At 41.1% G+C, this 125,791-nt stretch overlaps 7 protein-coding genes across 14 annotated transcripts in view; 4 read left to right on the forward strand and 3 right to left on the reverse strand.

Moving 5' to 3' along the window:
* The window catches only part of dnajc9 (DnaJ (Hsp40) homolog, subfamily C, member 9), a 3,078-nt gene extending 1,298 nt beyond the window's left edge, over positions 1-1,780 (forward strand). For both annotated transcript variants that reach the window (XM_041260893.1, XM_041260894.1), the window contains exons 3-6: positions 39-179; positions 475-729; positions 1,130-1,216; positions 1,383-1,780. In XM_041260893.1, coding sequence (XP_041116827.1) covers positions 39-179; positions 475-729; positions 1,130-1,216; positions 1,383-1,493 — 594 coding nt within the window. In that variant the 3' untranslated portion in view covers positions 1,494-1,780. The remainder of the gene's footprint in view (positions 1-38; positions 180-474; positions 730-1,129; positions 1,217-1,382) is intronic.
* A 48-nt stretch (positions 1,781-1,828) lies between these two features.
* fam149b1 (family with sequence similarity 149 member B1) lies at positions 1,829-12,685 on the reverse strand. 2 transcript variants are annotated; one of them, XM_041260886.1, is made up of 16 exons: positions 12,270-12,685; positions 11,535-11,648; positions 10,766-10,892; positions 10,494-10,636; positions 9,991-10,107; positions 9,645-9,818; positions 9,117-9,304; positions 8,583-8,725; positions 7,973-8,032; positions 6,843-6,955; positions 6,421-6,645; positions 5,739-5,862; positions 5,289-5,414; positions 4,877-4,958; positions 3,636-3,770; positions 1,829-3,397 (listed from the first exon to the last, which is right to left on the reverse strand). In XM_041260886.1, exons 1-16 carry the CDS (start codon positions 12,314-12,316, stop codon positions 3,321-3,323), a joined length of 1,995 nt encoding a protein of 664 aa, XP_041116820.1. In that variant the 5' UTR covers positions 12,317-12,685; the 3' UTR covers positions 1,829-3,320. The 2 variants fall into 2 exon arrangements, with proteins under 2 accessions (XP_041116820.1, XP_041116821.1); XM_041260887.1 differs by lacking the exon at positions 7,973-8,032 and having other exon boundaries at positions 1,831-3,397; positions 12,270-12,684.
* Positions 12,686-16,323: 3,638 nt separating this feature from the next.
* LOC121321754 (serine/threonine/tyrosine-interacting-like protein 1) lies at positions 16,324-21,276 on the forward strand. The gene is made up of 5 exons (XM_041260888.1): positions 16,324-17,406; positions 17,996-18,153; positions 18,484-18,661; positions 18,899-19,080; positions 19,814-21,276. Exons 1-5 carry the CDS (start codon positions 17,387-17,389, stop codon positions 20,461-20,463), a joined length of 1,188 nt encoding a protein of 395 aa, XP_041116822.1. The 5' UTR covers positions 16,324-17,386; the 3' UTR covers positions 20,464-21,276.
* A 123-nt stretch (positions 21,277-21,399) lies between these two features.
* Positions 21,400-26,212, reverse strand: nudt13 (nudix (nucleoside diphosphate linked moiety X)-type motif 13). 3 transcript variants are annotated; one of them, XM_041260890.1, is made up of 9 exons: positions 26,097-26,212; positions 25,654-25,799; positions 24,860-25,005; positions 24,286-24,393; positions 23,971-24,077; positions 23,330-23,455; positions 23,056-23,167; positions 22,435-22,589; positions 21,400-21,999 (listed from the first exon to the last, which is right to left on the reverse strand). In XM_041260890.1, the coding sequence occupies exons 2-9, from the start codon at positions 25,731-25,733 to the stop codon at positions 21,814-21,816; spliced, it is 1,020 nt and encodes a 339-aa protein (XP_041116824.1). In that variant the 5' UTR covers positions 25,734-25,799; positions 26,097-26,212; the 3' UTR covers positions 21,400-21,813. The 3 variants fall into 3 exon arrangements, with proteins under 3 accessions (XP_041116824.1, XP_041116826.1, XP_041116825.1); XM_041260892.1 differs by having other exon boundaries at positions 24,860-25,002; positions 26,097-26,210; XM_041260891.1 differs by having other exon boundaries at positions 26,028-26,114.
* Positions 26,213-31,024: 4,812 nt separating this feature from the next.
* On the forward strand, positions 31,025-54,442 carry p4ha1a (prolyl 4-hydroxylase, alpha polypeptide I a). Of its 3 annotated transcripts, XM_041260897.1 has the most exons (16): positions 31,025-31,180; positions 39,519-39,628; positions 39,978-40,074; positions 42,006-42,157; positions 43,306-43,443; positions 44,196-44,435; positions 47,960-48,168; positions 48,287-48,463; positions 48,900-48,970; positions 49,310-49,375; positions 51,595-51,694; positions 51,942-51,995; positions 52,330-52,395; positions 52,581-52,649; positions 53,135-53,231; positions 53,542-54,442. In XM_041260897.1, exons 2-16 carry the CDS (start codon positions 39,541-39,543, stop codon positions 53,610-53,612), a joined length of 1,695 nt encoding a protein of 564 aa, XP_041116831.1. In that variant the 5' UTR covers positions 31,025-31,180; positions 39,519-39,540; the 3' UTR covers positions 53,613-54,442. The 3 variants fall into 3 exon arrangements, with proteins under 3 accessions (XP_041116831.1, XP_041116829.1, XP_041116830.1); XM_041260895.1 differs by lacking the exon at positions 49,310-49,375; XM_041260896.1 differs by lacking the exon at positions 48,900-48,970 and having other exon boundaries at positions 49,305-49,375.
* Positions 54,443-55,613: 1,171 nt separating this feature from the next.
* On the forward strand, positions 55,614-59,166 carry LOC121321758 (group XIIB secretory phospholipase A2-like protein). 2 transcript variants are annotated; one of them, XM_041260898.1, is made up of 4 exons: positions 55,614-55,990; positions 56,709-56,797; positions 57,729-57,894; positions 58,397-59,166. In XM_041260898.1, exons 1-4 carry the CDS (start codon positions 55,753-55,755, stop codon positions 58,513-58,515), a joined length of 612 nt encoding a protein of 203 aa, XP_041116832.1. In that variant the 5' UTR covers positions 55,614-55,752; the 3' UTR covers positions 58,516-59,166. The 2 variants fall into 2 exon arrangements, with proteins under 2 accessions (XP_041116832.1, XP_041116833.1); XM_041260899.1 differs by having other exon boundaries at positions 55,616-55,990; positions 56,709-56,785.
* A 12,767-nt stretch (positions 59,167-71,933) lies between these two features.
* LOC121321760 (calcium uniporter protein, mitochondrial-like) lies at positions 71,934-117,881 on the reverse strand. Its single transcript, XM_041260900.1, has 9 exons — positions 117,675-117,881; positions 100,731-100,835; positions 81,501-81,549; positions 78,531-78,701; positions 77,559-77,663; positions 77,027-77,187; positions 76,222-76,425; positions 75,746-75,862; positions 71,934-72,065 (listed from the first exon to the last, which is right to left on the reverse strand). The coding sequence occupies exons 1-9, from the start codon at positions 117,789-117,791 to the stop codon at positions 71,985-71,987; spliced, it is 1,110 nt and encodes a 369-aa protein (XP_041116834.1). The 5' UTR covers positions 117,792-117,881; the 3' UTR covers positions 71,934-71,984.
* Positions 117,882-125,791: the final 7,910 nt, after the last annotated feature.

The following is a 125,791-nucleotide window of genomic DNA, read 5'->3' on the forward strand; positions in this document are numbered from 1 at the left end:
GTGTTTCAAACCCAACTGTGTTTGATTTCTGGTGGCAGGTCCTTGGAAAGGTGTATGCAGTATTGAGCGACAAGGAGCAGAGGGCAGTGTATGATGAACAAGGCATTGTGGACGAAGAGTCTGACACCCTGCGCCAGGACCGCTCGTGGGATGAGTACTGGAGGCTGCTGTTCCCAAAGGCAGGTCTCTGGGATGTGGGACTGCAAAGTGTGCAAAGTGCACTACTCTGTGCTGAATTGTAACGATTGTAAAATTCATTAGAAATAGAAGGTGAAGAGTGCACGCTAAAAATAAGGTGGTCCAGATTTATTATAAAAGCATTTTCACTTTTATAATTTTTTATAGAAGTTTTCTGTTCTGTATATAATACTTTTCGGATACTAAGCAAGGATAATTATGTTTTGGAACAGTGCAGTACAATCCACGTTGGGGTGACAGATGAAAAATGTTTCCTAACAATCTTTGACTCTTCAGATCACGGTGGATGACATTAAGGCGTTTGAGGCGAAGTATAAGGGATCAGAGGAGGAGGCTGAGGATGTCCGGAAGAGCTACATGGATCACAAGGGGAATATGGACCGCATCATGGTGTCAGTGCTGTGCTGCACCTACGAGGAAGAGCCTCGGATCCGGGAGATCATTGAGAAAGCCATCGCTGCGGAAGAGCTCCCAGCCTTCGATGCTTTCACAAAGGAGTCCGAGAAAAAGAAGGCGGCCAGAAAAAGACAAGTAAGGATACAGACTTTCCTGCTGCTTCATTTCTTTATCAACCCTTGTTGTTTAACTCAAATGTGATTATATATTTTTCCCTTCAGTTTCCTGCTGCTTCATTTCTTTATCAACCCTTGTTGTTTAACTCAAATGTGATTATATATTTTTCCCTTCAGTTTTATCCCCAATACAGTGACTGAAGGTGATTGTACATATATATTTAGTATGGATAACTGCGCAACCAAAGATAATGAAACTTTTGTACTGTGCTGTACATTACTTACCACAAGTTCTTGAATCTTAAGTCATTGTATTCCATTAACAGTATTATGTTGGCTATATATTACGAATGAATTGATTTGATATTTTACCCAAGTTGTCTTAACATACAGTACTGCTGTTTTCCTATGTTCTATAGGCTAACAGGGAGAAAAGAGAAGCAGAGAAAATGACAAAGGACATGGGGTTAGTCGATGGTGAGGACTCCCTGAAAGCACTTATTCAGGTAAAGTAGGGGCGGGCTGTTTTAAAAAATGTTATGAGTTTTAGAAACAATAAAAAGTTGTCCTTAAGCCATTTTAGAATTGTTGTATTTTCCCCACAAATAATTGAGTTCTACAGATGAAAAGTGCAATGAATGTGAAGTAATGTGTGTTTCTTCAAAATCCTAGAAGAGGCAGAAATCTCGTGAACAGGAGACTAACTCGTTTCTGACAGACCTGGAAGCAAAATATTGCAAGAAAGGAGGGAAGGGAAGCGCTGGAAAGAAAGGGAAGAAATGAAAACTTGATAAGAGCACTTTGTAAATAGTTTAAAACGAAAAATATTAAAAAGCACACTTTTTTCTTCCACCTCGTTACATAAAGGAACACTTTCCCCCGCCATGTTGTGATGCCCAGTAAATAATTAATTATGCGACATCCAACTTTTCTTGTTGTTTATGATGACTTTTCTGCCTGTTTTGACAGAGATGCAGTCTCAAGTATTAGTGTTCAGAGCTGATAATTGTATTTGTGTATACATGTTTCTCTTTATTCAATTGTAGTTTTTATAAAGTGTTCTGTTTTCACACTGTGTGTAAGCCGTTTGTTTTTTTTTTTACCTATGGCATTTAAGTGGTGGTGTCCGTAAATTATTTTCATTTTTTTATACTAATTGTAATTAATTGGCGATAGTTTTGTCTGTACTGGTAGACTTTTTTGGCCATCCACTTCCATTCCATTTGTTATTTAACTTGGTTGTGACCCTATTAAGATCTGCATCTTATTTACAAAGGGGGTTCTGTAAGACAGCAGCCTGCACATTTCCACTGCTTATATCCTGGTAATAGCTTATGAACAGCACCTAAAATCAATAGTTTAATGCACTGTCCAGGCACTGAATTCCAGTAAAAATAGGTTTATTGTATTTTGTAACCACATTACAGCACTTGTCATCGTCTTTTGTATTTCAAAAAGGTTATGTAAACAAGAAGCATAATAGAAATATCCCATTGTTTTTTATACAACCTTTCAGTCATGTCGTGAATAATTGAAAAGAAAAAGTGACTGTTTTTTTTCTTTACATAACTAGATGACAAAAAATGCTTTTAAAAGTAATTTGTATGAACTGATCACTGCCATTGATCTGTTTGCTTTGTTTAACACCTGGCAAAACTACAGTAGCAGGGTTTTTCCTCAGCCTCTTGGTGTTTGCCTGTGAATTACTAGTTTTGAATCATCGGGTTCATCTGTCGGTTTTTCTGCAAACGACCCAAATTAAAGTCATTACTTTCCCATCTGTGCTTCAGCTTTTATGATTTTTCTAATCATGGAGCTGTGTTGCTTGAATAGTGAGGTTTATTATTTGACTCCTCTATAGCTTTGTTGTTTAGCCATCTGCCCCTTCTTTCCTGATTCTAGATAAATCATGTGACACTTACCATTGTTACTGGTATGTTCTGTGCCAGGATCCTGGCTAAGATGTCATTGCTTTGTCTAGTGGTTATCTGTGTGTGGTAAAGACAGCGAGTACAGAACCATAATTCCAGATGAACCAATCAAAACACTGAACACTAGAACCAACTTACAATACTGTATCACTAGAAGACTTTTTTGGAATCAAAGTCATAGTTAAAAGCTTCCAAGCAAGCTCAAGACCAGTTAAGACAGCTGCAAATAAAGTATTTAAATCCCAGACCATGAGGTATGCAGTTCAATTTCCATCACTTATAAAGTATACCTAGTTTGGTATGAATTGTAACCAAAATTGCGTATAATGGACACTGCCAAGTTAACTATTTATAAAACTGATTTTATCCTAGTGCTCCTATAATACTCAGTTATGTTCCTTTCACTTCTACCTTGATGCAACATGGAAATCATGGGCTAAAAATCATAAAACTAACATCAGGTGCACAATAAAATAAAAAAAAATACCTATACATTGAGATGGCTTAATAACTGATTGTTTTGCATACTGTATTTGGCAGACATTTAAATTGTAGAAAAACTGTAGTTTGCAGTTTACAAATATCTCCCCCCACACATTTTTTCTTGGGAGTCTTTCTGGTCATGAGGTTATGCCTCATAGAATAGAAGTAGACTGAGGGATATCATCTTGAGGTCTTGCTAAAGTCCCTGCCTGCTGCTTCTAGATGTGAATCCACCTCTGCTGTGCGAGCGTATCTGAACAGGAATGGTGAGACCTGGAAAGAATAGGAGTAAGCGCAGAAACAAGTTGCATTAAAAACAAGTTCTGGGTATGCCTTGCAATAAGCACTCTGCTTTTGATTTCTCATGATGCCTGCCTGTCTGCAAATAAGTAATTTATACAATTATAAATACTACATTTCTATGCATAGGCAATCAATCCATTTGTAATTAATTGTTTTGAATGCGAAAAACACACGTATAAGGTTGAATATACCAAACTCACGCCCATACCTGAAGCGAGCTGGTCTTCGCTCTCCTCCTCATCCTCGATTGGGGAGTACCCCAGTGGGTGGTGATGGAAGGAGTCTAAGAAAGAGGAGCTGCTGATCCCCAGACTGATCCCAGTCACCCCAATACTGATTGAATCTGCAAAACAATACACAAGGCTGAAGGCAACAAACACTGGCTTAAAACAGTAAACTAACTTCACATGTGCTGGCTAATGCTGATCCCCTTAACTTTTTTCACTGATTTAGTGTGGTGCGATTCTAAACAAGTATCTACTGGCTCCCTAACTATTTAACAGTGGCTAACTATAGATCAAATAGATGATAGTCTTTTTTGAGTTCGTGAAGAATCTCTATAAATAGCCATTTGAAAATATGATTTTAATTAATGCAAGAACAGCAATTACAATTGCACAACTTCAAGAAAACAATGTCGAGGTCTTGCTGTGGCCAGCTTTTTCAGACCTGAGTCCAATAGAACGTCTGCGGGACCAAATCACCAGTGCCATCCACAACCTTCACCAGCTAGCTGCAGCTGCACAGGAAGAGTGGCGGAACATCCCACAGCAGTCTATCCAGAGGTTCTTGTGTTAATTAAAATTATGTCTTTTCAAATGGCTATTTATACAGATTCTTAATTCTTAATCGACTCTTTTTGGCAATTTTAACTCTGCTCAAATACTAAACACCTGCCGTTTTTATGAAATCAGATGACTTGAGCTCAATATTTTGTTATCCCAAGGAACAATACTACTCAAACAATCAACAAACCTATCTGCTCACTATTTAAAATGTAAATAACATGATGTATGTGCCTATTGAGCTATTGATGTGAAACTTAGACTGTTTTCATTGTGCATCAGTATATTCAGTGTGTGTGTGTGTGTGTGTGTATGTATATGTGTGTATATATATATATATATATATATATATATATAGATAGATAGATAGATAGATAGATAGATAGATAGATAGATAGATAGATCATTTTCTTTCAAATGGGATACAGGGCTGGGATAAGGTCCACACATGCTGTGGTTTATCTAGATAATGCTAAGGGTGAATTTACTGATGCATTTAAAAAAACTAGAAATGTCTGATAAGTTGTACAAGAATAAGAGCTTTTTCCCCATGGCTTGTTCTATGCCAGTATGAAAATTCAGTACTTGCTTAGATAAGCCCCAGTATGTTTGGATATTATACCCCATGGGACTTTATGCCAGCCCTTTCGTAAAGCACCCTTACCTGTACCTGCAGATCCCCTGCCAGGGCGGGTCTGGTTTATGTTATCGAGGACAGTAAAGGATCGTCGATAAGGAGTGTCCGACTGAAAAATATACAAACATAATAATAAAGAATATATATATATATATATATATATTTGTTTTTTTTTTGTTTTTTTAATAAAAAAAAGGTTAGTTTACAGCAGGGCGCTGTGGTGCACAAATTATTTTATTACTAATAACAAAATTACAAATTCAGGTTGAAACAGCACAACAGTAGAAGAAAGAATTAAATAAATACAATAGAATTCCCATTGCCAGAGGAAGACTATGTAAAGTACTCTGTGTGCTTTGGCAAGGCAGTGAAAACGGTACAGTGCCTTGAAGATGTGTATGTGCACTCTGTCATGAGGTGGTAGTGAATGGTACACTACCCTGAAGGTATGTGTGGTGTTGGGCCGCGAGTGGAGGTCTGGTCCCTGAAGCCTGTCTTGGAGAGGCAGGCTGCCCATGTCGTCAACCACTGCGCTGTGAGCTCGACTGGAAGTTCCACGGTGCTTCTAAACACAAAACGCAAGACATGCTTTAGCTGGGGAGTAAGAAATGCACCTGTTAGTCAAGTTAACATGCACTGTGCGTATATTTACTACTAGCAGAGTTTTGTTACAACAATCTGTAATTGTGAATGTTTTCTCCCCCCACCATTATATACAAATTGTCCTGTAACACCTGCACTTCAATGGCAGTGTCTACAAATTTCTCAATCAATTCAACAAATCATTCACAGATGTTCAAAGAAACAAACATCCAAACATGCACATATCCCTACAACAAAACTAAAAACAGTATGTGCACAACATGGAAAACAACGATAGCCACTGTACCTCCTGGTGGCGGCCAGTATGTGCTGGGTTCGAGTGCTCTGGTTCACACAAGCTGATCGGGGGCAGGCGATGGTTTCGGCTCAGGGGCATCAGCGGAGAAGACAACCGATCACTCGCTGTGGGTCTGCAACACAAAATGTTTGAATCAAATTCTTAGTTTATTAAATCTTTCTGATACTGTTGTGCAAGCTTGAAAATAAATGCCAAAAACGATATGCTAATTTACTTAAAATTACATCACACAGTGTATAAATGAGTTGATACAGGGTTAACAATCTACTTTGTCATTATACTAACACCAGGTGAGGGAAACCCAATGGTTTGGTGAGGCGACAAAGATGTGGGGAGTGATGTCATTAAGGTGCCATTATAAACCCAAATAACTACAGGAACGCATGCTAATCTACGCTTGCGATGTACTCGTTTAAAAAAGTACATTATTAGTTCAGTAACCAGAGAAGGATCCCTCCCAGTGCCTGTGGATGAGCTCTTCCATGCAGCCCACCAGCTCACTACAGACATCGTTGAAAACCTCACTCAGCCCGGTCTCCTATCGCTTATACTGCTTGGATGTCTAATGCACCCCTCTCAATAAAACCCGGAATGGTTTAGACTACTTAAGCAATGGGATTCTTCTCTATATTGCCAGGCAGACCCAGAAATCGCTCTCGGAGATACTCACAGTCGTGTTCCTCGGATGACCTCGTCCATGGAGCTGGGGGTCCCAGACTGGGACAGGCCGGGGGTGATGGGGTGCAGGGTACGGGGAGGGGGGTTGCGGCGGCGGGCGGACTGCGGGGGGCGTGACAGGGAGGAGCTGCTCTGCTCCAGGATGCGTCTCGGACGAGGCCGACTGGACGGGACAGCGCTGGACCCAGGGCACAGGGGTTGTCTCTCCTCCAGCTCCCTGTGAACACAGGCACACACACGCTTATTGCAGTTACTTTGAAACTGAACCTTGCAGGCTCGCCACTACAAAGTAAGAGACTGGCTTATACAACACAATACAGTAATCTGTCGCGTATCTGACTGCGTTGGGACCACAGTAAGGGCAGATAAGTAAAAAGGCAGATAAATCAATCATGTGAGCTGTGCAAGCCGTACTGTGTTTTGTCCATGGCAGCCAGGTTCCTCTGTTGCAGGGGGATGCCGTGAATCACAATCAGGTCGTTCAGGTTGTAATGGTGACCTCCTGCCCCAGCCTGGGCTCGGCTAGCCTGGGAAGAACAAACATCAAAGTGGGGACTCAGTGGCTAATCCAGGAAATAAAACAAGGCAGCGGTGTTATATACGCTCAAAAACCAAAACGTAAAAATGTATTATAGAAATTAATTTTGTACAATATAAGGAACTAATGAATTTGTTTTCTGTATAAAAAAATATATTTAAAAAAAACGGGGGGGTGGGACGACAGATTTAAAGACCACGTGCTTCAGTGCAAAATATAAAAGTAAAAAGAAATTTAAAATTTAAATTTAAAAATTTAAAAGAAAAAACATATTTTTTTTATTACTAAAACAATGTCTGTTACTGGAAGTACTTTTTTATGTACCTAACCTGTTCCTCACTAGTTTTTTTTTTTTTTTTTTTTTAGTAATCACCAGTTACTTTCAGAAATTAAAACAAATTATATGGGGCACACTGAGAAAGTCAAACAAAATGAGCAGAATAAAGTTCTGCCATCTCTCTGAATGGCTACTGATGGAAGACCGAGTTTTTGAAGAAATGTGGATTGGTGGCCTTATGTTAGAAGACTCTTAAAAAAGAAAGATTGTGTGGTGCATAATAACTTAAATAAATCTGCAATAGGAAGGCTGCTCTATTCATAAAGATTACACTCATTAATTTAAGACTTACCGTGGCTTTTTGTCTTTAAAGTCTGCTTTTCAGGAATTCAATAACATGTGGTATCCAGTAAATCTTCTACGGTGTTGTTAAAGAAGCCAACAGTAGTCTTGAACAGTTTCATTAATATTAAATCTTAAATAACTCTTCAGTCAAGACAGACTTTAAAAAAAAAAAACGTTTTAACATATGCCAGTGTGAAAAGGTCCCAGCAGTACAGTAATGTGCATTTAAAATAGCACCCAATACGAGTTGCATTCTTGGGTAAATGGGGCTAATGTTTGGACCACTTGTTTACAATTAGCACTTGGCTTTCGAGCTACATTTCCTTGACTGTGGTACAAGTGTCCATTGCTGAAAGAATGAATGCTTTGAACAAAATTACATACTTTAGAAGGCTTTCTCCTCGTTTTGGATTTCCGTCTGGATGTGGACTTTGAACTCTTTGACTTTGCAAGTGTGAAAATAAAAGGGACAGACAAGGAGAGAGAGAGAGACAATAACAAGGTGGTGTGGTGTGGAACACAACAGAGTGGAAAGGAATGGAATAAATCCAGGGTAAAGAAGAAAAGAAAAAAGATTAAGTTAATGAAATGAAAAACTTTGAAGGATGAAAACAAGAAGAAGAAACATTTTTTTAATAGATTGGAACTGGGAAAAAGATTAACCAGTTCTACGGGTCTTATTTACCACAGCTCACTGAATCTGTTATGAAGGCAAGTAGTGAACTTTTTTTTTACCATTTTAAATCTGCAGTCATTTTACATTTCCCCATGCTTTCCCATGCGAAAACAATTAAATAATTATGCTTAACATGTGCTTAACCCTGTTATACTTTCACAATGATTTTACAATCCATAATTTCAAAAACTCATCATAGGATATAGAGGAGGACTACATATGCTTTTACTACACTTTTATCATGTTTTCCCACAATAAACTTTAAAAAGGCTCAGCACCAGCTAACCCTGTCAGTGATCTCAGAGGGGGGTGACTCACCTGTGATTGCAGGTTGGGGGTAAAGGGGGGCACTCTGGACTGGGTCACTCGGGGCAGAACCACAGGCAAGGCAGAAAACAACATAAAGGGGCTCTCCGAATCCACCCTGGATGTGGCTATGGTCACTGCATTTCTCTCGTCGTCTTCAGAAACAATAACACAGCGACACATTATTAATTCAAGAATGCACGTGTTAGTTAAAAACTCAGAATCTCTCTGAATATGGTAACTCAATCAGGAATCTTACGAAATGCATATATCGCTGTATAAAAGGTAACTATAAGCTTCTGAGCAAATTCCAAACACTATTTAAGCAAGATAAGCAATAGAGGGGATAATAATGTTGGAAGACATGTATTTGTCAAAGAGTAATATACCTGAATCAAATGTATATTAAATTCCCCATTGTGATTGATGGCACTTTTTAATGTATATATAACTAAGTTAGGGCTCAGTTCAATAAACAAATACACTGTGCCAGATCTGCGCTGGTGATGCACTGTGCTTGTGAAAGTGCATTATCAGCTCAGTTACCTGAGATGGATCCCTCCCAGTGCCTGCGAATGAGCTCCTCCATGCAGCCCACCAGCTCCCTCCAGACATCATCAAACACTTCGTCCAGCACGGCCTCCTTCATGCAGCGGTAGGGGGATATGGGAGGGAACCCCAGCCTGTGTCTCCGCGTGAGGCAGCCCAGCCTCTTCTCAGCAGCCTCCTCATCCCTGGGGGGGGCAATCAGTGAATGGGGCAGATTTTCAAAGCGTTATCTCCACATACCATTCAGCAAAATTAAGTCCCACCATATGAATAAACAAACTGTGACCACATTCTTCAACACATTACCACTACATTGAGCCCACCCTGACCCAGCCTCATAGTAAATGAACAGTAAATCACAATATAGGCACTTCAATGTCATGTGGTACAACAAAGTCACCATGAAATTACCCAGTTAGCTCAGGATTTTGGTCAAATGTGCACAGCGTGGCCTATTGTATCATAAATAAAAACATTTTTAGAAATGTTTGGTCTGGGATTTGATAATGTTTGCATTATACTTACATGTCCTTACAATCAAAAGCCAAGTACTCCTCCATCAGCCCCTCTGCTGCAATCACCCTGTCTTCTTCGGGGTCCCGGGAGCCATCATACTGGGAGGAGGGACGTCTTGATGTTTCACGGTCTTTGCCAGAGCGGGGTCTGGAGAAAGGGGCCTTCCTCCCCACAACACTCAACCTGAGAATCCACCAAATGTGATATATATATATATATATATATATATATATATATATATATATATATATATATATATATATATATATAAAAGGAATAAAAAAAAAGAAAAAAGAGAAAGAAAAAAGAAAGATGTATACTCTTCCAAGTTATAGGGATACTTTAGGATACTTACTCTGTGGATTCCCGCTCCCTGTGACTGACACCTGGTGTTCTGTATGCTGGACTCCCAGGGGTAGAATACCACCTATATCCTTCATCAGTCGGGGTGACTACCTGAGAGCCCAGTATCCTAAAGGGACACACAGCAGAGACAGCACCATAATATTCTGACTTCGCTTTCACTTTTCTGATGAAAAGTTGAGTGCAGTGCTTTTTTGTAAGTGAATGTGTGTGTATTTTTTATTTTTTGTATAAGTTTAATGGTAGACTAAGCACAGATGAAGCCAGGAAAGTTTGATTATAGAGAACAATTTGTATTTCCTAATAGCAGTTTGAGCCATTCCACACTACTGTAAAAGTCGGATCATCTTAAATTGCTAGATCTACACTGAATGTTTCATGATAGGTCACATCCGTGAAAACCAGCAGATCTGCTGGTGTAAACATGCGCAAACATTATAAAAGGGCAGAGGAGTGACTCAAGTGTTTTGTGTTTCGTAAAGGGGGAGGGTTTACCTGAGGTGTGGGAACCGTGACTTCCACTGCTGGCACTCATCCTGCAGACCACAAAGCTGTGCGATCGCTGTGCCCTCGTACAGCAGCTCATCAATCTCCTCAAACATCTGCTGCACCTGCCGTGAGGCTGCCTTGTCAAACTCCTACACACATTAACATTGTCTTATTAATTGCAAAAGTGAAACAATGCTTTCAGCAATAAAGGCAGAGATGTTGGTGCTAGGCCTACGGTATACAAGGCTTTCCCTTTGACTCTGCTGTCTTGTACTCACATCGTAGCCCCAGGAAAAGACAGAGCTGCGTTCTGTGGAGACCCCAGTCCCAGTGTAACTCTGGATGGCAGACCAGGAGTTTGCAATGTCAGCTCCAGTGACTGTCTGGCAGTCCTCTGAGGACTCACTGATGGGGCAAATCCAGGAGACAACAGTTTTACAACAGTACAGTTTGATCAAACCTTTTTTTGTCAATGCCTTTCTTGTTAAGTAAAAAATTATATTTGTATTTACCAGGTTTCTTTGTAGTACTAAAGTATATCTTAGTGTTTAATGTTATGGATAACAGTGTAACTTGAAACAAGCTGCATGTATGCAGAACCATCAGGAAATGTTAATAAAATGTAAACAAAAATGACAGCAATACGTTTTTAAAACGCAAATGTAAGAAGTCCTCAGACCCACATTTTTCATCTCCCATCCACTCCTTTCATATTATCATTCTGTGCTTGTGTCTCCCCCAGTCAATCAAACAAAAAGAAGCTGGTCCCCGCCCTTCACAGAAGCAGCACCTTGTGACTGTTCACAGCACGCTGTCAGGGGAGTAGCGGCTCACACTGGGAAGTCCAACAAGGATCATTTACATGACTGAGGCCCAAGTTGTTTTTTTATTTTTAAAACATTATTTTGCGTAATGCCTTCATCCATCGTATAACAACAAGATGAGGCAGGCATTAGATGAAACGTTTGTCTGATTGACATCACATTTGCCTAACTGCAAGAACAGTATTATCTGTCTTTGGGAATATCATCCTAATAATAATGTTACCTGCTGTAGGTGGAAACAGCCTCTTTCACATCATCTAAAAAGCTGTCTGGGAGAAACTCATCATCATTGTCCGGCAGAGGGTGGTGCTCTAAACTACTTCTAGATAGGCCACGTCTGGGGGAAAGAAAAATTGTTACAGTTACTGAAAGGATTATAATACCCTGCTGTACAGCGATATAAACAAGGCTCCTATTGCATAGCTTATTGACCCATTCCTGTTTAAAAGTTTAACAAGACACACCCGAGCTTGTTACATATACACTGGGGTCCATCATGCTCATACTAAAACCTGGAATTAGGCAATAGGAGTCTTATTGCCATCTTTGCAGTATATGGTTCATTAATAGTCTGTACTAGCTACATATTAAAGGAACGTCTTGCCTATTACGTGTTGAAACTGTAATTTGTTAAGTCTTGGAGCCGTAAGCACCTGCCAACCAAGAACCTGATCTGCAGTATTGAGGACTGACGTCATATGTCCTGAATATATATATATATATATATATATAATATATATATATATATATATATATTATATATATATATATATATATATATATAGTATATTTTATGTAATAGCAGCTGTAATTAATATGTCATCATGCAAAGGCTAGCCCATTTACCCAAAACGGTGTGTGTGATGGCAGGTGCTTTAGTCTACCCTATGAAGGTCAGTGTTTCCTTGTTTTAAACCTTGGCAATGAATACAGATTGAAATCGACATATTGCACTCACATTTCGAGGTTATGCGACACGGACTTTCTGTTGTATCTGGAAATCATTCTTTTCTTAGTGCTTTTTTATTATTATTACATCGTTATCCCCGAGTCCTCCTTCTGCTCGCTATCTGCTGATCCCCGGCCCCGCTGCCTCCTCCTTCGCCGGGGGTGTAGCATCCTACCTCCTTCTTACACTCGCCCTACTCGAGTCCCTGGTCGAGTAAAGGCCTACCACTCAAATCTAGATATTCAAATGTATATTTTTAAAACAATAACACAACTTAATAGAGCAAACGAGAACTTGTGAAATTTAACATGCTACATTTATTTTATATTGATTTTATGAAGGAAACATAAGGTGAGTAAACCTGCACCTTTAAATGTTTTCATCCCTCCACCCTCAAAGTATGACCATAATAACAACAACTGGGGTGTCATGGATACCTAAAGTCTCCTCCACCGCCTAGCCTACTGGGAGTAGTAGTTTTTTAGTCTTAATCACGAGTCGCGACAGCAAAGATAACGCAAGAGCGAGGGAGAAAAATAACTTCAAGTCCCTGTGTGCACAGCGCTAACGGCACAGCAGTTCATTCTGGGAAGTCTAGTTTTTTTTTGTTTTTTGTTCTTTTTTAAGTACTTCGGAAAGTAGGAACGTGTAAACAGGGTCTAACGTAAAGACATGTAGACGTCATTGTTTACATGTACGTTCTTTGTAAACTTCACCAACACAGCAAAACTGCGTCACATAATTTATTTTAACTTAACGTTTTTTTTTTTTTTTTATAAGCTAAGCTCGAATTTTAATTCGTAATGAACAATAAACACAGTAGTTAATAAAGCACACACAAAATAGATTTGGTTTGCCTTTGAAGTGTAGAAAAAAAAAAACAGCGGAACACGTAAATGTTCTTTGTTCTTCTGGTGACGATACGGCATGGTTGAGCGATCAACCGTGTCGTCATGGAGAGAAAGAAATGTGTGAAATGCAGAATTGTAACAATACTAATCTCTATTTTTATATAGAATTGTATGTTGTATGTAAACTAATACAACAGTTATTATCCTGTAGGGTGCTGGAGTGGTTGACTTGTCCAGGGATTTAGGCCATGATGACAAAGATGATGAAGAAGATGGGGTTGATAATAATTTAGACCTTCAGGCAGCAGGGGACGCTGTTCCACTCGACCTGGATTGTTTCTGGTTTCAAACCTGCTGGAATCGTGCAGCTCTCAAGAAGGGCTGTCCGGTCTTGCCTCCAACATTCTCCACAGCATGGGGGTCTGAAAAAAAAACAAACAATGATTTTAAATGTAGGATGTTACAAAGTAAGAAGGGCTGAATTTTCAAGTTTTTATTTTTTGTTCGGGAGGAGTTATCAGTTTGAATTATTTGTCAGATTTGGTTATTTTCAGTTATTAAAAATAAACATCAATAACTTTTTGGTTCACTGAATAAAACCATAATGCCATAAAAAGTTAAGTGGCACTGGCAACCCCATGTTGCTGGTGTGTTTGGGTTTGTGGTCGTTAAGCCTGTTGATAAGCAAATGACTGACGGGGTGCCCACCCATCATTGTTGTTTGAGACCGACGAAAATCCAGTTTGGTAAAATGTGGTTGGCATGGATGGGGTTGAATCCCAATAAAGCCTTTGGCAATGTGGCTGGAGTCTTAATAAAGTAATTGTTTAATGGGTAGTTAAGGCTAATTAATCATTGTCGAGCTGCGGAGAGCTGTCACGATGGAGTCCAGGGCCAGCAACCCAGCCAAGTAGCCTAGGAAGAGGAGGCTGTGCCAGCTTCCCTGGATCAGAGTCTGGGGGTAGTCCAGCTGGAGCAGGCAGAAGCAGCCCAGCACCAGGCTGCTGTTGACTGTGACTGTGGATATCCAGCATGGAAACATTCCCAATCCCAGATGGAAGCCGCTCCCAGAGCTTCTGCAGCCAGCACAGGTACAGGCTCTCCAGGATCAGGCTCAGAGGAGCGTACAGGTAGACTAGAGAGTCCTCCGAGTGGGTGCTGTGGATACCTGGACGGGGGAAGGTGCAGGATACAAGAGGGTTATCAAAGGGATCCTATACCAGCGCACCCTTCCTCATGTCTACTGGACAAACCTTTCAGCTGGAGCCTTCAAAGGACGCTGAGCCATAGTCCTGCTTACTGTGTAAACACTGACGATACCAGGGCACTGTTCTACAACGCTAGCAGAGGATGTTTATATATATATATATATATATATATATATATATATATATATATATATATATATATATATGTAAGCATGGTAAAAATGCATGCATATCGTGGTAAAATTTAGGGTGGCATCTAATATTTTTTGCGGTAAGATAGTCGAAGACTAGTGCTAAGTTGGGATCTACTGAACCAGCCAGTAAAGTATTGAAAGAGTTAGTATCAATTCCAATTCAAGTAAATCAATTCAATCCATCCAGCTGTGTGTTAACTGGCGGTGAGGAGGACACGCACTCTGAGCGAGGGTGGGCGCTGTGTGCTGGCCAGGCAGGCGATGTTTCTGTTAATAGGGAAGCTCACTGTACTTCAGTCAGCCCGTATTCAGTTCCAAGCACGCTCCATAAACCCTGTTTATTTACAGGTACGCAATCAGTTACTGTCTGATCCATGCACTGCGTACATACAGCACAGACACGCAGGGGGATTCATATGCACCCCCTCTGTTTATCTCGTTATGATTAGCAGCAATGAAATACATATTTGCTCTGAATTTACAAGAGGTTGGCAATGACAGTTAGCGTGATCCAAAGACCCAATCACACACACACACATATACACACAGAGTACAAATGTAACCACACCAAAAAACATTATCTTTACAATACAACAGCTGTAGTTGTCGCAAGGAGTTAAATGCTGTTACTGCTATTTATCACAGTGGGCCTTTGGCCTCTTGCTGTTCTTAACATTGCTTTAGTACAGTATGGATATATTTATATAAAGTAGGTATGCACCCAAGTGTTAACAGAAGAGCCCTTTTTATTATACTTTTGCTTTTATAAATGGCAGTTCTGATATAGGGGAGTTTATTCCCATTAACTTTGATGCTTGTGGAAAATTTTGGGGGAACAAAACTCAGATGTGATCTGATTAAGCCACACATTGAAAAGCATGAGGTCAAAACCTTTTTGTCATCCTGCACGTGGATCTGGAATCCTCTCTAGACCAGCCTCCTCAAACAAGGTGATTAGGCACGGCACTCGAAAATGAGACAATTTTGTGAGCAGCAGCCACATCTTTCAATGAGAAACGTGAAGTGCTTGTATTGGTTTTGTATGCATGCATGTACTTCTCTTTTAGAGATGCTTAACTATACAGAATATTGCCTTGTAATCATGCTTTGTAATTGCAGTGTTTTGCAGTCTGGTGCGATGGGATTATCTCAAGGGTCCTTAGCTCTGTTAAATCCGCAAACACAATTTATTTGGAAGCGTTGCCAAGCTAACGAATGAGCTTAACATCCTGTTTGAAAAAAGGAAAAATCTGAAAACAAATGTCCCAAACATTTTCAATCACGTTGACAGCCTGTTTCGCCAAATGAAATAAGGTTTCCCAGTTTGTGAAACCCTAGAGGAGGTTTACAAACAAAAAATATGTGAGTTAAAGTTTGAAAAGGGCCCCATTTTCATGTGCTGCATCAATATTATTATTATTTGAAATATGACGTAAAACAACCTCGAAGAACTCAAGCCGATAAACATTGAGGTTAAAATAGATATAGTATACTTAGGCTTAAATATGCTACAGTACTACACTAAGCTGTCATATTGTTGACTCTAGTGTTGGTCTCTACTAGAAAGTATGTGTTTTTATGTGGGCTGCCTGTCTTCACATGCTTGCTAGCTCCTACTTGTCGGTACCCTTGGTTACAAGGAGACACCGTGCCAGGTGTCTGTGACAGGAGCTTATGCATGGCTGCTACAGTCACTGTTGACGGTGGTTCAGTGATGGGATATGAAGTGTTTCACCTGCAAATGCTTCTTCTTCACTTGAGCGTGCATCCTGGAAAGACACAGTTCCTAAACAGACACCCCCGCCCTCAATGAGATCACTGAAACAAGCTGCTCAGTGCTGCAAAGATATTAAAGCCTTATTTTTTAATTATCACATATAACAATGCGTTTAGTCTGAATTGCAGTTTAGATGTGATTACATTAAGTCTGAAATGACAACTATTTGAATTTTTAATAACATAAAAAAAATAGTTCATTGATTTTATAGGAAGCGAAGCAAATTTTCACAAGGGACCAAAGTTTAATGTTACAGCACAGTGCTCAAAGGACATTTTGATCTGGTGGCAGAGTGGGTTAATTCAATAAACATTCATGCCTTTCACCTGGGTTCACGTCCAACTGAAGTGCAATGAGTTTGAAGGCCTCAGCTTAGCACGCATGAATAGTAGTTGTTTGATCCACAGCACAAAACCATTTGGAGGCAGGTATGCATGCTGCAGGCAGGCAGGGGGTGTTTGGGTCAGGACTGAGGTGTGTTTTCAGTGCCAAAGCTGTGAAAAGAAGCTCCAAGGGCAACCCTGCCTGACAGCAGCCACTGGTACTATTTGCCAGCTGCACTTTCTGACCCTCTCCAATAAGTGCCTAACATTTTCAAGTGCGTTATACAAATCCAGTTACAAACCAAGACTCTTCAGCGAACAAGAGTAAATAAGCCCAGCCGCTGGGTCACATGGGTCTCGGCTTGTTAGATCCATCTGTTAGGACGTGCTCGCTTGTAAAGTTCTAGAGCACTTCACCTCATCCTGTTTCCACAGCAACCTATCGAAATAGAGGCCAACCTTCAGACTGGCTGATAAAAAACAAATTAAAAAGAAAAGTCACGCACACACAAAGGGAAAGGAAGGAAGCCAGCGAAGGCAGTGTTTGTAAAGCATGATGCGCTCCTTCACTGTCTGCATCCGACTGAACCACTTGCTGCTGCTGTTTTGTTTTTGACAAGGAAAATAAAGTGACATTTCCATTATTTTGCTGATGATGGCAGCTCCTTGAGCTGATGATGAATGCCCGTTCTCCCTGGAATCTCTCACCCCGATGTGCCGTTGATGGGAAAGGCTTTGCTGGTGCCACACACTGACCAAGGCCAATGTAAGAAATGGGGATAGGATCTTCCAGGTGAGTCTATGATTCAGCGGTATATCTGCTTGAACACAGAGTTAGTGTTTTTAAACAGCAGCAGGTGTAGTGTTTTTATATTCAATTTGCTTTAGTTTTGTATTCAGTTTTTGCATTTGTTAACTTTTTTCTCTAGTGGATGATTTCTCATGTTGGCTTTTCTGATTGACAACAAGGATTGCATTTTTAAGTTGTTTTAAAGGGTGATGTTATCCTTATAAAAGTTACCTATTGTAAAAGCACAGTAAAGTGTAATAACGCACAGTGAAAGTATGATACACCATGGGTAAGCATTGTAAAGCCCATGGAGGTATGATAAAGCATTAAAAAACATTAAAAAATCATCAACCTCATTGCACAGCAGTGACCCCTACTGGTTGGACAACCAGCAAGGTCAGGTGGAGACAAGTGAGGCGATTGGCTTGATCAGGTGGTGGGCCTTGATCTGTATACACAGTTTGCAGTGGTGAGGCGGTGTTCAAATTGAACATTACAAGCAGAGTAAAACCAGGGGTAAAATAATTAGCGAAAAACCGCTGGAGTGCTGTTGTCATCTAACCACGTGCTGTATTGTTGCGTTGGGATACAGAACTGGGAGGTGTCGGACTGCTCCCCTCAATGTATACCGACAGGCCTGGGAACCCCAACACAGCACCCCCTACAGACTCTCCAACGGCATTGACAATGGCTCGGACTACCAGAGTGGGACGAAGCCTGTGGTCTCCATAGTAACGCCGCTCTCACTAGGTAATCCTATCCAACTTAAATGTGAAAGGTCTGGAAAGTTGCAAATAGATTAGATAAAAAGCATTCCCTAATCTTTGACACCAAACTAAAACCGAAAAGATATGCATTTTGAGAAACCTTCAAATTAGAAAGCGCTAAACCAGGACAGAAAAGGGCGGCTATTTTATGAGTGTCGTGTTTATTTGTTTGAAACAGGGTGAATATAATTGTTCAAATGTAAGGCTTTGAAAATCCGGCACTGCAGCATTTTAAACACGTTGCTGATACGTTTATTTATCCTGTGATTTCATGCTCATGTGTTGTTAACCCTGTCTCTGCTGTGCTTGTCAGGGAGTGCTGTGCAGAACAACACTGCTGTGCTGGTCCCCTCTGTGCCTGAGAGGCCTGTGGTCCGGGGGGGCTATGTCACGGCCCAGCAGGTCTACAACTTCCTGAACGCAGAGGCCGGAGAGCCAGCCCTGCACAACCCAGACTACATCCTGATCCTGGACTGCCGCAGCACTGAGCGGTAACCTCACACACACTGACACATATACTGTACTGACAACACTGAGCAGTAACCTCACATGCACTGACACACACTGACAGCACATACTCACACACACACACACTGACAACACATATTCACACGCATACACTGACAACATATACTCACACACTCAGACACTCACACACTAACACAATACAGCCCCATTCCTAACAACGCCTGAAGCTAGGTCCTGCTTGTGCGTCTCTCTCTCGGCAGGTACAAGCAGTCGCACATGGTGACGGCGCGAGTCAGCCTTACAGTTCTGCACCCGGAGCTGGGCTGCCTGATCACCAGGAGCCAGCTGCAGGAGTACTCCATCATCCTGCTATACGGGGAGGAGGGGGACAGAGCAGATGAGGGCTTCACCCCACCCCAGAGGATCCCTGTGGTGTACCATGGTAAAGGTGTAGCAAAGGCATAGTATAAGCACGGTGAATCTGAGATTATACTGTAAAAACAAAACAAAGAAACCCAAAATGGTTAACTGTAAAAACATGGGAAAAATATAGTAAACTATGAAAATACAGATGGGTGGGGAAACTTATATGGGAACACACACCAGGTGATCCCTGCAGCCACATGGCTTTCATAATGAAACGATCATCAATGATAATGCAGGCAGTGGCCAATACTACAGCAGCCAAGCAATGGTTCTGTACTAAAGTTCAGATAGCAGCCATTAGTAGACAAAGTGGTAACACTTTCCAGTGTTAAGAACTAGTGCACACTGATAATCCATAACATTACTATCAACATTCTTTTTATTTTACATAAATCTGTTATACATTCTCTCTCTAATTAGGAGTCAACAGAGAAGTGGCCATGCACCTCCCTGCTGCCCTTCACAGATGGAAATAAGACTGCCACTGCATAGCAGTTTGATCCATTCCTGGTTTTACTAAGACACACCAAGCTACTGCTACACTGTGGCTAATCAAGCTCGTACCAAAACCTGGAATGGGGGAGCTGCTCTTTTTTCCATCCCTGCTTCAGCAGTGTTCTTTTTTCACCAAGACTTCTCCATTGTCCCTCTGCAGGTGGAAGCAAAAAGGTGTCAGGGGGACTCCACAGCCCTCCTGGAAACCAGTGCTCTTGCTGTTTAACGCAGCCTGTTCCGTTCTCTCTCTCCAGGTGGCAGCAGAGAGTCTGCGGGGGACACCCCCACCCTTCAGCGCTGCTTCTTCCAGCTCAGCTCTCTGGGGATGGACCCTGTGGTCCTCCAGGGTGGTTACACAGCCTTCTCCCGTCTCTACCCATTCCTGTGCACCCCCACGATGATCCTGCTGGAGTCCGAGCGCCGGGCCCTCACCATCTACCCCTCGGAGATCCTGGAGGGAGCACTGTACCAGGGCTCGGCCAGGCAGGCATCGGACTACCGCATCATCAAGAACCTGCAGATCACCCACGTGCTGAACGCCACGGCTGAGTGCCCCGACGCCTTCCCCAGCACGCTGCGCTACCTCCACCTGCGGCTGAACGACGACACGCACCAGGACGTGGCCGAGAGCTTCCCCGCCGCCACGCGCTTCATCACCCAGGCACTGCGGGCCGAGGGGGGCCGGGTCCTGGTGCACTGCAGCCTGGGGCGCAGCCGCAGCTCCGCCCTCACCCTGGCCTTCCTCATGGAGCACCGTCACTGGACCCTGCGGCACGCCTACCAGTGGCTGAAGGAGCGACGGGCCTGCGCCGCCCCCAACGACGGCTTCCTGCGGCAGCTGCTCGCCTATGAGGAGAGGCTCTTCGGGAAGAAGCTCACTGACCTGCAGGACATTCGGGTCTAGGGCTGGCACGACAGGGGGGTTCATTCACTAAAGACCAGACGGGACATGGGTATCTATAGCGAGTACCCAGGGTGCCATTCTTCTAACCTTGCTGAGGATGTTCTGCCATGTTTCCATCTGCCACATATCCATCTGCCACAGGGACAGGAGTTCAACGGGATCAGCAGGGATCAAACAGGAATGTCTGATGAAGGAATGTAAAGGACACTCGAGGCAACCTCAAACTGCGCTAAAAAAAACTGCAAAGCACAAAAACAAACAAAAGACTGACAATAATTACAATCAGAGATATTTTTTAAATGGGAACTACACAGGAAAGTGATACACACAGATGAGGACAGATGAATGTGTAATGCCCTGTTTTCTGACTGGATTGTAGACTGCAGTTGGAATCTGCCACAGACAGCCCCAGTTTAACTTTTTGAACAAGATGATAATTCTGGATAGTAGGGGGCAATATGTAATGATGGAATACATAGTAAAACTTTAACAGACTTGTTTGTTAACTGTCTAAAATAAGCTAACATAAGGTATATGTTTTTTAAACAGTGTGGTATACCTATTTAAAACATCATTCCTCTAAAATGTTGCTTTGCTTCATTTCTTATAGCTCGTCTTGTGTAGCCAGTATGTGGCACTGTATGTCAGGGCGACACAGAATCCAATCTAATCTGTCATTAAGAGTTTCTGCTCGAAAATGCTGAAAGCGCAGTAGGTAGTTAATTTAGGCCATAAAGAATACTTTAGATACACATCACTATTCAAAACCAAGCACCAATTGTTTTTTGTATATTTTTTTTATTTTTTATTAAAGTTGATAAAACTCTAAGAATTATGAATTAAAAAAAATGTGTTTGTATATAATATATATATATATATATATATATATATATATATATATATATATATATATATATATATATATAATATATACTGTAATTTGAGGTATTTATTAAAAACCAGTGTGGGATGATATGTAAGGATAGGTGGTGGAGCTGTAGTGAGATTAACCCTTTTTAATCCTGTGTCCCCCCCATGCTTGTGGGGTTTAACCTGATTTGTACTATGGGGTAAAAAGAGTTAACAGTGGCTGTCTTCAAAGTATGTGCAGCAGCTTTTACATCTAACTTCTGGCCTCTACTGGAAAACCGACAGGGATTTGGTCTGGTAATGTTTATGACCCTGTGATGCTAATGCTCAGTTTGTGAAGTCTTTCAATTAGAATGTATAGCCTCTAATTGTTTTACTGATACAGTTTTTCCATGCCACATGTCTGAGACTCAATACAGTAAGCCCTCCCCTACTCCCTGTAATCCACGCTGTAACCACACAACACTGCAACTCATGCTGCTATTTGGGTTGTTGATTGGCCCACTCCTGGATGAGCTGATTGGCTATGGCTGTGCGGGGAGGGACCCAGACTGGCGTGGCCCTGCCAGCTCTCTCCCTTGGCGGTCTCTTCCGTTCCAGAGCCTCCCTCACCTCTTCTACGCTGAACCAGCGAGCATCCTCCAGCTCCACACTGTTCAAGCTGATCTGCAAGATGACAGCAGTCAATCACACAGCGGCGAGACACTGTGCACACACACACATACACACACAAGTCTGTTTACAGTGCTCTACAGAGCTCTCAGCATCATGTCTGACCTCCAAATCCTTAACCCGTTAACTCTATCTAGCATACGCATTATTTCTTATATCACTAGGGGGTAGAGTGTCACAAGGGAACAGGTTACTGGGTACACTTTGGTATACCTTGTGTACTTCAGACATGATAGTGAGAGCTGTTTTTGATGCCACAGTGGTACTTTAAACTTTTTAAAAGTTACCTGTTAAATCTAATTACATTAAGAGCCCCTGGCTTTAATAGTATTGGCTATTCACGGCTGCGATATTTGACTCCCAGGCTCTTTGAAGAAGGTGATTTCCCACACATACAGTCACAATACAGACTCGCTGCTGATGCGGTACCTGGGTGTGTCTGGGGTTGACAGTAGCATGGCAGGCCATCATGAGAGAGCTGTTTGGAAAGGGCCAGTGCTGGGAGCCTGTGTACCACAGAGACTCCACCTCGAGACCCACCTCCTCCGCTACCTCCCGCTGCACTGTCTCCTCCACCGTCTCACCTGTAGGGGGCGACACTCACAGTCACGCCAATGCACTACTCCTACTGAACACCATACTGGAACCTTGTTTCACAGCTCATACTAGTCGTAAAGGTCCAATCAGAAACCTATAACGGTGCACATAGGCCAATGCCCTTGTTGTCAAATTGTTTCTGGTTAAATTGCAATAAATCTTTTGGTGTTATTGATGCGTGCAACTGTGTCTCTCAGTATAGTGTGGCTCTCATCAGCTTTGATACCTCTACGGTGTGGAATGAGTTACTTAGCTATGTTGTTGATGTTGCATCAATGGGATCCTTTATAAGCCGACTCCACAAAGTTTTGAGATCGATTGGCTGCTAGGAATCGGACGAGCAATGATTGGCCGGATTGCCTCCTCTGATTTGTAAATGTTCTTAAGTTCGTAGTCAAACTGAAGAGCGCCAATGTGCAACATGGATAAGATGTAACACATACGTCCCCTTACCTACATCACAGAACCCAGCCAGGGCGCTGTACATTCCTTTGGCAAAGGATGCCTGTCGCGCAAGCAAGCACCGGGTACCGTCTGACACCAGGGTGATCACCACCGGCGCCATCTAATGGGACAAAACGAGAACTGCAGGAGCACCACCAACAGCTTGTAAGATTTATTGAAGCGAAAATCCGAAATCCACACTAAGAAATGCAGATGCACAGGGATGCCTGTATGTTACAAGGCAATTGAGCAGGGAGTAGGTTAGGCACCGACAGCCTCTCACCTGTGGATAGTAGATGGCCCCATTGGCGTGGCACACCCGCTTGCTGCCCGCCTGGTTCCGCTGGGTAAGCTGCCCACTCTCACTGCAGTATCTGTGGGTCTGGTGCCAGCGGAGCAGGGCTTGGCTCTGGAGAGAGAAAGTAACAAGATTCCAAAGTTGGTTCGCCGGTTCTGAAGCTGATCACCTTAAGGCTGCCACATTCAGTTTGCTGTTACTAAACACTTAGCAATTACCTAAATTAAGTTTATAAACTAAGGTTCAGATGGAAGGACTGCCCCAAAATCTCACCTATCGGAGCAAAAAAGATGGACTGGTATCTTACCCGTCTATTATATTTGATTTATCCCCATCCCTCCGTCCCCCTCAACTCCAGTCTTGCTGCTCCCCTTTTATGGGAGTCTGCTGCCTTGTCCAGCAGGTCAGGGGATGGACCCTCAAACCAAGCGGGTTCGAGGCAATCAATAAAATATTCCTGATCTACTTAAACTAAACTCCAGCCACTAAATTCATTACAGCTTTCTGACTGCTGGTCTGTGTTTATAATAGCAATTATGTGCAAAACCAGTCACATACTATTATTGAAATGCAGTGACACATTCGGTAGATGGATCACCTCAATCGTTTAATATTTCAGTAAATACCTGGGATATCAGTGGGAGATCATGTCCGTTTAAGAGAAGGAAGGCCTTCCTCAATTCCACGAACTTGCCAGTAACCTGTGACTCCACGCTCTCTCTCTCCAGTACCCCTAGGAACACACATTGTAATTGTTTTTTAGAAAAGTCGCAGAAATAGCAGGGATGAGCTCCTGAGAAGAACAGGCACTGTGTGGAGCTGGCTTCTTGGAGCTGGAGTAGTCACGCCATGTCTCTCCTAACCAATCACTGCGTTTCTCTGTGTTCATTGCGTGACTGCTCTCGAGGCATCAGAGGGTTAATAAGTGAATGTTATCTCACCGAGGTCCAGAGCAAACTGAGTCACATGGCTCTCCGAACAGCCAATCAGAATGGACTCCTGCAGAAGTTCTTCATTCTGACCCAGCTTTCCCAGAATCCCCTTCACGTCTGAAAGGGTAATGCCAGCCATTTTAAAATGCTACAATGACAAGGAATCTCCAAACAGTGGCAGAAAGTAGCACATCAGTTATTGTTCAGAGTGCTGTAGTGTCTTGCTATATTTAATTACGTTAAAAAGATTTAATTACTCTCTGAAAATCTGCATTTTCATTTGGTGTTTCTTTTAAAATAGGATAGAATTAAATATGTTTATGTAATTAAATGTATAATTCATTAAAGAGTAAGTAACGGGGTCCCAAAAAAAAATATAGCTTAAACATTCCCACATGTCGCTACGACTGGTTAAATTGCATACATGTCATTCTTCTTTTTATTGTTAACATCCTGACAATATTTTACACTTAAAGCTTTAAAGTTTGTTTCAATGCGCTTTTCAAAATGGCAGCTGTTTGGGTGGTACTTGGAAAAAAAAAAAAAAAAAAAAAAAAAAAAAAGCTATGGTTTGCTAATCTACCTGAAGCTTGCATTGCTGGAATTGTGTATCCGCTGTGCTCTGCTTTCTGAAGCAGTGGCGCCAGCTTGTGGAAGAGGTAGATACTGCCAGAGTCCTTCGCCTTGCGGCACACCTCATCCTCCTCCTTCAACGTGAACAGATAGCTGCTGGGTCAATCGAGGAACAACAGGCGTGACTGAAACCATCATTACAGTGCCAAGTCATTTTTTTCAATGTCTGAATGGGGCATGCAAAAGTAGTTATCATAGTCTGTTGTAAAGAGACAACAGACTTTAGTAATAACAATCTTGATATAGTGCCTTTCATAGTAGACCACCATCATAAAGATATTTACAAGATACAAGATTAGGGTGTGTGAACTAGGCATCAGCTGCAGAGTCACTTATAATAACACCTCACCTGAAAGACAGAGCACAAGTGACCTGCTCAAGGTTATAATGAGTTGGGGGCTGAGCTTGGATTTGAACTGGGGACCTCCTGGTTATAAGGCTGTTTCTTTAACCACTGGACCACACACTCTCCTAATAGTGACTCTTTTACTTAAGTAGATGATTGCAATCCTGTATAGATGTGGGAAAAACCAAAACCCCTTTTTACTTCTAATTCATTTTTATTAACAGTATCAACTAGGGTTAAATACAATAATTAAATTTTTCTTTGAATTGACAATTGCAAAAGCACACAGAGACCCCTAGTGGTCATGTGGTGGAACTGCAACAAGGATCTCAACTGGACAACTGGATTCTAGAATCAGACACATAATTCTAAAGTAAACGATAGGGTAAGAAACTCACCGCATCCGTGAGACGTAACTGGAGTAGAACCGGGAACCCAGCATGCCGGTTCTGAGGAGAGTCCGATTAAGCCTCTGCATCGTTTAATGTGGTGCTCAGTTGCTGCCTTCTGCAATCAAACACTGTGTGGTAACGACAGTCTCCTTCTGCAACAGAGAGGCAGTCAGGAAGACCCAGGGAAGTGAGAAGGTAGCAGGAAGCATACAGGAAATATTTTTACATTTTTTTTTTTTTTTTTTTTTTTGGTATCATTTTTAACAGAAGGGATTCTGCTAAAATAGTTGAACCAGTTTTATGTAACAAAGTATCTATTCAGGTCCCATGAAACCTTCAATGCAGGGCGGCGCAAACAAACTCCCACCCTCCCCGTTCACCTTGGAGTAGATAAACAGTATCCCCTGATTAATATGCATGCAAGTGTGTAAAAATAAACAAGTGTGAACCTGCCATCCGGTGAACCAAACAGTGTATTTGAACACAAGGAGCAGACTAAAAGTCAATCTATTACGCAAACATGGCACGTCACACTGACCCTCTTACGGCGACCTGGTTGTTGAGTGTCAAATCAAACACAGGAAGGGGTGGGGGCTGCAGTGAACCGTACTGGACGTGGTGTTTGTTTTGTTACTGATGAATTACACAGACTCCGCCAATATATTCTGACGAGTTTGTTACTGAATTTAGCATGCACATATATGTGGTCAGTATAACATTCCGTTGAAATATAAATAAATGTTTATGCAACATTCACGAAACAGTTGCTGGTGCTCCACAAACTTGAACTGCGCTTCCGGGTTGCACTTAAAATCTCGCATTGGTTTGTGCCAATTTGATTTTGGAATACGATTTAGAAAAGAGAAAAGGAAAGAAAAATGGACTTTATGATTTCAGCAACACCGCAACTGTGTTCTCGGATTGACACTAACAATGGTGATGGCGCGTTTATAATAATACTTCGTATAGTATGTAGCGTTTTGTTAAATAAATATTTTTAATGACCTTACTGCAGGTTGCTGTCAAAATGAATTGCTGTTCAAGAATTAACCTGCACAGACGAGATTTAATTATTTTATTGCTTATTAAGGCTTCTGATTTCGGTTTTAACCGATACAAAAAAGATGATATCGGTGGATAGCCAAAAAAACACCGGAAAACAGTGGAATTGGTTTCTCAGTTCACGCTGACTTTACCCTTTTCCCATTAAAAATAAAACTTACTACTAAAATAATAATAAACACATTTCCCAGTGCTGCCGCCCAACAACTAAGTGACAGCATATTCCTACATTTCTGTTGGAGACTCCTCTTGCGAGATTTTAAAGGAGATTACAGTCAGGGATGTATGCTTGTTAGCGGTGTTTAAAGCTGTATTGCAGTTAAGATATGGAGGATTTAAAACAGAATTGTGTCGAAATGTACAAAAATAACTCCACACAAAAACCCCAGAACAATGTTGCAGTGACCATAGGGATTTCGCAGTGGAAGACAGCAAAGGAAAGAAGGTACAATTTGAGTGTGCGAGAACTGTCCAGTTACTAGACATATTGACAGAAAAAAAAAAAAAAACAAACGCTCAAGCATTTTGGAAAGTAACCGAAAACACTAATTTCATACCGTATATCAAAAACAAAAGCCCTGAAAAAAAAAAAAAAAAACGATTTACAAAAAACAAGAAAACAGCTAAAAATAAGCACCGAAAAATACAATTAATAAAACCCGAGAAACAGCAACCCTAATTATAATTTATGGAACATACCGTATTGTCCTAGGAGTACACTGTATTGTTTAATAAAATCAATATTTACAACGTGTTTATAAAACATCTTTTAAAAAAAAACAAAAAACAGTCATCTCTGAAAAGGAATAGGCTTTTAATGGCACCAAGGCAGTTGATTTAGCTACGCAAAAGCTAAAACTTTTATATAACTCTCCCTTTATCTAAACATAAGGCAAATTTCTCTTCTTCAGGCCTGCTGACTGGTTAAAAAAAGAAAAAAAAGCCGCTACCGGACAACATCAATTACTTTTACAAACAAATACCGATAGTGCAACAAATGATTAACGTGCATGTGAAATATAAATCAAAAGCTATGATAGGTGACGTGTGTGAAATGTCACAGGGAAGTCGTTTTAAACCAAGCGCACACACTGATTTTAATTACTTCTTGTTTGCCTCTGATTGTGCTTCCTGCCTCCCTTCTTGATCCCCGATATTGAGTTAACAATTAGGGACGTGTCTGGAATTGAGCCTTGAGAATGTGGCCGTCTCTGCTTTGAAGCCACGTGCAGTATTATTTATGTACTGATGTACACTCGGGGGTTCATTGTTTGGTATTTAGTTTTGTAGGTTATTTATTATTATAGACTATTTTATTTACGTAGCTGGTTTTAATTGTGACATTACAAAGTAAATAGTTTTTATACAAAACAGCTTGTCTTACTGCATGTGCTCCACTCGACTGTTAAATAAAGAAACACATAAATCTATAAATAAAGCATAACTATTAAAAAAATGGTAGGATACTAAATTATGCTTTCAGAAAATAAACATTTAAAATAAATAGTTTTGAAAAAAGTGAAAAAGCATAATAAAAGAGTAATACGATTGCAATAGTATACTACCAACAAGAATCAACTGGAGTGATCTATAGCCCAATTAATATTATATCTGTAAACATGGATAGGGATGGATCACTAACCCCAAGTATAGCAGAAGTTACTTGTCCCAGTAGTTTGTTACTGCCTTCATACCGTTCAGACTATTTAATTGTGTTGCCTCTTGTTTCACAAAAATATACAATACATTACACAAAGCAATGTCAATTTATATAGTGCCTTTCACACAAGGTGTCACAAAAAAATTCCAACAAAAACAAATGTCTGTAAAGAAAAATATTGCATTTAAATTGTTTTTTTTTTTTTTTTCTGAGACCCTTATTTTTTTTCTATGAAGTTTACAAACACATCTTTAGCTCTCCCAGCACATGCGGTCTGATTTTGTAAATGCATGGTTATGTGCTATGTTTAGAAACAAGGAAACGCTCGCCCCTGAACTAGGCTGGTTTACTGCCCTGAAATTGATGCTTACTGTATTTAAATGTGGTTCCGTCTGTTTCTTCAAGGCTTTGAAATGTGGGATCAGTGATTTTCTGCACAGTAATGTCTGCTGCAATATTAAGCCGCTGTTTTGTAGGAACGCACGTACACTTACGCTCTCTATTCTGTTTAATAATATGGATGTTTTCTTTCAGGTGCACGTTATTTTATTTTAAAATGTGCCTTGCAACATGTAACCAAACCTAAAGATCAGTGGACATCAGTTTCCTTACAGTGTAACCAATGATTATAGGCAGAGGGGCTTGCTTTGATCCTAAGCTTTGGAAGTCCTTTCCTAGGGCAATTTCAGCATGTGATTCCTACAGTATCTGATATTTGTGCCCTGGCTGAAATCATACTCATTTAGCCTGGGTTGTTGTTTCTTTTTGGCTGGATAAATGATCCAGGGCAAGTTCAAACCTGGGCAAGTTTTCTAGTATCAAACCACTTAAGAAAAAGTTTAGGGGTACATATGAATCCTTTAAAACTTCACAGGTATTAGATATTCCCCTGCATCCGTGGCAATGGGCATCCCATCATTTCGATTAATAAGTCTTCATTATTAATTGGTTTTAATTAAATCAGCAATGAGACATTTAGGCAAAAGGCTTCATTACTAGAGTAATCAGTATGTGTTTTCATGCAAGGCATCCCACTGCTACCACCAATGGAAGGGGTGCAATACTGTGACCATGCACTTTAGAGCCACAAAGCAGCACTCTGCTTTGTGGCTCTAAAGTTAGGTTGGGCACTAATAGATGAGATAGTGGAGCCGCTCCTTCAGTCAAGCTGTTTGGAGCGCCATATAACAGGCCAGCCCTTATCGGAGCGACCCAGCCCAAGCCGTGTGTTATTGTATATTATTTACCATCACAACCTTTCTAACCAATCAGATTGCTTCATTACAGTAGGCTACCTTACAATACACTACAGCTTTTGATTTCTGTAGTCTATGAAATCTTTGTACAAAAAAAAAATGATATAAAATGGTGGTAATTTGTTTTAAGTGCCGTGATCTTGGAGGTAAACATTCCAAACCCTAAAATAAATGTCTCAGCATGCCTCTTCCTTTATTACAATTCGGGAAGGAAGTTTTGGCACCTCCTAAACTGCACTTGAAAAACCCATTCTCTCTTGATTATGGATCTAGACACTCCTCTCTGGTTGTTTTGTATGGAGGTCTGTCGTTCTGTTAACCTAGTAATGGAAAAGATGAATCTACTCACTGGTGAAACGTTTGACAAGTCATTGCTTTCAGTGGACCACAATGATTATTTCAGACAAACACAGGTAAATAAACACATTCTGTGGCGTGCTCCGCGATAATGATGAAACTCTTGTTCAAATGATTGATTTGGGGCTTGTATTGTTACCTTGTAAAAAGTAACAGCAGTGCCATTATCTCTTAATGAACACGGTTTTGTAGTCATTGTTTTCAATCATACGGTATTAATTCTCTCCAATACTGATGTTAGTGTTAGGTGCTCCCTGTTCATAAAAGGCACTCTAGACATGGTTCAGCTGGCACTGCACCAATACTGTGCAAGCACAGTGCCTGAGCTGGTCCGCTGTCTCTTTTATCCAGCTGGAACAATGACCTCCCACCTGCCTTCAGCCTTGATGTTTTTTCCTATTCCTTTGTAAAAAGGCTCAAATTACCTACAAACTTGGTTCTTGCATTGTGTTGTGCAGTAAACTACTTGATATGAAAGGCATTATACTAATTATTATTATTATTATTATTATTATTATTATTATTATTGTTTAATCAAACATGTTTCTTTTATATCTGTATTGCCCCTCTCAAAAACACTTTAATAGGCTTTAATTTGTCAAATTTAGAATAACTACAGTCGTTACAGTTCTTACAAAACTTTGCACCGTTTTATTTTATGAAAGGAAAAAAGAATACTAGGACGAAACATTTTAGTTTCTAATGTTTTTTTTATTTTTATTTTGAGGAGGAGAAGAAAAAAAAAAGCTGTGAAAACTTTGCAGTGAAGTAAAAAAATAAATAAATAATAATACAAAAACATCTTCTAAGCTTTGGTCGGTGCCACATCTAGTATAAGGTGAAAATGCCAACTTGAGTGTAACGGTGCCTTTTCAATGATAACTAGAAATGCAGTGAAAGTGACAGAGCTGCTGTTTTGCTGTAGTGTAGCAGGAGTGCGTGTGTGAGTCTCAGCACGTAGCTGAGAGTGTCGATGGTTACCGGCCGCCAGGCCGCGCTGCGCACGCAGAGAGAATGCAGCTGGAAGACGGATATAAAAATCCCGGCGCAGAAAAAAGAGTCTGTCGTAAAGAGGCAGTCGGCAAGCAAGCAGTGATTTGCGGTGCATCTGAAACAGAGGCAAAGAAGGACTTGGCATCAGGAGGTTTATCTTTGAAGCCCGCTGCGATCACTGCGTTGTAACACCCCGATATATAAGGTAAGATTATTGTTCATTTTGCTGCACTGGCACTACCAAACGCCTAAATAGAAGTAGCTTTATAATGTTACTTAAAATCGTCATGTCCCGACCGTGTGCAAGAACAGAAGTCTAGAAGTTTCCAATCGGTCGTAGGGAAGTCGGCTGTAGCCTATGTGTTGCTCCACAGTTACTTGCATGATACTGAAACTTTTTTGTAGAGGGGGGCTGAGGGGCGACGTTAATAAAGACGTAGTAAGTCACAGTTTTAACAAACATGCACGTAGGCAATCGTTGGTTCGTACTGTATAGAAACGTTATGAGTACTGCTGTCAACTTTTGCTTGCGCTTTAGTTCGTTATTGAGGGTTACAATATCATCACCTCCTAACCCCGAATGGAAACCTTTGTTTACAGGTACAGACGGTGCTGTGTTGCAGGTAATAATTTAACTGGGGAGGGTTTAGTAATGTGTTAATAGCAAAACAACACGAAACATGCAGTGTGTCTAACGTTAATCTTAAAGACGCATATGCATTAATAAACCTGTACGCACCATCCATGCCTTGTGCCTCGTTATCCCGAAACATTAACCGTTTGTCATCCGTAGTAAATATTTCTTGTTTAGTCTTTTATTATTATTATTATGATGAGTATAATTATTATGAGTATTATTGTACTACCCGTTTCAGTTATTTCTAAACAATTTATGCACATTGCTCAAACCTTTTTTTTTTTTTTTTTTTTTTTTTTTAGGAATAGTACACTTTATTACGCGCAAAATTGACACATTAATTTGAATCGTATAACCTCGTTCAGAAAGTATTTATTTATTTATTTATATTTATTTATTTTATTTTTTTAAAACTCATTTAGATAACAGAACGCTTTTAGTTTACCGGTAGTGCGTTACCAATAAACTAGCATATTGAAGTGTTCTGGGTTCAGAAAAGGCACTGAAACTTCGTACGTGTGCATACGTGATGGGGTGGGCTGTAGTTTTGGCAGCATCTCGGCACATCCCAAAACTAGTGGGGGAGGGGCAGATCATACGTGGCAACATTCTTAAGCTTTTTTTCCTCTTGTGACTGAATGAACTTCTGACAGTACTGTGCAACACGTTAAAATGTTACAGTTTTGCTTTAGCGTAACTAAATGTTTTTTTTGTTTGTTTGTTTTTGTTTTAATCAAAATAGGTCATTTTAAATTCAGGTTCCAATCACTTTAATGAAAGCCCCGTCTTTGAGAAACTGTAATTTTTACGTATGTGAAAACGGCATACTATATATATTATATATATATATATATATATATATATATATATATATATATATATATATATATATATATATATAATTAATACAGCAGATGGTTGTCTTAAAAGGACAAGTTAATTTGGGAGGAGCGTGTCAGTGTTGCAGATGAAACGTTTCCAGGGAAGACTAGCTAAGCACATAGTCTACATGCTGTTACAGTTCAATGACCTGGTTTAGCCTCTTAACTTTGGACCACTGCATACACTTAATCTCACAGTTGTCATTAAATGTATAACAGAACTGTTAGTTACTTTGCGATTGTCACCAGAAAGCACATAATTCCCCATGGGTGAGCTGAATCTCAGGCAAAACGCCTCAATACTTTAGTGAACTTTAAACCAGGCTGTGCCATTTTGTATAAATAAACAAAAACAAATAAAGTTATGCAGTATTTTGGATGCAGTAAGTGTATGGTTTTGTAAGATGCTGGAATATTGTGAAAGCATGATTGGTGTTTTGCAGAACTCATGCAAAGTGTACTGCATGCACAATACTGTATGCCTGGTCCCCTAATGTTTGGTACGAGCAAATGTCTGTTGTATAATCTAGAGGACTATCTGTGAAATGAAAGTATACTGTATTTTATCCCCAACTATAAAACAGTGGTACAGGTCAACCTTTATTAATCTTGTTGTGTTTTTTTTTAATCTACTGAAGTGCTTATTAACATCACTAAACACAGAAGTCTGCCATGGAACAAAGGTGTGAGTTTAGAGCATGGAGCTAGATCTCATTGGAGGTCTAATCAATTCATCTGAACAGCCATGGCTCTTCATGCCATCATGACCAGTAAGAAGCCTAGGCAACTCCCTGATGAAATGCATTCCAATAACTGGCCTGCAGTATGCAGTGGTTTCCGTGGTGGTGCTATTAAGATCCAACACTATTTTTAGGTCAGTTGAATAGTCTGCATTGTTTGCAACGTTTTGTAGTGCAATATGGTGGTATCTACATAGTACTATGGAAATACATTCTAGCAGAGTTTTGACTGGCAGACTATTTCAGTGGCATCTTGCCAAAATGGTTAATCAAAGAACTTAAGTTTCTTTTAGTATTTACTGCATATTGTGCAATTCGATGTTCTTGCAGATATGGACAGCAGTGCTGCATCAGATGCTGTGAGAGGAAGCCAACACACAATCCTGGACACTTAGAAGCTAGACATCATTACCTTTTCTGCGGCCCAAGGCCAATTCTTTGTGGGCTGTTGTCCACATCACAGAGAAAATGGCATTCCTAATTGTCACCTTTACTCTGAGCTATGAATGTGAAAAACTACTGTCTCACATTCCCTAAGGGGGAGGGGGGTAGGGGTGGACACGGGTCTGTGCCTCCCCGAACCAAAACGGCTTGGTCCACAGTGCAGCTGGTCCATTCTTGGGGGGGGGGGGGGGGGGGGGGGGGGGGGGGGGGGGGGGAGAGGAGAACGGAGAACATGTGCAAGATTGTAACTTTGCTGTGCTGGATCATTTGCAAACATTGAAGCACAAGTACAGTACATTGCAAACTCATGTAGGGCACAGTCAACTGGCCCAGTGAATTGAGTGACTAACCAGATAGCAGTAATTGAGGAGGAGCTCTCTGCATTTCCATATTTAGAATTGTCCTGCTAGCAGTGGTGCTGTGTCTGTGAATCTGATAAACAGAGTCAGAAAGATGTCACCAAAAGCAACACAATTCTAATAATAAACAATACGTATATGAATCAATGTAAGGATGTAGAAAACAATTGAGCTTGTAAAATTCTCTGTCCTGTTGGAAGAGTGCTTTTAATAAAAGATCCCAAATTTTGTATTTATATATCAAAACATCTTCTACCCAGGCTTAGATTGGATGCACTGATGGCATGACGGGGACCTGGAACTGGTTAAGTGATGGCCACTGTCAATTTACAAGCTTTACTGGGTTTATAGATATAAATTGAGATAAAACAGATTAAAATAATAAAAAAGTGTTTCTATTAGTGAAACTGACCTACAGCACAGGAAGTAATTTTTGTACCATGAAGCAGCTAAAACTTTTACATCTACAGTGTTCTCTTCACCAAAAAAAAGTGTGTGTGTGTAATTTGGTCTGTACAGAAACAGAAATAAGACTCCCATTGCATAGCAGTTTGATACATTCCTAGTTTTGCAATTAGTTTAATAAGACGCACTTGAGTTTGTTACCTATACACTGGTTAATCAAGCTTGTAGTAAAACTTGGAGCGGGTACTATGCAATAGTAGTCTTATTTCCATCTGCTCTGTCTTGCTATGTCTGCATTTCATTGTGTCAAAAAAGCAATTTGCCTGATTTATTTGCATTCTGTGCATCTCTAAACTAACATGCAGTCCTGCACAGGCGTAATTATTTAGAGAGACTGTCGTCAAAACCCAGTCGTCAGTTCAGTTCCCGGGCACAGGCATGTAAACACATCCAGTCATTCGTTCGGGTTTGAAGTAAAAGTCTGATATGCCTCGTATCAACTTTTATAAACAAGTGTGGCTGAATGCATTTTTTGTATGCACTTAAGATCTGATGGTTGTTGTTTTATGATTTGTACCATGCAAGGAAAGCTGTTTCAAAGTAGAGAGACTTGTTGGCTCACTGACTCGTGACAAGTTGAATACATTAGTGTATGATCTGCATGACCTTTCTTGTTTAGCGTCCTCTAGTGGAAAGTAGATCTGGAAATTTGAGTCAGGTAGGCTAGTCCTAATTAAGACATTCCAAACAGTCTTTGTGTGACTTGCCCTATGACCTATATTCCATTGTTCTAGCAGTAAAAACTCATTTAATTGAACATGATCAGATTTCAATAAAATAATAAAGCTGGAAGTCGGCACCCTGGAGTACGAATACATTTATATATATTTATATGAACACGCTATTTAATAAATGATCCCACAATTGATTCAGATTACACTCCAGCTTTGTTGGGAGGGTGTAGTGTTTTGTGCAGAGTACTCTAGTGCCACAGGAAGTGATTATTTGGATAAGCTCTCCACATATGAGGGTCATTGGTGTCAATTGGGCTAGTTTACCATTCCAAGTGAAGGAAGTGAAGAAGTGGCAGTTCCATGCAGTACCTCCTTTGGGGGGAGGGTCTCTGCTGCCTGCACTCCTGTGGGGGTGGGGGTGTTTCAAATTCGAGTCTGCTCAAACGGTATGGGAAGCTTTCCAGGTGGCCGTCCAGAGATTTGTATAACAGATTCATGCAGCACAACGTCAATGCACTTCCCTTTAGCCTTCGAGACGATGTATTGATGAATTCCATTCTGCGGTCCAGCATATCCACTTTACTTCGCTTCTCGCTGTGTTGCCATTTCGTTTTAACTGACACTGAAGTAAATATTTCCTCTGAAAGGGACACCCTGTTCAGCACAGAACATGGTGGGCGTGTGGGAGACCTCGAATACCGCTGACTCATTGTGGAAAGGGCTGCATTATTTGCAGCTTTTTTTTTTTTTTTTTTTTTTTTTAATTGGGACCACTCTTTTTAGGATTTAGTTTAGGGAACGGACTCTGTTAGAAACCAGTCAATGTTTAGTAAACCTAGCCTGAGGAAGACTAGATAGATCGTCAATATATGCAGATAAGAGAATTATTTCTGTAAAACAAAACTATGAGTGATTAGATAAGGTCAGATTAGGACTAATGTTAAGCACTTTGTAAAATAAACTGTGTTTGCCTTTTGGCGGTGCAGTGACTTTTTGGATTCACACCCCTGTGTTTATACAGGTGCGGGCTGCCGGGGTTATCTGACCCTTATTTCCACTTTCTCTTTGTCGATACAAAGTATTGTGTTTGTGGAGTGGATTTTACATTTGTTGTCCTGTTAACATAACTGTAAATCTGCCATTGAAAATTCAGTAAGCCAAGGCTTTAGATTGTGGCAAACTCATCATTTAGACTTTAACTGCTGCTGACTAAATGCTTATGTAAGCTACCTGCTAAATTAGACATGCTGTCACTAGGTGACATCTGGAACACTGTCACTTTAGTAGGTATTTACATGCCGCTGCAATGACGCTATTGTTGCTGAATAAACACACCATTTGTTTATTCAGCTAGACCTTTAGTAGAGCAGTGCAGAATTAGAAGCACATGCTGGGAATTGTTGTTCATAGTTATGACGTAAAGTGCACTTGATTTGAGTTGACACCTGCATTTTGCTTTTCAGTAACTCCTTATTTTTTAATTGGCAGCCTAGTACACTGAAGAAGACAATAGCTGAAATGCTTGTCTACTTGATTTGTTACAGAAGACAAAACTAGTCATGTATGTTTTGTCTGTGTTTTTGTGTGGTTGTACATTTTCTTACCAATTGCAAAAAAACTCCAGCAACAGTCTAGAATAGTTTAAAGAAAGCCAAGGTTTATTTATTTCATCAAAACCATTTTTTTAAAATAACGATAACCTATTAAACTATCGGAATAGGGCACTTGAATTATGCACAAGCAACAACTTTTTAATATTCCCTCAACAAAGTGTAAATAAGATTTGCTTAAATGAGCCAACTACCCAACGTTTGTCAAGGGAAAGTGTTTGAAAATAAACAGTGGCAGTACTTGTAGGCTTTTGAGATAGTAATTATAATATGTAATTGTGATGAGTCAAAGGGGTTTCGGTCTGCAATTCAGCCTCCCAACAGTAGAAGGCATCAAACCAACTCGGGATTTCCCTTACCAAGGTCTTGTGACCATGACAAAAGTCATCTTTTTAAGGGGCGGCACCTTGGTGAGGGGCGGAAGTACGAGTATGTAAATTCCAGCCACTGGAGTCAAGTGAAATTAAGGATACCTGTCAGTTTGGGATTGGTGATCCACTGACTACCGGGGCGGGGTTTGCATACTAAAGGAACGTGCTACTGTGTTCGGGGTTGGTCCTGAGGAATAGAGGCGGGGAGAAACAGGCTGGAGGAGGACTTGGTTGTTGTGGACTGTGTCACGAACGGGGGCTTTACTAACTGGTTCTTTTCTGTTTTTATTCCTTTTGTTTTATTTTTTTGGATTAAAGCAGAACGCGACGAGGACTAAGAGGCTCCCGTTCCTTTGTTTTTGATTACTCCCGCACTCCCTCCCTCACATCCTTTTTTATTATTTTTCTTTTTTCCTCGTGTAATATTAAATAAAATTTTAATTGTTACACGTAAATCACTGTCTGGAAAATCCATTTGTACTCACACGCCTCACACGTGGTGTCATTGTGGGAGATGGATCCAGCTACAGTTTTGGCGATGTTTAGGGAGCAGGAGGAGAAGCGAGAGGAGAGGGAAGCACGGCGCCAGGAACAGCTCGCCCAGTTCTTTGGTCAGCTGGTAGAGAAAATCTCGACACCAGCGGCGGAAACAGCGGTTGCCCGGATGTTTTCTTCACAACCTAAGCTACAGAAGATGACTCCGGAAGATGATCCTGAGGCGTTCTTGGTCACCTTTGAGAGAGTGGCAGAAGCAGCAGGGTGGCCCAAGGAACACTGGGCCATGAAATTGGCACCCTGTTTGACAGGACAGGCGCAAGCCGCGTACAGAGCCTTGATGGCCCCGGAGGCCGCGGATTATATAAAAGAAAAATAATAAAAAAGGATGTGAGGGAGGGAGTGCGGGAGTAATCAAAAACAAAGGAACGGGAGCCTCTTAGTCCTCGTCGCGTTCTGCTTTAATCCAAAAAAATAAAACAAAAGGAATAAAAACAGAAAAGAACCAGTTAGTAAAGCCCCCGTTCGTGACACAGTCCACAACAACCAAGTCCTCCTCCAGCCTGTTTCTCCCCGCCTCTATTCCTCAGGACCAACCCCGAACACAGTAGCACGTTCCCTTTAGTATGCAAACCCCGCCCCGGTAGTCAGTGGATCACCAATCCCAAACTGACAGGTATCCTTAATTTCACTTGACTCCAGTGGCTGGAATTTACATACTCGTACTTCCGCCCCTCACCAAGGTGCCGCCCCTTAAAAAGATGACTTTTGTCATGGTCACAAGACCTTGGTAAGGGAAATCCCGAGTTGGTTTGATGCCTTCTACTGTTGGGAGGCTGAATTGCAGACCGAAACCCCTTTGACTCATCACAGTAATATAATTACTTTCTAATGTAATTGTAGTTACTTGTGTTCCGGCTGAAATGGTACTTGGTTGTTTGCATTTTCAAAAGCTATATAATATCCCTGTTCCTTTTCCAGATTACCTTGCTTTACATATGATCATTTGGATGTCATAACTCCCTGCCCTGTGTGTGTGTGTGGTTACAACAGGAACAGTATATCCAGAAATGTGGTAATTAGTTTTACTGTAGAGACTGCCCGAGGCTGTGCATTGTTAGGGCCTGCTTTCTGAATGAGTCTTCCAATATCTCCATACCTGCAATGCACTTCCATGTGCTTGGATCACAATCAAGACCATTCACACGTAGCTTTAGGGAAAGGACAGAGTCTCAGTCACTACTGGAGAGCTCTGATACTCTCGATGGCAGCAATTGATGGAAATGATCGTTGGCCATGACTTTCCATTTTGCAGTTTAAAAAAATCCGCTCCAACATTCAAATCTAGGCATGTGCAAAATGACAAGAGGTTATCGCGCAGACACTAGCGATTTCAACAGGACTCCCATAGAGTAGCGGTATGAGTTTAATTAACCTTCATTCATAGATTACCAACTCGGATGTATTTAATTGAGGTTACAGTAAAACCTGGACAGGACCTAACAGCTGAGCAGTGGGAGCCCTGCTAGCCGTGTTTCAATACTGCGTCTAACAAACCGCAGCACAGCAGAGCTATGGCAAGATTAAATGTTCTGCTAACCATTGCACGTGAAGCTCTTGTGGTGATTTCTGACAATTTAAACTGCAATGGAAATAGAGAATATAGATTTGCTGCTTCACCTCAACAGGCTCTCGTACCCCTCCCTCGTAGCAACATACCGTTCCCCATTTCTCCCTTTAACAATCCCATAGTGCTGAAGATCACACTCCGACTAAATTGAGGATATCCTCAATGGTAAACATACATGTGTGGCGTGGATATTTACAGTGCTTGTTTTATGTCTGAACTTTCCTTCCTTTTCTCCAGAGAGAATTGCAGCATTGAGCTGATGGAGCTTGTAACGGTGTGGTGTGTGTTGGTGCTCGGGGCTTCTGTCTCCTTGTCAGAGGCCCACAATGACTTCTATACCTCGATCGGTAAGCTCTCAACTGCTGCAATAACGATAAAAATAATAAAGATGCAATCAAACCTGTGTAATCTCACTCCTGTTAATGTCGCCCTCCCCTTTTAATTATCATCACGTTGAAATGTCAGTGGCTGATCTACGTTGATAATATCCATTGCATTCTCACACTAGTAAATATTAGTTACAGTTGATTCTCCAACACTTGAATGCATAAAATTGGAATGTTTACATGTAAAGCAATTAAGATGTTCAAAGCACATTTAAAGTTGATACTGTATAAGAGATCCACAGATGTCCCTGCTATTATTTTTATTAAGGTGCTTGTTCCTCTCACTGCCTGTCTCCCTCCTGCTCCTCAGGCCACATGACCGATCTACTGTATACAGAGAAGGACCTGGTCACGTCTCTCAAGGATTACATTAAGGCTGAGGAGAGCAAGCTCGAGCAGATCAAACAGTGAGTGTTTTTCCATTCGAAGCCAAACATTCCGGGCTGTGCAAACCAGCACAAGCTTGCCCTTTCTATCCCAATGGAGAATGCAGAAAAGAGCCTTGTTCGGAAACTTGCTAAGGAAAATGCCCCTTACTGTTTCGTTTTCCAGGCTCTTTCCACTTTGATTCTGGTTAATCTCATTTTTCCTGCCACAGTCCTATAAAGTGTTACAGGTAATCGCAGGGGGGGAATTCTCAACAAAGTGCAGCTACTACTGTTCACAGCCAGGTGTGAACATAAAAAAATGAAGACAATGTAAATGCTGATTTAATACATACGTTTAAAATGTATACATATCAGTACACGATACATTTATGAATACAAAATAAGCCTTAAAAAATAGCTGATCAAATATAACCAATTCACCATAAACAAGGAAGCAGAAAATACTGAAAGCTTTGTACCGTCTGTATGTATCACTCACTCGTGCTGTATTATAAAGTTAAACCTTAAATAATAACCATTAAGCAATATTACACTGTGCAGTAACTGCTGAAGAGAGGGGGTTTATTTCAAGATATTCCAATAAAAGGGAAAAACCTTTACCATTTTGGTTTTCTTTTATTGCAGCCCTCGTAACAGAAAATACGAGGATCACAACAAAACAAAACATTGATCACTGTACTTAACATGTACCTTGCAAGTTGGGCCCATGTTTGAAAAGCGTGAAGCACAACTTCACCTGTGTCTCGAGTCTGACTCGCTTACCAAAATCTGAAGCAGTGCTTTGGCAATCCTGTTTTTTTTTTTTTTTTTTTTTTTTTAAGTTAACCCCTACTGCCCCACACATCAGTTGCCATTAGAAATGCAATTTCGTGACGCCTGCCAAAATGAAATCTGATCAGAATGAAAGCTCAGCTAATCAACAAGCAGTGGTTATACTGACCTTAATGGTGGCCAATAGCAGCTAACAGAAACAGAAGCAGTATGAGGACTCAAATGCAAGCAGCATGGACTGCGCTGAATAAAGCTGCTTTGCATCACCAATTTAAAGGTTGACCAAGAGAGGCGTTACTGGGGGAGCTTCTTTGGCCTCACAAAATCTCACTGGTAGCCGCAATTGAGAAACGTTGCGCTAGTGGATTGTGTGAGCGTGCCTGTGCGTTGCGGTAGAGTACCGGCAGAATTTCAGCCCTTTGTAATGGGACCCCCCCCTAGCTGTGCTCTCAGGTTCCCAGTTACACATCGTGTTGCCTGTAGTGCAGGAGGTGAATTGGGAAAGTAGCTTATAAAGTATGGTGGGGTGGAAAACTAAGCTAATCCGGGAACATGTGGTGTTGGTTTGGTTTTTTGTCTTCCTGATTCTAGAAGGGGAAAAAAAAAAAAAGCTATGATGATGTTTTTACTGTGCTCTGTGGTAATGTGTAGAAGCAGGTGCAGCAGTGAGAGATGAAAAGCCCAAGATGGCTCACAGTGAGACTGTGCTCTGTGTTTATGTATTTCACCTTCACGTAGTGATGCCCACACATGGATATTCTCTTCACAGAATGTGTGTTACTGTGCAGCAGAAATGATTTCTCTGATCACTTGTATACTATCTTTATAGCTGTGATAGTTTTCCAGAGCTGAACTGGAATGTATAAAGGGGGCAGATGTCATGTGGCTGTGAATATTAAAAAGCAGGTCCAGGACTGCCGCATTCTACTGTGGATCAAAATGACCTACTTTTGAGAATTTATTGGCAGGGAGAGTATGAAATCCTTACCCTTTTCTTGTTAATCCCTTCCATCCTGGAACGACCTATTCTGGCACCTGGCATCTTGCAGAGATTTTGAATGCAGAGTCAGCCAGACCCAGCGTTTCCACAGGAACACAAGGGCATGCTTTTAATACACTCTTTATGTAATACTTTACATTTATGATACCCTGATTTCATTGATTTATGTTTATTTCAGGTGGGCGGAGAAGATGGACTCTCTGACGGACATGGCCACCAAGGACCCCGAGGGGTTTCTGGGTCATCCCGTCAACGCATTCAAGCTGATGAAGAGGCTGAACACAGAGTGGGGCGAGCTGGAGAGTCTGGTGCTCAAAGACATGTCGGACGGTGAGGCCCGGTTTAGACAGGCTGAGCCCACTAGGAGTCAAACGATCCATCTTGTAACCATGAATCGTCCTGCATTCTTTACATGGTACATCGTAGTGTTCATAGAGGTTTGTATCTTGAGACCAAATCAAAAGCACAGCAACATGGCTCATTGTAGTTCAGAGTGATCTTGAATGAACAGTAAGTGTGTTTTATAGTCCATATGAGCACATACTCTCCCTAGCTCATTTACTTTTTTAACATAGTAGTCCATCATTAATTGATCATGTGATCTTATGGATCATACGATACTGTGACATGTATCATCGTGACATGCATATCATATGTTTTGTTGCACCTCTGGAACCCGTCCATTCGTATAGACTAGGTGTCGCAGGCAAATTGCTACGACCTACTTGAGAACTGAGGTTATGAAGTTTCACGTGTTGAGGTGCAGTGTCAAACCCCTCCAGGCTGTTTCCCGTGTCGAGGTACAGTGTCAAACCCCTCCAGGCTGTTTCACGTGTCGAGGTGCAGTGTCAAACCCCTCCAGGCTGTTTCGCGTGTCGAGGTGCAGTGTCAAACCCCTCCAGGCTGTTTCCCGTGCGAGGTGCAGTGTTCCAGGCTGTTTCCCGTGTCGAGGTGCAGTGTCAAACCCCTCCAGGCTGTTTCGCGTGTCGAGGTGCAGTGTCAAACCCCTCCAGGCTGTTTCCCGTGTCGAGGTGCAGTGTCAAACCCCTCCAGGCTGTTTCCCGTGTCGAGGTGCAGTGTCAAACCCCTCCAGGCTGTTTCCCGTGTCGAGGTGCAGTGTCAAACCCCTCCAGGCTGTTTCCCGTGTCGAGGTGCAGTGTCAAACCCCTCCAGGCTGTTTCCCGTGTCGAGGTGCAGTGTCAAACCCCTCCAGGCTGTTTCCCCTGTCGAGGTGCAGTTATGATACAGAGATCCTGCTCCTTAGAATCGCTTTAATTTTCACTTGCATGTTAACGGCAGGGGTCCGGAAGGCAGCATGTATCTAGTGCTTGCCTCCTTTTTTTTTTTTTCTTTCCTTGCTATTGCAATTTCTTTAGTGTGTTTCAAAATACTGGGGTATATGGAGTCTGTCTTTACTTTTTTTTTATATAGGGAATTTGGAGACACTCCCTAATCTTTCTCTTTCTCTGATCTCTTAGGTTTCATCTCTAACCTGACGATCCAGCGGCAGTACTTCCCCAATGACGAGGATCAGACTGGGGCTGCAAAGGCGCTGATCCGTCTGCAGGACACCTACGACCTGGATACCAACACCATCTCTACAGGCAACCTGCCTGGTGAGCACAAGCACCGTGCTGGAATGGGGCTGGGAGGAGGGGGGGTTATCCACCACATCTGTTTCAATTTTCCAAAATACTAACTACATTGATGGTAATATAAAGCAAAATTACTTGAACCTGATATTGATGAATACTCCGTTTTCCAGGACACCTCACAATTTAAGATTTAAGTCTACGACAGTTTCATAACTATTTCATTTGTTAATTTTTTTTATTGTGTTTGTAACATTACCATCTTCCTTTCTTTATATATAATTTCCTAGTGACCCCTCTTATCGGTTTACTACAGTCTGTACTGCAGGGCTGCCTAACAGATTGCTCTTCTGCTCTGTGCAGCTCCTTGATCTCCCCTATATGGTTCTCTTGATTTATAAGCGGTCTATCCCCATTCAAGACTCTATACTGGTTTGAAAAGACTACAAGTGCAATTGGCAGTCTTTGGTAGAAATAGAAGTACAGTCAGAATGCACCAAAATCAATGCTTTTAAGCTGGATGCATGTTATAATAAGCTTAAACATAGTGAAGCTGTAGTCTTCGTCTCACAGCGGTGTCGCCCATTCCAGGCTGTAGTTCCAGCTTGATTAGCCACAGTGTAGCGGTAACAAGCTCAGGTGTGTCTTATTAAACATGTAGGAAAACCAGGAATGGATCAAACTGCTGTGCAATGGGAGTCTAGAGAATGACTCCTCACGCTAACAGTGGACTGTCTTGATGAATAAATCTATCCGTGTGTGTCATGGTCGCGTAGGTGTGAAGCACAAGACCACGATGACAGTGGAGGATTGCTTCGAGCTGGGGAAGGTCGCCTACTCGGACGCTGACTATTACCACACGGAGCTGTGGATGGCCCAGGCCCTGAACCAGCTGGACCAAGGAGAGGAGAGTGTTACCGACAAGGTCAGCATCCTGGACTACCTCAGCTACTCCATCTATCAGCAGGGTGAGCTGGACAAGGCCCTGGAGCTCACCAGGAGACTTCTGAAACTGGGTAAGAACTGGGAACATCTGGGAAGATTGCAGAAGACTTCCAAGGGGCAGGCCTGGTCGGTACTTCTTCTTCTTGGCTTGTGACTTGCTCAGATCTCAGAAAGCTAAGTGGCAGCAGCAGGGTTAGGCCTGCTGAGTTTGATCTGCTCAGATCCTAAACTACTTGGACAAGGAGCTTGAGTTGAGTATGGTGTGAACACTGTTACAGATGTCAAGACTTCAAAGTGAAGTGTGCATCATGCTGATCATGCAACTCTCCTGTCTTAGATCTCTCTGACACACTCGGTACTTGTATTTTATGTATTTTTCTGGGATGTGACTGTAGTTGCCTCAGTTAAAAGGAGCTCCTGTTGCTTTGCTGTGGGCTGCGTTTCAGGGCCTGAGGAATGTGAAAACTGGTGCTCTTCGGAGAGGTACCAGGCCGAGACTCTAATAATAATGAGTGACTGGCTGCTCTCCAACCAGTGACCGCGTGATTGTGTGCTGGCCAGACTCATGGGCCCTGCCAGGGATTCCTTCATACCTACCAAGAGACTTTTTCAGAAATGCGATGTGTTTTTTGGCAAAAATGTGTCGCCTTTTGTTTTGGTTCTTGGGTTAGGCAGGCTGCTTCTGTCATGGTCATGTCGTGGACTTGCGTCCTGTTTTTTTTTAAAATTTTTTATTATACACACACACACACACACACATGCACTCACACAGTGGTCGAAATGGGCTGGCATGCAACGGTATGCCATACCGGCACTTCTCCAAAAATACCAAACGCGCTTTGACAAATTATATAAAAATAATAATAATTAAAAAAACAACAGACAAAAAAAAAAAACGGTAGGCCTACTATTTTTGTTGTATTTGTAAAACAAATTAGAAAAGTTCTATAATAGTTATGGTGTGGCACTTCCTATTGGAGTGCTATGTTTCCATGGCAACGCCGCCTCCTCCATAACCCACCCCTTCTTCCTGCGCATATACATACACGTGTTGAAAAAAACGGTACTAGATTGAGTTTGCAAGTGTGAGAGATCAGTAAAAACAAATAAAGTAATGGATCGATTTGTCATCTCAAAGCAGACTGAAGCATGGAATCTGTGTGGGACCTGCTGGGAGGATTTGAGCCAAGCGCAATTTAACATCTTAATAAGAGCAAAATATTAACTAAAAGGAATTTAAGTGTACATTTTTTTTACACTTAAGCCAAGTCAAAATATAAAATGAAAAATGTTATTCTTTCTCAGAGGTGAAATGGTTTGTATGGTCTGCAGGAATACAGCAGTTAGGGTTGCCAGCTGTTCTGGTTTTGTCTGTATTGGTCTCTTTTTGAGGCAGCTGTCCTGGGAAATCTGTAAGACTTCCAAGGAAAGTGTCATCAAAGTGTAAGATTTATTTATTTGTTTATTGTACGAAATGACTCTGGTGTCCCATTTTTTTGTAAATCAGAGGTGGGAACCCTAGGTTTCATACCAGGACTATTAAATTTATATTTCGACCGCTGTATGTATATATTACACATACGTACAGTGCCTATAGGAAGTATTCACCCCCCTTGGACGTTTTCATAGTTTGTTGTTACAACCTGAAATCTTGATGCATTTAATGGGATTTTTTTTTCCTTTCAACCTAAACAACACTTTCAATGTGTGAAAAAATGGGGAGGGGTGAAAAAACAAGTCAATTACAAATAAAAACCTGAAAAGTCTTCATTAGGTAAGTATTCACCCTCTTTGCTGTGACACTCGTAAATAACCTCAGGTGCAACCAATTGCCTTCAGAATTCGCACAATAAGTTAAATGGAGTCCACCTGTGTGCAATAAAAGTGGTTAAGATTTCAGATTAAATACACCTGTCTCTGTGAGGTCCCACAGTTGGGTAGTGCATTGAAAGCCAAGATACTACCATGAAGACCAAGGAGCTCTCAAAACAACTCCGGGATAAAGTTGTGGAAAGGCAGAGATCAGGGGAGGGATATAAAAAGATTTCAAAGGCATTGAATATACCTTTGAGCACAGTCAAGTCGATCATTAAGAAGTGGAAGGTATACGGCACCACCCAGAATCTGCTTCGAGCAGGCCGGCCTCCCAAACTGAGCAGCCAGGTAAGAAGGGCGTTGGTCAGAGAAGCCACCAAGAGGCCAATGACAACTCTGAAAGACCTACAGCGTTCCATGGCTGAGATGGGAGAAACTGTCCATGTAACAACAATAGCTGAGGTACTCCACAAATCTGGCCTGTATGGAAGAGTGGCAGGAAGGAAGCCATTTCTGAAAAAACCCATGTAAAATCCTGCTTGGAATTTGCAAAAAGGCATGTGGGAGACTCTGAAAAGGTGTGGCAAAAGATTATGTGGTCCGATGAAACAGAAATTGAACTATTTGGCCTAAATGGAAAGTGTTATGTCTGGCACAAACCCAACACACACATCACCCAGGTAACCCCATCCACACTGTGAAGCATGGTGGTGGCAGCATCATGCTATGGGGATGCTTTTCATCAGCAGGGACTGGGAAGCTTGTCAGGGTATAGGGCAAAATGGATGGAGCTAAATACAGACAAATCCTTGAGGAAAACCTGCTTCATTCTGCAAAAGACTGGGATGGAGATTCACCTTTCAGCAGGACAATGACCCCAAACACACAACCAAAGTGACACTGGGGTGGCTTAAAAACATGAAAGTGATGTCTTAGTGTGGCCCGGTCAAAGCCCTGACTTGAATCCGATTGAGAATCTGTGGCAAGACTTGAAGATTGCTGTCCACCAACGAGAGCTTGAACAATTTTTCCAAGAAGAATGGGTGAATATTGCATGATCCAGATGTGCAAATCTGGTAGAGACTTATCCCAAAAGACTCACAGCTGTAATTGCTGCCAGAGGTGGTTCTACCAAGTATTGACTCAGGGGTGTGAATACTTCTCTAACCAAGACATTTCAGTTTTTTTTATTTTTCATTAACTGTTTCACAATAAAAATGATCTTGCCTGTTCAAAGTGTTGAGTAGATAGTGTAAATCAAAGGGAAAAAAAAAACAATTTAAATGCATCAAGATTTCAAGTTGTACCACAACAAACTGTGAAAATGTCCAAAGGGGATGAATACTTACTGTAGGCACTGTGTGTGTGTGTGCGTATGCGTGTTTTTTATATATAAAATGTAATATAAAATTTAAGTTTGAGATGCTCGGTTTTATTTATTTTTTTTGTGTGTGTAGCGTCCGGTTTCAGATGTAGATGCCCCACAGTTCTGTCTACAGTTTGATACTGGGAACGCGATGAGATAGCATTTTACAGACTGGTTTCATGGTGCAGATGATGACATGACTGAAGTCATGTGACAAAACAAGTGGTGGAGGGGCGGGAGCGAAGATGCAAGTTGAATTGGACCTTGGCAAAGACATTTCTCATCTGCAGCTTGAGGAACGAGGAGCAGAATTTAGATGCTGAAAATCAATGCAAAAGTTAGTGGTAGACTTTTGTAGCCTGATTTCGTGTGGTTTTGTTTTTTTTTTTTTTTTTTTTTTTTTTTTTTTTGCAGACCCAGAGCATCAGAGAGCGAATGGCAACCTGAAGTACTTTGAGTACATGCTGGCCAAGCAAATGAAGGCAGAGCAGCAGTCCGAGGAGGGGTCTGTGAAGAAGGAGGAGGTGAAGTTGAAGGAGAACAAGAGGAAGAAAGGAACCCCTGAAGATTACCTGCCAGAGAGACTGAAATACGAGAAACTGTGCCGAGGAGGGGGGAAGGTGGTAAGAACACCCGCAGTGCTTCAGCGTGAATTTGGGGGGGGAGGGGGTGGGGGATGGTAGAGTTGGATTTTTATGTATACCCCTCCTCTCTCTCTCTTCTCTCTCTCTCTCTCTCCAGTCTCCTCGAAGACAGAAGAAGCTGTTCTGCCGTTACTTTGACAACAACAGGCACCCACGCTATATCCTGGGGCCCGTGAAAGAGGAGGACGAGTGGGACCGGCCCAGGGTTGTGCGTTACCACAACATCATTTCAGATAAGGAAATCGAGGTGGTCAAGGAGCTGGCCAAGCCCAGGGTGAGTGGCTTCTGACCTGGTGGGGGGAGGGGAGTTGGGCGAGGAGCTTCAGGCTCGCCCAGACATTTTTAAAGAAATGTTGTTTACTCCAGTAAAAAGAAACATTGCATTAAAAAGAAACACTGTTAAATTGACAGATGTTTGAAAGAAGTATTTTTCCCGTTTCTTTTTAGAACTTGGTAATTATTGGTTATCTTTTCCTTTAATGAGACTAGACAACACCCTTGTAAACTAGCCCGTTTTGGAAAAGAAAGCATGCAGTCTTTAGTTTGTATTGGGTGTGTCCTGTCATTCAGCCTGGGTTCTGTGTAGGCCTTGCCCACTGGTGTCTCTGTGTTCTATTACTGGGAGGGATGCCCCAGCACTGTACCCTTCTGAGCGCTCGGTTTCACCCTGCCATGTAACACATTTTCCCTTTAACTGGTTGGCTCCACAGCTAAAGAGAGCCACCATTTCCAACCCAATTACAGGAGTGCTGGAGACAGCCCATTACAGGATTAGCAAAAGGTAAGGAATAGTGGAGGGCGGCCTGTGGGGGACTAACACTGCGTGGCTTGGCAGCAGAGACCACACAAGCGCTTCACCTGGGCAATACAGCACATTAGAGACTACTTAGAACACTAACGTAGCGGCAAGAAACAAAAACTTCATACACTCTCCTTTTGAATCTCTACACTGCTGTATATGGGGGTTGGGTGTGGGGGTTATATCTGTATTAATCCCTTTCTCGGTTCCAGTAGAATGCCAGCCTCCTCCCATTCGATCGGCAGCATTAAAATAGACCCTCCTTTGTTTGTTTGTTTGTTTTTTCTTTCTTCTTCGTCTTGTTCCTGTGACGCAGCTAAGGCGCGCCACCGTGCATGACCCTCAAACAGGAAAACTGACCACAGCCCAGTACAGAGTCTCCAAGAGGTAAGGGGGGGTCATGCCAGTGTTTGCTTTAATCAGCCAGTAAGACAATGCGAGCAATCTTTTGGGCCCATATGATATGATACTATATGGAGTAATGGTAGTAATAGTTGGTTGATAAAACGCTGTTTTGGAACGGACTCTTAACTGAGTACCGCTGTTCAAGGGCCTGTGGGCTGGGCAGAGGAGGGCAATTCCACGACTGGTTTGAATCCTAAAAGGAACTTTTGGTTCACACTGAACAGACCTGTAGTTGAAAAGCAGCACCATGCTCTCCTTTGCCCCAGGGTGATGAAACACAGAGCAACTTTCTTTTTGCAAATGTTGCTGGAAACTTCCCCTGCAACTAGCTGAATGAATAGGAAATTATAAGCTTCCGTGTGTTTTAATCACCCCAGTGAACTTGTGTTTCTTAATCTTGCAGCCACGGCGAGGGAGGGAGAGAGTTTTCTTTGGTGGAGGAGCTTACTTCATAGTCAAAGGATATCTTTTCCAAAGATGTAGCCAGCAAGGGGGCCCAATTTAAATTTTTTTGATAGTGTTGCTATACAAGGTTAGAGTTTATAATACACAGGAATTCATTCCAAACTGTTTGTTTTAAATGTGTTCAGTAAAACTTATTTATTTAATCAGAACACTCTTGAAGGGGTAGACTAAACTAAGTGTCGGGCGGGACTATCTCAGTTAGCAGAAGCTCACTTTTATTATTTATTGACTACAAGAACGTGTTCATTGAAACATTTTCCAGCGGTGCGTTTTGGCAGCGAACCAAACAAAAGGGACTTTTTTTTTTTTAATTACAAGTTTATAAACTAAACATACAAAAAAAAGCCTTTTTCTAAAAAGTAAATCGTGGTTACATTTTTAAAATGGAACTGACATGAAGTGTGTTTATTTTTAACTAGCTTTTTCTGCTGTACTGCGCAGTTAAGGAACCGGAAACATTATGATACTGCTTTAAAAATAGGCACTGCTGACTGTGCTGTCCTTATTCTTATTATACATGTGGCCCTTTGGCTTTTCAAATATTATTCATTATATTAATGTGTCTGTGATGTTGTGTGGTGGGCTGAGAGCTGCTGGAGAATAATTTTTGTGAGTGTGGACAACAGCTTGGACCATAGTTGAAGCAGAGCAATATAGTTCTAACCGTATAAAACTAACAGGACACGGATACAGGACAGGGTTTTGTGCACGTTAACATTACGTTATTCTTCTTTGAAAACTGTATGTTATGTTGCATTCCTGAGGAAAGGGGAGGAGTGTGTGCCAGGAGCTCCCCCAGTCGCATAGCGAAGTGGAGTGAGACCTAGGGAAAGCATGCTGACAACTACAGTGAACTGGTTTAGATTTATTTATTAGAATAAAAGAAACCTTAAGACATCTCCTTTCAGAAGCCTTTTCTTGTAGGATCGAATTCCTCCATGTGGTGCGGTGTGGGACGGGGGGGAGATGGGGGGCGCCCGTCATTAAGGAGAATCTGCTAGGTCACTCGTTTTTCATGTTCATGCGTGACATGACGCCTGGCCTTTTTGCATGCTGCTTTTTTTTTTTTTTTAAACAATCAATTATCAGTGCTCTCAAACTTGTTTAACAAACTAACTTGATTTATAAATGTGCACGTCTACTTAAGTCTGTAGCCTGTATTGTACATGATGATGACAGTAACGGCACCAACTGAACACCAGCTTGTAAATGCCTCCAAGAAATCATTTCCTTACCCCTAGCAAGTGTTCCTTTCCCCTGTGCATTCTTCAGAACAGAATACCTATAAATCCCTTCACTAGGCTTTTCTCATGTAGCCTCTTAAGATGTATCCTGTTGTATTTGTCAATAGCGATACTCCCCAGAGCTTCTTTGAACAGGAGCTGCAATCCCTTACTGGAAAATGAATGAAGATTCACAGCTTCCCAATAATAATAATAATAATAATAATTTAAAAAAATCAACCAGAGTTCTTCATTGGCCACCAGGTTTCACCAATGAAGGCAAATGCAGTGACACTGTAATCCAAACCTTCCCCCAATCAAACCACTGCAGCCCCTTTGTAAATGTATAATGTGCAGAACAGCTGGGAGCCAGCTGGTGATTGGATAATTTTCTTTGTTTTACTGTATATTGGCGCATGCCCTATCGCTCCTGTCTGCTTGCTTCGTGTCACAGGCCCATTGCTGCTGAGGATTGTTAACCCGCTCCCTCTCTCCCTCTCTCTGTCCCGCCAGTGCCTGGATAGCAGCATATGAGAGCCCAGTGGTGGACCGGATCAACCAGAGGATAGAGGACCTCACCGGCCTCGACGTCAACACTGCAGAGGAGTTGCAGGTAAATCGGCAAACTTTTATTGTCCCGCTAAGGTTGTGTGTAGACGTGCTTTCGGCAATTTTGATTTTGACAAGGCTTTGTGTTTATTAAGAACAGCACTCTTTTGCTTCCTGCCTTTTTGTAAATTGTGAAAAGTCCACATGTGATCTTTACCCATCTGTGCTGTAAAGCTGGTTTTCTTGTGTAGTAACCTGCTGTTACGATAAAGAAGATTTCATTGTTGTGTGTTTTTTATTTTTTCTTCCAGGTGGCCAACTATGGTGTTGGGGGTCAGTACGAACCCCATTTTGATTTCGGCAGGGTGAGTTTTCAGGCTTTTGTGTTTTTTTTTTTTTTGTTCTAGCAGTGTAGTATTGGGACCCATCAAGTAAATAAAGTTGATTTTACAGTTTCAATTTCTGTGGGATAGCTGACTTCACAAAACACAGATCTGTATGATTCAAACACACTCGCACACAAGGTGGGTGGGGGAGGGAATGGGGAAACTAAAGGGTTATCACAGTTCTGTGTGTTGGGTGGAGCTGATGTCGTGTTTTCTGATGGTTTCTGCAGATCCTCTGTGTTTGTCAGGCTGGAGTGTTTTTTTTGTTATGCGGTTTCTGAATCTTGCTGCTAAACATCTCTTCTCCTCACAGAAAGATGAACCCGATGCCTTCAAGGAGCTGGGGACAGGAAATCGAATCGCCACGTGGCTGATCTATGTAAGACCTTCACGACTGTTTCGCTTATTACTGCTGGAAACTTCTCCCTCTATCTGTCTTTGTGAGTTGTACAGAGCTGCCCTGTCCATGTGTCCTCCTGCAGTATCTGTAGTATTGAGATGCGTTTCTGTCCTGATTACCGAGCTGTCCATCTCATTTCCTGCACCCTCTTGCTCTCCTTGCAGATGAGTGACGTGGCAGCAGGGGGCGCTACAGTCTTCACCGAGGTGGGAGCCTCTGTGTGGCCCATGAAGGTAAGCTGGTAGTTCTGTGTACCATAAATAAATACATGTTTGTGACAGGGAAGAAAGCTGACCATCAGTGAAACAGATCACACGTGAGCTTGATTCAACTTGACTGTAAGACCCAGTCACCATTGACTGTGCTGTATCTAGGTAGTTTTTGAATAAGGTTACAGCGTTGCTAACTAAGCGTTGCTAACAGGCAGTTGCTATAAAGCCTAGTCTTTTCACACAACAACCTTTTCCCCAGTGGAAGAATACAGATGCACAATAAGGAATTACCAGAGATGACAGAGGTTTAGGTTTGTCCGATTATCTGGTAATTTCCTCTGAATTGTTATACTATTGCTTAAATAATCCACACTAATTATGTTTGGATGCCCCTGATTTCACTCCAGCTAAAAAGTTAGGGTTTGATCACAGCAGTTGGGGAAGGACTTGCTTGATGTCTGTTTTGTATGTAAAAGACCCACGGTGTGTGTGTGTGTGTGTTCCAGGGCTCAGCAGTGTTCTGGTATAACCTGTTCCCCAGTGGAGAAGGGGATTACCTCACACGGCATGCAGCCTGTCCCGTCTTAGTAGGAAATAAATGGGGTGAGTGACAGGACTCTACCACTCTCCTTTTATAAGTAGAGGTTATGATTTATAGTGGTTTAGCTGATAGACTGATTTTTATGCATTAAATGATAGTATACAAGATGTAAAGCTGTCTAATGTGTTTTCAAACATCGTAAATTAAACCTGTATTTATTATGAACCCCCACCCTGATTTTCTTAAAGTTTTAATATAACAGTTGGGTTAATGGTGTTGTAGTTTCCGGTTATAAAAACTTTGATTAGAAAAACGGAAAGTTTATGGAACATTCCAGACTTATTCCTGACCTTTTTCTTTTTTCCCTTTCAGTTTCCAATAAGTGGATCCACGAGCGAGGCCAGGAGTTCAGGAGGCCGTGTGGATTGGATGAGTCAAACTGATAATCCAAGTGTAGAATAACACTCCACAACAATCCTCGCCCCCCAACCCCCCAACACAAACCCTACAACCCACAAACTGAAGAACAGGACCACAGCTGGGGTCTGAGCAGCAAGGGGTCCAGAGGCACCACCACTGCTAGAGAGGGGGACGGGAACCCTGGACATAATTGGAAAGGAGTCCATTGGACATTTTCTTCCTGCTGTGTGTTTTTGTTTTAAAGAAAAAAAGTGTGATCCATTTTTGTCATTGGTCACAGTATTTTGTTTTTACCAGGGTACTTGGTAGTACTGCATTAAGGAAACTAGCAAACAACTTAGTACATTGTTTTCTATCCTGAATTGTATATGTACATTTTTAATTTAACCAGGAAAATCCCATTGAGATTAAAATCTCTTGCAAAGGAGACCTGTTCAAAAAGGAGGCATGTCATATACACCCCCCCCACCCCACCCCCACAAATTCTAATGAGCACAACCAATACAAACAAGTTAATTGAATTACATGAAAACAGATCTTGGTGGTCATCTGTATTTAACACTGTTTTTTTTTTTTTTTTTTGTGAACAAAGATGGCTAGAGGGATTTGAATTGATTACAATCTCGTGTAATTATGTAAGCCCCCCTCTCTCAATACAGACTCCAGCGAAAAGGGTGGTTCATCATATCATCCCTGTGGTTTGTGGGAGCCAGGTTCTATTTATCTGTTTTTAATAGTTCAGTATATTTGTTTGTGTAGGAAGTGTGTGGGGATTTTTTTTTTTGTATGTGTGTAATGAATGTTTTCTACAAAAAAATAAATTTTAATAAGTGTTTTGGGTAACAAATGCAAATGAGAGTTTGTATAGTGTGAATTATTATTTTGTTGGTCATCAATTCTACTGCTCTGTATTTTGCTTTATTTTTAAAATACAAGCACTTGTCTGTTTAATTATGACTTGAGGAGGGGGGGGCTCTTGAGGTATAAGGATAGATTCACAGAGCTTCTCTATCTATCTTAATTAAATGAAAGTTTTTTTGGCTCAAGGCATAGCTATACTTTATAATAGCTAAGGCATCATAATCCAAGACACTTTGGTGGGAATTTACCACGATTTACCATGTCACCTTAGGTGTTTATTGTAATTCATTTTCAATCCTTCACCTCGCATTTCTGTTCTTTATCATGTCTGTGATTTCACCATGCTTTACTGCACTTTTACCGTGGTATGCTGTCATGGAGGTGCTGGTTTGTGTTGCAAGACCCTGCTGCTGATGAAGATATCCAGTGAGATGGTGCTGCACTGAAGCTCAGGTACAGAGTTCATCTGAGCTCATCTGGGCTAGGTAGAGATCGCTGAGCTCACCTGGACTAGGTAGAGATCGCAGAGCTCACCTGGGCTAGGAGGAGATCACTGATCTCATGGTATCATTTCAAGCAATAGACAGCCAGGAGTCATTGGGCATGGGAGGGGGGGTTCCCCCCACAAAGTTGTTAATGCTTGAATCTCATGTTGTTCTCAAACCTACATTAATGAACATTGAAGGGAGATGAATGGGTTTTGTGGGTGTAGATACTCTTTATTCTCTTAATTCCAGTGGCTGGGGTTAACAATGACAACTTGTCCACAATGCCCTCAAACACTTTGATATAATGATGTATATAGTAACGCTGATGAATGAATTGCATCAGTAATTCCAGGATACAGCCTTCAAATCCAACCATGATATCATCATTGCTTGGTAATACTATCTGTAGTTCGAAGGGTGTTGCATGACATCGTCACAAACCTAATGAACCCACACCAAGCTCAATCACAAACAGATTCCTTCTGGCCTCGACTGGTAGTAAAAAAGAAAGAATTAAAGAAATTGTAGTGTGGGGTTGTGGAGAGAGGAAATCTCCCAGCCTGCTTCTGTGAGACAAAGAGTGGCATTCCATTGAACTGCACTACTGTGATTGGAGCCGACCCTTGGACTGCTTTGCAAACCTGTCCTGCTGTCTGGTTTACCTAATCAGGGGGTGAAGTCCATCAGTTGAGGGGGCGGGGAGGAGGAGAGTGTATGTATGCGGGTTTGATCTCTGCTCTCTCACTCCCTCCCTGACTAACTCAGGTCAGCACGTATTCTACTGAACGGATTCCTCCATACCTCTCGTATAGCCATGAAGCTGCCTGTCCCTGTCCTCCTGTTCCTTTGCCTCTCTCTGGTGCCCGTGTCCTCCCAGGAGGCAGATCAAGCTACTCCCGCGCCACAACAGACCCTCAACAACACAGAGGAGGATTCAGACTGGGGCATCGGGAGCGTTCGGGGCGGCTTCGAGGCAGTCAGTGGATACTTCGACTCGTTCCTGGAGCTCCTGGGGGGGCGCAATGGGGTCTGCCAGTACCGCTGCAGATTTGGTATGTACAATTAATACAGACAGATGAAAGAGAATGTAATAGGACACAACATTTTTTACCAATGATATATATATATATATATATATATATATATATATATATATATATATATATATATATATATATTAAATTATACCATGTAAAACATGTGCTTTGAACTATAAGCAGTCACCTCACAACAGATTGGATTGTTTGTATAGAGAAACCTTGAATAATCATCTGATGTTGATTTAGGAAAACTAGTCCAAGACCAGTGCTAATCTGGGTCTGTGAAACCAGCTGATCGGTACTTTGAAAATTCTGTAACTGCCAACCTTTGAAATGAAGGGATGAAGCTTTGCCTTATCAGTCTTGGTGAACTGGCTCCTGTATTCTGTAAATATGTACTGGTGGCAGGTGTTGTGCAATACGCAGTGAGCTGCTTTAACCTGTACACTGTAATTGTGTTTCCAATCAACACTGCACAGTCGTTATCCCCTGCCAGGGATGCCTACACGGGACATCAGTTTAATACAGGTCCTGTTAACTGCTACAGAATATTGCATGGTTTTGTTAATGACTCACAGCAATTCATATTCCTCTAAGTCTCTCTAGAAAAAACAAAAGCAACAGTAAAAGGCATTTGTTCTTCTGGTCTGCAAATGAAATATAGTTACAATATGCTGCAAGTGCTCTTTGATATCACATGTTCCAGTCACCCTTTAATCTCTCTCCCCAGGAAAGGCTCCCCTGCCCAGGCCAGACTACAAGATCCCTGAGCCCAATGGCTGCAGTTCCTATTTCCTGGGACTCCAGGTACCAGAAACTGTATGTAAAGAACACTAATATCACCAGAAAGATCAACAACACAATCAACAAGGAATAAATCATGTGATCTCCAGCCGGACCCCCTGTGGCTGCTGGTTTTCATGCCAACCAAACTCTCAATTACTTAACTAGACCCTTTAATTGAACTAATCATTTGCTTAATTCAACCTTTTTACTTGTTATCAGCTCTTAAACAGTTGCAGTTCAAGTTATTTATCAAATCTTATAGCTAACGTGAAATATGCAACTGTTTAGAACACCCACTTTCAAAATTTTCACCTTTCGTTGCCATGTATCCTGGAATTAAAATGCATTCATTTTTTTTTTCATTTATCTACACATCCTACCCCACATCTTCCAAGTGAAAAAAAATATTCTAGAAATTTGTAGAAAATTCATTAAAAATAAAAACTGAAATAGCTTGGTTGGATAAGCAACAAAATGTGACAAAGGTTCAAGGGGGTGTAGATTTTCTATAGGTACTGTATACTGTAGTGTGTGTGTGTGTGTGTGTGTGTGTGTGTGTGTATATATATATATATATATATATATATATATATATATATATATATATATATATATATAAGATATGTGTAAAATTTGTGAAAACTTACCACTTCTGAAAAAGAAAACAATGGGGATCACACATATACCAAGAAATGAAATAGGAAAGAAATAACCCAAATTTGTAGTAAAGTATCTCTATGATCACCTATACCTGGGATGGAAATAAGACTCCCATTGCATAGCAGTTTGATCCATCTCTGGTTTTATTGTGTTTAATAAGACACATCTGAGTTTGTCACCTATACACTGTGGCTAATCAAGTTCCTACTAAAACCTGGAATGGGTGAAACTGCTGTGCATTAGGAGTCTCTCATCACTGTCTTTCTCAGCTGGTTTGACTCTCAGTGATTTTGTTCCCCTCCAGCTTGACCTGGGCATCCCGGCTATGACCAAGTGCTGTAACCAGCTGGACCTCTGCTATGACACGTGCGGCGCCAACAAGTACCGCTGTGACACCAAGTTCCGCTGGTGCCTCTACGGGATCTGCTCTGACCTCAAGAAGAGCTTGGGCTTTGTGTCAAAGGTCAAAGGTCAGTGTGTATGTGTTTTTTTTTTTTTTTTTTTTTTTTTACATACATGTTATAGCTTTACTTTGAGCAGTTCATGGATAAAATAACAGTAAGCTGTCAAAACTACAAACTGAATAAACAAACATTAGCTGTCTAGTTAAAAACAGCTAATGTTTGTTTATTCAGTTTGTCAGGGCACTGAGGACATTGCCACCGGATGTAAATTGTAGGTACTACTGTGATGATGTCAGGATAATCCAGCATGCATTCAGATTGGATGAGGCTCATCTTGTAATATTTTATAAATCATTCAATCCCTCTCAACCAATCAAAACTCAACATTTTCAAATTTACAATTCTTTAACCATACAGGTGTCAACTGACAAGGCTAATTCCTTTATCAGTGTTATCTTCATGAGCTGCATTAGCCAAAATGTTTGTCTGCTTGCCTCTTGAGTTATTAAAAACGAGTGAAGCTGTTTTATAACGACATTCCTTTTCTCTCTGTCACTCGTACCTGCAGCCTGTGAGTCTGTAGCAGACACCCTGTTCAACACGGTCTGGACGCTGGGCTGCAAACCATTCATGAACAGCCAGAGGGGGGCTTGTATCTGTGACGAGGAGGAGAAAGAGGAACTGTAAACCCAAGGACAGTCGTGCCAGTGCCGGAGAGACATTCCTGCAGCACCAGCACAAGATAGAACATGAAATAATACAATAATACAGTACAAGAACACTTGTATTACAGCACATCTTGATCTAAGAATATTCCACAACGTTAAAACCGTTCTACACAGAGACCAGCGCAGTCAAAAACTAGATTAAATGGCCATGTCTACAGTTGTGACCAAACTATGGATTTCTGTGATTGTTGCGATGCTGGGTCTTCTTAAGGAGTGCTGACCAATTCCAGCCAATCAGACTTTCAAATTCTTGGGCCTATAGACTCTTAATAAAATATACAACAGACATGGAGCTCTGTGGCTCCTAAGGGGCAAACTGGTCTTTTGTATAGCAAGAATAAAACACTGATCCTAGACTCAATAACAAACGACACAATGACACATCAGGGGCTCTAACAGCCTGCTGGGCTGGTAAGTCACCTGAATCAGCCTCTTCATATTGCTTTCTTGTTGCTGTAGTCTCGCCTTCATGCTGTTTGCAAACAAATTTAGCTTAAATGTGTCATTATTTATTTGCTTGGACTTGTATGAAATGTAAACCACATTGTGCTGGATCAGACTGCAGGAAAGTAGGTTTTTTTTTTTTTTTTTTTTTTTTTTTTTTTTTTTATTTCATTACCAAAGATGAAGAAAATACCAAAACAAAGTCTCCTGAGGCTGAAGGTTACAGAAAGCCCTTTCAATGGATAATGAGATTCCCTGTTTGTTGGGGTTTTTCCACCACCTAAATCCACCATCAAATCAACGAGTCCAGATATAATAAAGGTTCTATGTTTAAATTGCCAATCTGAATGGATTTTTCTAGTTTATATTTTATATTGTATGGTGCTGGTGTAACCTCTATAGTTTAATCTCTAAAGAGAGCACCTCACACCTACAATGTAGAGACTATAGGAGGAAGGAGGGGTACTGTTTAATATATAGGGAGGGAGAAAAGGAGGGGGGTACTGTAATATAGAGGGGGGGGGTTATTCAATATAGAGGAAGGAGGGGTACTGTTTAGTGTTAGTTGTTTATGCCATGTATGTGCTTTGGCAATTTGAGAGAGAGAGTAAATGATATGACATTACTGATCTCTGTCAACCTGGTTACAGACACACCAGGGTGCTGCAGGCTTTCTATTTCATTTTTAATTAATTTAATTAAAAACTATGAATAATGCCAACAATTGCCTATGAAGTTTCTTATATTTATTTATTTATTTATTTATTTAGTTTTATTTTTCAATGCTGTTTGTAGTCATTTTGAGTAGTTGGGTTCTGTTGTTCAAAGACTGAGTTTTTGTCTAGAGCTTCCTTTAAAATGGCTGTAAGCTTGTCTGGAGAATCCTAGCTGCCAGGAAAGAACGGTCTTCCTCGTTCCATTCAAATCATGTGACGATGTGACCTTAGAACTCTGGCATACCCACTGAGTAAATACTAAAGCTACATAATGATGCAAGAAAAAGACATTCAGTATATATACTACAGAATAACATACTGCATGGCTTCCTACTCTCTCTGTATCATAAACAGATATAAAAGAAGAAATGTAAAACAGAGCCCTTTCCTGATGTTATTTACAAAAATAAAAATAAATGTATAAAAGAATAAAAGTACAGCTTTGGCATAAGACTCTTCTGGAAACAGCTGGTCACAATCAATTGTAATATATTAAATGACCAGCAGGTGGCATTGATGTGCTACATATAATTATGTATGTAAATAATGTAGTTTGGATGCAGGTCAGCAGGGAGGAGGTTACTGATACTCTCAGACAGGGCTGTGATTGGTTACGTTGTGGTGAGGTCAGTCTTCATGGTAAATGATGATTGGCCCGTGGGTGAGGAGGCGGTGATTGAGGTGTCCCGTGTCCTCTTTATCCCACTCATCATGAACCTGCATTGCCTCTATTTTCAATGATGGCCATTTTCCCATTATTGTTTTTTATCTAGACAATTGTGTTACTGTAGCGGAACACATTGAGAAGCATGGCAAGTCTAGGGTCAGGTTTGATTTGATGAATCCAGCCTGGCTTCACCCTCACCTCCACCACAGTGCCGGAGGTCTTCAGGCTGAAGTTGATGTTGACGTGAGTGTCGTTGGAGATGCCGCGACAGGAAGTGTTGGTCAGTAAGACCAGACCACCCACCAGGTCCTTTAGGACCACCACCTCGATGCCACTGGACCTACAGTTGACCGGCACTGCAGACAGAGGGAAAGAGAGACATGCACACAAAAAGGCCAGAGTGAACACAACGCTTACTCACAGTATCAATCAATATGTACACTTGGACCTGTATTGTATGGTATAAGAGTGCCGTCTTGTGTGTACAGAAGTTGGGTTTGTGTGATAAAAATTATGACATTTATGGTAAAATAAGACTTGAATGTTCTGAAATCTGTGGTTTGAAATGGCTGTCTTACCAGCGTGCTAGTGGAATCGTTAGGGTTATGCTGGTCAATGCTTTGTGAAGAAGGTTCTGAGAGTGCTGGATGAATCACCTGGGTTCCTCTAACACGCTGGTCAAATGTTGTTATGAGTGACCTGCTCACTGGCTGTGGACATACCGTCACATGTCTTCCTCTCAGGACCCAGGATGCGCCCGATCCCACACTGGTAGCGATAGGACCCCTTCAGATTGACACAGATCTCTGCACAGCCACCATTGTCCTACTCGCACTCATTCACATCTACAGCACACAGAGACGGCAGGGACACAGAGGCAATCCTCCTTCTTATTATCACGGAATGAAATATGAGTGGAAAGAGGCGGGAGAGAGAAGGATTACCATTGGTCTTAGGTCTGTGGTGTTAAGAGACGATGGACAAGGTGGGGGCAATCAGAAAAACAAGAGAAAGAGGAGTAGACAGGGAAGAGTCTCTCAGTAAGAGGTAATACCATTGTCTATCATAGGAGATCATTCTTGTTCTCTCTCTCTCTCTCTCTCTCCCTCTCTCTCTCTCCTATATGAATATATATATATATATATATATATCTATATATAGATTACTTCCACATAGGTAATGAATATATATATATATATATATATATATATATATATATATATATATATATATATATATATATATATATATATATATATATATAGTAGTACAGGACTGAGTAAAATTGAATGAAAAACAAAACAGCTAAACAAACCCCCAACAAGAAGATATTTTCAGCCAGCTTTCGTGTAGCTTAGAGTGACCGGCAAAGCTCCTCTGGGTTTAAATTTTCACCATCCAAGCTGACGACGAGGTAACAGACAGCCCTTGTTGTATCCCCTGCTGTGTTGGCACTGAACTCTGCTGGGGAAAAAAAGGGGACGTTAAGGACTGCTGTGCTGTAAGTAGTTCATCTTGGGTTGTCTGTCGGGACTGTACCATAAAATAACATTTGCTTACTAAGGTAGGTGTAGGGTGGGCAGGGTGTGTGTGTGTGTGTGTGTGTGTGTGTGTGTGTGTGTGTGTGTGTGTGTGTGTGTGTGTGTGTGTGTGTGTGTGTGTTGGCGTTAGTTTGTATTACATGGTGGATTGAGGCTGCAGTCTCTTTGGGGGTGTCACATGTACATATAGCCAGAGTTGCGCGTTTCTTTAATTATTTTTTGAGCAGGGGTACAAAAAAAAAAAAAAAAACACCTTGTCGCTAGGGTGGCTGCAGTTCATCCACACGGGTGCGGCAATGGTTCTCCGAGATGCAGAATTTGGGCATGGCGGCGCGGTGAAGTGGTACCACTCCCCGTTGAGATGGCTGTCACACATGGGGCTGCCCGCCGAGTTGTTGATGTGGTGCTCCATCAGGCTGATAAAGGCAGAGCATGGGGATTGGGGGCAACATGACAGATCATAAAACCTTATGTAGTAGACCGTTATACAAGTTACCATCGTATTAGCATAGAAAAGTGTAATCAAGTATAGTGAGCATAAAGCATAGGTAAGCATTTTAAACAGTAATAATATACATATAATATAGCAATACATATCAATAGATATGGGACAAACTAGGGTAAGCTATCGTAAATGTATACGCTACTATAACCATGGGAAAAGCATGGGGAAACTGCAAAAAAATACCTTGGAGATGTCATCCACAACTGAACACGCATTCAAATATCCAGAAGCCATAGCTGTGCGGTTATAGAGTCTCTATTCACACATCTTTAACTGGCGAGTCTGTTTTGAAGAATAATATTCGGGTACGGTTCCAGACTGTTTTTGCATTCTTTTACAACAGCCTTCAAGTTGCAGTTAAACTCATACACAACGATATTTAATCCTTTAGACTTCAACCAAAATCCATTCACCAACTTATTTAGTGGAAATTAGAATGGCTTTATATATATATATATATATATATATATATATATATATATATATATATATATATATATATATATATACCAATACATTATATACTGTATAAACATATTTGTTGTTTTCAAAGGTACAGTACTGTGCAAAAGTTTTAGGCAGGTGTAAAAAAATGCTGTAAAGTAAAAATGCTTTCAAAAATAGACATGTTAATAGATTATATTTATCAATTAACTAAATGCAAAGTGAGTGAACAGAAGAAAAATGTAAATCAAATTCATATTTGGTGTGACCACCCTTTGCCTTCAGAACAGCATCAATTCTAGGTACACTTGCACAAAGTCAGGGATTTTTTAGGCATATAGTCAGGTGTATGATTAAACAATTATGCAAAACAGGTGCTAATGATCATCAATTCAATATGTAGGTTGAAACACAATAATTAACTGAAACAGAAACAGCTGTGTAGGAGGAATAAAACTGGGTGAGGAACAGCCAAACTCAGCTAACAAGGTGAGGTTGCTGAAGACAGTTTATTGTCAAAAGTCATACACCATGGCAAGACTGAGCACAGCAACAAGACACAAGGTAGTTATACTGCATCAGCAAGGTCTCTCCCAGGCAGAAATTTCAAGGCAGACAGGGGTTTCCAGATGTGCTGTCCAAGCTCTTTTGAAGAAGCACAAAGAAACTGGCAACGTTTAGGACCGTAGACGCAGTGGTCGGCCAAGGAAACTTACTGCAGCAGATGAAAGACACATCATGCTTACTTCCCTTCGCAATCGGAAGATGTCCAGCAGTGCCATCAGCATTGACAGAAAACAGTGGGACCCTGGTAGACCCATCTACTGTCCGGGGAAGTCTGGTCAGAAGTGGCCTTCATGGAAGACTTGCGGCCAAAAAGCCATACCTCCGACGTAGAAACAAGGTCAAGCGACTCAACTATGCACGGAAACACAGGAACTGGGGTGCAGAAAAATGGCAGCAGGTGCTCTGGAATGATGAGTCAAAATTTGAAATATTTGGCTGTAGCAGAAGGCAGTTTGTTCGCTGAAGGGCTGGAGAGTGGTACACGAATGAGTGTCTGCAGGCAACAGTGAAGCATGGTGGAGGTTCCTTGCAAGTTTGGGGCTGCATTTCTGCAAATGGAGTTGGGGATTTGGTCAGAATTAATGGTCTCCTTAATGCTGAGAAGTACAGGCAGATACTTATCCATCATGCAATACTATCAGGGAGGCATCTGATTGGCCCCAAATTTATTCTGCAGCATGACAATGACCCCAAACATACAGTGAAAGTCATTAAGAACTATCTTCAGCGTAAAGAAGAACAAGGAGTCCTGGAAGTGATGGTATGGCCCCCACAGAGCCCTGATCTCAACATCATGGAGTCTGTCTGGGGTTACATGAAGAGAGAGAAGCAACTGTGGCTGCCTAAATCCACAGAAGAACTGTGGTTGGTTCTCCAAGATGTTTGGGCCAACCTACCTGCCGAGTTCCTTCAAACTGTGCCTTCAAACTTCCTTCAACTGTGCAAGTGTACCTAGAAGAATTGAGGCAAAGGTTGGTCACACCAAATATTGATTTCATGTAGATTTTTCTTCTGTTCACTCACTTTGCATTTTGTTAATTGATATATAAACTATTAACATGTCTATTTTTGAAAGCTTTTTCACAGTACTGTATGTAAGAACAGAATTTATCCATTTTTGGACTGTTTATGAATTCAAGGTATATTTCAATAAAAAAGTAATTATTAAAAAGAGAGGTTTATACATTTGTTAATTCGAAGCAACTTTTAACCTAGGAGAATATATAAAGCACTTCAAAAAATAGTGTTTTTTTTTTTTTTTTTTACCAAAACCCCAAAAATTCCCAACTCTCCTGATACCAATGAACTACACACACTCCAACAGAGTGGAGCGTGTTCAGTATGGCTTGCTTACCGACTGCCTGTATGGGGTGAATCTCCTGTATCAGAGTGAAGATGAGCAGGTTGAAAAACATCTTGCTGTCTGTAAGCGCAGGAGCAGAAGCTTATAGAAAAAGTATCGTTCACCGTGTATAATAATAAAAATAATAGTAGTAATATCATCATCATCTATCATCCCCAGTGTCCTCCTCTTAGATTAAAGGCTTTTTAATACATTTTGCTCGCTGACTCCTAAATACTTTCCTGGATCTCACCTTTTCAGTGGAAAGTGCCAATAAATATTGAGAGGTCACCTAAGGTTAATAAGGAAGGCAGTGTTCAGTAATATATACACACACTGTACGACTGAATCTGTGTTGGAGGGAACAAAGGTGAACATCCATTCTCTTTTTAGACATTTCTCATCCACAAATACATCCTAGATACAATCAATCAGAAGCACACACTCTTAGCCGAGTGCTAGCAGTTTACAGCTTTTATTTACTGCATTACTTCGGTACAGTTTGTTTGTTCTTTCTTTGATGACTGCCCAGGGGGGTTGTTATCCATCAGCCCAGCCGGCACATTGCAAGCACATTGTAAAAGCAGCTATTGCAAAGTGAGCTTCAGCATCAGCAACACATTGCCATCAGCTTTTGCTGTTGATGTAACGACCTGATTATTAAGAAGACAATGGGACCAAATCATACCTGGAACAAAGAACTTGAGTATATATGGCAGCTAATGTATACAGCCACCCACAAAACTCACCCTTGACCGAAACTACAAATAAATTATGAAAGATTTTTTTACCCCTTTTTTACTGACAATTAACATCCGAGAAAGAAGTCAGTTCAGTTCTGGCAAATGCATCCCCTGTTGTGCATTTAAGAGATATTACAGGCAATTGCAAAGTAAGTTACAAGTTAAATAATAATATTATGAAAAACAGAGGATGTTCTGTTTTATTGTGCAGGGAGAGAGTGGTGTGGGTAAACAACAGTATTATCATGTCGTTAGCGAGAGGATGTGTGCGGCAGATAAGCAGAGGACAGCCGTCAACAAAGTGACCAGAGCTGGTCAAGGCTCCTGTGTTTAAAGTTACTGCTAATCACTGTAAACAGGGACGGCACTGGGGTTATATTAATCACCCTGCCTGTCTGTCTGACTGTCCATGTGTGTGTCTCTTCTCAGAAGCAAAAAGGACATGGAATAGCAAAAACAAGAGGTAGTCACCAACAATGCTAGTTCTTAAGAGTGACGAATTCAATAAAATCATGATTCAAGAGGCGCACACAACTTTGGTCCATTCATTCAGAATCTCACTTGGTGGTAACGATAGAATATTGTCAGTGAAAAAAAGTCTAGGTGAGGCATACAAAATAATCCCCTGGGATTCAATTGCTCTTTAGAGGTAAGAGAATAAAACTTCAACAGTTGCTGTTGGAATTTTCAAGCAAATTCCCTAAAGTGCAAGGGTCAAAAACAAAACCTACATTTATTAAACAACTTGGTAAATATCACCTAGGATATCAGGGCACATCACCCATTTACCTCAATTGTGTTCTGGTATTTGAGTAGTCACAAATAATGACCAGACTTTCAAAGATCACACGACAGCTAAGTCCAAAAAAAATGGATAAGCATTTATTATTGATAATTGAATTACATTTCTCTTTTATACATATTTCATAAATGATACAGGATTTTACATTTTTCTGTTCATCTCTTTTAGGATGTTTACTGCAACCGATGCCAAACAAAAATTAAAAGAAAAATAAAGAAAGAAATGAAAAGCAAAGAGCAATCCATCATTTTTACATTTCATTTTTTTACATTTTATTTTAAAACATTTTATTTTTAATTTTGCACACAAACAGGATAAAACATTTTAAAACAAAGCACGCTTTTATATTCCTTAAAAGTGAAAATAAATGATTTTTAAAAACTAACAAACGTGCATCCTTTTTCTATTTTTTTTTCTTTGCCTAACATGCCACCAGTAGAGAGGGTCACTTGTCTTTTGCTTCTGTCTGTGGTATGATGTTTTCAAGGCACCTGGCGAAACTTCAGGAAACAAAGTATCAAAGAACATCCTGCCAATATACAGACTCGGTCGGGGGTAGAGTGTTGACTGACAACTTATTTTTGAATATGTATTTACTCTATTTATACTAAAAAAAGAAAATGTATTGATTTGCACTTTGCCCATATCGAACACAAGCCACAATTATCATTTACCTCCACCAGGTGGTGCTCTCGTTTAGCTTATTATAATTGCAAAACAACTTCAACTACTGGGTAACAGCAGATTGCATTTCATATACAGAATACACATATATATATATATATATATATATATATATATATATATATATATATATATATATATATATATTATATATATATATATATATGGAACAGTCAATGAAAGAAGAAAATATATGCTGGCATTTCTTTTGGAAGACGCCCCACTTACCAGAGTGAAAGTGTGCTAGTATAACAACCACTCAATATAAAAATTGCCTTGTCCTCTGTGGTAGGCTTAGCAAACTCACTCAGCTCTGATGCAGAGGAAACAGTAGCAACCATTCACGCTGCTCAAGGCATTTCTAAACATAGGGTTTGATTTGGAAAATTAGTTGTTTTTGATTCATTTTATTTATGTATTTATTTATTTACTTTAATCCCGCAAATCATTTGTTCCGACTATTTTAGGTATTTAAAAAAACAACAAAAAAAAACCACCCGTTTTGAGTCAAGTATTGAATCCCAAGTACTGTGCCAACCAAGCTGCTGGGCTGGTTCAATTCCCTGTCAAGATTGATGTTGAATATACTGAAGAGAGTAGCGCAGATGCAAGATCCCTACATACCCTACACAGCAGAGCTGACCCAGACAGGCAGAGCCAGCAGCAAAAGCTCTATTGAAACCTGGAGCAGTTAGTACCACAGCTCTTCTTTAAATGAGAGGGAATAGGATAACCTCCAACAGCAACCGGATGCAGTCAGTCCAGCTGCTTACTTTCATAACTCTCCATAAATAGAGGCAGGTGCCACAGGTTAGTCCAGAGCTAAATACTCCAGGAACATTCGAGAGCATTAGCTCTACAGAAAATAATATTTCAACCAGACTCTACAGAAAGCTGGGAGCGGTCAATACAGCCGCTGACTCAAAACATAGCTCTAATTTTAGACAGGAGGACTTTGGCACCTCCAGCAGCAAACCAAAGAGGCTTGGAAACTTTATCTGCTTGATCCCAACAGAAACTGGAACAGGGCGCTCACACTGCAAACATGTCTGAGATTCTGATACCCAGCAGCGCTCTTCAATATATGGTCACAACTGCGAGTTCAGGCACCACCACCACCGTCAAATGCTCAAGACAAAATGGTCTCTCTAAAACACCCTTTGGAAATGCACAGGGCAATTAAACAACAAGACAGTTATTGGTTACATTCCTGCATTCTCCATGCTGTAAAAAACACACACAACCCCCTAGGTTCACGTTGGCTTTGGCATGGCTATCCCATCACCTTCTTTCTTCCACCCACTCAGCGTACTTGGATAGAAAATGAACAACATTGATGATTCACTGTAGGGTTATACACATCTAGAATTCAATTTAAAATAACAAAATACAGCTAAAATAAAACCCACAAATAAAAGTATACTGTATTCCCCATCCCCCACACTTCCCTCCCTGCCTGCCTGCCTGCCTATTTCAATACATTTGGGTCAGATTGAAATGTTTTTGTTTTTAAAATCAGTACGTGAAAGGTGTTTGCTATTTACATGGAGTTGAGATATAATTCCTCTAACAAAAACAGCCCACTGTAACACAACAGTAAGTGACAGGAGTTGGCATGTAATCAACTGATTATAAACCCAAAGTACAATTAAATCCCAATTTAGTTACATCCCAATAATAATAATAATTTATAACACACTTCAAAGTAATTGAATTTATAAATATCTTAACCCGTTCCCTCATTCCAACCCAAACTATTGTAACTAGCCACTTGCTGTAAAGTGTTGCCCCACCCGCAATTAACGATTAATGATTCTCTAGGAAGTGGCTCATAAATATGGCTTTTTGTCATGATTGTGCCACTGCAGACTTTTGCAATTTGCCATTTCATTTTATCTCTTGCAAGAGTACAGGAGTTATTATTTTCAATATACTGCAATGCCTGCAATCAATAATTTGAGAGTTGAGAGCCGTCCTTCAGCCAATTCACCACACTCCAATACACGATAGAGCAAACAAGATCTGAAAAAAAGACAAATGACTTTTTGGAATGAGGAAAGCAAGATTGCACCTGAGCACTTAAACAGAGTTTAAACAGAGTGAGGTGAATTTAGCTAAAAGCCAACTAGAAAACAAAAACAAACAATAAAAAAATGTAATCATGATAGATTACAAAACATCAAAAGATAAGGCATTCGAAGTGGCTTATATTTTAGCTAGCTTCATGGAAATTGGAAGGGAAAAAGTCCCCACGACAACTCTGACCAGTTCAACACGGTTCCAGGTTTATCTAGTTAATTATTAAAATGTAGACAATCATTTTAGTAAGAGTCAATCTTTCATGCTATTTTATCCTATACAATCCCTGTATTAAGGAAAAAGTATGTTTATTTATGTGGCATATGGAACCTTCTACTGATCCAGCGAGAAGGGGGGCTTTTCCCCCTGTGCACACATTCATCAAGTCAATCTTAAAGAAAGCTGATAAGGAGTGACGGTACAAACACAGTACAGAAATTCGTACCAAAAAACAAGGCTGTTGAACCTACTCTTTGGCATCTGTGAATTCTAGTACAAATCAAGGTACAAGACATAGATAGAAAACAAATGATCACTATGTTCTCTATCCCTGGAAATCCAGCGACAGAATATACAGCAGTGAAAGTCAATGTTAAAAACAACTTTGTGAATATGTGGCTGCTTTCATTAGTTAGTCACTAGACTGCTGCATAACCTGTCTGCTCAACAAATTTATTGTGATCCCAGAACTGTAAAGGCTGGTTCATACTTCAGTCCTGCAGCCACTGGGAGACGGTCATGTGACACATCCAGCTCAGAAAAATTTAACTCTGGCAACCAGTCTCCCTTGGATCGACAGTCAAACAAGTTGACTGAAAATCACCCTTCGAACAAGTCGACTAGAAATCGCCCTTTTCATGGCGCATAATTGACATATGAACCTGCCTTTGGGAACCTGGGATCTGAATTTCGCAATCTCAATGGTAATTGCATTTAATTTTGATCAGTGCATCTGAAATGAAGAAAAGCCCCATACATTTGAAAGAGGCCATAGCATTTAAGATGTGTTTGTCCAGTTGTAACCCTCTACTCTTTTAAACAAATACACATGCTTCAGTACTGTTTCCAATTACTGCCTGTGAAAGCACAATTCATTTTAGAAGGGCATTCTCACTTAAAATAACATGTAAGAGACAGACAGAATTGTCCTGAAACCAAGGCCTCCATTAAAAGTTGCAGGCTGCACTGAAGCACTGTGGCATCTGTAGTTTTGTATTTGTTAAAATACTCAGTGCTGTGAATGTACAGGACTATAGTTCCCATAAGTCCAAATGCATAAATACAGACTGTTGGGTTTTTTTGTGTTTTTTTTTTTGTTTTATTTAAGAAAATCCCTAAAAAAAAAAAGAAGTGTTGATAAAACACAAGTTTGATTTAAACACAGCTTAGTAAACAGGCAACGCATTTATTTATTTATTTTTTTGTGGGGTGGTTGCCACTAAGTGCGATTGCTCAGTGGCCAGTTGCATGAAACACCTCAAGTTAAATTTTCCTATTAGTTTTCCCCTCAAGTGTTCCTTGATTTAAGGGTGTTGGAGAAAACAGCTTAACTTAACACATTCAAGTCAATACCCGAGTTAGAGGAAAACGGATGCTTTAGTGTTCTATTTAAACTTAATACTCAAGGTGTTTTGTGCAACCTGCAGCCCTTGATATTTACATTCGATTAATTGGGGCAGCGTATAAAATACACATTGAAAAAGAAAGAAAAAAACAAAACATCTTTAGGTTCTTGGGCCATTATCCAAAGTTTACCAGGTTTCAATGCAATACAACCTGTATAGTTACATTCATCTTATACTGTACACTTATCAGCCTTGGTATACTGCATGTGTTCCTGTCCATGCGCTCAAGGGTTGTGGAGACACTTTGCTATTGATTGTTAGTAATATGCCAGCCTAGCACATAACTGTACCCTCTTCTGCTGTAAAAGGTTTGCAGTTTTTAAAATTTGTCATTCTATAACCTAATATACACACACACACCAAAGATCATTGTTTACAGTTTTATACAATAATCTACTTCACACCCTGGTAGTTCTCGCTCGTGTGAGAAGTGCTTTGGGAATTCCCCAATGTCACTAATGTGCCGCATCCACTCTGAGCCTGACTAAAGACATGGCCGGCTGTGCTGTGAATGGGAACCTTCGTGATGTTCGTTTATCGTGGGATGACAGGACTGGGATTCCCAATGATAGTGAATGGCAGAGATTTCAACAGGTATGAGGCAGGCAGTGCAGTTAATGTGTCACAGCCCGGAGAGCCTAAAGATTTGTTTTGTACTGTGTGAGTGGAGGGATCAGTTGCTAGTCTAAGAGCAACTGCCAAAGAGCAAGAGCATAAGCAAGAGCCATGCATTGGGCAATACCAACACACTGGGGGTTTAATATTGACCCCCAGTTCTTTAATTATGCCCCTCTCCTGGTTGCTCAAGGTTACAGAGTGGAGTATTTAAAATTGCTTGTGAAACCTTCCCAGAAAAAGGCTCCCATCGTATTTCAGATCACTTCCATCGGTCTAAACCTCTTCTGATTGGATATGATGCTCAGGCCATCGTCATTCTTGCTAAGGTCCAGTTGTGTTCTTTTTTTAATTCTTTTTTCCTTTGTTGATGTTTATTTTTCTTCCATTTTATTATACTTTTTTTCAGAATGTTTAGTATTTTTTCCACCCCAGTAAGAAGGTAAAAAACGTGTCTGTTTGTGAGAGAGAGAGAGAGAGAGAGAGAGAGAGAGAGAGAGAGAGAGAGAAATCTCTCCTTCTTTCTCTCTTGGGTGTACCCTAGGGGATCCCCTACCCCCCACCCCACCCCACAAAGTCCGTTTCAGGCTACTGAAGGTTCACAGAGGGGCAAGGGAGATGGGGGGGGGAGGGGGGGGGGGATTGTTCAGCCCATCAATCCTTGTTGCCACTGATTTGCTGGATAGGTAGCTGGAGCTGAAGAGGGTCCCTCAGTCGTTTCAGGTCCAGTTCAGCCTAGATAAAAGAAACAGGGGAGAAGCAAGCAATGCTGCTGTTATTCTCGGGTGCCATGTTCGCTACCGACCCAAGAGAATTCCATATCAGAACCAGACAACAATACAATAGAACCATCACACAATTCCATATCAGAACTATACAACAATACAAAGAGAACCGTCACACAATTCCATATCAGAACTAGACAACAATACAAAGAGAACCGTCACACAATTCCATATCAGAACTAGACAAGAATACAAGATAACTGTCACACAATTCCATATCAGAACTAACAACAATACAAAATAACTGTCACACAATTCCATATCAGAACTAACAATACAAAGAGAACCGTCACTCAATTCCTCATCACAACTAGACAAGCCGTTCCCTACACCAGTGGCTCTCAAACTGGGTGGGGGGAGTTGCTGTTGGAACGTTCAGGGATTTTTAAAATTGTATTTATTTAATTACATCTTAACCTAGGCTATACCGTATAAAGGGCGGATACTTTATTTGGGCTTTATCGGCTACTTTGATTGGATCGCCAATAATGCTTCCACCAATCAGAGGGTTGCATACAGCACTCATAGTGATCCCGCCGTCTGTCAGACTGGTACACAGAACAGAGTGAAGCAGCACTGGACAAGATAAATAATGTGTCAGATATTAAATTGGATATGAGTGGCAGTGATGAAGCCAACTTGCTTGAAAGTATTAAAAGTAGACTGGACATTCCCTTACCAGATGTAAAAAGCATGAACACATCACCCCCCGTCTTGCCCAGCTGCACTGGCTACCTGTAAAGTTCAGGATTATGTTCAAAACTTTCCTGCTAACCCTTCAATCACACAGGTCCTGAGTACCTCCTCAACCTGCTGACCACTATATCCCTGCCCGCAAGCTGAGGTCATTCGACTCTGGCCTCCTTGTTATCCCAAAGCAAAAGCACACCACACTTAGAAAACGCGTGTTTAGCTTCATGGCTCTTACTTTTTTGGAACTCTCTCCCAGCTTTGGTGCGTGATTCTCCCACCGTCATTCGCTTTAAATCAACTCTCAAGACCCACTTGTCCTCTCCTGCTTTCCATGCTCTTTAAGCCCTATATCTGCTATTAGCTGCTGTGTGGTTGCTACTATTTGATGTATTATGTATTTTTCACTGGTGTAAAATGCCTTGTTTTTTACTGTATGGAATGTATTATGCATTTCTCTCTATATAAAATATTTTGGATTTTCTTGTATCTTGTAAATTGCTTTGTGATGGTGGGCCACTACGAAAGGCACTATATAAAATAGATTGACTGATTAATTGATTGATTGATTAATAGATTTAAAACATGTGGAATTGATGATGCGATCAGAAACCCAGAGGCAGTTTAAGACTGGTCTTTTTTATGTTAAGCATTTTTGTGTTCTTTTTTAGAAGGGTTTAATTAAGTAACATCCAAAACTGTTCGTGTCAGACTTGTTGAAAGTCTGTAACAAAACGTTTGATTGTTATTGTCGATACGTTGTAAATACGACTATTAATGCAGGCATCGTGCAGGTATTGCAAAGTCCAGAAACAAAACAAAACATTAAAACGTTTTGCACCGTATAAAACTGAGCTAATTTTTCCAGTGCTTGCTAGTCTATTAACCAATTTGAAATGATTTTGAAGCAAATAAAAGCATTTGTGTTTCAGTTTTATTGTTAAAGATTTCACACGGGGCAATACTGCCCTACAATTACTGCATGGTTGTACTGTGATCGTTCCACTATGTTATGTTGTGAACCATAGCTTTAAAACTGAGAGACAGCAATTTCTTATCATAAAAGTTTGCTGGTTTTTTAAATTAAGAGCCATATAAGAGCGATAAATACTGTAACTGATTAGAAGGCCTTCTTTGTTATTCTCAAAGTTGCTGCAGTTACATTGTATTGTTATTGTAAATAAGACACGGTTTTAGCAGACATATTTAATTAAGTAAACATTTATTTAACTATGTAAGGTTTTGGTAGTTTCAAATGTGTCATCATAACAACAAAGTCCCAAGTCTCATGCAAGTTCATAACCCCTCAGCTCTAAGCCAGTGCCAGTGGAAGCAGATACTGCTACTTTTCCCTCTAGACCATTAACATCTATCCACACATATCATGCTAGTGTTATTATGGCCTAAACTTGGTACGAATAGCAAAAATTCTAATTTCAAGGGGGTTTAATGACCAGTGCAGTGGTGGGACTTGAAACAAAAGGTTTTCACAGAAATTGGAAGACTGGTTCCTACAGTTCTTACAGCAATACTTACATTTTAGGACCCACATCCCCTACAGGGTAAAGAGTTAGGCTGAAGTTCGAATAAAACTCGTCACTTACCCCTCGTCCTGCAGTTTGCCAGAAGTGAGCAGGGTGCTCCTGGTATTGATTTCTGAAAAGCCCTATTCAATACGAGGAGAACTAAGTGCTACACGTGATGGTAGCATCTAATTGCACCCTGGGTGATTTTTCTAGTCAAAGTCCCTTTCTCACTTTAGGTTGACCTTTGCAAGGTCACAGGTTGAAGGGAACATTAAAAAAAAAAAAAAAGGATATCACTTCTGAACACAGCATATCTGAAAACCATCCGAGGTGAATTTTTTTAGGAAAATCTGAGACGGACGGCCAACGAAATGTCCCTTTTCTGGTTGAGTTGGCGTGGAATGACTCAAAACTGTAACTTTTTTTTGTGTGAACGTGCTGTGAAAAAAATCCCCCAACTTATAAATCCGACGAATTTAATACCAGCCAAAATGTCCTGTTACACAGTATATGTTATCTTAACCCAAATCTTTATGCTGACACCTTCAGGCATGTCAAAGTTTGTAGATGGCGCTGTGCATCTGACTGGTGCCTTTTAAACTTGCATATTTTTGGATGTAGTCCGCTGCCATCTGGTAATGTGTATTAGCATATGTAGTAAGCATTAATCATAACTGGTAAACTGTAATTGACACTTCGATGGATCAGTGGCTGGTTCATAAAAAAAAATAAAAAAAAAGCCCCAAAAAACTGTGTGTGTGTGTGTGTGTGTGTGTGTGTGTGTGTGTGTGTGTGTGTGTTGTGTGTGGTGTGTGTGTGTGTGTGTGTGTGTGTGTGTGTGTGTGTGTGTGTGTGTGTGTGTGTGGGGGGGGGGGGGGGGGGGGGGGGCATCAAGTACCACAGACAAGAGGAAGGGGGGCGCGTTCCAAAAAGTTTGAGAACCGCTGCCCCACACACGTACAAATGTAGATACGACATGTCATGTGCCCCGAGATTAACATACACTTAAAACTGTAACAAAGAAGGTCCTTTGCATGTTTCACCACGATTGTCTAAGCACTTCTCTAGACATCTGTTAAAATGTAGACAGAGCCAGACCGTCCAAGCTAGAAAGACACCTTATACCCTGAGATAACAATACACTCAATAACTTCTGCTATAGTCATTAGATGGTCCATTTGGACTAGCGGTTCTCTGGATGTAAAAATGCATGTGTGACATCAGACAGAAAGACTTGCAGCCTATATTTACCCTTGTATTCCGATACACTCAATAACTTGTGCTACAGAAGGTAGCAATTTTATCACCACTGGACAGGATGCATGCAAACCTCGAGCGCACAGCTGCCTGCACTATGAGCGTTTAGTTTTCTGCATTACAGTAGTCTCCAGTCTCCAAGCCTCTTGGTCGTTACCTCTGCAATTGCATCCTTGAGCTGGTTGTATTTCTCGATGTCGAAGCGGTTCTTTTTCGCTCCTTTATGGAAAAAGAGCAGATACTGTCGGTCCCTGGCGTCTGGGTAAATGTACTCCTGTGGAGAGAGTTAGAGAGGCAGAGGGAGTCAGACCTGAGCCAGACTCACTAACCCAACTGAGAGGGAGGCAGTGAGAGAGGGAGAGTGAGGGGGGTTTATGATTCAGGCAATCGATGAACGTGTTCAAATACTGTACAAGCCTGTCTTCTGTTAACCATGACTCTAATTCAGATGCAATTTCCATAGCGGTATAATGATTGCTCCAAAAGCTCAAGCCACAGTGCGATAAACAAAACAAACAAAAGAAAAAATAATTGTTTTTAAAAAGAAAAAAAAAAGGTAGTGGTCATGACGTCTTCAGATGTGCGCCGAGACCGACGTCCTTTCTCCGAGTAGGAGTGGCTGCAGTGTCTTACCTGCCGTGTGAGGACGAAGTAGGCGTACATAGCCATGGAGCTGCCATAGGTGATGAAGTAGGTGACGGGCTCCATGATGTCCCAGGAGTACTCCCACCAGGTGAGCCGGGCCAGGATCCCGAACTGGGTTGCCATGTAGGCCATGCCGCCCCACATCACCCAGGTGGCCCTCTTCTCTGCTTTCCGACTCAGCTCTTCCTTCAACTGCAGAGAAGGCAGAGGTGCTTATGAAGGCAGGATGGAGGATATGGGCTGCACTGTGCATGGGCAGTTACCTCCTTATAAAAAAGTACCATGGTATTTTTGTAGGTTCCCATGATTATACAATGCCATGTACCATAGTTTACCAGGTTTGTCATTTTTTTTTACCATACTTCTCTGTGCTTTACAATGCTTATCTATGCGTGCACTGTGTTTTATTACAATTTGCTGTGCTTTTACTCTAGGAAACTTTTACAAAGGTACAGCTAGGCCACACAGTTAGGCCTTTACCACTTGAGCCACTTTGGGACCAGTAAGCCCAATAATTTTTAATGAACTAATTTAATGCGTTTGGATAAAAATCTTGTGCTTACTGTTTGTCTGATTTTTATGACTTAGGAATTGATCTTAATCAACCTGTGTTTATAAAACCCTCCCCCTTTTTTGTTTCGTCTTTTATGAAAGGCCCAATTTGGAGCCGTGCACAAAGATGTAAACGCTGTGATTGCCTGTAGGGGAGATGGCTAGCCTGAGTTTCCAGGTTAATCTCATATCTCATAGTGTCTACTGGCTTCTCTACGTGAGGGTGGGCGGAGTCCAGTACCTTCTCGAAGGGGAGGATCTGGGAGTTGAGGTTCTCCAGCCTGCCTATCAGCTGCCGCTCTTTGTGTAGCTGGTGCTCTTCGATCCGCAGAGTGGTGTAGAGCTGCTGGACCAACATCTTGACATCACCGAGGGTCTCTGCATCCTCGTGAGCCAGGAGATCTGAGAGGAGTCAAGGCTTGGGTTAGAGAGGAGAGACAGAGAGAGAAGACTGGACCAGCATCTTGTCATTACTGAGGGTCCCTGCATCCTCATGAGATCTCACAGAGAGAGAGAAGTAGAGAGGCTGGACATGCTTAACTAACATCTTGACATTATTGAGGGTCTCTACGTCCTTAAGGGCCAGGAGAAAGGGTGAAGAGAGAGGGAGGACTAAATACTGAAAGAGGAGGAGGAGGGGGAGAGGAAGAGACAAACCTAATGACAAGATGGGCCTCGGATTACAGAACAAGGATATTTCTGAGGTTCAGGATCGAGTTACCACACATTTTCAGAGGAACCCCTGCCCTTCCCTCCCCTGCTCTGCTCCTCACCTCTCTTGGGCGGCCTCACGTGGTACGTGGTGTCATTGATGACCAGCTTGAAATCATCCAGGAGGAGGATATCGATGCCTGTGGAGGAGGCCACTCGAGTCCCATCTGAGAGAGACAGAAATACCCTTAGGAAAGTTTACCAGTCACTTTGCATGGTTATTTTTATCCACTTTTCCCCTGGTTATACTAATCATTTACTATAGCTTACCATGTTTTGCTATATTTTGTTATATGCTTTAAACATACCTCTCTGAAACGCTTACCTGTGCTTAACCATGCTCACACTGTGCTTTACTACATATTGCTATGCTTTTACGATAGCAAACTTGTATAAGGGTACCATCGTCATGCCAGCAAGCTGAACGTTTCCACATCTTTCTGTTGATCACATACACTGGTTCTGCTTATAATTCAGGGGTTTAGCTGAACTGTGACTACAGGCAAATATACACGCACACACACACACACATATATGTTTTTAAATACAACAAACAAAATGTAATTTGGCGATTAATCTTTTTTTTGTTTGTTTTATTCAAGGCTAAGCATATTTCAAATTGGGACTAAATGAATGGAGTTCGTGAATCCATTGATTTCAATCAGTGAATCAACTGATTAAAACAAAACAGCGGCGTAGCAGGAAGAATACATTGCTTTAATGAGCAGCCCACGTTAATTCAAAGCTTTTAACAAAATGAATCACTTGCTGTGCAACAGAATCCTAGCCATCTCTCAGAATCAGCTGACACTCTATTCCCTTGAGGAAGTGTGCAGCTGCAGCTATTGAGCACGTGCCCCTGTGCTCCAGCCCCTACCCTCCCCCTGGTTTATTAGTAGATGGCGCCCCTGCGCTCCTGCCCACACTCTCCCCCTGGTTCATTAGTAGATAGTACCCCTGATTTCTTGTACTTGCAGAGTAGATGACACCCCTGTCCCTGCCCCCCCTGGTTTATTGCCCCGCATTGCCTGTACCCGCAGAGTAGATGGCGACCCGGTCAATGCCCCGGTCTTCGGCCTGCAGCTGCTGAAGGAAGACACCCACGGAGTCAGAGATGGGCTTGAGGGTGAACTGGCATCGCTCCCGTCGAGAGGGCAGGCTGACCGAGATCACAGGCAAGCCGTTCTGATACACCACGATCACATCTGCCAAGGAGAAACCAGTCAGGGCACACACCAATACACACCATCTGTAAGCTATCAACACTACTGGACTGCCCAGGGTTTGCAAATTACTGAATGAATGAGGCCAGGGATGGAAGCAAGACTCCCATTATGTAGCAGTTTGATCCACTCTTGGTTTTTACTATGTTTTAAGACAACACACCTGAGCTTATCACCTATACACTATGGCTAGTTAAGTTTGTACTGAAACCTGGAATGGGTGAAACTGCTATGCAATAGGAGTCTTTCCACCTCTAAACCTCTTTTTAAATTTCCACTTACACCTGAAGAACACCTGAAGATGGGTCTTGCTTGCTTGCGCTAGTGTTTGTACTGAACATTATATACCAGTATCAACTGTTCAAATCCATTACCATGATAACCTTGATTAACACACATATTTAAGTTTGTAATATCTATGTTTTGCACAGTTGTTGTTTTTTTTTTTTAATTTTTAAAAAAGGTAAATGCTCTATGAATATGGAATAACGCGTGCTTGAGAGTTTAAAGTCTTCCAGTGTAACAGGGCAGTGGCTGGGCGCGAATCGGAGACTCACCGACAGGGGACAGAATCTGTAACAGCAGTGTATCACACAGCACTGCCCGTCACACATGCCTCTGTACTGCAAGAGAATAAAAAAAGCAGAGGATACAATCCCTGCTATATCAGAAAGACTCAAGACTCAAGACTAAGTGCTTCCTTGGAACCTGTCACTAACTCTCCTCAAATCTTTCTGCTGTTCTGGCCTTGCTCTTTGGAAATCTACCAGCAGGCTCAAGAAGGGGTCCTAGGGCAAGAGCTCAGTGTCCCTCCCCCCGAGGTGGCAGTCTCCTTTGGGGTGGGATCCATCTGCTTACTGACAGCCAATTACCCCTCTGGAGTCGGTCTCTAACCTGCCAGCCCCATTGCTGTGATTCTTCCCACAGGATGCTCCTTTTAAACTGTACCGCTGACTAAACAGCCTGCAGCTTCATCCTGCTGTTCCTGTTCTGTACGTATACATGCATTTTCTCAAGGGAGCTTCAATGCAAACCTCAGATATCTGAAGATCGCAGCTTGCCAGCATAACACGTTTGTAACAAACAATCAAAGAGTGGGGAAATTAGGCTGGACTTAAACTGTGTGTTTATTGAGCTCTGGAGAGCGTCTTAAAGCATGGTCACTGGTCATTGTTCATAGCGACCCAGTCTGGCAACAGAAACTCTGAGACTGCGGCAGCATACAGCTGGCCTGTCTGCCTTCTTCAGAGAAAGAGCTGTCAAAGCCACCTGTTAGCATTATCATCCCACGGGCTGAGAGAACCTATAATGCGATGTGACAAAGCAGCACTGTGACGGGCCCAGATTATCTCCCAGCGCATTTCTCATCCTTGCCATTGAGAGATTCCCTCCACTCCCCCCCTTTCCTGGTTTCACTGCCTCAGGGCAATTCCACGGAGCTCCTGCTACTAAAGCAATAACCAGATAATTGGAACAGAATTACTGTGCATCAAAAAGACAATTACTGTAATAAAGGGGACTGCCTAATTACTTGGGGACCAACTCCCAGCACACAGCACTGAAAAGGGCACTTAGCAAAGTGGTGACACTAATCTCTTTATTTGATTGCTTAATTGCAGGGAGTAATGAATCTTTACTTGTAACAATTAGATTAAAAAAAAAAAGATAAAGGTAGGAAGAATGAAAGTCCTCCGGGGCTGACAATGATGTAGAAATATTAAAAGAAACTATAAATTAAATGGGAAATGTACAAACATCTAGAAACTAGAAATCTGCAACATTAAATTAAATGGGAAATGTACAAACATCTAGAAACTAGAAATCTGCAACATTAAGACAGTCACTGAATTTTTGTTTTTTAGTATTTCTAAATGCAGTAGTCTTGAGTGATTCATTGTTACAGATCATGGTCACTGCATGTGCTAACTGCACTTACCCAGTGCTTTCAGGATGAGCACCGAATCTCAATAAACAAACCAAACTACATGCTAATCTGATTTTCACCAGCAGAGGGCAGAGTAATATTAGAAAAGTCCTGTGTGTGCAGACAACCTTCATCTCAACACTCATCACAGGAGATTCGTCTAACCTAGGCCTAGGTATTTACTATGACAACATTGCTGATGATCTTTCTGAAGCTGTCAGAGTGACACTAACAAGAATTGGTGGTGACGGTGTTTGTGCCCTTATATATATATATATATATATATATATATATATATATATATATATATATATATATATATATATATATATATATATATATATATATATTTTTTTGTTATTTTTTTGTTGTGGAGCATGTGCTTCTTTAAAACCACTACATTTGGACAGTGGCTAGGAACACTGACTAGTTGCCACACTATACTCTATAGTAACTGGCTAATAGACGACAACATGAAGGTAAGCAGGAAGAGGACCATAAGAAAATTAAACTGAGACTGAAGCTTAATTTGGTTCCTGACCAAAAAACAAAATGAGTCAACAGCAGCAGCAGCAATAACAGCAACAGTAGTACCAGCAGCAGCAGTAGTAGAGTTGTAGTGAACCCCGGTTCATTTTTTACAGAGTTGTGTGTGAAAGCGCAGGCCAGCTTTGTGTGTGATCTGTTTATTATTGTAACAATACATTCATATGTTTTCATTGGTACGTGTCTTCTTCTAAATGCCTCAAGCAAAAGGCTACACTATAAAGACCATTATTCTCAGTCCCGTTGGTGGCTGTACGGAGGGATGCTATTTTATTGTCATAAATTTAAACACCTGCAGTTTGCATACTCACCTTCGGGGGGCAGCGCAGTAGAACTCAGCAGCCTCTGGCTCTGCCACACCTGTGAAAGACAGGAAGAGGAAGCGCACGGTAAGCAGCGCAGTTGAAACATTCTCCACTCCTTCCCCTTCAAACTGCAATGACTCCCTCCTGCAGGCCAAAGACTCATTGATCTGCACAGGTTCAGACAGCAGGGTCAACAACACCCCAGCCCTTCTTTAAAGAGTACCATGGGATATATCTAGAACAGCAACATCATTAGACCACCTGAACATTGGTGAATTACTATTTCTGTAAATGTTTTTTTTTTTTTATTTAAAGAAGGTCTTCAAGCAAGCTGCATCACAATTGCATCACAAGTGTTCCTTTGCAAAACTCTTGCAGAAACCACTGTATGCCTGTTGTAAGTGATACATAAAGAATCTGAAGCTGAGCTGAACAGCACTCTGTTCACTGCGGGCTGTAGTAGCTAGTCCTTGGAGGTTGTCCTCTCCAGCACTGGCCAGGTTTAGCTTCTCCAAGGTGGCCTGGCTCCAGTTACAGTAACATGGCTCCATGCCTTCAAGTAGAATTCTCAAGTTCAATTCCCTATCCAGACTTAATCTCAATTGGACTTGGACGCAGTAGTGCACGTGGTCTGTCACACCTCCTGCATGTACAGGATCAAAGTGATAAGGATCACTTCTACTAGCAAAAAAAGTAGAAAGCACAGGGTTAGTGCAAAGCAGTTTATTTAAAATTTCCCTTGTTAGAACCTTTTCTAGGGAAAGAAAATTCCAAATGTACCAAAATAAAATAAGTGAATTCATTTTATGATCAATGCATTTAAAAAACGGTCATTTAGTTTTGTATAACAACACGCGCAATGCTGGTTTCCCCTTGTCTTATACAATTGAATCTGGAGTACAAGAAGGCTGACATTTCAAGGTCTCTGAAACAAACTGTGTTTGCACTGCACAATGCAATTTACAAGCCTACCATTGTCTTAATGTTTTAAAAGTCTCCATGGCAATGCATGTTTGTACTGTAAGTGATCATGCAATTTACAACTGCATTTGTTACTATGACAACAGCAACATAGATGATTGCTACATAAATATTTTGAGAGGGAGCTTCATCTTGTTTCTTCAGTTCAGTGCGTCCCGCCCCCTTACTTTATGAAAATGTATAAATAAATGGATTCTCTGTCGGTTAGGGCCGTTTCCACCCTCTTATCTATAAAGAGAATGGAAATAATGTTCTTTTTTGCTTCTGTGTTTGTTTGTAGTTTCCAGTTCATTATTAGCACAAGCCTGTTCATTAGGTACACAGATCTGTACAAGTGGTAACAAGTTCCTGTTCCACCTCGGAGACGAGAGAAGTGTGTTGCCATGGTGATCTGTGACTACACAACGCAATGTCAAACATTGCTCTGCAGTGGGTCAGACTTGTGGTCTATGAAAAGAAAACACTTCTGAAGAAAATAAATTCCAACTGAGACATAACGAAACGAAGGTACAGCACGATGCAGCCGTTGCACAACAAAATATGTACCGGTGTAGTCTTTGAAAGTGGTATGTTGTCAGAATGTGGTATGCAGACCAAAACTTGACCCATGTAATGTCAGAAAGTGGTACAATGTCACATTGAAAAGTGCTACGTTGTCCGATTTTGTACAGATGCAATCAGTTGCGATCTGATGGGTGTATCTGATCCTATTGTCAAACAGAGGTACATTTACCATTAATTATACATTATTTGCTTGCAAACTTAAACTTACAGTTGAATTATACAGTTCATCCATAACTTAAAAAAATGCTCAGATCTTAAGAAAAACAATTGGAGAAACATTTCAACATCGGGTCTTTGTCAGTGATAATAGCAGGCAGACTTTGCAGGAAGTTGCTTCTCACTGCAGTGCAATTCTCATGACACTCAATCTTCTAATAAAAACCAGATGCTGACACCAAATAAACTAAGAAAAACAAAGGTTGAGAGCTGTACAACGGCCTGCTGTGCTGTAGTTAAACACCATGCATTTCTAGCTCAGGGTACGGCAGGGAAGGGCAGCTCTACCCTCATGAAAACAGACGTCTGGTGGAAAAGTAACCAAGAAAGCGAGGCCAACGAATCCCGACCCGTCTGGTTTGGAATAAAACATTTCTGAGACGTCGACCTTTGTTATCTTCTCTGCAGACTGGCAATTGCAAAGCTACAATAGGGTTTTTTTTTTCTAATCTATATTATTTTCAGTAACGGGATAAAGAAGAATGAAGATAATGTTTTGCGTTTAGCATTGAAAACATGGCAGTATTAAAATATAGGTACAGTAGGTACTATGCAAGTACATTGGTATGGTTATAACTATTATAATATCATGCCAGTGTTCCTTACACAGTATTTATTGCACCATTTGTAGCAATAAAATATGTCCGTGGTTAACCTAATAGCATTAACCAAATTAGTGTATGTACTAATAAACACATTTAAGGATCATTTGATCTTACTATGCATCATATAAGCAGCCCATCAGGACCATCACATGTATCATGATACATACCTGCATACTGTGATACGTATCCTGACACAATGAAACTGGGATGAATGTGTTTGAATTTGACAAATCAGTTGAAATACAAAAATGACATTCCAGAGTGCATAAAAATATTTCTGTAGGGGTTAATTTTTTCAAATATTTTTATTATGGCTCAAAGGGTCCTCCCCAGTACCTTCAGTGGCATATGCCGGTGTGTGTTTTTGAATCTTAGATATCTGGCATGTCCTGATTCTCCAGGTATGAATGTCAGTTTCTGATTCTCGCTGCTTTCGTCGCTCACACTCAGACTGGGATCTCATTCTGAGAGCCCTGGAAAGCGTGCTCAATTAGTGGAAGCTGAAAGTATGAAAAATGACAAGTAAAGAGAGGCACTGGATAGAGAACAAAACCAGGCAAACGCACCAGGCTGGCTCTTGGCTCGTCTGAAGATTCAAGTACTAATCATTTTATGCAAATAGCACAGACTCCATATTTACATTGTAAAACTGGTGCCTATTTCATTAACTTCCCTATATGAATTTCCCTGACTCTTGCGCTTGTGCTAAATTTTTACACAGGTCCAAAAAAAAACAAATGAAGCAATTAGAAGGCACTTGCATACAAATCACTTGCACATTATTTTTCAACGGTCCACTTAATAATGAGCATGCCAGGTGGTGTAAAACAGAACCGATGCTTCGAGAGAGATCGGAGCTTATCGAGCTATACAAGTATCCTAATATTAGCTCTGCTAACCAGGGGATGATTCATATTTGAGGAGGTGGCTTCTATAAATACCTCCCTGGTTTCTCTTTCAGTCTGTCCCTGAGCCTCCATCTGCATGTTGTCAGCAGTTACCCGCATGGCACACCACGGGTAATAGTAGGCTCCAGGGATGAGTGCCGCTAACCTGTAGTGCGACAGCTGCTTGTGCTCACTGCTCACAAACACAGCACTGCACTCCACACACAGACATACACTGACACACAGCGCAAGGAAGCGATCAGAAATTCACACAAGGCACCTTGTTAGGAACAAGCATTCAGAGCAATGGTTATGGCCCTGCTCAGCATCCAGTCGGGTACAAATATCTTTAGAACAGCCTGGGGGGGGCAGGAAGGGGGACGATTTTGAAACAAGCAAGCTTGCTTACTATAAATATCTTCACTTCCTGAACCCCGGCATCCGGCTGGAAGAAAAACGACTGCAGGAGGTTCCAGTCACACGAAACTTAGCACCACCACTTCAAGAACATTTTACTGAGCCCCTGCAGCAGCCTGCTGTTTAGAATATATGCTGTACCTAAACATATGCATTTTCTGGCCACTAAGATATTTTGTAATATATTTTAAACAAACTACATGGCCTAAACTGGCCATTTCTTGGATGTGTGTTAAGTTAATACTAACAAGTTAATAATAAAACACAGTTTTTCCTTGTAGAAATCTTTTATTTCCCCTCTATTCTCCAGCAGACACATGTGATTGCTTTGTAGCTTCAATATAGTATTCAATGACTGTCCATCACTAGATACAGGCAGACAAAGGGATGGAAATAAAACTTCCACTGCACAGCAGTCTGATTCATTCCTGGCTAGAATATGAGTTTAAACACCCGAGTTTGTTACCTATACACTGGGGCTAACCAAGCTTAAAATGGGTGAAACTTATTTACATCCCTGTATATGTATATACGTATAAAACAGAGACCCTTGTCGATTAAACAAACTAACCAAGAAGTTTCTTTAGTTGGACCAGATTGTAATAGAGACTGATTCAAGTGTTTGATCAAGGACATATAGTAGTGCAGCAAGGTCGCTGTGCCGCCCCACAAACACCACACACACGCATATTGACAATCCCTTCAGAAAGACACCAGATCTACCGATAGGGCATTCCCACACCCTTTTAACACAGCTGCAGCCCTGCATTGTAGAGTGTCAGGTTTCTCAGAGATGCAATTTCCAGGTTGCAGAGTCCCACAAAGCTTTGATCGAGACCTGATGTGTCGGCTGTGATGCAGGAGTGCCCTCTCCCTCTCCCGTCTTACTGCAGGTTCAATATTAGCAGGAGCACACAACTAGTGATTGTAATTGGATTCAGTGGAGTACCCAGGCATGCAACAGCGAGCACTGTACTGTATATCCACACCGAGATGCTGTTCCAATTGGCTTAAACACAAAGTGTAATGCAAAGTGTATTTACAGTACTGCTGTTGGAGTGAACGAACAGACTGCAGTGTTTACAGCAAAGTACATTACACCCAGTTACAGCCTCCTGTTTCACACAGTCTTGCTAGATCTTTTTTCAAAATAATCACATACAACTGGGCTGTAAATCTTCTGGGGAATGAAGCCGAACAGACAGCAGCCAGATGTATTCACCGACCGTCGGACTGCTCTAGGGAAACTGCGAGCGCCAGAGCACCTACCATTTGTATCAAAATAACCTGTCCTACACCGTGCCGCTACAGAGAGGTTTAAGAAGTTTTCATGGGCTGATCCGTAATCAGTGCCGATTACATTGAAAAGGTATTGCAAGAATACATATTGTACAACACCAGAATTAAAGCTCTTTGTTGTAAGACCCCGGCCTGTTCGCTACTCTGTCATTACACCCGCTCACACTACTTACAGCCTAGTAATCTACACCACCATCGATTCACATCTATCAATGCACTCTAAGATTAAACATTATAGTGTTAAACGGGGAAGAGGGCGGAGGGGTGCCGTGGGACACAACACACATCTGACTAAAATACAACTCACTCTCTATAATGCACGTATAGTGAAGCAAAAACGTAACTTTCCTTGAATTAACCATGCATAGTGCACCATATAATCAGCGCTATATTTTTTACAAAATAATAAATAAAATAAAAGGTAACATTCCCACTATAAATAGCCTGGCTAAACGGCAGTCGGGAATTCAGTTCAAAGCGACAGACAAGCAAACCAAGTGCGAGGAGGAGAGCGGGTCGGGAGAGGGGAAGAGGGAATGGGCTCGCCCCAGGTTCGGCTGTCGGAGTGGGGCTGAAGCGAAGCTGAAGCATCTCGTCTCCCGGAGAAAGCCGCAGCAAAAAGTAAATACATTAGGAAAGATAACTACGTAATAGGCCTAATATTTATTTAGTTATAAAACAAATGCTGCGTAAGATGTCTCTGTTATAAAGTGCCAGCGCAGCTTTTCTTCAGTTCAGATGCTGTATCAAAAGGGAGAGACAGAAATGGAAGTTAGACTGAGAAGTTGTTTACAGTTTGAACAACATCAGCACTTTATGTACTGTAGAAATACTGCATGAATCACCAGCATAGGGAATTGGGGGGACATGCTGTAGAAGCGTAATATCCGAGAGCATTATAGCAAGGAAGCACCAATATACAAGACTGTACAGGCCAGGTAAAGGGGCTGAGTGTGTGGCCGGCACAGTGACAGATTATGCTGAACTCTGCAGATCAGCTCATTAATGGATTCGGAGGAAGGATGACATCAATTAATCATGACAAGAAAACGAAGGGGCTGCCAAGACTCCCATTTGGCTTCAGTTTTTTCTTTCTTTCTCTCACTTATTAGCTGATGTGGAGGGCGCTGGGAGAGACTGGGTTCCCAGGTACAGTATTATACGACTGTCAGCACCCTGCTCTCTCTTGTCTCACTCTCAGCACTCTGACCCTTACCAGGGATCTTACCACAGCCAAGTGCTGGGAGAGAATAGTGCAGACCCCATTATACCCTCTACTTTTAACCAGCTAAATACCATACATTTTAGTTCCTAGTAATTTATATATACATCACTGTAGTAGTGAACAGGGTCCAGTTTTCCAGAGAGAACAGCTTAACTGCGAGGCATGGGTTTTGCATCAATTACACTTAATGCATTATTTAAAGGCTGTTTAATGAAAGATGACCTTGTTGCTGCTTCAACCTTATTATTTTAATATTAAAAGGAGACGTGTTGCAAAACGTGCAGTGGAACTAAAAACATAAAAACCAGGCTAAACAGTTTGCCAAAGATCTCCTACTAGGGGGGAGAAGACAGGAGAACCTACTGTAGCAGAAGGTATTCAAAAATCTCCCCAGGAAGGCGGGTTACTGCACAAGTGTTCCACTAATGGACAGGTCTGGGTAACAGTCTGGCTAGCTGGTCTACACCTAGCCCTGTAGTCCCTCCAGTCCAGGGCACTCGTTGAATTGTCTGGTCGACTGGGCTGAGAATGTACTGGGAATCTGTCTGTTTTCATTTTTTTTACCCAATAAGAAGTTACAGGATCTAATACAGACAGATAAAACAGAGATAGAAACTGCTCCAAACCGTTAAGGCACAGTTCAGAGGTCTGTATGTTGAGCATGTGTATGGAGACACTCATCCACACAGTGTGCAGAATCGATGCCAGGGCTGTATTAGTGTCCATGGTGATCACACACACCATACTGACAGTGGACAGTGTGAGGACGACTCAGGCCAACAGGGACCCCCTTTCCCATTTCTTGGATGTGTGTTAAGTTAATACTAACAAGTTAATAATAAAACACAGTTTTTCCTTGTAGAAATCTTTTATTTCCCCTCTATTCTCCAGCAGACACATGTGATTGCTTTGTAGCTTCAATATAGTATTCAATGACTGTCCATCACTAGATACAGGCAGACAAAGGGATGGAAATAAAACTTCCACTGCACAGCAGTCTGATTCATTCCTGGCTAGAATATGAGTTTAAACACCCGAGTTTGTTACCTATACACTGGGGCTAACCAAGCTTAAAATGGGTGAAACTTATTTACATCCCTGTATATGTATATACGTATAAAACAGAGACCCTTGTCGATTAAACAAACTAACCAAGAAGTTTCTTTAGTTGGACCAGATTGTAATAGAGACTGATTCAAGTGTTTGATCAAGGACATATAGTAGTGCAGCAAGGTCGCTGTGCCGCCCCACAAACACCACACACACGCATATTGACAATCCCTTCAGAAAGACACCAGATCTACCGATAGGGCATTCCCACACCCTTTTAACACAGCTGCAGCCCTGCATTGTAGAGTGTCAGGTTTCTCAGAGATGCAATTTCCAGGTTGCAGAGTCCCACAAAGCTTTGATCGAGACCTGATGTGTCGGCTGTGATGCAGGAGTGCCCTCTCCCTCTCCCGTCTTACTGCAGGTTCAATATTAGCAGGAGCACACAACTAGTGATTGTAATTGGATTCAGTGGAGTACCCAGGCATGCAACAGCGAGCACTGTACTGTATATCCACACCGAGATGCTGTTCCAATTGGCTTAAACACAAAGTGTAATGCAAAGTGTATTTACAGTACTGCTGTTGGAGTGAACGAACAGACTGCAGTGTTTACAGCAAAGTACATTACACCCAGTTACAGCCTCCTGTTTCACACAGTCTTGCTAGATCTTTTTTCAAAATAATCACATACAACTGGGCTGTAAATCTTCTGGGGAATGAAGCCGAACAGACAGCAGCCAGATGTATTCACCGACCGTCGGACTGCTCTAGGGAAACTGCGAGCGCCAGAGCACCTACCATTTGTATCAAAATAACCTGTCCTACACCGTGCCGCTACAGAGAGGTTTAAGAAGTTTTCATGGGCTGATCCGTAATCAGTGCCGATTACATTGAAAAGGTATTGCAAGAATACATATTGTACAACACCAGAATTAAAGCTCTTTGTTGTAAGACCCCGGCCTGTTCGCTACTCTGTCATTACACCCGCTCACACTACTTACAGCCTAGTAATCTACACCACCATCGATTCACATCTATCAATGCACTCTAAGATTAAACATTATAGTGTTAAACGGGGAAGAGGGCGGAGGGGTGCCGTGGGACACAACACACATCTGACTAAAATACAACTCACTCTCTATAATGCACGTATAGTGAAGCAAAAATGTAACTTTCCTTGAATTAACCATGCATAAAGCACCATATAATCAGCGCTATATTTTTTACAAAATAATAAATAAAATAAAAGGTAACATTCCCACTATAAATAGCCTGGCTAAACGGCAGTCGGGAATTCAGTTCAAAGCGACAGACAAGCAAACCAAGTGCGAGGAGGAGAGCGGGTCGGGAGAGGGGAAGAGGGAATGGGCTCGCCCCAGGTTCGGCTGTCGGAGTGGGGCTGAAGCGAAGCTGAAGCATCTCGTCTCCCGGAGAAAGCCGCAGCAAAAAGTAAATACATTAGGAAAGATAACTACGTAATAGGCCTAATATTTATTTAGTTATAAAACAAATGCTGCGTAAGATGTCTCTGTTATAAAGTGCCAGCGCAGCTTTTCTTCAGTTCAGATGCTGTATCAAAAGGGAGAGACAGAAACGGAAGTTAGACTGAGAAGTTGTTTACAGTTTGAACAACATCAGCACTTTATGTACTGTAGAAATACTGCATGAATCACCAGCATAGGGAATTGGGGGGACATGCTGTAGAAGCGTAATATCCGAGAGCATTATAGCAAGGAAGCACCAATATACAAGACTGTACAGGCCAGGTAAAGGGGCTGAGTGTGTGGCCGGCACAGTGACAGATTATGCTGAACTCTGCAGATCAGCTCATTAATGGATTCGGAGGAAGGATGACATCAATTAATCATGACAAGAAAACGAAGGGGCTGCCAAGACTCCCATTTGGCTTCAGTTTTTTCTTTCTTTCTCTCACTTATTAGCTGATGTGGAGGGCGCTGGGAGAGACTGGGTTCCCAGGTACATTATTATACGACTGTCAGCACCCTGCTCTCTCTTGTCTCACTCTCAGCACTCTGACCCTTACCAGGGATCTTACCACAGCCAAGTGCTGGGAGAGAATAGTGCAGACCCCATTATACCCTCTACTTTTAACCAGCTAAATACCATACATTTTAGTTCCTAGTAATTTATATATACATCACTGTAGTAGTGAACAGGGTCCAGTTTTCCAGAGAGAACAGCTTAACTGCGAGGCATGGGTTTTGCATCAATTACACTTAATGCATTATTTAAAGGCTGTTTAATGAAAGATGACCTTGTTGCTGCTTCAACCTTATTATTTTAATATTAAAAGGAGACGTGTTGCAAAACGTGCAGTGGAACTAAAAACATAAAAACAAGGCTAAACAGTTTGCCAAAGATCTCCTACTAGGGGGGAGAAGACAGGAGAACCTACTGTAGCAGAAGGTATTCAAAAATCTCCCCAGGAAGGCGGGTTACTGCACAAGTGTTCCACTAATGGACAGGTCTGGGTAACAGTCTGGCTAGCTGGTCTACACCTAGCCCTGTAGTCCCTCCAGTCCAGGGCACTCGTTGAATTGTCTGGTCGACTGGGCTGAGAATGTACTGGGAATCTGTCTGTTTTCATTTTTTTTACCCAATAAGAAGTTACAGGATCTAATACAGACAGATAAAACAGAGATAGAAACTGCTCCAAACCGTTAAGGCACAGTTCAGAGGTCTGTATGTTGAGCATGTGTATGGAGACACTCATCCACACAGTGTGCAGAATCGATGCCAGGGCTGTATTAGTGTCCATGGTGATCACACACACCATACTGACAGTGGACAGTGTGAGGACGACTCAGGCCAACAGGGACCCCCTTTCCCAGACTGTAATGTTGGATATTTGCATACCAACATCACCTGACACATTCTCTGGTACCTGTTTTGTATTTAAATATCACCAGAAGGGTGTTAGGTATACAATGGAATTTTTGCACAGAAATTTTTTTATAAGGGAGTGTACAAACTGGAATGTGCATTGGTCAATGAATCACTCTATATTTCTATTGCCCATGGGTTTTTTCTTCTTTTTTCTAGAGGATCAAAAAAAAAAGTAATTTTGCCGTAGGGCAGCAGAGAGAGAGAGAGAGAGAGAGCCCGCTTGTATGTTTCAGAGCGTGGGTGGATGGATTTAACCCAATAATTACACGGGCAAAAACACCCATTGCCTTTCAAATGGAACCATGTAGCTTAGCTCAACAGGGAAGCAGATGTTTGTACACTGCAGAGTTGATTTCACAATGGGACGAGGGCTATAAATAATACAAGAGGCAATGGAGGACATAACAATACTTGCAAAATATTCCCCCGCTGACAGGAACAGAACTAAATGGCTTCAGGTGAAGTAAAAACAGAATCCATGCAATTAGCAGTTTGTTATATATTATTGATACAGAAAAGAGAGTTAAAAAAAAAAGCATGTGACCGATATGTCGGGCCGTTCGTGTGAGGCTTATCAAGTTCGTATACAAACCTGGAATGGGTGAATCTGCTATGCAATAGGAGCCTTAATTTCCATTCCTGCAACATAAACGCCGAGACAGATTCTCAATCTGCCACTTTACAAACAAGGACTACACAGGATGCAGGAGTTGGCTGGCTCACTTTAAAAACCGAGATGGCTCCGGTGCGTAGCTAGAACTGCAGGGAGAGGCTCGTTGATCTCCTTCAGGCTGATCTACGAATCCTTGTTAATCAGTCACCCCTCTGTTTCAAAACAATTGAAACATAGAGCTTAGATGAAGTAACCCTTTGCTGCTGAAAGTGTGTTTGACAGATAAAAATAGCCTTTAGTGACATACAGGGATTGTAATTCAGTCCCAGGTGCATACAGGTATATTCAAATCGCTCCCACAATAGATCTGGCAGTGGAAAAGCAGGGACACATGGGAGCAGAATTTGCGTTTTAAAAGGATATTAAAAGAACTCAAAACACAATTTAAAATAGGGGAAATCAAGGACACACTGTCTAAAAATGAGCTGCTCTAGTTTTAAGGAAGTCCAGTATTAGCCTCAGTCAGGTTGGAGTTACATCAGAAATAAACTCAAATTTATTTCTGCTACCACCTGAAATGTGAAGCAAAAACAGCAAAGTCTAAAGATTAAAAAGGTCATTCTATACAAAGAAAATAAATATAATACATAATCTTTACTGCTTAAAAAAAAGTCTTTGCACTTAAAATGAAGCTAGAAAAACACCCGAAAAAAATGTGAATAAAACTAAAGGCAAGCGATGATTAGTGTTTAACTGTGAGACATGCTGGGCCAAGGCTGCAACTTACCAATACCACCTCAGGGGTGGCCAGTTTCTTAAAAAAAAAAAAAAAAAAAAAAAAAAAAAAAAACTTGTCCAAGGGACAAAATGCTAGAAAAAATCTACTTGTCCTTAAGTACTTGCCCCCTCCCAGTTGCACAAAACACACACAAAAAAGTTGAATATAACTAAAATGCTGGTTTAATTTAACAGTGAACACAATCAATCGATTGGTGATTAACAGGGTCGGGTCTAGCCTTGTAGCTTGACTGGTTCACTAAATTCTTCAAGATACAAAAAAAGTTCCCTGTGACCCGACCTCACCTGAACAAATTTATAACATACTTTAAGGCAATGTTTCTATCAGTGCAGTTTGGAACACACTTGCTAGTACATTTTAAGTAACATACTAAGAGTACGACTATAACAGTGGTCCTCAAAGTGGTGCCCGCGAAGGCAGGCCATCGTGCCCGGGGCAGCTGTACTTAAATTATGGGTGATGAACACATTTGTGGCAGGTCGTAGCGTGGGGAAATAAATAAAGCTTTAAACACATTTAACAAAAGCCAAGTATCGTCAGTATATTATATTATATATATATATATATATATATATATATATATATATATATATATATATATATAGAGAGAGAGAGAGAGAGAGAGAGAGAGAGAGAGAGAGAGAGAGAGAGAGAGAGAGAGAGACACACACACTACCGGTCAAAAGTTTTAGAAATTTACGCAGTTTAATGTCTCAATGTACTCTGAAATTAAAGCATAGAACAAATAAACAATTGGAGATAAAAAAGGAATCATGGAATCGTTTTGTTTAACAAAATTTAATCTAAATTTGACTCAAAGTAGCCACCTTTTGCAGATATAACAGCCGAAAACACTCGTGGCATTCTTTCTACAATGGAAATCAAATATTGTTCGGAAAGTTCTTCCCAACACTGTTGCAGAAGTTCCCACAAATGTGTTGCACTTGTAGGTTGCTTTGCTTTCACCCTTCTGTCCAGTTCATCCCAAACCAGCTCGATGGGGTTTAAGTCTGGAGACTGTGCTGGCCATTCCATGATTTAAAGCCTACCATCTTGTTCTTTTCTTCTAAGGTAGTTCTGACATAGCCTGGAGGTATGTTTTGGGAAATTATCTTGCTGTAGGATGAACCCCTGACCAACTAGGCATATACCAGAGGGTATTGCATGGCGCTGCAAAATGCTGTGGTAGCCGTTTTGGTTCAGGGTGCCACTCACTCTGTGCAAGTCGCCGACTCTGGATCCAGCAAGAGAGCCCCAGACCATCACGCTTCCTCCTCCATGTTTGACAGTTGGTGTCACACACCGAGGAACCATCCTTTCGCCAACTCAATGGCGTACAAAAACCCTGCGTGATGAACAGAAGATTTCAAATTTTGATTAATCGGTCCATAATACCACCTTCCAGTCTTCAGTAGTCCACTGGTGGTGCTACATGGCCCAGGCAAGCCTCTTTTTCTTATTTTGCCATCTTAGCAATGGCTTTCTTACTGCCACTTGACCTGTCAAACCTGCAGCTCGAAGTCTTCTCTTGACAGTTGAAACTGAGTCTTGCTTACTTCGACCAGTGTTAAGCTGTGCTTGAAGCTTTTGTCCTGTGAGCCGCCTATCACGCAAGCTGTGGCCTCTCAGACTTGTCTTCTGATTCTGTTGTGGCTTTGGGTCTGCCAGACCTCTTCCTGTCAGAGTTTCCTGCCTTTTGATGGTGTAGGAAACTGTACTCACTGACACCTTGGCTTTCTTTGCAATTTCTCTAAAGTAAAGACCTACACTTTTACGGGTTATAATGGTCTGTCTGTCATCCTTTGTTAATTGCCTTTTTCTCACCATTATGATAGCAATATACTACTTCCTGCAGTACAATACTGTCCAAATAATGCTCAAGAGGGTGTAGTAACACAGTCTGTTCTAACACTGCTTTTATACAGACAGGGTTTGTAAGTAATCAACAAAAGTTGGGACACCTGTAGGAATTGTTAGCATCAACTTTCAAGGCTTAATTTACTTCCATTGCTGCAGAACAGCTGTAAGTTGTTAACCCACTACTTGTTCCCTGAAAAAGGTATTTTTGTATAACTCTGAAATGTACATTATTTTTCAGTTTTTGGTAACCTAAACTTTTTTTTTTTTTTTTTTTAACCTCTGGCAGTTTACCGCTTACCTTTGTACCATTTCAGGTTATTCACTGAATTGCTTAAATTTCAATAAAAACTGGAAAAATGGGGGTTTCTAAAACTTTTGACCGGTAGTGTGTGTGTGTGTGTGTGTGTGTGTGTGTGTGTGTGTGTGTGTCTACATATATACTCAGAGACAGCGTGCAAGGGAACAAAGACTACATTCGATGAAATATTAAAAGGTGTGCAATGAATCCCTTATGAGACATGAGGGACAGGGACTATCGAGACCACCTTAAATCACAGAGAGAGAGTGGAGTGTCAGGGATGCCCTTTTCAGTGGAAGATTGCTGTGAAGCGTGAAGCCGATACATTACAGGGTGCACCCAGACACTGTGGGTGTGTCACATCTGCAGGCTTTGCAGTTTAATTGAGAATGTATTTCAGTCACCTGTAAACTTTGTACATTTACCGGTAACCTTATACGTTTCCCAATTGTTGTGTTTTTTTTTTGTTTTGTTTTGTTTAATATAAATTGACTAAATCGTTCCGAGTTGCTCCAACAGTTGTTCAATATAACTGGCTGTCATTCAATATTCCACCAAATGTCACAAAAATGCAAGCAAGGGATAATAAATAAATAAATAAATAAATAAATGGCATTTGTAACTGCATGTTATTTCACTGTGCTTTATTACACTTCGCTATGCTTTTACTATGGAAATCTTTTAGAAGGGTAATAATAAATCATAATAATATTGTATTTATTTTTTTAAGCTGCACACTATGCCTTTAACTCATGGTTCCTTGCATCAGTGCAGCAAATACACCAGTAGGCTCCCTTTGCCTGCAAGATTCCTGGCCAGAGTACACGTTTGATTTGCAGGTAAGCTTTACCGCAGGGAAAAAATCTAAATCGAGGACAAGGCAAAGAAAACACCTCAGCAGAGCGGTATCACTACTTTACAGGCAATTACACTGCAAATAAAACACAGGCTGAACTAGCAGCTAGGTGGAGTAGTCGAATTACCCTGGCTCAGCAGAACAAGAGAATACACAATTAGCAGGAATGGGCAATTTATAGTTAGGCAGGGATGGAAATTGCAAAGCAGTTTCATCCATTCCACATTTTTACTACCAGCTTGATTAGCCACAGTGTATAACTAATAAGCTCAGGTATGTCTTACTATATTAAAATCATATGCAATAGGAGTTTTATTTCAATCTCTGTAGAGCAAAAATGAAGGGAAACCACCTGGATCAGCTGTGCACCCTTTCCCTCCAGACTGCATAAGGAACTATTGATCAACGCCAGTGGTGCCAAGTCCAGGTTAACGAAGTCACTGAAATGCGGTAGGCGACACATAAACAGAAGGGCACAGGAGCATTACATCACTAAAATACTGTAACATTCTCCAAGTAAAACTGAGAAATGTACATGCGGATCTGTGTGTCACAGTCTGTGGTGGGTGATTTACTGTGCTGTATACATCCCCCTAACCCACTGTCTTTATTAAGCTAGGATACTGCAGCATTCCTTTTCAGAGGGAATCTCAGGGAAAAAAACTCGAAAACAGTAAATTCTACAGCTACTCCACCTTAAATATTTAACAGCATCCCAGTAGATAAAAGTGGCAACCTTGGAGCTGGTGCATCAAGGTTATAGCTGAATGACAGCGAGAAAACAGAGAGGAGAGGAGGGGAGGGAGAGAGAGAATAATGTATAAGCGTATACATAAAACGTATTACATTTTTCTTAACATAATCAGATGCAAGTTTTCCGGACAGACAGGGGCTGTGGAGGAAAGGAAGGGTGGGATACAACAATGCAAAAGTGGCATTCATACTATCAGACTGGAAAGGGAGAAAAAATTACTTGACCGAGGAGCTGAAAATAAGTGCGAGGCAGATAATAAGAAAGCCGTAAAAGGTGATATTTAAAGAAGACTCTAAATTAGAAGCAGCAGCAGCAGCATGTGAAGAAACACACCCCCGTATGCATGCTAAAGCACAGCATCACCTTTGACACTCTCAACAACTAAGTTTCAACAGAAAATTTGATCTGTGTAAAAATTCTACATCTCCAAGAGGGCCAGTAAGGCTGTGACTATGAGAATGCAGACTCACGCTTGCTCATGCACCCCCTCACTCTCTCTTACTAAAATGCTGTGTGGTTGAGAACGTGCCATCGCACTGACACGCACACACATGCTGCCTGCCTGGAGAGAGCCTTTGCATGGTAAGGAGGGTGAATGCAGAATCCCTGCTCTCTGAGGGAAGGAGGGCAGGGGGAAGATTTGTTAACTCTCTCACTCTTCTTCAGGATTCTGCTGACAGAATGTACCTGCCTGCTGACAGCATCCTGCCGTTTGCTCACTCAGATTGTCGAGGGAGCAACATCATTCTTAGACTGATTTCAGTCATAGTATGTAGGCAAAAAAAGACAGCAATACTGAACTATTTAGATTTATCTTTATTGCTGCCAAAAGACTATTATTGATCCTGACTGATGGGAGGAAGTTGAAAGTGTCTGCCAAGGTGTCAATCAATCATTTCTTCAAATGCTCTCAGCATGACTGCTTTCTTTTTTTTCAGAAGCTTTCACAGTTAAAACACTCCAGTTGTTCACAGAGTGATTACTTTACACTTCGCACCCCTGCCAACACTTTCAAGTGGCGAATTCTTTGGTGTAAAGCCACCTAGGTGCAGTTTCAGAGGAGACCCTTCAAAACGGTTAATCCCTCCACTCCCCACTCTCCCACCTTGGATTTCAAACACAGAACAGAGTCTCTGGAATAGACGGTCCATTCCTCCACCTTAAACGAGTTCTGAAACTGGGTATGCAGGACTAGTGCGAGTTTCTCATCCTGGACAGAGAAGGTCCTGCTGGTAAAGAGACAGAAAGCGGACATCCAGGCTCAGATCTGAACAGTGTGAAAGAACAGCCCTGGCTGTCAGTGAGTCAGAGGTCTGGAATTGATGACAGGTGACTCTACCCCCTACACCCCCCCCCCCCGGTATGAGTCACACGGACATGGGAAGAGGACATAGTTGATGCAACATAGACTAAAAACATCCGTGTGTCTGCTGCTTCTATGAGGACAAAAGCAATAGGTCACAGCATTACACATAACATATATATATATATATATATATATATATATATATATATATATATATATATATATATATATATATATATATATATATATATATATATATATATATATATATATATATATATATATATATATATCTATCTATCATTCCAGAACTGCTCAATGTCACACTTGAAGCAAGTTACTGAAAAGCATCAGGGATTACATATAAGACTCCTATTGCATAGCAATTTCACCCATTCCAGGTTTTGATATTAGCTTGTTCATGTGTTTAGGTAATAAGCTCAGGCGTGTCTGATTAAAGTCATAGCAAAACTAGGAATGGACCTAACTGCTATCCAATGGGAGTCATTTCCAACCTTGTTGCATCTCAGTAACATACAGTATGTTCTCCAGTCACGGCAGTCAATTCCAAATTCAGAATGAAACCCATCTGTTACCATCCATCCCTCTCAGCATTCTAACTGCCTTACAATGGGATAAGTGAATCTCGGGAGGGGGGGGGGAGCCTCTGCTACTGTAAAACCCAGCTGTGCTGTACCAGATATGAGTTCTATAACATGGTAGTTTCACACTGCACATTCAATACAAAAAACGAAATGTAGGACGCACAATAATTTTAGCCTGTGAGCACTTCTACTGGCTAGCCGGCTGAACTCAGCTGCAGGTGACTCTTACGAAAGACTAGCAGGGCAGTCTAATTAAGCTCATCCACCTGCTACTGCCAGACAGTCACAGAATGCTAGTCTTGTCTTCTGCTGTGCGTATCAAAGACAGTTCAGGCTGGAAACATTACCCAATACAAGCAGCTACTGGGCTGGAGAGGGCTCTTCTTTAATGCTTTCTATACTAAGTACTTTGTTTGCACCAAGAGACGTAATCGCACTCATAAATCACCTGGATACTCTAGTGTGTCATCAGCAGGAGCAAAAAACACAACTTAACCACAGTCTCGCAGTCCTTGGAACATAATTGAACTGCCAGAGTCCTGCAGTCTGCCTGGATGATGTATTCTTGCATTTCTTTTAAATAATAAGGAAGTGAGGACGACAGGAACTGGCTACATGCTGCACAGGAGAAACATTTTGAAGAACAAAATCGAGTCTGCGCTTGAAGGAGTGCCAAACAAGTCCCTTACATCTTACTAGCAATAGTAAATCACTGCCCTCTTTTTGAAATCAGTTGAAAATCTTCTAATTTCCTTGCTTGTATTTTATACTGTAATTTGGAGTACGCAGTTTGAGCCGTGCTTGCTTGTTTGAAGGACATTGACGGGGAAGCGCTCCTGTTTTTCTCCTTTTTTTTTATTTCATGAAGGCTTGGAGAGCGAAAGCCTTTAACAATTCATAAATACACAACACAGAATTGGATCCCATCGTCAGTCCACATTACAGCAGCTTGTCCTGTCTGCAATCTCCCCAGATCTGAGGGCTGAGTTGGTTTGGCAGCTCTCCCAGGGTGATTGATGGAAGCAGGACCAGCCTGAACTGCAGAATTCTAGCAGGCTTGATGAGAAGGTCACGGGGCTCTGCATATACGACCTACGGTCTCATTCATTACAGTGAATGAAATGGAAATCTTCTGTAATTAAAAAATCTATTACTGCCACCTAAAAGCAATGTTGCGGTGTGGCAGGGTCCTTTAGGATTTCTGCTTCGTTACAGAAGCGCAGTCATTAAATATTGCTGCAAGTTGCTTGTCAGTTCTCAGATCTGCTCTGATTATTTCTGTATTGACTTGCTCAAGGCTGCCCTGTATGATACATCAGGGACAGAAATAAGACTCCTAATGCATAGCAGATTCAAGAGAAAAGAGAAACCCTCAGTATCGCCATTCATATATTAAAATAATTTAAAAAAAAAAAAAACGGTAAAGCTAGGTAGAAAAGGTTTTAATTCCCTAAACAGTACTGTATCTTGCTTAAACCCCTGCTGTGACTCAGTAGCTCAACTATATGCACTATTTCCTTTTCCTAGTATTTCCACCTCATGCTGTATGTCTCAACCTGAACAGACTGGTTCCACCAGGCACTGCATATCAATCACACCAGGGACAATCGAGCAGCGAGCTTCAAGGCGGAGTACAGCACTGTATACCGTAGTTACAATACAAGGGCATCTCTTTTCAGCCGAATTGTTTTCCAAGGGTTTCAAACTCACACTGCTTACAGTCCAATACTGCACAGCACACAAACTAGCTTTTGAGTTCAATTTCATTTATATCAACACTATGCTATTCTACCAAGTACCAAACAACAAAAACTATGGCGTGCAATTAATGCTGGCTCTGTATAAAATTATTATTAGTAAATTACCTTTTAAAACATGTATTTATTTATATATTTGCTTTTTAAAGCATGCTGTGAATAATAAATAATAATAAAGTAGCTTTAAGTAGAAAGTTGAAGTTGTTTTGCTGTCTTGTTTTAGAAAGCTGCGTACCTGCAGGGGGGAGCCGAGGCTCGTGTTGAGTGCAGATCTGCCTCCTGAACGCAAGCCATGGAGTCGTCTGACTGGGTGATGGGAAAAGGAGACAGTGGGGCTGGCCTGGACAGAAACAGAAGCTATGTTACTGAAACACAGAACCACACGGGGCTATGTGCACCTTAACATCTTACTATGTTTATGAACCATTAAAAAAAATAAAAATACAAAACAGTTAATGTTACTGATAAATAATGGATGATAGTCTTGTTATTACATTGTAGTTACCAACAGCCCACACAACTATAATTACATGGTACAGTAATGAGCTTGTTAACAGTGTTGTGCTACTTGATGCAAATGCTACCTGTAAATTAACAAGCAAGAACTGGAAATTTTGTCAGAACCCAGTTCTAACCATGTTACTATATCTTGTAATCTTAAGTGGTACCAAATAATGAATGTAGCACAATTAATAATGTATAATACACATAGATTATAAAGACATTGAACTTTATGAAACACACACTCAGCTTTGGAAAATATTAATTAAAAAACAAAAAAAAAAAAAAAAAAAAAAAACACACACATGATGATATAAACTCACAGACTAAACACCCTGTGAGCGATCAGATTTCAAAAGGGCAAGCTCATTAAAGCACACAAGTGTATGGTGTTCCCCGCAGGTAAACAGACAGGAGAGAGTGTTTTGTAAGGTCTCCAGATTCGCCTGGGTGGGGGAGCGGAGCTGTAAACGAACTTAGGTAACCCTACACCCCTCACTGCCCCTCCCATCACTAGTACTACTGCTCTCAACTATTACAGTAAGGGAGACTGCAGCCAGGCTCAGATTCCAGTCATTAAGGAACCTGGCATGCTCGCCACCTGTTAAACGTTACCTGCAGCTCACAATGGACGACACACATCAGTAACATGCACGTTCCCTGCCAAGATTATAGCTTTACAGTACAGGAGTCAGCAGTGCAGGGAAAAGTCACTGCTCTGTGACTGGCAACTGGACTGTACGGTACATTCCCAGTATATGACTTATTCCAAGAATATACCCATGCAAAGTTAAATCTAATCTGCATTAGGTAAACGGTACTAGATTTGAATGCCCTCAAGAACTGGTCATAAGAAATGCCCAGACTAAGTCCACCTTCAACAAGCATTCACCAGCGTGCCAAGTTAACGTAACATGCTAAGGTAACACCAGTTTTACGTTCAAATAAAAAAATCAGCAAATGCGAGGTAAAGCATATTAATAAACATGGCAAACAGAGTAAACTAAATAAAATGCATATAGTAGTATTAACATGCAAAAATCCAGTTGGTAAACTTAAATAAGGAAGCTCTAGCCCCCTGTATCTCTCAGCACTATGTTATTGAGCACATGACAAAAGCAAGATGAGTTCCCTTTTTCTGCTACAATTCCTCCTCCCCCTCCCCAGCACCAGACATGCTAAACTTCACTGAAGTATCATTTCATTCCAGCCTGTGCAACTGTGTAATGCACTATCATCCCTCCCACACATAGAGGCTGACAAGACCTACAGTCAACATTCATGTCTTCCATCAATTATTTTTTTTTACATAGGAGAGCTATCATAAATTCGGAAGCAGAATAAGGACCGTTGAGATCCGCATTGGTCAGAGAGCCCCTATACGACACCCATCATGATATGCTGGTCACGAGACGATCTGTATCACAACACGCTGTCAGAGGAGTAAGAAGACCATCAAGTATCATTACTGACGGACTAAAACTTTAAAGAGATAGGAGGGAGCATGCATTCAGGACTAATACATAGCACAGTCGTCATTCATATAATATGGTGAACTGCAAGTACTGTAACTATCCACTATACTGTAATGGGTTTGGTCATCATTCACAGCTATGCTTCAGTTAGTATATCTGCAGAGAGCTTAGCCACACACATGTAGGCTACAGGCTACAACAGAAGAGTCGTCACATTTCTGCTGCACAAGTAAACCATCTTCCGTTTCACAGGCAGCCCAGCAGACGAGTTGAAGCTTCCCACTGCTGCTGCAGTCCTGCAGGTTCAGATCGGCAGGTACAGTTTCACTACCACAGCCGGAGCACCCCCTCACAACAGTCTTTCCCCCGGTGCACCCTTTCACAGTAGTGGGAATCAAAAGGTGATGAAATCAGTGGTATAGGGAAACTATCGCGATTGCTTTTTAGGTCCGGCTGCAAGAAATATGGGGTTCTGTTTTCACAGCGTTTGCCAGGCAGAGTTGAAAGATCATGCCGTCATGCGAGTTGAATGGAATGAAGGACCTGGTCAGTGGAGGTGCAGTACCCGGGACGTCAAGCCCAGCTCAAAACAAGCTCACAGCCAGGACAGTGACACAGAGACAGAGACAGAGATCACAGAACCACCGGTGCAAAATTCTAAAATATTTTAAAACCTGTATCAAAAAATCTATTTCCTGATCACAGCCTGAACCGTCGAGTTCATCGGACACGACACCTGGTACACCCCACTGAGAAGGTGACCTCGCCTGTTTGTCTCAACTGCTTTGTGGGGGTAACCACGGCAACGTCACAGCCAGCCCAGGTTGCCATACAGATCCTAATTGCACTGATTAGAGCTACAGTATAGAGCCGATAATAAAGTACTTAACAGACACCACCCAGTTTATTACCACCCAGACAGAGGCAGGCAGGATTCTCGGCAAATAAGATCCATGAAGAAACCACGAAGCTAGCAGTACCTCCTTATATTGTGAAAAAACTGAATAAGTTACCCTAAAACTGTATACTTATGTATGTCTAAACAGTAGGGCCAATATGTATACTGGCAATTCTAAACGTCTGACACTTGGATGACGTTTAAAATGTTGACACTTTAAACTGTTATGACCTCTACACAGTAACACTGAAAACAAGACCTACAATAGTGAAGGTTGTTACACGATTGTGGAGAATCCAGCCTGAAGCTCAGAGATGTTGCTCAACTTACTGAAGTAATACTTAAATATTTGAATGCCATCGATTGAAATTCCGGTAAAATAACTACCTTAAACACGTTTCAGAGACTGATGCCGGCACATCTGTTACCGTGCAGAACTATGTAGGAAATATTTTGTATTGTTATTGCATTAAGCACTGGCACGCATGCTGTTGCTATGGGCAGCACTACACACACAGCAACTCTCAACTAACACTGGGCTCAGTTTTTTTTCGGCTTCCGATTTCATTTCTGGCATGTGCAGGAAAAGCTGCAACGCAAATGAATGGCTTTGTCCCCCAAGCCGCCTAAACATTAATAAAACAGCAATGAATAACTGTCAGGTCAATAAAGGTCACTTAAAACGGCCCACAGTGAAGCAATGCAGGCAGGCGGGGAGCTGCAGAATGAAGCTTGCCTCTGGAGACCAGGGTTTGAATATCAACCTAGTACCACTATTTCCTTCTTACATTTTCATTAAGATATATTAGCAGCCTAGATATTCCTTATATAACTCTATACAGACAGCCTCTCATGTGTGTGTGAACTGTATGACGCATTCCACACACCCCTGTTTAAATGAATTAGCTGGGATGTCACCGGAAAATGTTAACTATGAAAGAAATAATAAAATCACCCACTGCAATTTACAATGTGTGCTTTCCTTCAGATGAGAAGGAGACCCTGGCTGCTTTGTGGGTGTTAAAGATCAGGCTAAGAAAACCCTTGCAACTTAACACTGTAGTTGCTTATGATTTGATCACTCTATACACACCGTGCAATATAAACCACAGCTTGCTTTTCAGCGCAGAGGAAATCCCCCCAGATTTCACCAACCACCTATCCCCTTAAATAAAAAGTGGGATACTGGTTATTTAAAACAATCGTTTAGCCCTCAGTGAACATATTAACCACTACATAATGCAGTACAGTTGTCAGTCTCTGCTTGGAGAGGCCCAGAGATGTGTATAAAAAAAACTATTATGAGGGCATATAGGATTGAATCCAGGGCGATCCCCAGTGCGGTACAGTACATGCTCTGAGAAAGCACCAGTCAGGGGGTGTTCATTGAGGGCTGGTGGATTGAAATGCACATCTACGCTACCTTAGAGGTGAATGTAAAACTCAAATCAAAATAAAAGATTCTAACGTGACTCTCCTACCTAATTCCCTTAGCTTATAAATGTTGCTGCCCTGTGAAGATCTCTTCAACAACACAGCACAGTGGAGTTCATGCAGTTCTTGTCTCTCCAGCATTTAATGTGCAATGCAAGGGCAGGATATCAATCTGCCATGCAACAGTTACTGCGCTGCTGTGCTGGCCAGAGAAGGGTTTCCCACAGCGCGTCAAGCAAGCAAAGTTATTAGGTCAGATCATCTGCTGCACTGCTGTAAAAACACACCGTTTACAGGCTTTGAAGACCAGCTGCAGGTTTCACTTTCTTTACCAAGTCCATCTGAACTGATTTGATTTTTGTATCACTTTCCCCTAACCTGGGGTCATGTACCTGCACAGTAATATCGCTTCACAAGCTTTATTCTGCAGCATTACTAATTGCATGTCCTTGTTGGACTGATCACATACACACTCACACAAGCATTTATGTTCTTGCACAACGGCTCTCTCAGGTTCAGATTTCCAGGAATGTTCCCCGCCGCCTCCCGAGAACAGCCCATATTTATAATGCCACTCCTGTGTGCAACAGGCAGTGTGTCACTGCGAGATAACCCCCCACACACAGTCTCACATGTACTGTACATGCAGCAGAGCAAAGGGTGAGGCTCAGGCAACGTTAATAGTCATTGCATAAGAATGAAACAAATTAAAGGGGCTTATAAGAATGCAAATATTACTTTAGTTGTTTTTTTTAAGGCCTTGGTTATTTTCTCCTTACTGTTGCCTGTGTACAACTACACATCCCACTTACGGCAAAAAGTAATTGTAGAAAAAAAAAAAAAACTATCCTGTACATTTAGATTGGTACTGGTCTGCTTTTTGGAGTACAGACAAGTACAGAAATACTGCTCTGAACATACAACATATTCAAAAGGTTTGATCGTTTTATCCACATTGCTATTGAAATGAGGCTACTTTAGTAATTACTATTTATTTCTTAGCAGATGACTTACAGTTGTTACAAAATATCACATTACATGGAAATGGAAAAATAAGACCTCCGTTGCATAGCAGTTTTATCCATTCTGGTTTTACCATGACTTTAATGAGACACACCTGAGCTTGTTACCTATCCACTGGGTCTAATCAAGCACATATTAAAACCTGGAAAGGGTGAAACTGCCATGCAATAGCAGCCTTTTCTCCATCCCTGCTTCTCTACACAGACTCTGCAGGACATTCTCCTGTTTCCCTTCAAAGCGTTGCACTGCCACTTAGAAGAAGTCCCTCGTTAACCGAAGCTGTTCTAGAAACAGACAAAACAACAAGATAATTAGCAGGGCCTTCTATTAAGAAACGTGTGCTGGTGTCTGCAGCAAAACACACACAGTGAACAAGACAGGCTGCAAGAGTAAGTAGTGTAGTGGGAATGAAAGCTGAAAACATCCCAAAGTGTTTGCTCTGGGGCTTTAAAAGAAAGCAGAAGAATAACCATCAAGCTAATTCTAATAACTCAAGGTTCTTCACATAACGCTAGCAAGACCCTGACAAAACTAAGGCAAATGTGCCAAAAGAAATGTCATCCCAAATTCAAACAAGGGCTGCATGTACTGTACAATCTTCAGGGGAAAAAAAACTCAAAGTCACATCTGGATGGTCCTTATACTTACAGTAAAGGCATTGCTTGCTATTAAACACAATAAACACACACACAGACGCACTGTGGTAACAGCCAACAAAGTTCAAGGTCCATTATTCTGCGAAAATGCTCTGCGGGGGAGCTGCTACAAAGCTCAACGCAAATGTCACACTACAGCATGCTGCAGAGATGCCTCTATGAGAGTCAGATGAGACACTTACTGTCGACCTATGGGACAGGAAGCAAACAGTAAACAGCCCTCTATTGAAGATCTTTCTCTCATCCATTTTTGGTTACACACATTCCGAATATGATAAACGTTTGAAAACGGGATTGTTCCTAAAATGAAATACAAAAAAAAAAAAAAAAAAACAGTCCGGTACCCTCTCGTATTTCAAACACCACAGCAGTGGGTAAACTGAAACCCTCAATGCTCTCCCAGCAGACATTGTGCCATGCCTGGGGAGGAAAAGCAGAACAGCATCCAAGCTGGCGCCAGGTACTGCCCACTGAATCTACAGAGACACACAGCTCTGCAGGTACAGAGATGCCTGTTAATAAACCAAGCCTACCCTCCACTCTGAAGGGAAGGTGGAGGAAAGAGTGAAGCCATTTCTTCACAAGACAGGGGCACCACAGTGGAAACTGAGCCCAAAGCAGGATAATCTTCCTCAGTGCAGAAACACAGTCACACTGAATCTCACTGTACAGTTCAGCACTGCAGTGTAATTTAATCCGTCGTGTGTCGGGGGTCTCTCATTCGTCTTGTGCAGTCTGGACGAGAGAAGCACAAAACAAAGCGGTTACAGTAAGAGACACCAAACACACAAAGTGTTTACTTATTATAAAATCACACAAAACCAACACTGTGCTCATGAAACAGGGGAGAGTGTTGGTGTTTTATAACTTCCGAATTGTGCCATATGTTCTATGCATGGTATGGCATCTATTCATAAGATGGACTGGAATTTTGACAATTCCTTAATGGTTGATTTCTCTAACGTGATTTAAAATATAAAAATAGAGAGCTGCTCCAAATGAGTTCATTCACAAGCACTTCTCCATAAAAACAACAAAAAATAAATAAAAAACAGCGCACTGAAGCTTCTTTAATATGAACCAGCTTTTATATTTTGGGTGTTTGATCGAAGCAAGGACTCTCTTCACTTTCATTTTCTACAGTACTGGTGATCCTATTCCGTCAAAGCAAATGAAAATCCAACAGCAACAAACAAGCAAAGACGCATTATGATTTATTTAGATGCGTCTGTTAATTATTTATTAGATTACACGGAAGTCTCTGTGAAAAACCATTACAATTTTTTTTTTTTTTTATACAGACATGGTCATACAACTCAAGTATCGGTACACACGGCACAGTAATTCCTTATCTTTGTCAATGCCAGATTAGCACTTTGTAACCCTTACTCTCTCCTACAAACCGCTGCCTCGCCTCAAGTGGGTTCTTAGTCCACTTTGCTTCTTATCTCTGACTAATGTTGCAAAAGATTTTCAAAAGAAGCAAAATCAAAAACTCGCCCTAGAATGACATGTCTTTACTACAGAGACGCCTCTACTGTTCATTGCCAACATCGCATGAAATGGTTGGTTTTCTTATTTTGCCGTCCTAAGACAAAAATGTGGATAAATGTCCAAATGATTCAGTTTAATGTCAAGTGAGAAAAAAATAAAAATCAATGTGCTCTTGACCTTGTGAGGAACAAAAGACAACAACTCTGGAGGACCAGTGTCCTTTCCTGTACTGTACGGCTGTATATCGGAGTGAGCCACAACTGGTGCTGGACTCCCTGCTGCGAGTCCAGTACACAGGCGTTTACAGCTGCTCAGCCCTCAGGACTCCCCAGGTGTAACCAGACACTCCTTCTGAAATTCAATACAGAGTGCAAGCATGGCAGTGTTTAAAGAAGACAGCAAACAAGCTCCTCTTTGCTTCAGCTAATGCACTGGAAGCACCAGGGATATGTAACTTTCTGAAACAGAGGCGCATCTTAAAGGGGAAAAGACCTTGATGTGTGAATAAAAAAAAACCTGAAATACAAAGGCAAATATAAAAGAAAGAAAGGAAGTTAGGAACATACAACCCTCACCAAAGCTTTATACAAAATTACTGAGGTGCTGTCAACGTCAGCTTGATTTTCTTTTTTTTGCAACCGATAGTAAAAGTTTTTATAATGCTTCATTTGCTGTCCTAATTAAAAAGTAAATTAGCTCAAAAGGTCATACCTAGCTACAGAAAGATCATGTAGTTTCCTTCATAAAAAAAGAATTGCAAATTAATTCAGAAATGAAAAAGGAGTGTTACTCGGAGGCCTTCGCTGGCCATTATAAATCTGAGGACCAATGAACTACAGTGTGGTAGACTGAATGGAGACAAGAAATAAGTCTGGAAATCAAAAACAGCCTAAAAAAAACCATAAAGGACCTTGTCCGAACGTGGCTGTGTTAAAGAGAGGAGTGAGGGATTGTTATGTCACTGTTTGGATTATTTAAAACGCCAGGCGCCACTGTGCCAGCTAACTGTGCTCAGCCCTTTACTAAATGAACCGATCAGATTCGATGAATAGCACTTACATAACCAGTAACACGTCTCACCTGGGGCTATACTGAAGGTGTTTAAACTAAGAACTGACAGCCAGCTGGAACAGATCAACAATTCTAGTTAAAAATAATAATAATAATAATAATAATAATAATAAATGAAACAAGTCTTAAAAATAAAACATATTTGGAAAAACACGTTTAAACTTAAATTGGAAAAGTGGCATTTTCATCAAATGTAAGTTTTTACAGCGTGACACATCTAACCCTAGAAGGAATGCTTAACACTTTTCCGCTCTGCAACATACAGTGAGTGTGCATTTGTGTTCTCTCAATGATATATATTTTCAATCAAAAAATGTATTAGAATGTCGTTTTCTTTGTAAACATTTGTTTGCCCTTTATGCCGAACAGACTTCCTTTCACTAACCACGTCGGCACCAATTTAGCTTAGGCTCAAATCTGCCTTGAAATAAATAAAGCCACAGGTTTCATTTTCACTGTGTGTTTTATCCCCTTCTTTCTACCTTACAATAGCTTTTAAACAAAAACCAAATTCAAAAGATGACATTCTATGTACGTGCTCCCCTACCCTTTGGAGTGTGCCTCTGTCAAAGCACACTCATTGAAATGCAATTACTGCCCAGCGAACTTCAGTGTGCCTGGATTTGCAAAAGGCAAAGGAAGATCATATCATGTCTTGACCTCCTTATTTGGTAGTAAAATGGGTTTTTTTGTAGCACACAGCTGCTGCCTCACTGTTCATCCCTTCTGGTGTCTTAACATTGAGGGAGTAAAGAGATGCAGAGGTGGGCCACAAGAGCACAAGACCTGGGGCCAAAGACCTGGGTTCAAATCTGGACATGGAGAGACACGCGTAAAACCATCTTTTCGATTTGTTGCATAACAAAATACCATTGTAAAAAAAACAATAAAAATTATATATATATATAAGACTCGCAACTTCAGAACTCAGTACTGTAGATCTGAGAGGCAGAGCTTCTGTGTTCTGCATTGTTCTTTCATTTTTAGTTTTCACATTCACTTATCCAGCAAGCATGTTAACCAGAACAGGAACAGAGCAGGTCAACAGGGGCTCAATTTGAAAAACCTCAAAAAAAGGGCAGTCCTAAAGCAAAGTGGCCAGGCACTTCACTATACAGCACTTTCACTCTACAGAATATTACAGGAAACGTGACTTCACTTGCACTAAATATAAATAGTCTGCAAGGTGGGGGGGTAGATATTTCTATTAGTCTTGGGTGTGCAGGGGAGTCATGTTGGTGTGCTTGTTTTTCACAGTATTGCTGTTGGCCTCTTAGCAGTATCATTATTCTTGCAAACAAGAACGTTAGCCAGCAATACAAAGCAATTCTGAAATGCTGCACTGTTTATGATGTTGGTATTGTTTTAGCGTTTCTGAAATGCTACACTGTTTATTGAGACTTGCAATGGAGCGTCACACTTTCATTTGGTTCCTGCAGTTTTCAGAATACAGCAGTACTGATATCTGTCTGTTCAAACATGTGTGAACAGTGCTCTCGTTGCCTGAAGAATAAAGGAGAAGCCTTGCATCTTCCACATAGGCATGTCAATATTTAACCACTAACAGAAATAAAAATCCTCAATGCTACAGTGTAGTACTTCAACTTAACTGACGCATTGATTTTTATATTGTTTCATAAAGTGTCATCATTTATCCTGATACTCTGCAAGTAACACAGCATGGGAAAGTGAATGTAGAAATGAAGATACATGGAAGAGTACTAACACAACACATACAACAACATAAGCACAAAAACAATTAATGTTGCCCCGAGGGATTTAAACAATGCAGACTTACAATTTTATTTCAATGGGTATGGGTGAATGGAGAAACGATAATATCGAAAAATACAGAAAAACACAGGTTTTCATACAAAGGCATTCAAAAGATCAGTTTAAAAAAAAAAAAAAAAAAAAAAAGTTCTGTATTGACAGCAAGCATTCACGTGTTCAAAGTGTCCGTGTTAGAAAGAGTCCATTGTAACTGGAAGTTACAGAACAACTAATAAACTCAATAAAGCAATGCTGTAGTACGAAAGTCAAGATTACAATACTGCAATGAAGACATCTTTTGCCTGACAAACAGTTAATATCGCTCCATAACAGCCTGCTGAATATGCTATTGAAGGCACCAGCCGAAATGTTAGCTGGTCTTCTAAAACAAAGCTCTGTGCGGCTCAATTAAATAATTAAGGGAATGGCTGGAAAAAAGACCTGCACTGGAGTAGGATCAAGCATGACTGTACCGCTAGCGTGCATGCCTGTGCCTTTGCCATCTGAGAGCCTGATTCTTATCACTGAGACAACAGCAGAGATGCAGTCCCTGTATTTCTGCTACAGTGCTATTCTGGGTTTTTTTCAGTTAATTATTTCCCCCTCCCCCCCTCCTCCTCCTCTCTCTCCTTTGTGTGCAATCCAGCCAGCCTCACCTCCCACAAAAATAACCTGCAATCATTTACTTCAGAGCTACAGTGAGTGCAGGGCTTCCCCAAGGAGTCCCCTTGCCAGCTCACTGTACTGTATGTGTGTGTTGTACTGGGGATTCCGCGGTTGCCCATAATACTTTGCGCGTAGCAGGCTTCTGGTGTAAATAAAGAGCTCCAGTGAAGTAAGGAATCTGACTAAAACACGCTTAAATCAGCTGTGTATAAAAAGGCTGGTCCTGAATCCGTTTCAGAAGAGTTTTGCTGCTGCTGTCCGCTTGTATGGCTACGTATGCATGTACTTGTTTGGCCGTATTTGTATCTCAAGGACCAGAAAATCCATCAAAAGAAGCCATCCATCATGTTATTACTGCAACATGTACTCACAGACATTACTACATGCACACAACATTTAATCAGATATGGAACAGACCATGAAGAAATATTAAATTACAAGAAACTGGCTACCATGTTTAAAACGTTCAAAATTTAATTTATTTTTTAATTAATTTAGTTTAAACTACTACCCGATTTCAAAAGTACCCGATCACAAATAAGAATTGCTCTTCGACTCAGTCCCAGTTTAGACTCTAATGTCATGTCCGCGTTCCTCTGTAATTGGAGCTGAGGGTTTGATTCAAATCATATGTCCCGTGTCTACATGTGGGGTGGGGAGTGGCACAGTGATGTAGGTCAGCTACACTTGGGAACGAGAAGCAGCTGTTGAGACAGGCTTGAACTGTCATAACTTCTACCAATACAGTAAACCAGTCCACACTTGTTTTAAAATCCCCTTGACTGCAATGAAGGGTTAGAAACTCACACTAGGTCCATGTGCCCAGTCCTAGGTTTCAGAATTATTACTTAAGTGATGAGCAGCCCTGAGTTTGAGCAATCAGCTCGTTCCCCTATTGCTATTAAAACGATCCTAACATTAACCCTACAGACTAAAGGGAGGCTTGGACCCCTATTTACACTACCTGAATAATAGACGATCATAGCATGGTTTTAGTGGCCAGGGTTTATTGGTCATCCACCATTATAAAACGGGCGTGTCCAATAGAAAAGTTTTGGGTTTTTATTTTAAAAAGTCAGCATGTATTTCTCCAAAGGTCAAGGGCATGAGAATGCCTTTTTAGTAACTGCTTGTTCTAAATTGTAAATGAAAAGTGCATTAAAATACAGCTGTATCAAATGACTGAGAGCACAGAGTAGTAGATTGTATTGGCTTTAGGCTCCCCAGCAATACACCAGTCCTGCAGCATTCCAGTTTATGACAGCTGTCATCGTAGCGCACAGCACTATCTCACGGGCACAGCTTTCTGGAGCACTGCTGTAAACTGACATGTTTAGTTTCAGTTTAGTAGCCATTTCGTGGATGTTAAAGAAACCCCCCACTGAACACGTCTGTGTTTCTACCAATAGACATGCGGCAAAACCTATCTAATCCAGCCCCTCTATGAACCAGCATTCTGGATAATTCGGCAGTTTCTGGGTCCCAACCAAATAAATCCCAGTTGAAATGAATGGCATGATCTTGTCCAATCCGTAATCCGCCATGGTTCGTAAACCTGTCTCCTTAAAATCAGTGTAAATCGCACTGTGCAGTCCAGCACAGACTCATGTGTTTTTTCTTACTAATTGTATAATTATGTTTTGTGGATAAAGTGGAATAAGAATCCTTGAGTTACTGTGTATATCTGGACAGTACTTCTACTGTAATCAAGCTTTTGAAATAGCTTGTCATCAATACCTGTTTTTTTTAGGGTACAGTATTAGATTTTACAGTAGCTCTGTAATCCAGCACACAGCCAAATTAGACAGGTTTACTGTACAAAGTCTTAGGATACATGTGCCGCATGGAGGCTATAATTGCTGTGTGATGCAGCGTCGAATTAGTATGCTGTATAATGTACAGTAGCATTCACCCATGAAACAAGTCTCATCAGTTATTATTAATACGTGATTACAATTAATTTTATAACCTTTACAATGTTTCTAATTATGAGTCAGATGAAATGTTTGCTTTAATATTTTACAACAATACAATCTAAAACTAGCAGGATTTAAGTATTAAAATCCACTTTCACACCACCAGTTATCTTCAGTAGCCTTCTCCGTCATTGTTTGAATCTTTTATAAAAAGTTGAATTAACTTCACTGAAGGGGTGCCAGTAGAGCAGCCCTCTCCCCCAAGTCGGTGAGCAAGTACAGGGTGTCTCTTTCAACACTGTCTCTCAGTTTCAGTAGAGGATGCAGCACGGCACACTGCATGTTAAGTGAGGAGTCCTAGCTTGAAAGTGTGGGCAGCTCCAACATATGAGTACCAGTTTGGAGGAGAGATATTATCTACAGGATAGTGCCTTCAGATCAGAGACTTATTTCAGGTCTCTAGTTCTCAAAGTGTTAAAAGATGACCTAGGTACTCTGTACATGCATTAGGTAAATGTTGTATACCCTTTAACTAGAATTACTGTACTCGCCAATGGTTTGGGGTATAATTTCACAACACTACACTATAGTAGAAAATAACATCCTGGTACCTTTGCTGTAGGTCACAAGGTCTGATTGCAGAATTGATTGCCACCTTATTAAGATCATTAAAATATAGCTTGCTGTCTTAAAACGTACCTCAAAAACACCAAGCACTTTTCCAGTTAAACAAGCCAATACAATAAAGCACAGCAGCACAGAAGTGTGCCATGGCTTTCTGAACACTGCAGTATTAGGAAGTAAGTTTATTTATTTATATAGGGTCTTTCATACAACAGTCTTTCATACAAGTAGTACGTCATGTGGAAGAAATTTGTAGTTGAATGTACATCTAAAATGACGTTTTAAATCTTGAAAACTAGGTCTGTGTTCCGATGAGACTAAAGATGCTGTTAGGTTAATTAAATTTGTCTCTCCCAATCTTCCCTAAGAGCATTCCTGTTGATCTGCTTCAAAAGGACTAGATATTAGTAACAGAGGGTCGTAAAGATTTAAACTGGGAACTGACCGTCGTGGTATGCTGACTGTTGTGTTGTTCAAGTCAACCGGTGGAAGTGTGATGATATGGGGAGGAATCTCCTTTAACACAAGAACGCCTTTGGTGCAGATTGGGGTCTGCCTTACTGCTCAGCGATACATTCATGAAGTCCTTGAGGTAACAGATTTTCTGTTCCTGCAAGCCAATCTGGAAGTGTCGATTTTCCAACAGGACAATTCAAGACCACACAGTGCTAGGATTTCAATTGCACGACTTCATACAATGTCGAGGTCTTTCCGTGGCCAACTTTTTCTCCTGACCCGAGTCCAATAGAAAATCTGTGGGACCAAATCGCCAGTGCCATCCACAGGAGACAACCGCGACCAGCCAACCTCACCAGCTGCAGCTGCACAGTAAGACTGGTGAACATCCCACAGCAGTCTATCCAGCGGCTGAAAGGGTCTATGCGTCAATGCTGCCAGGATTGCGTTAATGCTCAGGGAGGTCATACCTGATACTAACTTTATAATGTTTTCTGAAACTATATCATGATTTTGTATTTTTGTTCACATTTTCTGTTATTTTGTTTGATATCTATGTTTACAATATTTGATTAAATCCATTAGACCCGACTGTTGCGTTTCTTTTGTGTGCATCTGTGTGTGTTTATATACAGTATGTATGTATGTATGTGTGTGTGTGTGTATATATATGTATATACACACACTTTTAACGTTAATATACTGACCTAATTTAACTGGTTAACCCCTTGTGACATTGAAAGTGAAAAGCATATTCTTATAACTTAGCCTCACATTTCTTTTCTCTTTTGTTCATAGTTTGTTTCACAGATTTGAAAACACTGAATTATGAAACTGCAAATATAAACCTGTATATGAAATCTGTGAAGGACTAAAACCCAATTTTTATATTTAAATAGTACATCACATAATAGAGGCATCATCCTGTATATTAAGAAATTAACTAATATGTTTGTATATAACCAACATAGTGGGGGCATGGCCTTGGATATCAAGGTATTAATGTTAAATATGATATCTTCACAAATATGGACTACATTCAGACACCAGCTCTTTAACAGGTTAAACTCTAAATAAGACCAATGTTTCTTCCAACAGATCAGCACATACAGACTAAACAGACAAGGCTGCTGTCGCTACATACAAGTACACATTGTTCACATATTCGTATTAAGTTACTTGGGTCACAATATCATGATGTCAATATACTACAGCGTGCTGAAAGCTAGTGCCAGCAACGACGCGTGACACGGCTAGCAATGCACACTACTGTACTGTACTTTGGTTGCACGTTGCCATGGTTAAATTGACAAGACAACCGAAGTATGAAGTAATAAAAATCCACGGACAGAATTTACAACAGCAGATTATCAAGCTTAAACTACACAGCGCCTCTTCAAAACACAGAAACGGCATGCATTACTAAATATGGAAAAACTATGCTGATCAGTTGGAGTATACGGTCAGTGCTAACTTGTATAAAATCCCCTTGAGGGCAATATGAACAGCTTCTATTAAGACCAGAGCTCTGACTGTTAGGATCATTTTACTCAATCCATTTTGTGAGAGCAACTGAGGGAATTACACTGTGCCATTATATTGGCAAACGACAGACCGATGAATATTAAATGTGTCTAGTTACCATGCTCATAATATTACAATGCCCTATTGACAAGGCAGGTAATGTACAATAGTAGTGTTATGACATTCTACTGACTGACAGAAAGGGTTAATGATGTAATATGTTATGATGTATCTGGACTTAAAGCCTAGTATAGGACTACATAAGTGTGCTTGTATAAGCTTTGTGAAACAGGACTCCAATATAATAACAAGGATATAGAATGATACAATTTGCATGCTGTATTCACAGGGCTGGGGAATATTGCATTTATTATATGGCTAGATTTATCAGCAAAGCCAAACAATTGAGAATGTGCATTTGGACACAGGTTAGGGACAAGGCTAAGGAATCGTGGGCTATGTCATAATGTAATGACTGTATTGGGCTGTCAAGAAAGATATAGATTGCTATGGGTTACTGACAGGCCTAGTGAAACAACACAGGCTTTTATAATGCTACATTGGTGTAACGCCGGTTAAGTGTGTCATAAATAAGTGAAATACATACATGTGATATACAAACAGTTTCTACAATCCACACAAACATGAAGATCATTATTTATGTGCAGAGCATGTCAATTTCCAATAGGGCTCCTAATATTAATATCCTGCCTCTTAGCCAGTATTGACATTTACTATTGACAGGGCTAAGACGCAGGATAATAATTATCTTTGTGCTTGTGGATTGCAAAAACTGTTTGTATATATCACACACACACACACACACACTATATATATATATATATATATATATATATATATATATATATATATATATATATATACACACATACACACACACACAAACAATTTCACATATTTATGACAAACTTAACCGGCCGTACATAGATGTAGAATTATAAAAACTGGTTTTGTCATGCGAATGAATTATGATATGGTCTGTTGACAGGTCTAAATATGCAGTATTAATATCACTAACCTGCACCGACTTCTTTTCAACGCGAGTTATTAAACAGAGAAAAAAATGAAAAATAACACACACACACACACACACACACATTTTATAATATATGTGTGTGCGCATCGTTACATTTACAAAGTTAAGAACCTTTGCCTAAAATGTACGACCGAGTTTGTGACCTGATCATACACAGTTATGACACATTGTACTTGACGCTCCGACAGGTTTTGCGGATGTAAATCGCCTATACAAAGTTGGAAAGCCAGTTTTATGGGCGGTTAGGTGTAATTTATGATAAACCAAAAGAACAGCGAATCAACACACCGAAAATTTTACACTCATTTTTTACATCAACGATTGCTGCCAATGCTTTTGCCAAGCACTCATCAGTACATATTACTTAATAATGCCATGGCTGCGGTGGTCCGCTGCGGTTACTTATTCCAGTCACGGGAAACTTGACACGTCCTGCCCCGACTGAACTGCAATCACTACGCTACCCTGTTCCAGTCCGCATTAGACTGCCTAACCTGCATCCTTATTCCCCCGCAGCCCAGTTCCGTTCCCCCAGCCTCAGGGCATCCCTTACACCTCTGCCCCCATCCACGTCCTTCCTTGCGTTCCACTGTCCCCTTCCGAGAACTCACCGTTCTGTGGTGCTGGTGGTGCCTGTGCCTAGTGACGCCCAAGGCGGGGAAGCCGACTGACAGCGCTGCAGCGCTCCGGGACAGAACGAGCAAAGATCTGTTTGCCGTGGCTGCCATCTCTCTACTGGAAACCAGCCCTAAGTCCGGACCGCTGCAGGGAAACCGAGCGAGAGAGAGAGAGAGAGAGAGAGAGAGAGAGAGAGCGCGAGCAAGCGGGCGGGGTTGAAGAGGATTTATTTAGTAGAAGCAATCGCAGAACAACAGGCCAATCCGGAAAGGTGAAAAGCAAGAATAGCCATTCGGTGAATCCGGCCCAGCCCAGCGGGAGTGTCTTAGTGTGTAGAGAAGATTTTGAAACTGTATTACTCTGTCCACATTTTGGCTCAATGTGCTGCCGTGTTGAATTGATGTGGAGGACTTCCAGGAGCTAGAATGTCGTCAGTTTCATAACCTCATATTTTCAAACTGGGAGAGCAGCCGGGCTGGTGGCAGAGTAGGAGGCGAGGCAGGGATAGGAAATCCAATCGAGGCGTTGCCAAACTGCTAAAGACAGGATGGCAAGGGTTTCAAAAAGTCAGCCAGAGAACGGCGAGCCAATAAGGGAGGCAGTCGTTGTTTCTTTTCTATTTTTTATTTAATTATTTTTTACAGGGGAGGCGTGATTTTAGTTTTATTGCAACAGTTTAAAACCTGGAAGCAGTAACTTTATTAAAGGTACAGGAAACATTCAAACGCGACCACATATACTGTAATTACCGTATTGTCAGTGTGATTGTTTCCATTGCTAGGATATTACTAGCATGCCGACTTCATACGCTATGCATGTGTGTAGGTTGACTACTGGTCATCCATAACCTCAAAACACGCAATCAGCAATTTAAGGTTAAAAAAAAGATGTAAGGAACTCGAGGCTGAACACAGTCTAAGATGTTCTGGAATTTAAACAACATTTATATTTACAGTAAAAAAAAAAAGGGGAGCTTCTTATTTTCTTGGACCAGCCAGCTCTTCAACCCACATTGCAGTCTCTTGAGCCAGCACAATCAGTTTCACACCCACTAGTCCTGTGCTGGTTCTTGCTGGAATTTGCAATGTGAGTACTTGAATGGACACTTCGCAATAACGTCAACTGCTCTTCACCCTGTAATGCTAAAAGCTTACATCTGTAATCTATTGTTCACATTTCAGGCAGTGGGGTGTATTTATTTGCATGCACAATGGAAAACACTGGCATTCTCTCCTGCTGCTTTCAAAGTTGAATCTCTGTAAAAGCATAGGGAAGTGTAATAAATCAGAGTGAGTAATACATTAAATAAACAATTGTGTAATTACTAATGTGACCCTGCACCCATTTTAAGTAATGTCCATTATAACAAAGCAGTCTTCTGATTCTTTTCAAATTGCCGACCCGGGGGACTCACTTTAAAACACACCCAGAACAGACAAACACAAACAGAATACTCCTTAGCAACATCAAGCCAGTCGCTCACAAGAGGGCCTGCATTTCTGGGTGGGCCCATCTTCTCTAACAGCAGTGGGGGTGGCTGTCAGTTCAGAAGTCTAAAGCAGTCATTCAGAGGAGTTTTGTATGCAGTATATTTCCATAATTTTGAACCACTGTTGGACACTGAAACCGGTGACTGCTTATTCAAAGTGCCTCTGTCTCTTGTTCACGTGTATCATTGACAAAAAACAAATGGTCCCTTTTTATTTAATATAACCTGAAAGTTACAAACACAGCAGAAATGGTGGGTGTTGATAAGTCAGAGGTGTCTGTAACTGTTATTTTCAGCGATATAAGCTATAGTAATAAGAAGAAAACCAAAAAATAAAATAAGCATGAATAGGTTTTTCTTTAGCAGGTATTGTTCACAGTGCCTGATCTTCGCGCCTTTTACAATAGCCAGGAAGCCTATTTTGTGGTTTCAAGTGGAGTACTTGCTTCGTTAAGTGTGGGGTGCATTTATTTGAGGTTTTTCAGTGCTGTAAACTACTGTTGTTATTTCTGTGTCATATTAACCTGTGTGACCCACATAGCTGCTAAAGGAAAGGACTGAGGCCAGTGATTTTTGTAATATCAACAAAAAAAACATTGCCCTCCACTTATTAGCGTTAGCTGGAAAGCTAAACCACAGCTACATATGGTAGTTTTCTTTCTAGCTTCACCACTGAATATAAAAAATATCATACTTAAGAAACTGGCTTTTCATGCACCTGGGATTGTTAAGTATGGCAAATCTGTCCGTTTGATTGGGTTCTGATCACTGAAACCTTTCTTGACACCAGCCAGTTAATTCCATCCAGCAGCCTGAGGCACGGTACTGTAATGTATAGGCAAACTGATATGAATGGAGATGTGTTGACAGTGGGAAGTAGACATGCCATTTTTCATTGCTGTTTCCGTGTTCCACTGCAGTCGTGATAGCCCCATCAGGACTCATTGTTTACCACTGTGGACAGTTTTGAATTCCCAGCTATTAAAAAAATTCGAGAGATTTTAAAAAATGTGTCATTTACTTGCTAGAGTTTTAAAATTCATTTTCAAGACAGCTTTAGGGCTGTTTTAATGGTGCCAGGAACTACTGCAAAGGTAAGTCTGCCCTCTATAATGCAGCATAGAGGTAGGGACTGAGGCAAAAGATCTGTCTCAAAATTGGACTCCTAGCTCATAAGACAAATATGGCCTTTTGCTTCATACCAATTTACCAGCACATTCTGCTTCCAGTTATCTAGCCACAGTGGCATCTTAGGCACATCATTATTTTGCATTTTCTCTCGATATAATCTAAAAAAAAAAACTTCTGCTGTAATTCATTTAAATTGTACATAATATAATCAAAACGAACTGCTGTGTGAACTGGAGTTTCATGTTACTTAAATCAATTAACTTTCAAGGCTGTCAACCAGGATCAATTTGTCAGTGGATGAGTTTTTAATTAGACCAGGATTAATACTGCATTGTCCACTCTCCCACTGTAAATTAAATGGACCTAGAATTTCCCTTAAGCTAAACTTATAATGTCAAACCAAAGATGATGCAGTCTTTTCATACCCTGGTTACAGTGGACAAATGGAAGACAAGTATATGAAAAATACAGTGTGACGGAAAGGACACTCGCCATCAACAATTAGAAATGAAAGCACATTATGGTACGCGTAGTGCTGCACATGGCTGTGATATCAGTAAAACATTCAAACAAGACGTTGTTTATGGAGTAGTTCTAGAGCTTATGGACAGGATTACTAGTAGCTTTTTTTAAAAAAAAAATCTTTAAAGGGGAGGACGATATACAGTTGTGTCAGTTTTATATTGCACATCTGTCTGTTTATCTAGCTAGTATGGATACATTGTAGATTCTAATGTTCCACTCCATTAGGCTAATGACGAGGACAGGTTGCAGTTAGAATAAGTCTGAGTTCATGATCTTACTAAATTACTAAATCACAAGCCACAAACAGCCTTGGGGTCAGGGAATTAACATGTGTGGTTTCCAAAGTCACACCTCACCACTGTTTTCCCATGCAAAGTACCATGGCTGAGATAGTGGTCAATCTTTCAGCCTACACTGTTCACTAAAGGGAAACTGCTCTCACTTCCAGCAACGTGACCTTCTGCTGAACCAGAAATCCAGATTCCTGTAAATCCATAGCCTTATCCAGGGTTAGCCTTGGGGGTGAAGTGATCCGCACAGATGGTTGGAGGTAGTCCATAATACTCATATGTGAGGGAGTATTCATAGCCATCTAGCAAGCATGCAACATGTTGAACTGGTTAAACCTCAGAAAAGCAGCAACAGCAAGGTCAGGCCTGCCTGTACTTCCTCTTCTTCTTGGCTTGTGAGCTAATCAGATCTCAGAAAGCTATGTTCAGATCATTAGAGTGGAGTCTAAACATGTTTACATGTTACACATTCTATGTAAATAATAAAAAGTCAGTTATTGAACACCACCTCCTCCCCCGCTCACAGTAAAGGCCAGGTTGTTTGAACACCTGCCTTACTGTCTGTGGAGATGAAAACCTGGCCTGTACCACCCCATTTCATGGATTGTGGAGGCAGAGGATTGCCTCAGATACATACTGGCAAGGTAAATGGAGTAGATCGGGATGTAGAAATCCGGTCCTGGAGGTTCGGAGTCCTTCAGGGTTTTAGTTCATTAAATAATTAAGTGATTAAGACCTGGAAGCAGGTTGTTTCAGTTCAGTAAATTAGGCTAGAGGTGGAACAAAAACCAGGAGGATTGTGGACCTCGAAGGACTGGAATTGTGCACCCCTGGAGTAGATGTATTGCTGTAGCTAATAGAAAAGCGTCACAATGAGGGCTGATGTAGACTAGTGCTTTTCACTTGTGGTGGTTTTGGAGGTCTTACGGACATTATATCAGAGCACATTACAACACCATAGAATTAAAGTCAATGTCAAAACACAAGTCTACTATAATATACTACAGCGTTCTGTATAGTATACTGTAGTAAACTACAGTGCAAAAGAATACAGCCGTCATCATGAAAGCCATGTTATCCTGTGTAATTAAACTGTTTGTCGACAAAGCCATAAAAACCATTAGAAAATAATGTAATAGTTGTTTTTTTTTTTTTATGGGAAGCAATGGCACTGTAAAAACACGATTACGGGAAACAGTAAAATAATCATACAGTATAATATACTGTCTGTTCTAACACCCCTATTCCTGTCGGTACTGCTCTTCTGGGGCTTGGCAGTATTTATTGACTGCTGTTGCCCTCCATGGGGACTACATCACTGTTCATCTGTTTGTGATTATTTCATTTACACTGAAGATCATCACAGTGAAAATCACTTGGCAATTACTATAGACATTTTATTATACTTCCAATCCTGTATTCCCTTAGTCATGCATTGTATTAAAGTGTAAGCAGATGAAATAGCTTTTTTCCATTAATATTTTCATGGCGTCTGCAATCATTCTGAGTGGTTCAGTTATGTTGTTCCAATACTGGGTCATCTTAATCTTTCTCTAAATCTGCCTTTATCTGTCTCATTCCAATCAAATCTTGTGACACTTCATTTCTGTCCAGTCCCATATATTGTCCGGCTGGAAAAAACCTGATGTATCATGCATCACGTTTAGGATCAGCTCTTGAAGCTGAATCATTCAAATATATTGAATCTTGGTCTATATTTAGCTGAGATGTGTGTGTTATTCATGTGTTGAACATGAACTGTGTGCATCTGTAACACACACAGAACCAGTACACTCAGACACAAATCCCATTTCAGAAAGCCTGCCAGTAATTGCCAATGATGGGCTGACGTGTGTCAATATCTGTAAAACAAATCTGGCTGCTTACTTCATTAGGAGATGTAATTTCCGAGTTGCTCAGCAGTGGCTTGTTAAAAAAGCAATGTTTCACCCTAATCAAATATAGGGAAGGAATATACAGCTTCCTTACTAGCTGTATGTTGTTGTTATTTAGCCCCAAGGTTTCTCTTCTTACGCCAGAAGAACATCTGCCAGCTGTCATCAACATGAAATGAAAGGCACAGGCTAGTATGACATGTTTCTTTATGTTGTTAATGGTGCCAGTAATGAAGGATGTACATCAATTACCAGCAGGATGGAATTACCTGATGAGCTTGCATTGAGAAGCGCTTCACTTTGAGATGGAATGATACTAAAAATGTGTTTTAAATATATTGGAAGCAAATTTTCCTCTCATCCTATGGAATATTTTTTGAATACATAATTCTTATTATGTAATGGTCACTTGCTGTATTTAAAATACTGTATATTTAAAATGCTTGGTCAATTAACCCCTGGCCATATGCTATGCGGCAGAGAAGCTGAAAAGGAGAGAACGGAGAGAGAGAGAGAGAGAGAGAGAGAGAGAGAGAGAGAGAGAGAGAGAGAGAGAGAGAGAGAGAGAGAGAGAGAGAGAGAGAGAGAGAGAGAGAGAGAGAGAGAGAGAGAGAGAGAGAGAGAGAGAGAGAGAGAGAGAGAGAGAGAGAGAGAGAGAGAAGGGTTGAGAGGAGCAGGTTGTGCTCCGAAGCTTGGCTGCTGTTTGTTTTGAAGTTCTTGTTTAGACCTTTTGTTTTATTCCTGTTTTGTTTTGTTGTTAAATGAAAGTGCACACAAAGGTGCTGGTCTGCGCTATGCCATAGACAGATTGAGGACAAGGGCCCCCAGCTTCGTTACTGTGACAGAGAGGCAATGGGAGCAGGATATCCATCTATCAAAACCCCTGAGAGCTACGAGCCCTGGCACATGCCCAGAAACCAGACATCCTTGCAGGCTGTTTTGAGTGCAAATCTACGTTTGGTGACAAACTAGCTTCACAACACTCAAAAACTGAAAAGCACTTCCTTTTGAACTTGTTCCTTTCATTAACTGTTACTATTTTTGATCAGAGAGCAACACGTGTTACTGCAAGACTCACTTTCTGTAGAAGCATTGAACTATTTGGTGGCTTTTAAATTGGCGCTATGCTTTTATAGAACAGACCCAATTTTTTATTTATTTGTGTCAATTTCAAAGAAGGCTGACAGTTTTTAATAATTAAAGTTTCATCTTTTGCCACAGTACTCCCCCTTTATACGGCTCTACCTTCATGCCACAAAACTATTTATAAGGTGTCATTGTCTTGGCTCTCATTTGACTCATAATGCCACTCCACAAGCACTTTCATTCTCGTTATAAGGCAGAACACAAATTATACAGTCCTTGTGCACCAGAAAAATTGTCAACATGCGTGGATCTAAATACTGCCACCATTTAACTCATTCATTTATATTAATCCAGTGTGGTGATTTATTAACATCCCTAAACACAATCTGACAATGCAAAGGTGAGAGGTCCATGATAGTCCACCCCCTTTGTTATTTGTTTGCTCGAGTAAGTGTTTCTTTGGTTATATCTCTAATTGTGCCCATAGTGGCTTATCACACACTTTTCATTATATAATGATGTATATATCAATGCGTTTTACATTTAGACACCAGTTAGAATCATTATAAATTACAATGCAGATGTGGAGAGCTTTTATTCAGCATGAATTGTCTAAATGTTTCTGATCCAGGCTGCAGAACAAGGAGCGCTTCGGGTTCTTCCCCAGCCGAACACTGCCTGCCTCTTCCTCCCGCCTGCAAAAATATGAGCTGCAAGGTAACATGACAAAACGCCCCTCTAATTGAGTTTACACTTCTGATTGAGTTCTAATCTGAACTGTCAGTCACGTCCCTGGTGAACCTGAGGACATGTAGAATTCTGAACAGACTCATGGTGCATGGAATGCAAACCACCGAAGTCACCCAAACTCCCCACACTAGAAAATGGGGACTTCTTACAGCTCAGTCCTCCAGTGCACACTAGGGACCACTTTATAAGAGAACAGCCCCATTAGATGCCTACATGTATTTCCAAAGCTGTTACCCATGTGCTATTTAAAGACTGTTTTTTGATTACGCATCATCTCCTACCAAAGCTGTGAATACAGAAATAGAGCACCTTGACTGCACATGTTTGACATACAGCACAGGTGGACTAATGCCCCCATATACTGACCCCAAGAATGTGATGAAATACACCACACCAATGTAAATAGGAAGCACTGGTGTATCGCATATTGGCAAATGGCATACAATACGCTTGCACTTTAAGCTGGAAATCCACAGTGAAGTGTGGAGAGAAAAGCCCTGTAAATGACTCATGAAACAAACCCTTCAACTACTGTGAAGCAATGTGCTGGTGACCTTAGACTTCACACTGACATGGTAAATATACCAAACCATGATGTGGTACAGAACAGAAACACAGCTTTACAGTAATGGCAACACAGTGGATCTGAAACAAATACAGCAGTGGTCTTGATAAGTCTGGTACAGTGCTACACAATACTATAGTGCAATTACAGTAATTGCTAAAGTACATACTTCCATGTTCTTTCTGAAAATCAACCACACCATGTTCTTAGGAGCACTGGTTTATCGCATTCTCTCTTTCTTTTCTTTCTTTCTTTTCTTCACCCAAACTCCCCACACTAGAAAATGGGGACTTCTTACAGCTCAGTCCTCCAGTGCACACTAGGGACCACTTTATAAGAGAACAGCCCCATTAGATGCCTACATGTATTTCCAAAGCTG

The sequence above is a fragment of the Polyodon spathula genome, chromosome 10 (genome assembly GCF_017654505.1).
Source record: "Polyodon spathula isolate WHYD16114869_AA chromosome 10, ASM1765450v1, whole genome shotgun sequence".
Classification (NCBI taxonomy): domain Eukaryota; kingdom Metazoa; phylum Chordata; class Actinopteri; order Acipenseriformes; family Polyodontidae; genus Polyodon; species Polyodon spathula.

What these genes read in the sequence shown, in the direction of transcription:
- fam149b1 (XM_041260886.1), bottom strand. Translation starts at nt 12,316, where the DNA reads ATGATTTCCAGATACAACAGAAAGTCCGTGTCGCATAACCTCGAAAT. An exon ending in GTGTCGCATAACCTCGAAAT is followed by an intron (nt 11,649 to 12,269) that starts GTGAGTGCAATA and finishes TCTTTCCCCCAG; the next exon opens with ACGTGGCCTATCTAGAAGTA. An exon ending in ACACCACACATACCTTCAGG is followed by an intron (nt 4,959 to 5,288) that starts GTAGTGTACCAT and finishes TATATTTTTCAG; the next exon opens with TCGGACACTCCTTATCGACG.
- LOC121321754 (XM_041260888.1), top strand. Translation starts at nt 17,387, where the DNA reads ATGGGGATAGGATCTTCCAG. An exon ending in AGTAACGCCGCTCTCACTAG is followed by an intron (nt 18,154 to 18,483) that starts GTAATCCTATCC and finishes TGTGCTTGTCAG; the next exon opens with GGAGTGCTGTGCAGAACAAC. An exon ending in GACTGCCGCAGCACTGAGCG is followed by an intron (nt 18,662 to 18,898) that starts GTAACCTCACAC and finishes CTCTCTCGGCAG; the next exon opens with GTACAAGCAGTCGCACATGG.
- nudt13 (XM_041260890.1), bottom strand. Translation starts at nt 25,733, where the DNA reads ATGCAGAGGCTTAATCGGACTCTCCTCAGAACCGGCATGCTGGGTTCC. An exon ending in GGGCCATCTACTATCCACAG is followed by an intron (nt 23,168 to 23,329) that starts GTGAGAGGCTGT and finishes TTGTCCCATTAG; the next exon opens with ATGGCGCCGGTGGTGATCAC. An exon ending in GGCTGGGTTCTGTGATGTAG is followed by an intron (nt 22,590 to 23,055) that starts GTAAGGGGACGT and finishes CGCCCCCTACAG; the next exon opens with GTGAGACGGTGGAGGAGACA.
- p4ha1a (XM_041260897.1), top strand. Translation starts at nt 39,541, where the DNA reads ATGGAGCTTGTAACGGTGTGGTGTGTGTTGGTGCTCGGGGCTTCTGTC. An exon ending in CTCTACAGGCAACCTGCCTG is followed by an intron (nt 43,444 to 44,195) that starts GTGAGCACAAGC and finishes ATGGTCGCGTAG; the next exon opens with GTGTGAAGCACAAGACCACG. An exon ending in ACACTGCAGAGGAGTTGCAG is followed by an intron (nt 51,695 to 51,941) that starts GTAAATCGGCAA and finishes TTTTTCTTCCAG; the next exon opens with GTGGCCAACTATGGTGTTGG.
- LOC121321758 (XM_041260898.1), top strand. Translation starts at nt 55,753, where the DNA reads ATGAAGCTGCCTGTCCCTGTCCTCCTGTTCCTTTGCCTCTCTCTGGTG. An exon ending in CCAGTACCGCTGCAGATTTG is followed by an intron (nt 55,991 to 56,708) that starts GTATGTACAATT and finishes CTCTCTCCCCAG; the next exon opens with GAAAGGCTCCCCTGCCCAGG. An exon ending in CTTTGTGTCAAAGGTCAAAG is followed by an intron (nt 57,895 to 58,396) that starts GTCAGTGTGTAT and finishes TCGTACCTGCAG; the next exon opens with CCTGTGAGTCTGTAGCAGAC.
- LOC121321760 (XM_041260900.1), bottom strand. Translation starts at nt 117,791, where the DNA reads ATGGCAGCCACGGCAAACAGATCTTTGCTCGTTCTGTCCCGGAGCGCT. An exon ending in GCCTCGGCTCCCCCCTGCAG is followed by an intron (nt 81,550 to 100,730) that starts GTACGCAGCTTT and finishes TGTCTTTCACAG; the next exon opens with GTGTGGCAGAGCCAGAGGCT. An exon ending in AGATCCTCCCCTTCGAGAAG is followed by an intron (nt 76,426 to 77,026) that starts GTACTGGACTCC and finishes CCTTCTCTGCAG; the next exon opens with TTGAAGGAAGAGCTGAGTCG.